Source organism: Patiria miniata, unplaced genomic scaffold (assembly GCF_015706575.1).
Source record: "Patiria miniata isolate m_02_andy unplaced genomic scaffold, ASM1570657v1 HiC_scaffold_17, whole genome shotgun sequence".
NCBI classification, from domain to species: domain Eukaryota; kingdom Metazoa; phylum Echinodermata; class Asteroidea; order Valvatida; family Asterinidae; genus Patiria; species Patiria miniata.
The window spans coordinates 9,724,459-9,845,757 of record NW_024037055.1 but is presented as its reverse complement, the minus strand read 5'-3'; the positions used below and the strand labels follow the sequence as shown (position 1 = coordinate 9,845,757).

The 121,299-nt window shown below is 39.8% G+C and overlaps 4 protein-coding genes across 4 annotated transcripts; 3 read left to right on the top strand and 1 right to left on the bottom strand.

Moving 5' to 3' along the window:
- The first annotated feature begins 11 nt into the window (after positions 1 to 11).
- Positions 12 to 904, top strand: LOC119723287. The gene is made up of 2 exons (XM_038193841.1): positions 12 to 94; positions 260 to 904. The coding sequence occupies exons 1-2, from the start codon at positions 59 to 61 to the stop codon at positions 857 to 859; spliced, it is 636 nt and encodes a 211-aa protein (XP_038049769.1). The 5' UTR covers positions 12 to 58; the 3' UTR covers positions 860 to 904.
- Positions 905 to 69,539: 68,635 nt separating this feature from the next.
- LOC119724031 lies at positions 69,540 to 108,266 on the bottom strand. Its single transcript, XM_038194951.1, has 52 exons — positions 108,191 to 108,266; positions 107,273 to 107,410; positions 106,560 to 106,664; positions 104,792 to 105,049; positions 104,060 to 104,213; positions 103,446 to 103,653; positions 102,694 to 102,874; positions 101,290 to 101,586; positions 99,537 to 99,903; positions 98,689 to 98,815; positions 97,976 to 98,146; positions 97,677 to 97,883; positions 96,578 to 96,852; positions 96,223 to 96,367; positions 95,777 to 95,995; positions 95,030 to 95,180; positions 93,919 to 94,202; positions 93,499 to 93,699; positions 93,209 to 93,347; positions 91,397 to 91,576; positions 90,964 to 91,082; positions 89,881 to 90,171; positions 89,008 to 89,173; positions 88,183 to 88,398; positions 87,690 to 87,901; positions 87,395 to 87,500; positions 86,525 to 86,641; positions 86,105 to 86,243; positions 85,217 to 85,397; positions 84,676 to 84,952; positions 84,260 to 84,449; positions 82,917 to 83,244; positions 82,591 to 82,710; positions 82,204 to 82,332; positions 81,790 to 81,931; positions 81,000 to 81,220; positions 80,524 to 80,667; positions 79,866 to 80,043; positions 78,981 to 79,131; positions 77,895 to 78,016; positions 77,219 to 77,358; positions 76,528 to 76,669; positions 76,094 to 76,303; positions 75,214 to 75,417; positions 74,083 to 74,262; positions 73,440 to 73,909; positions 72,636 to 72,780; positions 72,102 to 72,323; positions 71,560 to 71,652; positions 70,618 to 70,949; positions 70,158 to 70,359; positions 69,540 to 69,808 (listed from the first exon to the last, which is right to left on the bottom strand). The coding sequence occupies exons 1-52, from the start codon at positions 108,264 to 108,266 to the stop codon at positions 69,540 to 69,542; spliced, it is 10,041 nt and encodes a 3,346-aa protein (XP_038050879.1).
- An 8,140-nt stretch (positions 108,267 to 116,406) lies between these two features.
- Positions 116,407 to 117,114, top strand: LOC119724030. Its single transcript, XM_038194950.1, has one exon. It carries the CDS (start codon positions 116,407 to 116,409, stop codon positions 117,112 to 117,114), a length of 708 nt encoding a protein of 235 aa, XP_038050878.1.
- Positions 117,115 to 117,181: 67 nt separating this feature from the next.
- On the top strand, positions 117,182 to 117,958 carry LOC119724027 (zinc finger protein PLAGL1-like). Its single transcript, XM_038194949.1, has one exon. It carries the CDS (start codon positions 117,182 to 117,184, stop codon positions 117,956 to 117,958), a length of 777 nt encoding a protein of 258 aa, XP_038050877.1.
- The last annotated feature ends 3,341 nt before the right edge of the window (positions 117,959 to 121,299 follow it).

Genomic DNA, 121,299 nt, shown 5'->3' with positions numbered 1-121,299 from the left:
GAGCAGTCCGCGAGGCATAAACCTGAGGGTCGACGAATGGAAGAAACTGGTAGAAGTAATGCCTGCCATCACCGAGGCTGTGGAAGACATGGAGGTAAGAAATTACTCATGTAAATAAAGTCTTCATTACGAATTGCTTTTTTTTTTTGTGTCAGAGTTAAAAATGTGTTTGATTTCAAAAGTGTCACATTACTCTTTTTTTTTTTAAACATTAATAAACTTTTTGTTTTGTTCTTTTATTTTTTTTGTCCTTTTACAGGATTTTTCTTTCCAACGGGATCAAGGAAGCAAGAAGGTGAAACGTGACAGCGATGCTCAGAGTGATGAGGCTACGCCAGATCCGGGGGATGGCTTTCCATGGGGGTATACGGGTGACGCTGTACCATACACCAAGCCCAGCGGGACACCGGAGGAGGAGAAGGAACGTGAGGCCTGTAAAGACCTTGCATTCAACATTATTCAGGCGATATTCGTTCCTTGCATTCTTAAGAAAGTAGATGAAATTTGTAGGGAACAATGCTATGGATGTAATCTGCCAATAGAGAAAGACTTCACCCAGAAAAACCACGAGTGTATAATGTTGGACATGTCTGAAAAGGTGGAAAAGTTCTTTGATCGTGCTGTAGATAACATTTTAGAAACTGAGTTAGGGAAATGTAGATCCGAGTGGAATTTAACTGCTAAAGACAACAATCGGATTGTTTCATACTATTCGACTATTCATGCCAGAAATCGTCTTTTTACCAAATATGTTAATATGCACGTCGAAAAGAAAGTCGATGAACCTGAAAATGGTAGAGCCGTTTTGTACAACATTTGTCATGCTGATATATGTTTCCAACAACAGATGTTGGTTTAACTGTTATGTTTACATTCCTTAGGGAATCGCAACAAGAATTCAATTTACAGTGTTTTATTTCATGATTGTTGACTGACTTGATTACTCTATCCAGTTTAACTTTGTTTTTTTTTTTTTTTTCTTTTGTATTCTGATAGTTAGCTTTTATTAAATGTTTTCATAGTTTTGATAAAAAACAATTGTGTTTAATAATTTGAACTAATTGGAATTTTAAAAAAGCCTTGTGTATAAAAATTTGAACTACATGAAAGTAAAAAAAAAAAAGATTGTGTTTAAAAAAAAAAAAAAAAAAAAATTGTGTTTGTAATGATTTAAAATAAATTGGAATAAAAATAAAAGTAATTTTAAACAGAAATAAAAAGATGACAAATCTCAAAAGTGTGATTTTTATTGCAAAGACTTTAAAAAAAAAAATTAAATTAAAGAGGTGAATAAATGTAATAAACTGTCATTTTTAACTAATGCGTTGATAAGACAGGATCATGGATGATCGCAAAAGTTACTTGAAGACGTTATATTATGACATTGGGCGTGAAAGCGGTTTGAGTAGTATTGAGAAATTGTATCGCGCTGTCAGGAACGATGGAAAGTACAAAATTACGCGCGAACAAATTAAAGACTTTCTCATTGGACAGGATGTATACACGCTGCATAAGCCGGCTAGAAAGAAATATCCCAGGAATAAAATTATAGCTGTAGCACCTGACGAGATACATCAGTTGGATTTAGTGGATGTTTCCAACCTGTCAAAGTACAACAACGGATATCGATTTTTACTGACGTGGATCGATGTGTTTACCAAATACGCCTGGGTGATTCCTTTGAAAAACAAAACTGGAAAGGTATTGGTGGAAGCTTTCAAAAACAATATCAAGTCTAGCGGTAGACCTCCGACTATGGTTCACACTGATAAAGGCAGCGAATTTACGAATCGTTTGTTTCAGGATTTGCTAAAAACAGAAGGCATCCATTTCTATACGACAAACAGCGAGATGAAAGCCCCCATTGTGGAGAGATTTAATCGCACTCTCAAGTCTAGAATGTGGCGGTATTTTACGTACAAAAATACTTTGAAATACATCGATGTGTTGCAGAAACTGGTGAAGGCGTATAATCATTCCTATCATCGTTCCATTAAAATGAAACCCGTGGAAGTCAACGGTGAGAATGAAAGCAAAGTCTGGAAACATTTATATTCCACGTCTAAAACGCCCGTAAAATTTAAGTTTAAAGTCGGGGATCAGGTTCGAGTCAGTAAACAGCGGTTAACGTTTGAAAAGTCGTACCTCCCCTCGTGGTCCGAGGAAATATTTACCGTAGCCGAACGCAACGGGCGACAGGAAAGACCGGTGTATAAATTAAAAGATTTTGTAGGCTCAGAAATTTCTGGAATTTTTTACGAGCCAGAGTTGCAAAAAATCTATAAATCGCCTGATGCTCTTTACAGGATTGAAAGAGTACTGCGTAAACGACGTAAAAATAAAAAGACCGAATATTTCGTTAAATGGTTAGGGTATCCTTCATCGTTCAACAGTTGGGTGACGGATGTTCAGCAATAAGGACGCGGTCATGGCATCACCTTCGACTCAGTTTTACGTAACGCTGCCTAGTAATTCATCCATGTCATTGTATCCAGACAATACACTGTCTAGTTACACTACACGTCTTGTGAAACAAATTAATCTGGCTGGTAATTGGGAGGTTGCCCTGACTGAAATCCATTACCCTTTCACTTGGTACAATATCACAGAAAAGAACAATTCTTTTACGTTTAGCGAGCATGGTCTAGTACAAACCCACGCGAGAATTTCGCACGGATTCTATAAATCCGTACGGGAAATTATAGATGCAATTAATAGGGAGATGACAGAAGCAGCTAGACATAATATTAATATTAACTTAAATAATTACACCGGCAGAGTTAAGATAAAACTCAGACAGGGGGCGTTCATATATTTTGATGATCATCTGTATCGCATGTTGGGATTAAAACACAAAGCGGTTAATGAAAACAAAGAAGGTCACTTACCAGTAGACGTCAATGGTGGTTTTTACGGTATGTACGTGTACTGTGACATCGTCGAGAATCAACTGGTGGGTGATGTGAGCGCGCCGCTACTGAGGATCGTCCCGGTGCAGACGTCTGGAGTTAATCAGGGTGATGTCGTTGCCCATACATTCAGCACACCTCATTACGTGCCTGTAAAACGAAAACACTTTGAGAATATACAAATGAATATATTTACAGACACTGCTGAAAAAATACCATTCCAACGTGGGAAGCTCACGACGACACTTCATTTTAGAAGAAGTCGTCCCTCCTTGTTTTAAGCAATCATGATAGACTACGAGAGATATTACAAAAACCAAGCCGGAGGTGGGGACAATTTTTTTAGGGGTGCCCCCATTCAGAAAGGATACGGACTTGGAAATATTTTAGGCGGTCTTTTTAGATCCGCTTTGCCAATGATCAAACAAGGCGCAAAAATGCTAGGCAAAGAGGCTTTAAAGACAGGAGTTGGAATTGCTGCAGATGCCCTGAATGGACAAAATGTGAAAGCGGCCGCAAAGAAGCAACTGCGACAGGTTGGATTGAACATGACGTCACGAGTTAAAAAGCAGCTTTCGAAGAAATCTCCCAGTCAGAGAAAACATTTAAAAAGGAAAGCAACTGGTACATCACGCAGAAAGGCTCCGAGCAAGCGAGCGAAGAGGACCCTCGACATATTTGATTAATAGCAACGCTATAAACCATGGCATTCGTCAGCAAACACTCGTGCGAATGCACAAAGTCAGAATTAGATCTTTTCTCTCTAACCCCGACTCAGACCTCTATTTTAGGTGGGAAATATGTCCAGTTTAACCCTCTGACAAATATTGTGGACTCGGACTCGATAGAATTCAATGTCACTGGTTCGACCGAGCACTATCTGGATCTTGCACACACTCTAATCAACGTGAAGGCAAAAATTGTAAATGAAAATGGTACTGACCTTGCAGAGGGCGTTCCGGTTGGCCCAGCTAACCTGTTTCTGCAGTCACTGTTCTCGGAAGTGGATGTCTCGCTCAACGACAAGCTGATCTCGTCCTCATCGGACACGTATCCGTATAGAGCCTATCTGGAAACCCTTTTAACATATGGCCCTGCCGCTAAGACGTCTCAGCTGACTGCGGCCTTGTTTTACAAAGATACGGGCGGAAAAATGGAAGCCAACGATCCAACCGCGGAAGAGGATTTCAACGAAGGGTTAAAGAAAAGATATATGTTGACACGGGAGAGCCGAATTGTAGATCTTTTAGGACCGGTTCACTCCGACATATTCTTTCAAGATAAATTTTTACTGAACGGAGTCAGCCTCAAACTAAAATTTCATCGCAGCAAAAATAGCTTTTGTCTACTGTCTGCTTTACCCGATACACATTACAAAGTAAAAATTTTGGAAGCCTCTCTGTACGTGAGAAAAGTCACCGTCAGTCCCACTGTGGCTCTAGCGCATGCCAAAACCCTTCAGACTGCTACGGCAAAGTATAATCTTCGAAGAGTTGAAGTGAAGACTTTTTCGATTCCGCAAGGAAATCAATCTTTTACGCGCGAAAACTTGTTTTTGGGACAGATCCCTAGGCGCGTGGTGATTGGCATGGTAGACAATACGGCCTTTAACGGTGATTACCGTAAAAATCCCTATAATTTCAAACACTATGGATTAAATTTCATGGGTCTGTATGTGGATAACGAACAGACACCGTGGAGACCGCTTCAACCCAAATTCTCTGGAAAAGATGACGCGTACATGATGGCCTATCAGACGTTGTATTCCGGTATAAATACGCTGTATAAAGATGTTGGAAATGCCATTTCCAGGGAAGATTACGAAAGGGGCTATTCTCTCTTTGCATTTGATCTGTCTCCTGATTTGTCTTGTGGATCTAATCTTAACCTGGTAAAGCGCAGTAACATGCGCCTCGAGCTGAAGTTTGGAACAGCTTTAACGACGACAGTCAACGTTGTCATATACAGCGAGTTTGATAGCGTCCTAGAAGTGGACGAGAGCCGAAATATTCTGATTGATTACTCCAATTAAAAGACGATATGGATAGCGTGCAACTTTTACAAGTACTCAAGGGAGACAGTATTACTCGGCGTTACACGGCTGGCGTATTTCCGGCAGATAGGCTACCACCAGTGACAGAATACCCCCGTGCATTCATCATCAACACTGACAAGAGCAACGAGCAGGGCACCCATTGGTTGGCGGTGTACTTCACTCGGGACAGACGCGCCGAATTCTTTTGCTCCTATGGGCAACATCCCTATGTATACGGGCGTTATTTTCAAACATTTCTAAAAAAGAACAGTTTGCACTTTATTTACAATGCAGTTCGTTTGCAATCCCTAAGCACTACAGTCTGTGGACAACACTGCCTTTTTTACTTACTGCATAGATGCAGAGATATTCCAATGAGCAGCATAATGTCAGTGTTTACGGATGACTACCTTATCAATGATGTGTTAGTGCAAGATTTTATAGAAGAAAAATATGATGTTGATGTACCTGTTTCAGATTTAAATTTCATTTGTCGTCAAAGTTGTATTAAGAAAAATAATAAGCTATCGTGACTCAACACTTTTTGTGTTTGTAAATATATATTATCATCTCTCTGTTATTCTTTAAAAAAAAAAACTGTGTGAAAAAAAAAATGTTTTTATAATAGCTTAAAAAAAATTGTGTTTAGAAAAAAAAAAAAAAAAAAAAAAAAACATTTGTCAAAAAAAAAAATTGTGTTTAGAAAAAAACTTTGTGTGTGTGTTTAAAAAAAATTGCGTTAAAAAAAAAATGTGTTAAAAAAAAAAAGTGTTAACAAAAAAAAAATTTGTATGTAAAAATATTTAGTCATTGTTAGTAGGTACAAAAAAAAAAAAAACAGTAAAGAAAAAAAAAAAGTCAAAGAATTTTTTTTGTTTCCTCTTAACATTTGTTCCATTATTTATTGCTTATGAATAAAACGTTTATTAATTACAAAGAATTTCTTTTTTTTTCAAGTCTACATTTTGTTTTTTGTACATTTGTTTTTCTTAACATCACACAAAAATACCCTTCAACTACTGATAACATACATGAAATGCAAACAATACAAAGTTTACGTATTAAACCTTTTCAATCAAAACAGACACGTCACTATATTTACAAAGTTTCCCAATTCAGTTTTTTCTTGGCTCTTAATGGAGTTGACACAACTCTAAGTCGCCTTCGAGATGGAATCGGTGTGCGGGATGTAGGAAGATCGGGTAGCAACCTTTTCTTATCGGAACCAAATTCTTTATATTTTCTAACGATGCTACGTCGAGCTTCGTTACCGATAATACTCTCGGGCGCGTTAGATTTGGCCAATCCACGCATAAAATATTGAAATCCATGAGGAACGAAACCCTTTTTACTTCTTAGAGTGTCATTGACAAGATCAATAATATTTGAACCCTTTACGACATCCCCTTCATATACAAGTTCCCCATTTTTGTTCCAAGTCATGACGTCATTATGCTTAAGCTGATTCATAAGCAGTTTTGCTTTGCGCTGTAAAGTTTTAGGCACACTCTCAAGAATTTGTGGTGTCAGGTCATCTTGCTTGTCTGAAGTTACGGTTCCTTCGTCATTTTCTATGCTGCCCTGTGGAACGTCGTCTCCCGATGATTTTGGCGTACCGGATCCCTGCGCTGGCGTAGACATCGTAAAAGACATGGGTTCAGTTTTTCGGGCGTGATCATATTGCAGATATTTTTGTAAAGTCTGCTGATACAATGATACTTTAGTGTCATCGGGAATGTCGGTTCTTTCCAAGATGACTTTCATGTCTTCTTCCAGATTCTGCAGTTTACTCTGCGTAGCGTTACGTGAAAGGAGTACATTCTGAATGGCTTTAGTAACACGGTCTGCTGGAGCGCTAATCATGATTTTGCGGGCATAGCGCATTATTACTTGAACAATAGACCACCCAGTGTACCCAGAATGGGGGCTAATAGGGGTCCCAGAAATCCTCCTTTCTGTACCAATAGCTCTTTACGTTTGACGTGAGAAGATTTCTTGTCAGCGAGAGCTCGCAGATGTGCCTTATGTCGCGCCAATTTCTTCTTCTGGCTTGGCGATAGGGGTACACGACCTTTTAAAACGTTCAGTGCACATTCACACAAACAGGTAACGAGCTCTTTGTCGACATTCTTTAAAATTGCCTTTCTTCTTTTGCTCGAAGATTTGCTTAAAATGTGAAGCGCGTGAATATTGTCCTTCAACCGTCGCGTCATGATTGCGAATGACCAACTTTGCACAAGATCAGTCTATTTAGGGACGTAGGCGTAGCTCGTTTCACCTGGAAAAATATGGGAACGGACACGGAGTTCTTCTAAACAATTAGGTTGCAAGTCAATAAAAAGATAAGAGTGCGGAAGACTGGTTGCATCGGCGTAAGCTTCGACCATGAATTTAGTCTGCCCGGGGTACATCTGCTTGGCCAGGTGAACAATCTGAGATCTGTCTCTGGGGTTTTTAAACAGAACGATGTAATGACAATTCAGACTGATGGTTCTGCTCTCTTTAGACTGATGGAACAGGTTTTGTACGATGTAAATCACGGACAAGTTTCGATGGTGCGATCCTTGGGTAAACAGTTTAGTAACTTGAGGATCGTTACCACATTCCTGCATTAAGTCGTCCAGAATCACTAGATTTCGTTGTTTAGGGTCGATGAGCTCTGACAAATCCTCCGGCACCCCCTCCACAAACTGAACAAAAGGTAGATCGCGAGACAGTTCCTCGTAAGCCGGCTGATACTGACCATAACACCACAAAATTCTCTCAAATGGTTCCACAAAAACATGTTGGTGATTTCTGATTAGTTTACTGACCCAGTGAGTCTTTCCGCAACACGTTGGGCCTGCCACGCAAAATGTTGCTGGATGTTGCAGTTTCGTACCCATGGGAAAAAGTGACCTTAGCGGTTAATCGCGATGTATTATATAACTTAAATATACTGACGTCATAACACGGAGCTTACATCGATAGAAGTTTACGGATGGTAAAAACTAATATTTTCATTCTTTAACAAGCCAAAAGTAGATACTTCAGAAATCAATTGATTAAACAATTCGTTTTCTAAAATAGTAGACAATTCGATTCCAAAAACAGAACACAGAACGACAAGCAATACAATTATTATTGCAATCGTTATTATTCGAAACATTGGCCGAGAGCACGTAAGGTTGGATGAATGTGTGTTTGCCATTGTGACTTTAGTAGAAATGAGAACAGTACGATCCGACCTTTCTTTTTATGACCTGTGGTATCCGTACGGTACGGTGTTGAAATCATCTACAATCACTCTCTTATTGTAAACGACCTTGTAGTCTTTTGACATCGATTTTGTCTTGATCTTTTTTGTTTTTGGCTCTCTGATGATTTGATGTGGATTATGTATGGTTATGGGTTGTACGTTTACATCTTTGACCATATGCGCTACAGAGTCAAAGTTGATCTGTTGCGCATTCCTAAAGTTGAGCGTGAACCCGCGCACCTTACAACACGTTTTACCCGTGTCTAATTTGTAGGCATAATTTTTAGGACCCCCCGAAACAAAACTCTGAATGTATTTACCGTCTTTTTGACTTAATTCATTCGTTAATGAACCCAGGTAATCACCGAGGGGTGGACTGTACATGCCCGGTTTGTCGATATAAATAACACTATCCGTGTCGTAATACAGTACTCTATCTTGGAGTTTTTCAAGTACGCTGTACAGCTTGAGACGGGCATGGGCTGTTGTAAACGCAGCAATGACCACGTTCGTTCTAGGGTTTGGCTCTACAAATTCGTCATCGTTAGAAAACTTGACTTCTGCGATCTCGTCATTAAAAAATTGCACGCTGTTGACTATTTTGTCATCTGCATACAAAAGCTCATACAACCTCGATGGTTCGGTAACGACTTCAGTTTTTGGCATGTTTATTCTTTGTCCAAATTTTCCCCAAAAACTATTCAACATTAGCTTCGCTAGTGCCCTGAGACCTGGGTTCTTAACAAGTTTTTCTCGATCTAGCAATATTCCCTCTTTTCTTTCATATTCATTGATGTACTTTTGAATGTCTTCCTCGCTTTGACACCATGAAGGAATCCCAGAGCTTTGTTGTTTAATCTTTAGGAACGTATCGATGTATCCGCTGAACAATCCACCGGATTTAGTGGTCGGATTATACTGTTCCCTTTTGTCAAAGTGCCATACACTATCAATGTGTTGAATTACGTAACCTAACTCTACGGCTTTTTGTAATTCAAACGAGACATAAGTACCACTTAGTGCTCTCTCATCGTCACAATGGTGACAGGGTGTTCTTTGTTCCGACTCAGCGCACGCTTTACAAAGTACAAACATCAGCTTTCCAACTGCTCTGTATGGTAAAACAGGGTGATACAAGTTTCGCGGAGGGAGAACTTTACATTTGATTAACCCGTAGTACTCAGATATATCCTTAAAGTTATCGGTAATGACCTTTGGATGCCCTATCGCGTATGAACAATATTTATTTGTGTACGGATAAAGCGAGCAATAATCTACATATTTAATTGTTTCATCCCCGCTAACTTCATAAAACAATCGAGTCGCATTAGTTCGACCTCCATAGAAAGCATCTCTGGGATTAAGCTGTTTTACGGTAGGATCAGAAATTCCCTCTGAAAGATTAACACGTACATCCTTTGGAAAATCATTGTACAGACCATCCCACTCACATTCCCACATATCTATGTAATTAAATCCCGTCTGATTCTGAATAAAAGCCTTCTTTTCTAGGGTTCGGTTGTATAATTCATGCATTGGAATTTGATACACAGGGTGAGTAGTATCCCCAATATAACACTTAGGACAGCCGTGCCAAAAGCAACCATTGAATTCATACACAGTACGCGCGTCCTCACTATACCCATCCATTTTGTATTTTCCGATTTTCATTTCTCCCCCATTTTGAGCATGTTGGATGTGCACGTCTTGTAAGCGACTCATCCACCGCAACCATATGAGTGCTTTTTGGGATTGTCTGTCTGAAACACTATACCCGCTGGGTGGTAGGACTGCGATTGTATCTTTAGTTAAGAAGTTTCTCCGGTACACAAGATTACAAGCCGAAGCGATCGTCACGCACTGTTTAAAAGGATCAACACCTTGATCCTTTGGTCCTGTCGAAGTAACCTGCATGAACAGTTCGCGGAATTGGATACAACATCGCTTTAAAATATCAACGTCGCTGATACAATAGGATAATAATTCTTCCTGCAAGTCAAAGGGTTGGTTAAGCTCCTTTTGCACTTGGTACCATGCATAGAATTCTTTCCTACGCTCGTCAGACATTGAGTCGGGGTCATAATAAGTTTCGCTCGGTATGGGACCTACGTAGTTTTGATTCCACTGAGTATTAAAAAAGTGCGGAAAGAACCCCTTTTTCAACTCGCTTATCCCGAACGTACCAGGTAACTTACTCGATGCCATAGGGAGGAAATTCATAGAATCTATAATCCTACGCTGATACTGCGGAATGTCTATACTCATAGCCTTAGCCCCATTGTACACGACAGAAGGTATGCACGCATTATCATACAAAAACTCTAGAAGAAAGTACGAATCGTACCCCTTTGCGTTGTGAGCTATGGCTATTGAATTATCGGTTTCGGGGGATTGAAATAACCATTCACAAAACTCTTTCTGAGTGTTATCTCCCTTAAATACCTTACGTGACGGACAAATACTACAGTGAAAATCATCAGGTTGTCCCGCACATAATTCACAAGTCGTTTCCGCTACACATAAATTCGGTACGTGAGTGCCGCCATCTTGGGTACATTCAAAGTCAAAGAATACGTATTTCAACACTTTGTCCTTTTTTTGCCTTTTCTTGCCCGCAGGGTTCCATCGATTCATTATCATTTTCGTCAACATCTAAGGGATCCAAGACAAAGAAATCATCCATAAATTCGTTTGTCTGAAATGTCTGCGAGCGTCCATTTTTGGCACCGTTTACAACTTTTATAAAACACTGATGATTAAATGGAACCATTTCTTTACAGGTTGCACAGTATTTCTTTAAACATTGGTGTTTACCACGCTTGGCCGTGATGGCGGCACTCACGTACGCGTCACACGATTTACATCTGTAAAATGACTGACATACAGTTGTTTTACCTATGAGTCTTGTCTTGTGGTTATTGAAACAGACTTGATTCTTAAAATTACGGTTACAATCGTTACAGTGGACCCATGTGTTTATTTCACCGGTTTTACAACCCAAGGAATAGCACAACTTACAGGAAATGTTACATACATGACTGGATACTGTACCGTTATACCCGTTAAGGCATTGGTCGCAGAAATTGCTTCGGTTTAAGAACCCTGACATAGACCGTATGACATCGTAATGCCCCCTTGCAAGATGAAGATATATCGTGCGCGGTTTTTCTGGACCCTTAAAAACGGCAGCGTAACAATGTTCCCTCGATAAAACAATGAGCCTATAATTTTCTAATACGTCTTGAAACCGCTGAAGTTCTTCAATGCCCCCTAATCTCCCTTCTTCGATTCCTGCCTTGTTGTGCATGTCTGTAACCAGAGGATCTACATACAGAGCTCTATTTTTGAGTATATATGTTAACTCTAGTCCCTCTTTTTCTTGAAGAGCCTGGCCGAACACAATAGCACGGGCCAGACACGTATTGGTGCCATCGTCCCTTATTTTCACAATACTTCTTTTACTAGCCAAAAGTTCCTCGAGTTTCATAAGTCTAACCTGTCTGTTACTTTTTCCCCCTTTGTTAAATCTCATATGTACAAAATGTATAGATATGGTTTCATCGAATCGAATGAATTGATAACTGTTCAAAACCTGTTGTATCCTCTCAAACAATCGCTCGGCCGTCAGCTGATCCATTCGCATGAACGGGAGGGAAATTGGAAAATTTAAAACCGGTGAGTTAAATACCATGCGCACCCTGTCATCTTCCTCAACACCATCCCCTAGACGCTGAATAATACTATTAAATATTCCGTCCAAAAGAGGCATAGCCTCTTCGAGACTTGCGTCTTCTAAATGACGGAACTGTACTACATAATCATAAGTATGGGCTTGAAATTTTTTTCTTTTTTTTTCTTTTACACTCACAATTTTGTAGAATTCTTCGGGTTGTCTGCTTCTGCTGATCTTGCGCTGTGGTTCCTCGATGTGTTCAATATCCCCGTCCATATCTGCATCGGTAAAAACACCGCCTACCATACTGTCTGTTTGCGAAGCTGAATCCCCACTGTCCGTGCGTGATCTTTTCTTGTTGTTGACTGGTGCAGAGATTCCACTGGTCCCAGGTTGTTCTCCAATACTGACACGCGATTGGACGTTATCACAAATTTGGGTTGTAGATAGCATCTGGGCCAAAATATTGTCTTTAATTTGTTCATTGTTTTGAGGTAATTCGGAAACGCCTTCCTCACTGCGTCCTTGTTGGGTCCAACTCCTGAGTCGCTCGTCCCAGAGAATGGCGTTGTCCTCCGGTGAACATTGAAGATCTACCTGGTCCCATGTCGACAGTTCTTCAAAAAGGTCGTCAGCGGCATCGTTGAGGGTTGGCGGTAAAGCTGCAACGTCTTCCTCGTTGGGTTCTCGTTGCGTCCAACTCCCGAGTCGCTCGTCCCAGAGAATGGCGTTGTCCTCCGGTGAACATTGAAGTTCTACCTGGTCCCATGCCGACAGTTCTTCAAAAAGGTCGTCAGCGGCATCGTTGAGGGTTGGCGGTAAAGCTGCAACGTCTTCCTCGTTGGGTTCTCGTTGCGTCCAACTCCCTAGTCGCTCGTCCCAGTAGATGCCGTTGTCCGCTGTACCGTCTTGGTCCCCTACCTCTTCGTTACCCACCTCAACTAGATGAGCGCAGGGTTGTTCCCTATCCAAGAGAAGCTCGGCGAAATCATCATCATCCTCGGCTTCGGTGTTTTCTTGCATATCGAAAGTTTGTGCGATTTGCAGATTGCGTAAACGTTGTTTAATTGCAAATCTTTCCGCGTCAGATAACACGAAATAGTCGAGATAGCCGTTGCATTCCTCCATAGAAAGCGCGTTAATTTCTTCTACGTTGGAAAACATTTTGTAGCAGTAAATTGATAGCTCTAATGAACTGTACACTGCAGAGATAAGACTGGAAATGAAAGACGGGGTAACTAAGATGTTCTCCTGAGGTAATGATTGCTACCGACGCGAATAGAATCAACGGTAATTGGTTACCAGTTTCACGAGACAAAGGAGGCCGGGGCCAGAAAGTTTTATCGGACAAAAGGGGGGGGGGACCTACCCCCGTAGATGGAATAATGGATAGGGGGATGGGTCTAAAAAATTTATTGGACAAAAGGGGGGACCTACCCCCATTAGATGGAATAATGGATAGTAAATGGGTCTAAACATGTATTGGACAAAGGGGGGGCCTACCCCATTAGATGGAATAATGGATAGGGGGGGGGGTACTTAGAAAGTCTTTTAGGACGAAAGAGGTGTTAGTTAAAGAGTTAATGAGGGTTAAACGACTTTTGGGATAACAGGTGCCTAATCTTCTGAAATGCACGGCTTAACCAGGTGCAAGATGAATAGGCTTGAACAGGACTGACTAGCACCAAAGTGCTATACAGAAAACTCGGGGCTAAAGTGAGATTCTTCATATCGTCCTCTATGTCCTAAGGGCTTGTGTGTGAGTGTGTTTTTTGTTTTCTGCTTTTTTTCAGTTTTTTTTAAATAATGTCGTCTGATTTGGTTTAGGTAAATGATCTGCCTGAATAATCTTAATATAAGAAATAACCTGTAGTAAGTTTTAAGGTATGTAATCAAATTATTCTGAGATTTTTAAACGATTTTTTGGTTATCGAATAGTTTATTGAATGAAACAAACGTGTACATCATCGTTGACTGTTGTATAAATCGTACCACTAAAGTCAGTCTACATCCCGACCATCATTACCTTTACGCTTCCATAAAAAAAAAAACAAATCTCTTCTCTTTTTTGATAAATTTTGTTCTCTTTTTGATACTGGTAAAGTACAGCATCCGAGAATCATTTGACGGTCTGTTTTTGGCGGGCTGTACCCATGAACACTATGTTTTTCACACCTCTGGATCCACCACACGCCTATAAAAAACCCCCAGAAACAGTCTGGAGGTCATCATCGCCGATGGGCTCATCATCAATCGTCATTATGGAGTTTGATCATATCTTAACTATCATTGAAGAATTCACCTTGGGGAACGCTGATCATCTTCTTGATGAACTCCGATGGTGCTGGATTCAAGAAGTCCGTCATATAAAACCCGTAGAACTCCTTGAAAAGCATCGGTACAAGTTCAACCAGACAGCGTATAAACTCAAGAAAGAAGGACGAATCGATCATAGACGTTGCATCTCCGTGTCAACCGCAATGCACTATGCGAGGGCTTTACCGGTGCGGATGCCTTGGTTGCGACAACACTGTCAATACTTAATGCATCTCACAACGATGGAGGGGCTAGCGGCGGATGCTGTTCGGGGTATTTTGGCCGTGAACATGTCCATGTCGGACTACTTGAAGTTCCGTCGAAGTGAAGTTGTCCACCCGTCTGTGGCAGCCCTAGAGCTACCACAGACGGTCAAGGAGTATATTCAGTTCTACTGAATTAAACAAAACCAACCGGCCCTTTTCAGGGCCACACATTTTCAAAAAAGAGATTGAATTCTGTGTCTGATTAAGCTGTGTTTTCTTTCTTTCTTTCTTTCTGTCTTTCTTTTGGAAGGGGGGAAGGGTAATGGTTTACTGCAGCAAAAAATTGTAAGCGTTATGATCAATACCGCAAAATCGACAGGCATTCAATAATCGTTCAATCGTGGCATTTTTATATTCGCGTCGTTTCCACTCTATAAGTGCGTTAAAACATTGCCCCCATTCACAAAATTTGTTTTCCTCTAAATGTCTATACATAGCGGCTCTTGATAGACCGAGATTCATCATTAACTTCTCCCAAGGTCGCTCGCACTCTCCATTCTTACCAGAGTAAAAACATTTTTTTCACAAGATTTCCAGCTAGTCGGCTTAATTGGCGCTCTGTTGGTGTGGCCTGCATTTTGTTTTTATTATTTACTGTTTGCACACTGCTTTGAATGAATACAAATGATAGTCTTGGTCATTTCAAACGTTTGACATTCATAATCCGGCTCAAGTCTCCCTTTGTCCGCTATTCCGGTTCAGGTCTTTCCTCTGTCCGCTATTCCATCTAGCCGGGTGGGCTGCCCCCCTTTGTCCAATACATTTTTGAGACCCATCCTTTGTCCGGTAAAACTTACACACGCCCATGCGCTCTTTTATTATGCTAACATCATCCATCGATATGCTAATTGGTTTCATTGATATGCTAATGAGTCCTTTGTCTTTGTGCATCATGCATAAAATTCTTTTGTCTGTCCGATGAAGACCCAACACACTACTTACATGTACATGTACTTGAAAAAATTGTATCTTCACTTTCAGTTATTTGTTAAATGAGCTAAAGAACTGTTTTGATGCAAAAAGTGTTTAAAGACAGTAAATTGAACTTGTCAAAGGGTAAAATAAATTGAAAAATATAACGAAGGAGTTATCAGCTCATACTTGTGTTACACATGTTATCTGCAAAAAGAGACTAAGTTAAACAATAAACATGTACATGTACGTCAATGTTGTGGCACCTGGCTTATATGGCACCTGCAAAAAAGTATTAAATACATGTACATTAATTTTACTAACATTAACATATTTATGATGTTTAAATGACATGTCACCCTAAAAAGTGCAAAAATAAAAAAATCATTTAACTAAACATGAATCAAATGTTCAAAAATGCATACACAAGCATTCTTCTCAAACAGGAATGCACAAGTTTTTGAAGACAATTAAAATATGGTCTAATCCTTCAATTAAGCTCAAATTTTGCTTCATGACTGCACAAACAGGGTGTCTTAAATCTGTATCTTAGAAAAAGGACTTGTTCACATTGTACAAATCCATGCACACAATGTATGCATCCAAGACTGTTGTATAAAATTAAACCTACATGTTCATGTATATCGAGTTGATAACAGCAAAACTTTTAACCTTAAAAATATTACGGTCTTAAAAAAGTTATGAACAGGAAAATAAACAGCTGAAAAATACAGCTGAATACACTTAAGTTTGGGTTATTACAAAGGGGATGGTGCAGTCTTTAAACACAACGAAGCCCCGGTTTTATTGTGACAATGTTTGCCACAAAAAGCACATTTGTCTGTTCAAAGTGTCTTTTATAATGAAAATGGGCCATCTATCAACAAGAATAGTTTTCAAAGTTTGAATTGAAGGGTTGTGACTGTGAAACTTTAAACAAACAAAAACTGCCCACAGCTTACATGTTAATGAAGTAATACGCATATCATCTGCAATGCCTTGTAAAAGGTAAAATTATGAAAATGTACTTCCAGCATATACATGTTTTTCAGCTTGCCCTGAAATTGAATATAATTTATTGCTAAACTTTCTTTGTTAAGTTTGTTCTTGGCAAAAGTAGGATGCAATGAAATCTTGTTGTGAAATTTCCCACGAGCCCAAGTAAATTAATAGAGTAACAAACAGTGATGTAGTCGAGGCCACAACCTCCGAGGCCGAGGCCAAGGCCGAGGCCACAACCTCCGAGGCCGAGGCCGAGGCCACAACCGTAAGGCCAAGGCCGAGGCCACCACCTCCGAGGCCAAGGCCGAGGCCGAGGCCGGCTGTCAAAACATGTAATAAAATATAAATCACTAAAACAAGGCTAAGATTATGTTGGAGTTTTAACACTGTCTTTTTATTTGATTTCACTGAGTTTTGGAGTGCCTGGCTTACAAATATACAGCTTGCAATGGGTTTCCTCTTGTAGGGAGTCCGGCAAAATTTTATTTGTTTAGGTAAGAAATCTCAAGTTTTGTATCACTGAAAGCAAATTACACAACAAAATCAATGGCGTTTGAGTCAGGCTCATAGGTGTTTGCCCTTTGGAGATACAACAATTTAAATGGCCAAATTTTGAGTTTTTATTCTGTAAGATTTACATCAAAATGCTTAATTTCATAGGAATCCCCATTAAATAAACAACAACTTGATTTTTGAATCAGGTTTTTACCACTCATAACCAAAACGTTTCGACCCCCCGACCTTCGCACTGTCCAGGCGCGCGCCGAGCAAACACCGCGCTGCGACCAGACAATGCCAGACGGCCCGCCATGCATTACGCACGGGCAAAGCATAGTTCCAATCCCGCTCCACACAACGGGATAAGTGTCCACGCATTATCACTGTTAATACCGCGGTACCACACAAAGTCTGGCAATGGCCAATCCCGCTCCAAACAACACGGAACATGCGTGCATGATATCACTCAGTTCATCAAAATGACCATGAATTGTCGGATCATTCGATTTGAATCCAATGGCTTCGAAGAATTTTAAGATCATGGCAAGAGGTAGGGAGTCCAGAGGTTTTGGCCGTATATCTGTAACCACGCAAATTAGTCCATTTCAAACCGTGCTTATACATGTAATAAGTATCAACATGGCTCTGAAAATACAAAAAAGTATCCTGGTACCACGAGGAATACTGATTCCTATTATTAAAACATTCATTCAGAACTTCGCATTCATTTGGATGGAAAAACGAATTCTGAAATCGCGCTTTCCATATCGACCATTTGCGCCAAACATGACCGTGTGAGCCGGAACTTTCATTTAAATCACGGTGTAAAAATAAAATCTACTTGATAAATCGTAACTGTTTTTATCATATCTTTATGAAAAAAATAGTACGGACTAGTACACTCGATTGTACCCAGAAAGTTCAGACTATTACTGAAACAGTGGCCTATAAAAAAAATTAATTAAGCTTGCCACTCCTTGCCGCAAATCATTTTTAAAGGTCGGGGAACGGAGGCGAAACGAGAAAATGTTGTACAATACTGCAAACCAGACTAGTCTACTACCACATGTTATTGTACGCAGATGGGATTGGTGCCAGACTTATGTAGTCTGGCACGCGGTAACAGTTATAACGTTTGCACGCACGTAGAAAGCTGAAGCGCAGGCTAGGCAAAGATGCTACGTACGTGAGTACGTTCAATGCAACCATTTCCAGTTCATTCGTGCGTACATTGTATATGCGTTCGTTTCACGGAACCCACTCCGGCAGAATCTCGAGGGTTTGATACGGTAAAAAATTGAAATTAATTAGAATAGAAAACACATCAAAATGGGCGGCCTCGAGCCGGCCTCGACCGATTCGCCGAGGCCGGAAGGCTCCGAGGCCAAGGCCAAGGCCGAGGCCTTGCACCTCCGAGGCCAAGGCCGAGGCCAAGGTCATGAAAATCGGCCTCGAGGCCGGCCTCGAGGCCGAGGCCGGCCTCGAGACCTCCAACACTGCAAAATGGCGCCTTCCATCGTTTGTTGTCAAATGTGTGCGCCCAAAATCTGAATCAGGCTGATGGACCGTCGTCCGATCACAGCAATTTCGAGCGGACAAGGAATGGGGGGGGGGGGGGGGGGGGGGTGTAATTTGGGGTTGAAAGGAGCAAAAACTCAATTAACTCCCGTTGGGGGCGCCCTACAGCAAGGTAGCCGCAAAAAGAGGGCTTGTTTTTAGGACAGAAATCGCAGTCAGAGATTTTTTTCTCGCATTTGTTTTGATGAAATATGAATCATCCATCCTTCCTCGTGCCGTATAAGTGGTTTGGGGGAATTTTTAAAAACCTGGCTTCTTATAGTTTCAAAATGGCGCCTTCCATCGTTTGTTGTCGAATGTGTGCGCCTGCGCTTTACATTCCACGACAGTGTTTTTTTCAGGGGGGCGGGACCTGAGGGGGGGGGGAGGGCCCAGCGTTTCAAAAGGGGTCACCAATGGCGGTTCCGCAACAAATGCGCCCAAAATCTGAATCAGGCTGATGGACTGTCGTCCGATCACAGCAATTTCGAGTGGACAAGGGGGGGGGGGTAATTTGGGGTAGGAAAAAACAAAAACTCAATTAACTCCCGCTTGGGGCGCCCTACAGCAAGGTAGCCGCAAACAGAGGGCTTGTTTTTAGGCCAGAAATCGCAGTGAGAGATTTTTTCTTGCAATTTTTTGATGAAATATGAGTCATCCATCCTTCCTCGTGCCGTACAAGTGGTTTATGCACCCTATCAAATTCCTGTCGGTTTAGTATGGGGTAAGACAATCCGACACCCTCATATCCGACCGAGGAGAAAACCGGTAGCTTTTCAACAGGGCCATCGGATTTCTATCCGGTTAGATAAAGTTAGATTTCTATCGGGTTAGATAATGTTTACACAAGGATTTAAAAAATGTGTTGTTTTCACAAGGGTGAGTGGCCGCGTGGGCCGCCAATATTTTATTTACACATTAGTACAGGGTACCAATTTTTCAGGCGACTTGAATCAAGGTTATAGGAAAGTAGAGCGCCGCGCAGCGGCGCTCTACAATCCTGTAGCCTTTTACCTACGCGCGCGCGCGTATATTCGAGCGTATACTCTCTCCACACGTGCGAAAGTATAGAATTTACGAATTGCCGGGTCTGATCGAGCACCGCCGTTGCCTAGTGGTTATGCAGGCTGGCTAGTAATCAGAGGTTTTCGATTTCGATTCCCTGCTCTACCCCTTTCGGATTTCGCTTTTTTTTCAAAAAGTCAAAGTTTTATCTTAGAAACGTTATATTTCAGTAGGATACTACTTGTATAACAGCAAGTTTCTTTTTCTTTTCTGATCCAAGGCTCTTAAGGATTTTTTTTAAAAAGGGAAATAAAGTCCGAAATCCGTACCAAGTTGAAAATTAGTAGCCTCCACTCCAGCCTATTTATATTAAAAATGCCCCATAGGAAAGCGCACAAGGTACCCCAGATAGTTTTGTGTAATAACAAATATCGCGGCCGGGCCAGGCGACTGACACCAGACAGCATGTGGTAAAGATAAGCATGGTTTGCGGTTTTCCAGTGGCAAAAAGAGAAAGCATTATTGGGTGTTCACCTCATGGAGTTAAATATTATTTTACTTCACTGTAGACCTTCTTGAGCAAGGGGAATACTTTTGTTATCAATACAATGAGGAAAGTCTTGATTTTTGTATGATCAGGTATAACCTTCTTTCTCTTCCCTATCTCTAAATATTTTTGTAGGTTTTTTAATTCCCAAATTCTCATCCGTAGGCCATGATTTAAATAGCGGAATGTAGCATTCTGGTTTATAATTTTCGGATAATAAATTCGCGGAGAAATATTTGGGGCGAACTGACATCGGGGCAATGTGGCTACTATAAAGGCAATGAATACGGGGCGAAGTGGTTGAGAGTCCATTATGGGGGCAGAGTCAATGACTGGAATTAACGGTCACAAACGGTGAAAACAAAATACGGCACTCACTTTACATTTTTGTTTCATTCTCCCTAAAATATAAGCTAAAGTGCCCTTTTCACTATGCCCGTTGAAAATTGTCACCGAAATAAAACTCCGCAATTGGACGCAGAAACAGATGAAACGATCCAACCAACATTTGTCCCACGGCACAGGGGCACCATACATTGACATGCCACGTGGCCCAGTGCCGACCGGCCAGCGCCGCGCATTTCTGCACGCAGGCAGTGGCCAGCCAGTGCATGTACATCGTACACACAAAGAACGTGAATACACGAAACTCCCCCATAGTGACATCATTTTCGTTTCACTTTCCGTTGATTTTCTCAAATCTTTAATCGTCGTAATCTATATCAATATAAAGCTTTAATATGAATGTTTTACACACACCTTGTACCCTGGTAAATATGAGGCGCCATGTGTAAATAAATTATTTAACAAAATTATTTATATATAATTCATTATTTATTATATAATTCAGTTTCCCGGACAATTATATGTAAATAATTGTTTGGCAGTTTGCATTATATGTAAATAAATTTATTTGCCACTGCATTATATATATATATTATTTTTTTTGCAACCTAATTATTTACATATAATTTTGGGCAAACTAGAATTATTTATATATAATTTATTTGCAACCTTATTATATATAAATAATTTTTGCACAATTTTTTTATTTATATATAATTTATTTGCAAACTTATTATTTATAAATAGTTTTTGCACACTTTTTTTTATTTATATATAATTTATTTGCAAACTTATTATTTATATATAATTTTTGCACACTTTTTTATTTATATATAATTTATTTGCAAACTTATTATTTATATATAATTTGTGCACACTTTTTTATTTATATATAATTTATTTGTAACCTTTTTATTTATATATAATTTTGCCCACTTTATTTATTTATATATAATTTATTTGGTACCTCATTATTTATATATAATTTTTGGCACGCTTTAATTATTTATTATATAATGCATTATTTATTATATAATGCATTATTTATTATATAATGCATTATTTATTATATAATTCATTATTTATTATATAATTCATTATTTATTAAATAATTTATTATTTATTATATAATCGATTATTTATTATATAATTCATTATTTATTATATAATTCATTATTTATTATAAAATGCATTATTTATTATATAATTCATTTTATCACTGAAAGATAAAATACATTATTCTCCACAGACGCACAGTTGAGTCCTACACTTTCTTTTATCAGCTGATGGTTGCTATGGTGTAGGAAAAGTAAACATATCGATTGGCCTAATTGCAGTTTGCCGCCCCCTGATGGCATAAAGCCAAAAGCGATGTTCTTGGCATAAGGATGGATGCTTTTTGCTAAGTTGGTACACATGTATTAAGTTCACGTGCGCGCATTGACGCGCTAAGTGCATTTGGGGCAAGAAAGGCCAGTTCGGCGTAGCTTTTTGAGACCGCTACATCAAAAATAAATTTCTCCGGGAATATTTCGTTTTTCGCTTATATTTCCATGGGTGTTTCGTTCATAATTGAACATCGTTTGGTGAATTGTCTCCGGGATGGTATATGAATTTTGTTATACAACTGGCTGCAGTGATTTTGTGAGCAACTTTTCGTCATTTCGATGCTTCGCCCAGCCGTGGGCGTGATGCCGTACGCTGAGCAGAGTGGGCCCTACACCTGGTGACTGCAGTCTGCTAAATCATCAGACAGATCGTACTTAATTTACTTCATGTGCGTTTCTTCAGCTGACTTGAACTTTCAGTTATTTGTTCAACCTCTTGGTAAGGTTTTGGAGATCGTGATTAGTCCATCAGTGAAGCTTGTGTGCTTGAATCATGTTCTGTCGTTAGTCTACGAATATTGAAGTACGCAACGTTATGACCGGCGGAGTACGGTCGGTGAATCCCCCGCCTAGATTTCAGTCCACCCGGTACCGGCTGAGGTTCACGGCATGCTTGGCCGCGGAAACGCCGGAGTGCAGTGTGAAACCACGTCCATATGCAGGCCTGAACGCTGTTCATGACGTCCAGGTCCCGGGATTTTTTCCTGCGTTTATACAGTATTGGACATCATGCGCAAACATGCTATCATGGATGGAATTCGAGGTGAGAATTTTCCAATTATAGCCCTGGTTTCGGGCCAATTTTTAGCTGTTTCGGTGACACACCGAAACAGCTCTTGTTTTCGTTAAGATTTGTTTTTTCTTTTTTCTTCTTTTTTTAGCTGTTTCGGTGACACACCGAAACAGCTCTTGTTTTCGTTAAGATTTTTTTTTTCTTTTTTTAGCTGTTTCGGTGTACACACCGAAACAGCTCTTGTTTTCGTTAAGATTTTTTTTTTTCTTTTTGGCTTTTCCGCAAAGTTGCGGAAAAGCCTTTGTTTCTCTACGAATTTTTTTTCTTTTTTATTTTTTTTTTTCCTCTTGGGACTTCCAACCAAAATGCCATAGACTTTGTGCACGTTTTTTCTAGCAAACACTTTTGGCATAAAACAAAGTCATATGACATCAAAACTTAACATAGTCACAGAACATATAGCAAAGGTCGTTCGCGAAGATAGACGTCATGATGACGTCATCATGGGTCACGTGACGTCATCATTCATGTGCATATTACAAAGTCCTATATCTACAGAACTGTCAGTCCGATTGAGTTGAAACTCGGTATGTAGGTAGATCGGGATGTGTTATAGACGAAAATTGAGGTGACGTCATCATGACGTCATCGTGTGATTTTATATAGATTTTTGAAGATTTGGACCTTTAAGCCATATCTCACTAACGCAATATGATAAATTCAAAATTCTTTTTGTATTAGGTTCGCAGGGCAATAGATAAATGCACAAAATTTGGAAAAATGTGTGACGTCATAATGACGTCAGCAAAAATGCGATTTTTTGAAACACATATAAGGGAATGTCCGATCGTCTTGAAACTTGGTGGGTGGGTAGATAATAACACTAGTACACACAATCTTGAATGACGTCACGATGACGTCATCGGTCGATTTTTAAAGATTTTTTTAATATTGCCAATTTTATTCTGCTTAGAAAATTTAACACTTTTATCAATCCGATTTTTTTCAAACTTGGTACGGACTAAAACCACAATAAAATAATGAGCACTGCCAAGTATTGTTACGATGACGTCATCATTAGACATGTGACGTCATTGTTAACTTGTATATTTTAAGCCCCTATATCTCATGAACAGTACGTCGGGTTGGGTTGAAACTTGGTATGGTGGTAGGCCGGGATGTGTTACAAATAAATATTGAGGTGACGTCATCATGACGTCATCGTGTGATTTTATATAGATTTTTGAAGTTTTGGACCTTTAAACCATATATCACGAACCCAATATGTTAAATTTAAAATTCTTTTTGTATTAGGTTTGTAAGGCAATAGGTATATGTACAAAATTTTGAAAAATGTGTGACGTCATGATGATGTCATCAAATATGCACTTTTTTGAAACACATATAAGATAATGTCCGATCGTCATGAAACTTGGTGGGTGGGTAGATAATAACACTAGTACACAACATCTGAAATCCGTCACGATGACGTCATCAGTAGATTTTTTTACGATTTTTTTAATATTGCCAATTTTATTCTGCTTACAAAATTTAACACTTTCATTAATCCAATTGTTTTCAAACTTGGTATAGACTAAAACCGCAATAAAATAATGAGCACTGCCAAGTATTGTTACAATGACGTCATCATTAGACATGTGACGTCATCGTTTGTATATTTTAAGCCCCTATCTCATCAACAGTAATTTAGATTGGGTTAAAACTTGGTATGGGGGCATGCCGGAATGTGTTACCAATAAATATTGAGGTGACGTCATAATGACGTCATCTTGTGATTATATATATATTTTATATATGACAAATGCAATATGCCAAAATCAAATTTCCATTTGAATGAGGTTTGTTAAACAAAACGTAAATGCACACAGTTTTGCACAAAACAGAAAAACATGACCTTAATTTAAAAAAAACATAATGCGGAAAAGCCCTATGTTCTGTTGCAAACAGACATAGACCTCTAGTTCTTTTTTTTTTCTCCTTTTTCAGACTTTTTCTCTATAGGTTTAACACACGTTTCTTCTACCAGTCCACTTTGCCACTTTTTAAAATCCGATCGATTTCAGACTTGGTACATACTTAGACCACCACCCACAGATGGTCCTAGAAGAAATTCGTGACCGTGAGGTCTTCAGGTGTCGGGTTACGTCACATTAAAGATGCATTTTTCCCCATATGTTTTGTACACGTTTTAAAACACTCCACTTTGGCCTCCTCGTAAATCCGATCGACCTCAGACTTGATTCATACTTAGACCACCACCCACAGATGGTCCTAAAAGAAATTTGTGACTGTGACGTCATCAGGTGTCGGGTTACGTCACATTAAAGATGCATTTTCCCCATATGTTTTGTACACGTTTTAAAACACTCCACTTTGGCCTCTTCGTAAATTCGATCGACCTCAGACTTAATACGTACTTAGACCACCACCCACAGATGGTTCCAGAAGAAATTTGTGACCGTGACGTCATCAGGTGTTGGGTTACGTCACATTAAAGATGCATTTTCCCCCATATGTTTTGTACACGTTTTAAAACACTCCACTTTGGCACTTCGTAAATTCAATGTACTTTAGACTTGGCACACACTTAGACCATCACCCACAGATGGTCCTAGAAGAAATTTGTGATCAAGACGTCAGCAGGTGTTGGGTTACGTCACATTAAAGATGCATTTTACCATATAGGGTTTGTACACGTTTTTCTTCAATTCATACTTTGGACTATAATTATGTCTGATTGACTTTTCTCTTTAGACATTCGAAGTGACTTCATCAAGTGTTCATCACGTGCACAGAGTATTTCAAATATCCGAAACAGCTTGTGTTTGTCCACAAACACATTTCTAGTTAGCTGTTTCGGTTACACACCGAAACAGCTCTTGTTTTCGTTAAGATTTTTTTTTTCTTTTTTCTTTTTTTTTTTAGCTGTTTCGGTTACACACCGAAACAGCTCTTGTTTTCGTTAAGATTTTTTTTTTTCTTTTTTCTTTTTTTTCCTTTTTTTCTTCTCCTTTTTCAGACTTTTTCTCCATAGGTTTAGCACACGTTTCTTCTACCAGTCCACTTTGGCACTTTTTGAAATCCGATTGATTTCAGACTTGGTACATACTTAGACCACCACCCACAGATGGTCCTAGAAGAAATTTGTGATCGTGACGTCATCAGGTGTCAGGTTACGTCACATTAAAGATGCATTTTTCCCCATATGTTTTGTACACGTTTTAAAACACTCCAGTTTGGCATCTTCGTAAATCCGATCGACTTTAAACTTAATTCATACTTAGACCACCACCCACAGATGGTCCTAGACGAAATTCGTGATCGTGACGTCATCAGGTGTCAGGTTACGTCACATTAAAGATGCATTTTTCCCCATATGTTTTGTACACGTTTTAAAACACTCCAGTTTGGCATCTTCGTAAATCCGATTGACTTTAAACTTAATTCATAATTAGACCACCACCAACAGATGGTCCTAGAAGAAATTCGTGATCGTGACGTCATCAAGAGTCAGGTTACGTCACATTAAAGATGTATTTTTCCCCATAGGGTTTGTACATGTTTTAAAACGCTCCACTTTTTGGCACTTTCGTAAATCTGATCGACGTTACACTTGGTACACACTTAGACCATCACCCACAGATGGTCCAAGAAGAAATTCGTGATCGTGACGTCATCAGGTGTCACGTTACTTCACATTAAAGATGCACATTTTCCCCGTAGGTTTTGTACACGTTTTAAAACGCTCCACTTTTTGGCACTTTCGTAAATTTGATCGACTTTATACTTGGTACACACTTAGACCACTACCCACAGATGTTCCAAGAAGAAATTTGTGATCGTGGCGTCATCAGCTGTTGGGTTACGTCACATTTAAGATGCGTTTTTCCCCATATGTTTTGTACACGTTTTAAAACACTCCACTTTGGCACCTTCGTAAATCCGATCGACCTCAGACTTGATACATACTTAGACCACCACCCACAGATGGTCCTAGAAGAAATTCGTGATCGTGACGTCATCAGGTGTTGGGTTACGTCACATTAAAGATGCATTTTACCATATAGGGTTTGTACACGTTTTTCTTCAATTCATACTTTGGACTATAATTATGTCTGATTGACTTTTCTCTTTAGACATTCGAAGTGACTTCATCAAGTGTTCATCACGTGCACAGAGTATTTCAAATATCCGAAACAGCTTGTGTTTGTCCACAAACACATTTCTAGTTAGCTGTTTCGGTTACACACCGAAACAGCTCTTGTTTTCGTTAAGATTTTTTTTTTCTTTTTTCTTTTTTTTTTTAGCTGTTTCGGTTACACACCGAAACAGCTCTTGTTTTCGTTAAGATTTTTTTTTTTCTTTTTTCTTTTTTTCCCTTTTTTTCTTCTCCTTTTTCAGACTTTTTCTCCATAGGTTTAGCACACGTTTCTTCTACCAGTCCACTTTGGCACTTTTTGAAATCCGATTGATTTCAGACTTGGTACATACTTAGACCACCACCCACAGATGGTCCTAGAAGAAATTTGTGATCGTGACGTCATCAGGTGTCAGGTTACGTCACATTAAAGATGCATTTTTCCCCATATGTTTTGTACACGTTTTAAAACACTCCAGTTTGGCATCTTCGTAAATCCGATCGACTTTAAACTTAATTCATACTTAGACCACCACCCACAGATGGTCCTAGACGAAATTCGTGATCGTGACGTCATCAGGTGTCAGGTTACGTCACATTAAAGATGCATTTTTCCCCATATGTTTTGTACACGTTTTAAAACACTCCAGTTTGGCATCTTCGTAAATCCGATTGACTTTAAACTTAATTCATAATTAGACCACCACCAACAGATGGTCCTAGAAGAAATTCGTGATCGTGACGTCATCAAGAGTCAGGTTACGTCACATTAAAGATGTATTTTTCCCCATAGGGTTTGTACATGTTTTAAAACGCTCCACTTTTTGGCACTTTCGTAAATCTGATCGACGTTACACTTGGTACACACTTAGACCATCACCCACAGATGGTCCAAGAAGAAATTCGTGATCGTGACGTCATCAGGTGTCACGTTACTTCACATTAAAGATGCACATTTTCCCCGTAGGTTTTGTACACGTTTTAAAACGCTCCACTTTTTGGCACTTTCGTAAATTTGATCGACTTTATACTTGGTACACACTTAGACCACTACCCACAGATGTTCCAAGAAGAAATTTGTGATCGTGGCGTCATCAGCTGTTGGGTTACGTCACATTTAAGATGCGTTTTTCCCCATATGTTTTGTACACGTTTTAAAACACTCCACTTTGGCACCTTCGTAAATCCGATCGACCTCAGACTTGATACATACTTAGACCACCACCCACAGATGGTCCTAGAAGAAATTCGTGATCGTGACGTCATCAGGTGTTTGGTTACATCACATTAAAGATGCATTTTTCCCCATAGGGTTTGTACACGTTTTAAAACACTCTACTTTGGCACTTTTGTAAATTATGCGATCGACGTTAGACCTGGTACACACTTAGACTACCACCCACAGATAATCCTAGAAGAAATTCGTGATCGTACCAATGCCGAGATGGGTTATAGATGAAAATTCATGTGATGTCATCATCAAATGTCATGTGACGTCCCTTAAAGGGGCATTTTGTTCTTTATAGGCCTATATTTACAGACCTATACGTTCGATTTGGTTATAACTTGACATGTACGTATAATGTGCTGTTATAGATGACATTTTTAGTGACGTCACTGATTGTTCATCATATGCACAGAGTATTTCGAATATCCGAAACAGCTTGTGTTTGTCCACAAACACATTTCTAGTTTTTTTTTCTTCTCCTTTTTCAGACTTTTTCTCCATAGGTTTAACACACGTTTCTTCTACCAATCCACTTTGCCACTTTTTAAAATCCAATTGATTTCAGACTTGGTACATACTTAGACCACCACCCACAGATGGTCCTAGAAGAAATTTGTGATTGTGACGTCATCAGGTGTCAGGTTACGTCACATTAAAGATGCATTTTTGCCCATATGTTTTGTACACGTTTTAAAACACTCCAGTTTGGCATCTTCGTAAATCCGATCGACTTTAAACTGAATTCATATTTAGACCACCACCCACAGATGGTCCTAGACGAAATTCGTGATCGTGACGTCATCAAGAGTCAGGTTACGTCACATTAAATATGCATTTTTCCTCATAGGGTTTGTACATGTTTTAAAACGCTCCATTTCGGCACTTTCGTAAATGTGATCGACTTTATACTTGGTACACACTTAGACCATCACCCACAAATGGTCCTTGAAGATATTTGTGATCGTGACGTCATCAGGTGTCACGTTACTTCACATTAAAGATGCACATTTTCCCCATAGGTTTTGTACACGTTTTAAAACGCTCCACTTTGGCACTTTCGTAAATTTAATCGACTTTATACTTGGTACACACTGAGATTACTACCCATAGATGGTCCTAAAAGAAATTCGTCATCGTGGCGTCATGAGGTGTCAGGTTACATCACATTAAAGATGCATTGTTTTCCTACTGGTTTTATACACGTTTTTCTTCAAACTGAACTACGGAAGTACAAGTCTGATTGGGTTAAAACTTGGTATGCAAATTCACATGGATGTTTTATAGATGGAAATTGAAGTGGCATCATCATCACATGTCATGTGAAGTCCCTTAAAGGGGCAATTTATTCTTTTATAGGTCTGTATCTACAGAACTAAAAAGTTCGATTTGGTTGTAACTTGACATGTACATAATAGATGACATTTATAGTGACGTCACTGATTGTTCATCACGTGCTCAGAGTATTTCAAATATTCGAAACAGCTTGTGTTTGTCCACAAACACATTTCTAGTTGTCAGTGTTGCTGTGTAGTTTAGTGTGAAGTTTTTGGGGCTCCGCACCCGTGATTCAAAGAGGCTCGGCCTCACTGCCAACCATACCGTAGGCGAGAATGAATCGATCGTGCTGGATTGATATTTGAGTAGGGCCAAGATAATTGAATGGTACAGTTAAGATGGACCGACTATAATTGTTGTGAAGTTGAATAAACTGAAATAAATGTCCGAAAAAGATGATGTTTGAATTCAATGTCACTTATCAGTGTTGACAAATTTTGGCAGATCTGGTTAAAATTCAGTCATTCGGAATATGGGGGAGAAAGGCTACTCAGATACATTTTGATGGAGCCTCCTAATTGTTTGCCTGCAGTGAGTTTGTTCCAATTTTCTTTAGTAAACTATTGGAACCAAGCAAGTAATTTTCCGGGCGAGTGCTGGAATTTTATTAAATCTGAGTAGGCCTAGGCCTATAGCTGATTCTTTCTTCATCTGTTTCTACAAAAATAAATAGGCCTAGGGCCTATAACCTGACCATTCTCCTCCCTTCATGGGTGCAATGGTAAAATCCCAATATAATCAAATAAATTTATAAATTATAAATAGGGCCTAAATAAATAAACGCATGTTTAAAAAGAAAAAAATATGTGAAATGGATAGCTGCTGCTTTGAGTATTGTTTTTTACAGGATGCCACGGCAAGGCGGACGCTGCAAATTGGTTGGGGACAGGAACTTTTACCATTGAGTACTCTTCGGGTTGTCTTCCAAATTTGGAAGTCTATAGCAAGGTCGATGGGTTACTGATGATCGCTCAGCAACTTGGTAGCGTGCAGAATATCAACTGTTGCCGAATTAAATGCACTCATCAGGAAACTGCCTTAACACAGAAGGAGTCGCATACTTCTACCTTGCGAACATGGTCTGTTAATTTCTACAGACATCTGTTTCAATTTAATCGGCATATTGGATGCAATAGATGTTTCCTGATACATTCAGAAGAAGCATGAAAAGTAATATTCTTGGTGGTCTTTAAGACACAAGTGTATTGTGTCACTGATGTGATTTAGGAATGTTTCTAATATTTTAACCACGCGTGTTACAGTGTAGCAAATACGGCGGCTGATTGACCCAGATCAGATCTTTAACATCATGTATTTTTTGAATTTTGGTCAGCATTGTGAATATCAACAAGGAATTGATAATTTTGGCTGGACACATTTGTGGCACATGTATGTATAATTTCCAAGGTATATGCACCATAACACATTTTCAAGTTTGAATCCACCCCTTAGAATGTTGGTGTAGGTGGGCGTATGATAGACATGGCTGCTTTTGTATGGTACAGGTTTCCAAAGGTAACCAGGAGAGTACCCAGCATATTGATTCAAAGTAGTGCATTGCGGTGGTGCATAGCTTTTTTCAAGGTGTATTAATACTTTGAATATAAGATTTGATGCCATGGAAGTAAGAAAAGGGATGCTGCCCATCTACGTGTATCTCAAACTCTTCATATTAATACTTACAGTTTTGCTCCTAGAGTCCACAAAGAAACTTGGTCGCCGATTCAGGGGCCGGAAAGGAATTTTCCCCAATTTTTCCCACAAAGATGGGTTTTTTATTGGGTTTTCGCCTTTCCTAGGAGCAATGATAGCTAAATGTCATGATTTCAAGGTGAGCCTGATGAATTAAAGGTAATCACAATTGGAAGCTGATACCTTTGACATGTATACATACAACATTTTAATTATGTATTTGCCCCCCATTTGCTTATTTTGGACTTCAAACACTTTGTGGGCCAACATTTGCCAGTTTTATTGTTGGGGCATTAGGATTGCAAGTTTCTGAATTTATACATCGATTTATGGGATTTGTATGATGAACATATTGACCTAAATGGTTCTGCACTTAATTGCAAGCTAGATCAGGAGCGCAATCTTGATTTGGAGATATAGTTTTACTTCAATCTTGATATCATCATGCTAGCCCTTCATGCCATATTTGGAGCGCAATCTTGATTTGGAGATATAGTTTTACTTCAATCTTGATATCATCATGCTAGCCCTTCATGCTAGCCCTTCATGCTAGCCCTTCGTGTTTCCAAGTGATGGATTGTTTGTGTAAGCGTACCCATGATTTTCTGGCAAGCATGCTAATGATTTCTGCAGTTATTAGCTCATTCTTTGAATGGTAAGACTAGCGTATGAATTTGTTGTAATAGTGATGTTCATCTTCCTCAATTTATCTCTGCGTACTTAATTAACTTTCTTACAACCGTGTTTCATGGGTTGTTCGGGCAAACATGCCCAAGTAGTGGTGACAAAACATGTCATGGATGTTTATAATTGAACTCATTCTTTGAAAAAAAGAAAAAGAAAAGGCATTGATCTTTCCTCAATTATATTGTCTGCGTGTATATTTTGCATTCTACATTGTTTCCAGGCAATGGATTGTTTGGGCAAGCATGTCCAGGATTTTGGGGCAAGCGTGCCAAGGATATGTACAATTTGAATACAATCTTTGAGTTTAGTGGTGGTAGTTTGAACTTGCTGTATTATGCAATGGTGGTTTACATTATTACTCTATTTGGGCAAATAAACCCAAGTTGTTGGGGCAAGCGTGCCAAGGATATTTACAATTTGAATTCAATCTTTGTGTCCAGTGGTTGCAGTTTGAACTTGTCGCCATATCTGTATGTTTATTTTGCATTTTATAACTACACATATTTCCAAGACGTGGGCTGATTGCATTTTGTAACTTTATGTTTCGAACCAGTGGGTTGTTGTGGAAGGCATGCCCAAGTTTTGGGGCAATTAAGTGTACCAAGGAATTACAATTTGAACTCAATCTTGAAGTCCAGTGGTCTGAGTTTGCAATTCTTGCCATAAACGTATCAGTTATTCTTACGTATAGTTGCATTCTATTGATTGTTTTGGGCAAGCATGCCCAAGTTTCTGGGGCGGGTGTGTAAAGGATACTTCCCATTTCAACTGATTCTTTACAACCAATGGTCAAGAGTTTGCTCTTAATTATTGCAATAATGTTATCCATTATTCTTTGATATGCATATCTGCATGTTTTATTTTACAACCGTATGTACAAGCAAGGGTTATGCAGTGATGGCGTCCATCATTCCTAAATTTATTTTTCTGTAGGTTTACTTTGCATTTTATAATTTCAAAGTAATGAATGGTTTGGGCCAGCATGCCCAAGTTGATGGGGCAAGCGTGCCAAGGACATTTAAAATTTTCATTCAGTCTTTGAGTACAGTGGTTGCAGTTTGAACTTATTGCCATTATGCAGTGAGGGTGTACATTATTTCTCAATGTGTTATCTATATGTTTAATTTGCATTTTACAACGGTACATGTTACCAAGCAGTGGGTTGATTGGGCAAGAATGCCAAAGTTTTGGGGTAAGCGTGCAATAGGATGTTTCACATTTGAACTGACGCTTTGAAACCAATGGCCAGAGGCTGCAATGCTTGCCATGGTGGCAGTTATTCTTACGTATCCATGTGTTCTATTGATTGTTTGGGCAAGCATGCCCAAGTTTCTGGGGCAGTTGTGCCAAGGACATTTCCAATGAAAACTGATTTTTTAAAAACAATGGTCAGGGTTTGCACTTAAACATTGCAACAATGGTATCCATTTTTCTTCAAAATGTATTGCTGCATATTTTATTATACAACCATGTTTACAAGTTAGGGTTTGAGCCAGCATCTCAAAGTGTTTGTGGCAAGTATGCCAAGGATATTGACAAGTTGCGCTCATTCTACAAAACAAGCAGTTGGAGATTGCACTATTTACAATAACTGGCCAGGGTTCTTTTTCCTGAAAGTTTTATCTGCATGCTTATACTTTGCATGCTAAAAAGGCATTTCCAAGCAATGGGTGGTCTGTTTTTATCTTGTGGTGGTAATAATGGCAACTCATTACAACTACGATTTCAGGTAATTTCATTCCGTTGCTACACACTCCACTGTTTGTGTTTAATTCACTCGTCGGGGTTGGGCTCTAGGTGTGCTGCCTCAGTCGTCCCAGTGGGGCGCGCGTTGCGCGTTTGGCAGTAAGTTCCTGGGAGCGACGGGCAGTGCCTCAATTCAAACTAAATAAACAACTGTGGTATTTAGTTCTGAAGTAAGACTTGGAATTTGGACGTTAAACATTTAACAGGTTGTGTTTACTCTTTGTAAAAAAGTACGCCAAGCACCCATTTGTACTGATGGGGCATGCCAACCGTAGCTACGAGCGGTGGACCAAATCGGGGTGCTTTTCCAATTTATTAAGTAATTTTTGCATATATTCAAGTCACGTGACAAAACTAAAAAACACTTTGGCTAGCACCCACTTGTTCTGGTGGGGCTAGTGAATGGTTGGCAAGCGTGCCAAGGTTTTGGGCCCAGTGATGCCAAGCATGGCAAGGAGGGGCAAGCGTGCCCCGTTTTATGGCAAGCGTGCCGAAATGTTTACGCAAATAACTTGAAGTAAATCGAAAGATAATTTTAATTGTTCCAGTATAGTTTATCAAGGTATTCACTGCCATTTAATCAAGCTAAATATTGACCATGGAGAAATAAAATAGCGGCTCAAAAACTATGCCAAAAAGTCAAGTCATTGTTTCAATGCGTGGTTTTGTGCGTAGTCTGAGAATAATTCATTTTATCACTGAAAGATAAAATACATTATTCTCCACAGACGCACAGTTGAGTCCTACACTTTCTTTTATCAGCTGATGGTTGCTATGGTGTAGGAAAAGTAAACATATCGATTGGCCTAATTGCAGTTTGCCGCCCCCTGATGGCATAAAGCCAAACGCGATGTTCTTGGCATAAGGATGGATGCTTTTTGCTAAGTTGGTACAAATGTATTAAGTTCACGTGCGCGCATTGACGCGCTAAGTGCATTTGGGGCAAGAAAGGCCAGTTCGGCGTAGCTTTTTGAGACCGCTACATCAAAAATAAACCCACCTCCTCCCCTTCATCCGCCATATTTTACGAATTTAAAAATGACAGTAAGGTCCTGGGAGCGACGGGCAGTGCCTCAATTCAAACTAAATAAACAACTGTGGTATTTAGTTCTGAAGTAAGACTTGGAATTTGGACGTTAAACATTTAACAGGTTGTGTTTACTCTTTGTAAAAAAGTACGCCAAGCACCCATTTGTACTGATGGGGCATGCCAACCGTAGCTACGAGCGGTGGACCAAATCGGGGTGCTTTTCCAATTTATTTAGTAATTTTTGCATATATTCAAGTCACGTGACAAAACTAAAAAACACTTTGGCTAGCACCCACTTGTTCTAGTGGGGCTAGTGAATGGTTGGCAAGCGTGCCAAGGTTTTGGGCCCAGTGATGCCAAGCATGGCAAGGAGGGGCAAGCGTGCCCCGTTTTATGGCAAGCGTGCCGAAATGTTTACGCAAATAACTTGAAGTAAATCGAAAGATAATTTTAATTGTTCCAGTATAGTTTATCAAGGTATTCACTGCCATTTAATCAAGTTAAATATTGACCATGGAGAAATAAAATAGCGGCTCAAAAACTGTGCCAAAAAGTCAAGTCATTGTTTCAATGCGTGGTTTTGTGCGTAGTCTGAGAATAATGCATTATTTATAATATAATGCATTATTTATTATATAATTCATTATTTATTAAATAATTATTATTTATTCTCAGACAACACACAACACCACACAGTGAGAGTTGATTTGACCTTTCTGGCATAGATTTTATGAGCCGCTAATTTCTTTCTCCTCGGTCAATGTTTAACTGTATTAAATGTCCGTAAATACATTAACAAGCTATAGCATACCAAAAATTACCTTTTTGCTAAAAGATATTTGCCTTAGAAACATTTTAAACAAGCTAAAGACGGGGCACGCTTGCCCAAAATACTTGCCATGCTTGGCATCACTGGGCCCAAAACCTTGGCATGCTTGCCAACCATTCACTAGCCCCACCAGAACAAGTGTATGCTAGCCAAAGTGTTTTGTCACATGACTTAAGTATTTGTCACGTGACTTTAGTATTTATATGCCTATATTACTCAAGAAGTTATTTGTAGTTAAAGCACACCGATTTGGTCCATGCCCCATCAGTACAAATGGGTGCTTGGCGTACTTTTTTACAAAGATTAAACACAACTTGTTAAATGTTTAACGTCCAAATTTAAAGGTTTTACCTAAGAACTATTCACCCAACTTGTTTATTTAGTTTGAATTGAGGCACTGCCCGTCGCTCCCAGCCAACTTCGCCAAACGCGCAACGCGCGCCCCATGGGACGACAGGCAGTACCCTCACACACTTACCCCGAAGAGTGGAACCCCAAAAGAGAAAGACTGAACTAAACAAATACTAGCGCCAGGGTAATACTGGAGTTGTGTATAACTATTACCAACTGAGGATAGAGTGCGAACTGCTACCATTTCTTTCTTTTTTTTAAAGAGTTAATGTTGCAAACATGATTAATGCTGTAATCTCATCGGCATGCTTGCCACAAATCTTTGGCACTCTTCCTAAACCACACAAGCTGCCTCTTTGAAATTTTTGAAAATTAAACATGCATAATAATAATAATACACATTACAAAGTTAGGTATTATAATCATACGCCACAACTTGATCATTGGATAACGTTGTCAAAAGAGGTAAAACTAATTACAAATGTTGATATATTTCTCAAACCAATCCTGATCGATATAGATTCAATTGATACAAAGGGGGAAATGTTAGTGGCTACCTTCTATAAAGCTGGCCTACAAAGTGGCAAAACCATTCGTGGACAAAAAGAGGACGAAATGTACTATTTTCCCGTGGGTAGATCTAATCTAAATCAGTAAGGGGAAATATCCCCAACATATCAACCTCCTATTGTGAGTATCACTTACTTGAACTAACAAATTAGCTAGTATTGCTCCTGAAAAAGGCGAAAAGCCAGTACGAAACCCATCCTAGTGGAAAAGATCGAAAAAATTCCCTTCCGGCCCCAAAATAGGCGACCAAGTTTTCTTTGTAGTTTTTGGAGCAAAATTATCTGGAGGCATAAAGATTTTTTTTTTTTTTTTTTACTTTTCAATTGTTTATGTTATCTTCCAAAAGTACAATTATTACTTAAATCCCCTTAAAACAATGAACTTGTTGAAGTAGCCGTTATTCAATGTAAACAGTCAATGTAAACAGTCAATGTATACCTATAGTTATTCATTTAAACTGTTACCTGAAGATGAGTGTTCCGTGTTCAATGTAAAATAAAATACTTTACAAAATAGCCAGGACTATGTACAACCTACAATCCAATACAATGACATCAAAAGCATGAATGCAATTTAGAAAATTCCAAGTTGCAATTTACTTAGCAATATTCATTTCATGTCAAGAAATGTTTCTAACCAGCTTTATCTGTTCCTTTTTTTTTGAAAAATCATAACCAGCAGGAGGCTTAAGTACGGTGCATCAACGTTAACATGACAATGGGAAATATTATTACACTTACAGGTAGGCCTACATATGAATAGTACAATTGGGCTGCTAAAGATCTGGGTCAAGCATGTAAACGCGCAACGTGTGGTTAAATGTATGTCTACAGATCATATAACTTAGCGTACACTTTTTGTTGTATTATCCTCCTCAATGCCATCATGCTTTTAAATCGCGTCAACTTAATAGAATTTAATAGGTCATGGTCAAAAAAGTGTGCCGCTTTTTCTGTTAACAGCTTTTTTCCTGTTGACAGTTATTTTCCTGATATTCGCCTTTAGGCAACAGTTTATAATCTGGACGCCGAACTGGCCAAATTGCTGGACGATCAGTATCAACCGAACTTGACAAGATGTCCAACCTTGGAAGACCTCTATGTTGCAAATCTGAAGAGCATTCGATGGTATGAGTCCCGGTCCGAAACCAATTTGTAGCGTGTGCTATCCCATGGCATCCTGCAACAGAAAATACTCAAAGCAGCAGCTATCCTTTGCAAACATATCTATCTTTTAAATGTATTCATTTATTTTTTGTTTATGTGTTCGTTAGGTTGTTTGTTTGTTGGGATGTTGGGGTGTTTGTTTTATTTGTTTTGTCAGGGTGTTTATTATCATTATTATCATTATTATTATATAATCTACAGCATCCCACAAATGGGCGACAGGTTTTTTATTAATTCATTTGGCAAGTCACATCTGGATTTTGGCAACATGCCATGTGGGGGTGACAAATTGGAGTCACCCTATTGTTAGAACGACCCTAAGGACAAGGAATGTTTGTGTTGCAAATTATCTAGCTCGAGAAAATCACCAAATTTCGTGAAGAAAAGATAAGAGGTAAACTTGGATTAGGTGATAGTTTAGGTTTGTGCACAAGTCTATGGTAAAGTCTCGCTGTTATAGCATTAGTAGAAATTATTACTATTTAATTATTAAAGTTTGTAGTATAGTATTTCATTATAATTTTAAATGTTATAGTCAGTGGGCTTAATTATGGTCGAAAATGACCCCCCCATATGCAATTTTGGGTACATTCTTTGAAACTCTCAGGATCACTAGAGGATACCTCAAGAAGTTCAAAACCACTTGATGCCATTTTTTTCCTGACCCTTTTGTGGGCGTGACCATGATTTTAAAAAGTGGGGGCTTCGCGCGTAAAAAAATATTTAAAAACAATTAATTTTTTTAACATTTGGACAGTTAACTCAAGTGCTACATCACAAGAAAAAAACATTTCACAATTGTGCCTCTTTTGGGGGTGGGACAACCTTTTAAAAAAAGTGGGGGCACACGTTGCTAATAGAAAATCGACCTGTAACAGGCTATCTTGAGCTTTTTTGTTTCGTTTGTGTATTTGTTACAATGCCTTATAATTTGGTGTGGAAAACATGTTTACATGTCAACTAATAAATTCTTTGGTTCCCATTTGGGGGGCGTGTCACACTTTCTTTCATAAAAAGGGGGCATACGTGTATTCCAAAAGGAAGCTTGTGAGAGCCCTTATGGATTTATGACACCTATGGACACCTCAACAAGTGAAAAACTGCTCCACCCTACTTATCTCTCCCCCCCCCCATTGGCCTTTAAAATGACAGCCATTTTTAAACATATCTTGCATATATTGTACACATACGAACTGACAATCGATTTTGAGAGACATTTAAGTTTTGATATAAATCTCCATAACTCAAACTTCACGAGAGTGGGCTCCAATTTGAGCTAAGCAGAGTTTTGAGTTAAGCAGGGTTGTATATATCACTGTTATAGAAGGGAATAACGTCCTTTTTTGACTTAACAGGAGGTTTGAGTTATCAACAGTTTGACATTTTGAGATTTCACTGTAGTATATTTCGTCCTGACAACAATGTTGACCTCATTTTATTACACACAAACTGCAATAGGCTTTTTAACCTCAAATTTATTTATCTTCACTTCATTTATAAAAATGATATTATTAAATGTGGAAATAACGTTTGAAAATGTCAAAAGTTCAATATTAAGAGTAAAACTTATCAAACTTGGGTGATTTAGTGAATCCTTTATAAGTCACTCGTAATTGGACAACATATTTGGCATTTAATATCCATGACCTTATTTAGTAGTGCGAGACTATATTGTTAATAGTTTCAGAATCCAGATCTGGATGGATTACACAAGATTTGTTTCACTTAACAGTTTTAAATTTGGCATATCACCATAAATGATTGGATATCAAGAGGATTTGTAGCCATCGAGGAGAGAAACACATCTTAGGCTGAAACTTTGATGACTATATTGCCAATAGTTTCTGAAAACCCAATCCACATGAAGGCCCAGGCAGAAATCGAAACCTGCGATGAAAGGCGAGGAAAGTAACCAATGAGCCAACCTGACTCCCCAAGCGCCAACCTGGCTCCCCAAATATTCAAGAAAAGCATGTGACTAGATGTGAACTACAAATCCTTTACCTAAACATTCCAGCATGGTTTTCCAAAGCGAAAAACTCAAAAGTTAGGCAAATCTCTTGACAGAGGCTTGGGGTATCAAGTTTCCTTCTGATATATCCAATCTTAAAGTATGGCACCAATTATATTAATGATATATATATTCAGTGATATGCCATATTTAAAACTGTGTTTCACAAAAAAATGTTGTGTAATCCATCCAGATCTGGATTTTGAAACTATTGACAATATAGTCTCACACTTTTCTATTACTAAATAACGTCATGGATATTAAATACCAAATATGTTGTCCAATTACAAGTGACTTATGTAGGATTCACTTAATCACCCAAGTTTGGCAAGTTTTACTCTTAATATTGCAATTTGTAATTTTCAAACTTTATTTCCAATGATCGAGTACAACATTTCATAATATCATTTTTATAAATGAAGTGAAGATAAATAAATTGCAGTTTGTATGTTATCAAACAGGGTCAGCATTGTTGTCAAGACAAAAAAAAACTACAGTGGAATCTCAACAAATCAACCTCTGATAAATCAAACCTCCTGTTATTAGTCAAACAAAGACTAATTATTCCCTTCAGTTGTATAACAGTGATATACAACCCTGCTTGACTCAAAACTCAGCCCCTTCTCTTAACGTTTGACTTATCGAGATTTCACTGTATATCAAAACATAAATGTCTCATAAAATTGATTATGTGTCCATTTGTACATGTACATGTATGTGTACAAAATGCCAGATATGTTAAAAACGGCTGCCATTTTAATGTCCAATGGGGGGGGGGGGGAGTAGGGTGGAGCAGATTTTTACCTGTTGAGGTGTCCATATGTGTTTGTGAGAGTTTGAAAGAATGTGCAATAATCCATATGGGCTCTCACAAGCTTCCTTTTGGAATACACATATGCCCCCTTTTTATGAAATAAGTGTGACACTGCGGCATACGGGTGAATGAGAAAAGTCCCCATGGAACTCTAAATGCGGTCTTATCTACTGAGTCTGGATGCATGATTAGCTGAAAATAGCCGTGTGCCATGTCCAATGAAGTGAAGTAGCGAGAGCCCCCCAACGCCTCTAGAGTTTCTTCAATCCGCGGAAGCGGGAATGCATCTCTAAGTGTAATAGCGTTAAGCTTACGGTAGTCTATGCATAGTCGGATTGACCCATCCTTCTTGCGGACAAGGACCGTAGGGCTTGCATAAGGACTTCCAGACCTTTGAATAACTCCCTTCTCCAGCAAGTCCTGTAACAATGTCTGCACTTCCTTCATGTAATGGGGAGGAATACGTTTGTACGGTTGTCTGATAGGCTGGTCATTTGTCAACTTAATCTCGTGAGGAATAAGAGTACACCTCCCAATATCTAAAGGGCTCATTGAAAAAGCTGCCTCATTTTTCTTAATCAACTCAGCAATCAACAAGGCCTCCTCATGATTAAACTCCCTTAGACTGATTCCAGGAGGAAGCAGGTATGAGGAACCATCAGGGAAAACAACTGTTTCTCTAGGCGCAGTAGATGGACTATCCTCACCAGAGACTCCCAATACAACCGCTTCATCCTCAACATCGGTTCCAGGATTCTGAGATGCACCTAAATTTTCGTCAGTCAATACTTGTTCCACGGTGACCTGCAACCCATCCTCAGTCTCCCAGAGGTGAACCTCCTTACTGAATGTAGCCTCAATAGCAGTCGCTATTTTCAAGTGTTCCGGAAGGATTACCGGAGTTTCGCCACAATTACAAATCAAAACACGCAGAGAGGAATCCTCTACGAGTTGCACACCCTCAATAACATGGATTTTATCCATCATTGACGCATTCACCTCACCTCTTGCATCATTAGCATGCACCCCAAGAGAAATCGCCTGTATAAGAACACACACGTCACAAGAATCAGCCTGCAATGGTTCACTTAAAACGCAGGATAAAACACAGGCCGAAAACGGAGCAATGGTCTCATCACGAGCCATGCAAACACTACCAACAAACCCTTGCGTTGGCAACATCGACCTAGGAACTTCACCGTCCTGCTCCTCATCCAAACAAGTCAGCCACTGCAGAGCAACCATCCATTCATCTTTGGACGGTCCACACGGGGTGACACGCATCTTAGCAAGAGTGCGCAGAATGTTACAACCAAGAAGTACGGGGTACATCTTGCGACGTTCATTGGGTGCCTCTGAACTATCGTCTCGAACTAGAAAGCATGCAGTAATGGTCAACCCAAAAATTGTAACCGGAATTTCAAGATAACCTTTCACGGGTATATCTAAATCATTGGCTCCCATCAATCTAATAAACCTCCCCACTGGCCTCAAACTACCCACTTTGTTGGCCAAATATTGTTGGCGCAGAATGTTACAACCAAGAAGTACGGGGTACATCTTGCGACGTTCAGTGGGTGCCTCTGAACTATCGTCTCGAACTAGAAAACATGCAGTAATGGTCAAATATTGTTTATAGAACGTTGAAGTTATCAAGGATGTCTCAGCACCACTATCCAAAATACAATGAGTGGTCACACCTCCCATGACAATCTCAGCCGTGGGACTACTGGCAATCAATTTTTCTCGCAATTGCTTCTCAGTATAAGCACGATCAGTCCCTAAAACTTCAACGGCATTTGACTCTAAATGCTCATCATTGGTCAACTCATCAGGGTTTAGTTTGGGCAGGTCTATCCCCTCCATCACCTTGCCCACTATGGTGAAGGGCTCGGGTTTTCCTGTACTTTGGGTTTGCCCCATCACGATTCTCATCGTTTTTCTTCCAACAATTTCTAGAGATATGACCTGTTTTCTTACAGTCATGGCATGTTACTGTTGGTATGTTACTCTTGGAAGCGATAGCCACATCAAGCTTTGTACTCAATACTCTGGTTAATTCTGCCATCTGAGTGGTAGCAGCTGCCTGCTGCTGTGACAGAGTTCCAATTTCTCAACAATCAACTGATTAGAAGTTACTAACTGAGACAAGACATCATCAGACCTCTTAACTGCAGCCCGAACTTGAACATCTTTAGACACCTCACCACAGACTACAGTTTCCCTGACCTTATTTTTCTTAGCTAGTTTCCCTTCAGACTCTGGGAAAAGTTCCAGCACATGCTCCCTAAACTTATAGAAAGTCAACGTGGGCTTTTCGATCTGTATACGGTGCAATTCCCTACGAGTTGCATCATTACGCGTACCTTGTACAAAACGCTCCTTTAACGCTTTGTCGCGCATAAGCTGCAGCGCAGCTAATTCAGGCCCTTGCGCACTCTGTTCCATGCGGTCATGGATTCTCATCAAGGCACGACTAAACTCTGCTAACGTTTCCCAATCATTCTGGCAGCGAGCATGCAGTGTACCTGTCAATGCAGCGACACTCTCCGATTGACCAAAGACCTTGCATAAGCGTGCAATTAATTTTTCCAAACTGTCCCTTCTGGTGGACTACAAAGAACCTCCTCTTTTGCCACGCCCCCCAAATGGTCTAAGGCAACCCCCACTTTCTCTTCCTGGGTCAACTCTAATTGCACACAGTATGAGTCAAGTTCCTCCGCCCATTCACCTAATGTCAAGTCCCCAGCATTTGCAGGTGGTCCAGTGAATTTTGACAATTTTAATTTTGGAGCCCTTGTAAACTTCAGACCTTGGAATGCCTTGGCAAGTGTTTCTGCTAGAGCCTCATTAGATTTGGCAATGACATCCGCTATGCCCTCAGCAGGAGCCATTTTGCCATCAACAGTAAAGGAAAAATTCTAAGTATAACTCAGAAGTTCAGCTTTACAATGCCTATCACGTGGTCAAAGGTAAATCAATTAACTGTGGTCAATACCCAGCTAAATGAGTTCAAATAAGTGGCAGGCGTGTTAGTCCCTACATACTCAGACTGATTCTTTTGTAAAATTGTGTGACAATCTTCAGAATAAACGTAATCCCTTGCAAACCAATACTTTGTGTTGTTTCTTCTAGAATCTACTGATCCAGCAGACCTGTTTTTTTTTTTAAATTATCATCCATTTCATGATTTTATGTCTTGCAACTATACTTCTTTCATTTTGTTGCAAATGTCATGGAATAGGATCTAGTTGTCTCCTATCAGGGAGGGGGTGTGGACTCCACCTCAGGGTTGAGGGTGTGTACCCTTGGGATGGAATAACAACTCTGGACTGCACTCACTGATCTTGAACTTGATTATCTCATCATTTAATTATCTTGGTTCGTCTTCATTGATCATCAATTAGCATTGGCACATGGTAGGAACATCAGTATAGTAGAACACAAAAACCCCCAAGCCAGACTGCTCTCACTCACAGCCGCCTACTGCGATAAACAATATAGGGCCGAGTTGGTTGCACGTGTACGATACGCACTATTATTTACGAAAAACAGCCATTCGTACACCCCCAAAAGCACACATTTTCCAGCTAAAATAACCAAGCCATTCAGCTTAAAGTTCCCTCATCGGAAGGAATAAAATATAAACTTACTTCTGACATCCTGTCGGGATGCCTGTCATCTCCCAAAAAGAAAGAATTTGGCTTCCAATTTCCAGCAACCATCCACGTCTTTCAGCCCATCGACAGCGAAAAGCAGAGATAGTGAGAACCCTGAAAAGTTATTACACACCCGTACTAGCTGAGAGGACTTATCACTCCGCACTTAGTAAGTGTTTATCTTAATTAACAAAAGTTATAATATGTCCACAAACTATTCAAACAGAATTAATATTCAATTATGTAAAGCTGAATTTCCCATTTAATAAGCAAAAGGTTTTCCAAAGCTTGCAAATGCAAGTACTATATTCCAATGGTTGAGAATGGATACAGTTGTTTACATGGGTTAAGTGGCATCTGCCCAGATACAGTGCTTAACATTAAAGGGACTTCATGAAAGTATGGACACAACTCGAAGAAGTCTACACAATCCAATGCATTTAAGGGGAAAATACCCCGTTCTCCCACACAAAGAACAATCTACATCTGTAGGATTCTGCAGAACAGAACAGAACAGGAAACGTATTGTTGTGATGTTGTCCAGCTTGAAAGTTCGAAATGTATTGGCCTTAAGCGCAATTTTGACCTACGTCGAAACGTTTACCCCATCTTACCTGATTTCAAAACATTTAACGAACTTAAGGTTCATTAGCGTTGCTAAATAACCTCAGTATTGCCGAATCAACATACGGTCACACATGTTAACTTTAAATCTAGGTATTTGCAATACTGTTATCACAGTAAAAGTACTGTGGATTCAAAAGCATCAAATAAGCCGACGAACCTATTATCCTCTGCATTTTTTTGCTGGATTATAAGCATACCTTTTAACAGACTCGAAACATACAAAGAACCCCCGTTGAACCGTAGCTTTTCATAAACCTACACCGAAATGCGAACTATTTTCAAAATAGACAGTGATAACATCGTGCTTTCCAACCACTAACTTAGGCTATACAGTCAAAGACAACGCGTTCGATTCGGCCTTTTTTTTTGCTTTCAAAGAAACCAGGGACGTTTACGAATATTCATTATAAAAAGAGTAAAGACGTTCGGTGAAGATTTGATGGTGTTCACTCGACGTTTCGGTCAATACGTTTTTATCGTCGTCACAAGAATAACTCGTTCTAGTTCTCCGAATATAGGCCTATTTTTTAGGACTAGTCACAATGGTTTCATATGTACTACCTTCTATGCAATACCCCAAATATTATTTAGCAATGCATTTCGCAGTTTAAACTATGATATAGTTGATACACGCAAGACATGCGAGCCTAATTATGCATTGAATTTGGCCCACTTCTTGAAATTTCATCATAAATATTAACCCAATAGAGACCTCAAAATCTGAATAAAAATGAATAAGTGATCTGTGTGTCCCCCTTATTAAATAGACAATTTGTTAAAAAAAATATGTAAAAGACTTGCTCGTGTATAAATTACATATATGAACATAGGCCAATCCTAGAACTGGCAGATTGCGTGATTATCTGCAAAAAAAATATTATGTACATACCGAGTTACCCGACTATTCGTAGTAACAAGAAAAGTGCCTTAGCTCTTTGTATATCGCAGGCTTAATGTATCGATAGCCAGAATGACACGTTTCTCATTTGAACAGTATATCTCACCTTTTATACCTTTTCCCACTTTGCTGGTACCCCAATGTTTCCTTCAAGACAAGGGCGATTGAAAGAAAATCTTTCTCGCACATAGGTATACACTGCCTTACCGTTGGCACCACTGTTGATGGGGAAAACCAGAAATAAGAAATGAATGATAGCAACTGACGTAGACGTAATTCAAGTTGAAAAAAGTCACGACGCGTGGTAGAAAACCAGATTAAGTGTATAATAAGCGAATTATGCGTTCCACATGTTCTCCTATTTACAGGAAGCCATGCTGAGGATAGAATGGGGTGGGAAATCTCCATGATGAAATCGTCTCTTTTAAAATATTGATCAACTTTTGTAAACGATTGAATTAAATGATACATAATTAAATAATGTTTCATTTATGTTAATGTAGCCGTGGTTATTGGTGTATGATGCAGTTAATTGGTGAAAAAATTATTGACTTGACGAAGGTGGACAAAATATCTATTTTACATTTACTTTAACATATACATCTTTTTTTAACGGAGGATCAGATCATAGACATATACATCTTTTTTTAACGGATGATCAGATCATATATAAATGAACTAGTTAGCGGCACCCGCTAACTAGCTGGGCGGATTCATATGCTAATGTTTACTTTGACATAAATTTGCATGTTGACCCCAAGTGGGCGTGGTAAACATCGGTGAAGCATTTTTCCCACGTTTCTTCAGCAATGTTATGTTTAGCGTAATAACGATACGTTTTTGAGTATTTTTATCGAGATAATGTTGGAATGTTTAACAATTGAAAGTCTGAAAGAAACACATTTGCCAAAAAAACAAAACAAATATTTTTTTCCTCACATGCCAATCGTTACTTCAGAGGATTGTGAAATCGTATCATAGGACCTGCATGCACTGGATATTTCTCCATTAACGGTTACATTTTGTGCACACTCTTTAGGCATTTTACACAAAAACGTGACACACATACATTAGACATCAGACAGCGTAGGATCTTAATTAAGTGGTTGTAATTTATCTTTCGTATTGTTCAGAACCGGGGAAGATAAGAAGATCTGAAAAAGTATAAAAATTGAATATAGTTATACTCTGTTAATGACATTTTGCAATTATGGCATTTTTTTACGGAAGTGAAGTACATTCACAATTTCGGCTGAATAGTTTAAGTTAATTTCTGTTTCATCATTATATGATAGTCAAGAGGTCAAGAAAATGGCTGCACCCATGGCTACATCCCCTATGCAATTTTTGCATTGAGACTGACCTTACGATTGTCTGTGCTGTCTGTTTGTGTATCTGTCACGTCTCTAGAACTTCATACTTCACATTGGTCATGAGTATACTCTTGCCCATAAGCCTGATATCGGGGCTTACCTCGACTTTTCGGCTCCGGTGGACATTCCAATATGGCGTCAATCAGTATAAACTGGGTCTACGTACTCATGTGTACATGAGTGTGCTCGTTACATCCGGGTTATCGTTATGACCGAGCTCGTTATAACGGGAGTCGACTGTATAGGGGTCATTCCATGTCAGACCAACGCACTTTTTTACCTCATGTCTTCCGATTTTGATAAAAATTGCTGTGCTTGTAGGTCCTAATGAGCAATGAATACACACCAATTTGTAGCCCGATCCGACCTACCATGTGGTCAGGGCAGAAGCCACAAAAAAATGGCATTTTTAGAGTAAAATACCACCCTTTTGGTATAAATATGTCAAAACTATGGCAATTTTCATCGAATATATGTGAATTTGGTATTAAAATAATGAGGATTGCATGCTCAAATCACTTCTTTTGTCAAAATTAAATTTTGTGAAAAGTAGGTCACGTGACCTTTAATATGCTATCGTGACCTTTGACCCAATTTTTGTAATAATGTATCATTCCAAAAATCAACGAAATATAAATAACTTGCTAGAGCATGTCTTCCTCTATCAGAATCTACTAAAAATCAGTTGGGGTCTTTAAAATTTACAACTTTATGGCTACTTTTGTACAGTTGGTAGGTTACAAATGAGTCAATTTAAAGACTTTACATAAGAAATACACCAACACAACTTACTATTCTGTTTCTTAAGTTACTAAAATTAATCTAGATTTTTATGTATAAAGTACAAAGCCAGCCAAAATTCTACCTTCTGATTCCAAAGAAACTGTCTAATCAGAATATCTGGACTCGGAAGTGTGCTAACCACTAAAAAATAACCAGGCCTTCACCCAGTACAGCGGACTAACGTTCAGGTGAAATTCATCTCAAAGGAACAAAATGCCAAATCCGTGAGAGTCATTAAAGTTCCAGAAGCACAGTGATGAATGAGTAAAGGTAACTTTGATTGTAATATTAAGTTTTATCTTCAAGCAAACTTGAATCCTAGACTCTGATTAGTCCATCTATAGCAACAACTGTGTGATTTTATATAATATTGCCCAGCTATATTGCACCCCAGATATTAAAAATGTACATGTACGTGTACATATGTTGTGTTATTTCCTGCAGAACAGACCTATACACTACATGTATGCACGTACATCTACACCGCGTGTACGCATTTGATATCAAGTTTGCTTGAAGATAAATTGGTTATAAATCCCACTTGCACTCGTGGAACACGGAATTATGTAGTGCATCGAGTGGCATATGGGTCACGGCAGCATTGCATTATTTCATATTCCAAGCGCGCTCGTGGGATAACTAATTATCAGTGGCACCCAGGAGGGGGGGGGGGGGAGGGCTTGAACCCACCCCCAACATTGTCAATTTGTTTGTTTGATTTTAGGCTAGGTTTTGTTGGTCCAATCTTTTACAGAAATTTGAACAAAAAACGATTTACGACCCCCCTACCCCCGTCCCCCCCACCAAAAGCCAAATCCTGGGTGCGCCACTGCTGATAATTTACACTATGAGTCTGGTTAGACCTCATCAGCCCTCAGAATGAGAAATTCACAAACCAAGATATATTTTAGTAACTTTAGAAACAGAATAGTAAGTTGTGTTGGTGTATTTCTTATGTAAAGTCTATAAATTGACTCATTTGTAACCTACCAACTGTACAAAAATAGTCATAAAGTTGTAAATTTTGAAGACCCCAACTGATTTTTAGTAGATTCTGATAGAGGAAGACATGCTCTAGCAAGTTATTTTTATTTCGTTGATTTTCGGAATGATACATTATTACAAAAAATGGGTCAAAGGTCACAATAGCATATTAAAGGTCATGTGACCTACTTTTCACAAAATTTAATTTTGACAAAAGAAGTGCTTTGAGCATGCAATCCTCATTATTTTAATAACAAATTCATATATATTCGATGAAAATTGCCATAGTTTTGACATATTTATACCAAAAGGGTGGTATTTTACTCTAAAAATGCCAATTTTTTGTGGCTTCTGCCCTGACCACATAATAGGTCGGATCGCGCTAAAAATTGGTGTGTATTCATTGCTCATTAGGACCTACAAGCACAGCAATTTTTATCAAAATCGGAAGACATGAGGTAAAAAAGTGCGTTGGTCTGACATGGAATGACCCATAGGCACTGGACTCTGCATTTTGCCCCTCACTGCTGTGGAAGCTAGATTTAGATTCTCCATACCACTTGCTTCGCCACAAGAATGGCAGGGATACAACACTGAACTTCGGAACATATCGAACCCAATCCATGCTGCCTGAGGATTAGACATGTTAACGCCTGCTGAAAGCCGGGGACCGACTGGGCGAGTCTATACGTGACTTTCTGTTAACTAAGCCGGAATTCAACATGGATAAATCAAGCGACCGGTACATTCAACACAAATCGAAACGGCTTGAAAATGCAAAAAAGCTGAAAAAATACTACCGCAAACGCATGAAAGAAACCAACTCGACTGAAGACCACCAGAAGTTTGCCCAAGCCCTTCGTACTCATAGCAAATTAAAAGACCAAGTCAAACAATGCCAAGAAAAAAACGGCCCGCCACCAAGAAAAACAGTTTTAAGAGAACTTCTGGACGTTTTCAAAATACGCTTGCAACAGAACCATGGGGAAAAAAAAAATCGTCTTTGCCAACTTTAACCAGAGAAATTGCCGATGTTTACTACCCCGATAAATATTCTCGGTCGGCCAACCTTGACCTCACTCAACTGTCATGGTTTCCATACATTAGAACCAGTGAAACTCCTTTTGACATGGATCCTATCCGCCCAGCTGATGTGAAACGGGTAATCCAACGTAAAAGCAGTTCATCAGCCCCAGGCCCCGACTTAATAACTTATGGAATCCTCAAGAAACTCCCGTCCGTTCATCATTTCTTGGCTACACTCTACAATAACCTCTTGTCCACATCACACATTCCGCCTAAGTCCTGGTGCACGTCATCCATAACACTTATCTACAAAAGGGGAACAACAGAACAACCAGCCAATTTTCGCACGATTGCTCTTTCAAGTGTCCTCGGGAAAACATTCCACCAGATTCTCGCCAGCCGGACCGCAGATTACCCGACTGTCAACAAATTCATTGATCCCTCAACTCAAAAGGCCTTTATCCGTGGCATCAATGGCGTCATTGAACACAATCAAGTACTTAATGAGATCATCTCCCATGCAAAAAGTAACAACCGGCAGTTCACATTAGCTTCTTTGATCTGGAAGATGCCTTTTGGTCTGTTCATCACAAACTGATAAGCCATTCCCTCTCCAGGTTCATTTCCCTCCGGCCATTAAGCGATACATCGAAAATCTGTATGCCAACCTGGAAGGTCGAGTCACAACCCCAGACTGGGAGTCATCAAAATTTAAATTTCGCAAAGGGGTGTTCCAGGGCGACCCATTATCTCCGATTATTTTCCTTTCAGTTTTTAACCCAATTATCGAAAAACTGAAACAAAACGAATCATATGGATACCGAATCAAGGACACCAAATACATAAGTATCCCCTTTGCAGAGGACTTTAACCTCATTACGACCAACAAAAGAACTAATCAACGAATTCTGAACGAAGTTTCCGCCTGGACAAGTTCTATGAACCTTAAATTGAAACCCACTAAATGTAAATCTCCATGCTTTAGATGCATTAGTTCACCGGTTTATAAAGAACTGGACCGGATTACCACGATCGGCCACCCCGGCGGTCCTTCACATTCCTCATCTCACTGATGTAAAATCGATTGAATAGTTGTACCTCGAATCCCATGCTTTAGCTCACCTTTCATCAAGACTAAAGAGTGACGCTAAAGTCAACAATGCCCTTGACTATAAACCGAGAGAGAAGCTGTCTGCACTCGGAAATCATCCACGATCCAGCACTCTCAACAGCTGGTTGATACAGTAACAATGAATAACTAGATGTGGTTGTAACTGAACAACCACAGAGCTGTTCCCAACTTGTTTTTGATTGTCTATTGGATAGTAGAAAATAATGTAATGATTTTTGCAAAAATCTCTAACTTTTAAAATTGAAATTATTATCTTACATAATTGCACTTCCGGTAAAAACCGGAAGTAAAGGTCACGAGACCTTGACATATACATTTTCATTTATAACCCTTCCCGGTCTATATATTTACCAAGTTTGAGATCAATCGGTCGAATAGTTTTATAGTTAAAGGACTATAAAGATTGCCTCATTAAATATTCATGACGTCATAACATGAAAACATTAAACTGCCCATTAATAATAATGCTACATATTTATCATTTAATGTTGCTTAATACTACTATAAGGTGTCAACCCAATTAAATATCTAATTCATTAGATATGATAATTAGGGTCTTAAATTAACACTTCCGGTAACACCGGAAGTAGAGGTCACATGACCCGGATATACCAATATTTATCTGTAACACTTCCCAGTCTGTATACCTGCCAGGTTTGAGATCAATCGGTCAAATGGTTGTATAGTTATAGGACTGTAAAGATTGCCTCATTAAATATTCATGACGTCATAACATGACAATAATTAAGTGCACAGTATAAAAAATAATGCAATATAATTATCTGTCAATATAGCTTTGTATCAATGTGAAGTTTCAACCCAATCAGATTAATAATTCATGAGATATAATATAGGGTTCTAAAATAACCACTTCCGGTAAAACCGGAAGTGAAGGTCATGTGACCTTGACATATCAATTTTCATTTATAACACTTCCCTGTCTGCATACCTACCAAATTTGAGATCAATTGGTCAAATAGTTCTATAGTTATAAGGCTGTAAAAATTGAATCTATAAATAGATGTCACGTGACCCCTGATGACGTCACGATGACGAAAAATTTCGGCGTACATCTTTAAAATAGTTCCCAAAGTGGCTTGTAGAATAAAAACGTGTGATATATATTTGAAAATGCATGTGTCCAACTTCCCCTAAAGCAGATCAAAAATGACTGAGACAAGTCTACTGATAGGCGAATGGGGGCGCCGTTCACTTTACACGGTGTGCCGTTATATTTTTTTGGTGACGCGCAGCTGTCCTTATTTTGATCCCATGAAACTTAAGGGTCTGTGCCTTAAGTACAACCGTTAAAGTTATGTACTGCCCTCTTTTGGCGAGAATGAAGGGACGTAATGTACATTGAACGACGTGTCAAAGCCATGTGTACGTGCTATACACATTGTGGAAGTCCTGCGCATGTTTTAAAGCTCTCTACCGCAACTTGGGCAAGGGTATTTTTTGCCGACGTCGCGTCAACTGTGTGAACAATTTGACAAGCTGGGAACTTGGCACTGTTGAGGCAAATGTTTATGCTATCATTTAATGGGCGATTCAAGATTATATCTGTACGGATTGATTTTTCAGGAGTTTTCTAAGGAAAAAGGGTCTTTTCATTATAACTTCCGGTCTGATGACATCATACGCCTAAAACTTTGCACACGTCTCAAGTGGGTGAAGGTCATCATATACACCAATATTTAGGCGATTCCGACAAACTTCGCCACAGACATCTATTCAAAATACATTTTTGCTAATTTTCAACCTGTCTCACTGACTATGATATGTACAACGTACGTGCATGTACATGTACATTGTGGACTGTGCATGTTTTAAAGCAGAGGTAGTGTCAACCTGAAGTTTTAAGCGTGCGCAGGGGCATGTCCGAGTTTGCTTATTGCTTCAAAGCTTTGATATGTTTTAGACCTACCCTTAAATAGACAATTAAAGTAAAAACTAATATAAAAACTGCCATGGTTGATTTTTCAGGAATTTTCTAAGGAAAAAGAGTCTTTTCATTATAACTTCCGGTCTGATGACGTCATTCACCTTAAACTTCGCACACGTCTTAAGTGGGTCAGGGTCATCATATACACCAATATTTAGGCGATTCCGACAAACTTCGCCACAGACATCTATTCAAAATACATTTTTGAAAATTTTCAACCTGTCGCTAGAGGGCGCTCGAAGATTACATGACGTCATCGGTAGATGGTTTGAAGAATATTATCAGCAAAGAGACTAACACCGTTAAAAGCAAGTTCATATCTATTACCACTTTCAAATAATAAGCAACTTCCGGTTTTGGCCTTTTTCGACCGGAAGCAAGGGTCACTTGATTTCACGCACACTGAATGAAATAAAGACCTGAACCTACTCTACCTCTTGCCGGCAACAGAATGCTGCGGACGCGTACGGTTGATTTCTTATGCATTTTTGAAAATTAAAAGTGTCACTATTAAATTGCCTATAAATAAACACCGGATGACGTCATCATGACGTCATCATTACGCAATGTTGTTTGAATGAGGGTCTTTGCTTGGACAAAGATTAGTGTAAATGAATTACTGGCAAAGAGTTGAAAATGCCCTCTGAAAATCGGCATTTTTAAAAAAAAAATTGTGTACAAAGTCTATGGGAAAAATTAAATATTCAAAATTCTATAAAAAATCACGTGATGACGTCAGCATGACAAAAAGTTTCGGCATGCATCCTCAGATGATGCTTAATAACTATGCTGAGTTTAAAGTTGATCGGATTTAAAATAATTGCCGAAGTGGCTTGTAGAATAAAAACGTGTACAAAACCTATGGGAAAAGTGGAAAAAAAAAAAAAAAAAAACTAGAAATGTGTTTGTGGACAAACACTGAGCTGTTTCGACCGTTTTATTAATGACTGCCGTAAAGGAGTTTCATCCAGGTCGAATGAACATGTACATGCTATTCTATACAAAAAGTGTCCATCCTATGTAAAAACAAACAAACATTTTTTATGACGTCATGATGACGGCACACATTTAAAAAAAATTCTGTAACTATCTACGACCTAACAAACTTTTTGCAAAAAAGAATTTCGAATTAACCACGTTCCATTGGTGAGATATGAGTAAAAAGTCCCAAAATTGAATAGTTCATATAAAATCACATGATGACGTCATCGTGACGTCACTGCAATTTTTGTCTATAACACTTCCTGGAATATCTGCATACCGAGATTGAACCCAATCAGACCTCAGGTTCTCTAGATATAGTGACTTAAACTATGCAGATTTAGGATGATGTCAAGTGACACGTGATGACGTCATGATGCCGTCATGATTCGACCTGAATCTTCAGATGGTGGTCTAAGTGTGTGCCAGGTTTGAAGTCGATCGGACCGTATTTTATACATTTTTTGCAAAATTTGAAGAAAATATAAAAATTTGAAAAATTCATAAAAAATCAGATGATGACGTCATGATGACGTCACTTCAGATCTTGAATGCTGTTATCTATACCTACCTACCCACCAAGTTTCATAACGATCGGACATACCCTTATATGTGAATCAAAAAATCACGTTTTTGATGACGTCATGATGACGTCACACATTTTACGAAATTGTGTGCATCTATCTATGACCTAACAAACCTGTTACAAAAAGAATTTCGATTTTACCACATTCCGTTTATGAGATATGAGTAAAAGGTCCAAAAATTGAATAATTCATATAAAATCACATGATGACGTCATCATGACGTCACTGCAATTTTCGTCTATAACACGTCCCGGAATACTTGCATACCAAGTTTGAACCAAATCGGACTTCCGGTTCTGTAGATATAGGGCCTTAAAGTATGCTCTTTGAGGATGACGTCACGTGACATGTGATGACGTCAGCATGACGAAAAGTTTCGGCATACATCTTCAGATGGTGGTCTAAATGTGTGCCAGGTTTGAAGTCGATCGGAATTGAAAAAAGTCCAAAAGTGCGTTGTAGAACGAAAACACGTGTTATCCTATGGGAAAAAAAGTGGAAGAAAAAAAAAGAGAAACTAGAGGTCTATGTCTGTTTGCAACAGAACATAGGGCTTTTCCGCATTATGTTTTTTTTAAAATTAAGGTCATGTTTTTCTGTTTTGTGCAAAACTGTGTGCATTTACGTTTTGTTTAACAAACCTCATTCAAATGGAAATTTGATTTTGGCATATTGCATTTGTCATATATAAAATATATATATAATCACAAGATGACGTCATTATGACGTCACCTCAATATTTATTGGTAACACATCCCGGCATGCCCCCATACCAAGTTTTAACCCAATCTAAATTACTGTTGATGAGATATAGGGGCTTAAAATATACAAACGATGACGTCACATGTCTAATGATGACGTCATTGTAACAATACTTGGCAGTGCTCATTATTTTATTGCGGTTTTAGTCTGTACCAAGTTTGAAAACAATCGGATTAATGAAAGTGTTAAATTTTGTAAGCAGAATAAAATTGGCAATATTAAAAAAATCGTAAAAAAATCCACTGATGACGTCATCGTGACGTATTTCAGATGTTGTGTACTAGTGTTATTATCTACCCACCTACCAAGTTTCATGACGATCGGACATTATCTTATATGTGTTTCAAAAAAGCGCATATTTGATGACATCATCATGACGTCACACATTTTTCAAAATTTTGTACATATACCTATTGCCTTACAAACCTAATACAAAAAGAATTTTAAATTTAACATATTGGGTTCGTGATATATGGTTTAAAGGTCCAAAACTTCAAAAATCTATATAAAATCACACGATGACGTCATGATGACGTCACCTCAATATTTATTTGTAACACATCCCGGCCTACCCCCATACCAAGTTTCAACCCAACCTGACGTACTGTTCATGAGATATAGGGGCTTAAAATATACAAGTTAACGATGACGTCACATGTCTAATGATGACGTCATCGTAACAATACTTGGCAGTGCTCATTATTTTATTGTGGTTTTAGTCCGTACCAAGTTTGAAAAAAATCGGATTGATAAAAGTCTTAAATTTTCTAAGCAGAATAAAATTGGCAATATTAAAAAAATCTTTAAAAATCGACCGATGACGTCATCGTGACGTCATTCAAGATTGTGTGTACTAGTGTTATTATCTACCCACCCACCAAGTTTCAAGACGATCGGACATTCCCTTATATGTGTTTCAAAAAATCGCATTTTTGCTGACGTCATTATGACGTCACACATTTTTCCAAATTTTGTGCATTTATCTATTGCCCAGCGAACCTAATGCAAAAAGAATTTTGAATTTATCATATTGCGTTAGTGAGATATGGCTTAAAGGTCCAAATCTTCAAAAATCTATATAAAATCACACGATGACGTCATGATGACGTCACCTCAATTTTCGTCTATAACACATCCCGATCTACCTACATACCGAGTTTCAACTCAATCGGACTGACAGTTCTGTAGATATAGGACTTTGTAATATGCACATGAATGATGACGTCACGTGACCCATGATGACGTCATCATGACGTCTATCTTCGCGAACGACCTTTGCTATATGTTCTGTGACTATGTTAAGTTTTGATGTCATATGACTTTGTTTTATGCCAAAAGTGTTTGCTAGAAAAAACGTGCACAAAGTCTATGGCATTTTGGTTGGAAGTCCCAAGAGGAAAAAAAAAAATAAAAAAGAAAAAAAATTCGTAGAGAAACAAAGGCTTTTCCGCAACTTTGCGGAAAAGCCAAAAAAAAAATAACAAAAACAAGAGCTGTTTCGGTGTGTACACCGAAACAGCTAAAAACAAACAAACTAGAAATTGTGGTTGTGAACAACCACAGAGCTGTTCCCAATATTGATTATCTGTTGGACCCATAGACATATAGGTAGAGATCTATGTCTGTTTGCAACATAAGATAGGGCTTTCCGCATTATGATTTGTTTTAATCAATGTCCCTGACTATCACTACGAATGAACATAAAATCTGTCAAAGTTAGCCGGAAATCGGCTAAAACGGTCACTGTGGACAGGATTTGACCTCAGCAACACGTGCGCTGTGCGCGGGCTGACTGACATACGATATGTACAACGTACAATATACGTGCATGTACTGTACATTGTGGACGTCCTGTGCATGTTTTAAAGCAGAGGTATTGTCAACCTGAAGTTTTAAGCGTGCGCGGGGCATATCCGAGTTTGCTTATTGCCTCGAATGTTTGAAACGTTTTAGACCTACCCTTAAATAGACAATTAAGGTAAAAACTAATATAGGGATTTTGCACCACACACTATCTTGTTGACTTGCTACATACTTTGTTTCAACATGCAGAGAAACCTAAAACATCATCCACGCTTATCTTAACTGACTTCAGCAAGGCCTTCGATCACATTGACCACAACATCGCTATCACAAAACTACTTGCCTTAGGAGTTGAACCCACACTAGTCCAGTGGATTTGTAACTTTCTCAGTAACCGACAGCAGTGTGTGCGTTATCGAAGAATCAACTCTGATTGGACCAATGTGCATGCTGGTGTCCCGCAGGGAACACGCCTTGGACCAATCGTGTTTCTAGCAGTAGTCAATGATGCGCTCCAAAACAATCATGACTCCACACATTACTGGAAATATGTAGATGACCTGAGTATAGTTGAGAATCGGTCCTCACATGCACCATCAAGAATGCAAGAATCCCTTGAGTCCCTTGTTCTGTGGTCTGAAACAAACAACATGAAGCTCAATCCTGCGAAATGTTCATCAATGGAAATTAACTTCATGAGAGACCCCCCAATCCCACCAATCTTCACCATATATGGTCAACAGCTCCCGCAGTCGGATACAGTGAAACTCCTGGGTGTACACATACAGAAGAATCTCAAGTGGGATACAAATGTCGACTCAATATTACAACGAGCAAATGGACGGTTACACATGATCCGAGTTCTCAAAGGCCATGGTTTACCGGTAGAGGACCTTCTTACAATCTACAAGGGGTTTCTACGGCCGCTTCTAGAGTATGCTGTACCACTCTGGAACGGCGGAATAACCAAACAGCATGTACATCTTCTTGAACGTGTTCAGAAACGCTCACTCAAACTTATATTAGGTTCTGATTACACTCATTATCAACATGCCCTAGATACTCTTAGCATACCGACCTTGAGTAGCAGACGAACTGAGTTGTGTCTTAAATTTGCCACAGATCTGAAAGCAAATTCCAAGTTGAATAATATCATCCCCACTCGCCCCACAAATGGCAGATTTCTACGTAATTCCAGTATTCCTCAGTTGCAATATAGAACAAATAGATTCAAGAACAGTGCAGTACCCTACCTCATTGACTTAATTAATTCTAATTAATTCCAGTGTTTTTTTAATTTTATGATTGCTAGATTTGAAGTTCACCAGTTTTTATTCCTTGCTAGACCCCAATTCTTTTTAGGGAAATCCTGATGAATCGCAGGGAAATCGGGGTGATTGTGGTTGTCGTTATAGCTGTAATCGTTGTTGTTGTTGTCTTCGTTATATCTTCGTTGTCACTGTGGAAATTGTGGTTATTGTTTCCATTGTAGTCAATACTGTCCTTGTTGTATTCGTTGTTACTTTTGTCATCATTATTGTGATTATGGTTCTTGTCGTCATTATCGTTGTCTTAATCGTTATTCTCATCATTATATAGTCGTGATTGTGGTTAATTGTTGTTATTGTTCTCGTTATCTTTATCGTTATCTTTGTCAAATTTCTTAATTATTGCATACATATCTGTATATTTTTTTTATCACAACTGATACCATATGACATTTGTTTTTTTCTGTAAAATGGAATTTTTAATTAATGAAGATTGGCATGTCAGAGATACTTTTGGGTTAAGACAGTTTTTGGACCTTTCAATGTAAAAGTACTTGTTTATTTTAAATTTAATTTAATTTATTTTATTTAATGTATTTGTATTAGCATTTTTATCTGTTGACTTGATCCAATTCAATCTTTGATTGCCACATCAAGTCTAATGAAAATAAACCATTTATCTATCTATCTATCTATCTATCTATCTATAAAAACTGCCATGGTTGATTTTTCAGGAATTTTCTAAGGAAAAAGAGTCTTTTCATTATAACTTCCGGTCTGATGACGTCATTCACCTTAAATTTCGCACACGTCTTAAGTGGGTCAAGGTCATCATATACACCAATATTTAGGCGATTCCGACAAACTTCGCCACAGACATCTATTCAATATACATTTTTGAAAATTTTCAACCTGTCGCTAGAGGGCGCTCGAAGATTGCATGACGTCATCGGTAGATGATTTGAAGAATACTATCAGCCAAGAGACTAACACCGTTAAAAGCAAGTTCATATCTATTACCACTTTCAAATTATAAGCCACTTCCGGTTTTGGCCTTTTTCGACCGGAAGCAAGGGTCACGTGATTTCACGCACACTGAATGAAATATAGACCTCAACCTACTCTACCACTTGCTGGCAACAGAATGCTGCGGACGCGTACGATTGATTTCTTATGCATTTTTAAATATTAAAAGTGTAACAATTTAATTGCCTATAAATAAACACCGGATGACGTCATCATGACGTCATCATTACACAATGTTGTTTGAATAAGGGTCTTTGCTTGGACAAAGATTGGTGTAAATGAATTACTGGCAAAGAGTCGAAAATGCCCTCTGAAAATTGACATTTTTTTTTAAATTTCTGTGTACAAAGTCTATGGGAAAAATTAAATATTCAAAATTCTATAATAAATCACGTGATGACGTCAGCATGATGAAAAGTTTCGGCATACATCCTCAGATGATGGTTAATAACTATGCTGAGTTTAAAGTTGATCAGATTTAAAATAATTGCCAAAGTGGCTTGTAGAATAAAAACGTGTACAAAACCTATGGGGAAAAGTGGAAAAAGAAAAAAAAAGAAAACTAGAAATGTGTTTGTGGACAAACACTGAGCTGTTTCGACCGTTTTATTAATGACTGCCGTAAAAGGAGTTTCATCCAGGTCGAATGAACATGTACATGCGTATTCTATACAAAAAGTGTATATCCTACGTCCCTGACTATGCATGAAAAAGTTAGCCGGAAATCGGCTAAAACGGTCACAGTGGACAGGATTTGACCTCAGCAACACGTGCGCTGCGCGCGGGCTGACTGACATCCGATATGTACAACGTACGTGCATGTACATGTACATTGTGGACTGTGCATGTTTTAAAGCAGAAGTATTGTCAACCTGAAGTTTGAAGCGTGCGCAGGGCATGTCCGAGTTTGCCTATTGCCTCGAAGCTTTGAAATATTTTAGACCTACCCTTAAATAGACAATTATAGTAAAAACTAATATAAAAACTGCCATGGTTGATTTTTCAAGAATTTTTTAAGGAAAAAGGGTCTTTTCATTATAACTTCCGGTCTGATGACGTCATACACCTTAAACTTCGCACACGTCTTAAATGGGTCAAGGTCATCATATACACCAATATTTAGGCGATTCCGACAAACTTCGCCACAGACATCTATTCAAAATACATTTTTGAAAATTTTCAACCTGTCGCTAGAGGGCGCTCGAAGATTGCATGACGTCATCGGTAGATGATTTGAAGAATATTATTAGCCAAGAGACTAACACAGTTAAAAGCAAGTTCATATCTATTACCACTTTTAAATAATAAGCCACTTCCGGTTTTGGCCTTTTTCGACCGGAAGCAAGGGTCACGTGATTTTACGCACACTGAATGAAATAAAGACCTCAACCTACTCTACCACTTGCCGGCAACAGAATGCTGCGGACGCGTACGGTTGATTTCTTATGCATTTTTAAATATTAAAATTGTCACAATTTAATTGCCTATAAATAAACACCGGATGACGTCACCATGACGTCATCATTACACAATGTTGTTTGAATTAGAGTCTTTGCTTGGACAAAGATTGGTGTAAATGAATTATTGGCAAAGTGTCGAAAATGCCCTCTGAAAATTGACATTTTTTTTTAAATTTCTGTGTACAAAGTCTATGGGAAAAATTAAATATTCAAAATTCTATAATAAATCACGTGATGACGTCAGCATGACGAAAAGTTTCGGGACACATCTTCAGATGGTGGTCTAAGTGTGTGCCAGGTTTGAAGTTGATCGGATTTGAAAAAAAGCCAAAAGTGACTTGTAGAACGAAAACACGTGTTATCCTATGAGAAAAAAGTCTGAAAAATAAAAGAGAAAAAAAAAAATAACAGAAACAAGAGCTGTTTCGGTGTGTACACCGAAACAGCTAAAAAAAAGGAAACTAGATGTGGTTGTAACTGAACAACCACAGAGCTGTTCCCAACTTGTTTTTGATTGTCTATTGGATAGTAGAAAATAATGTAATGATTTTTGCAAAAATCTCTAACTTTTAAAATTGAAATTATTATCTTACATAATTTTGCACTTCCGGTAAAAACCGGAAGTAAAGGTCACGAGACCTTGACATATACATTTTCATTTATAACCCTTCCCGGTCTATATATTTACCAAGTTTGAGATCAATCGGTCGAATAGTTGTATAGTTAAAGGACTATAAAGATTGCCTCATCAAATATTCATGACGTCATAATATGAAAACATTAAACTGCCCATTAATAATAATGCTACATATTTATCCTTTGATGTTGCTTAATACTAATATAAGGTGTCAACCCAATTAAATTTCTAATTCATTAGATATGATAATTAGGGTCTTAAATTAACACTTCCGGTAACACCGGAAGTAGAGGTCACATGACTGGGATATACCAATATTCATGTGTAACACTTCCCAGTCTGTATACCTGCCAGGTTTGAGATCAATCGGTCAAATGGTTCTATAGTTATAGGACTGTAAAGATTGCCTCATTAAATATTCATGACGTCATAACATAACAATAATTAAGTGCACAGTATAAAAAATAATGCAATATAATTATCTGTCAATATAGCTTCGTATCAATGTGAAGTTTCAACCCAATCAGATTAATAATTCATGAGATATGATATAGGGGTCTAAAATAACCACTTCCGGTAAAACCGGAAGTGAAGATCATGTGACCTTGACATATCAATTTTCATTTATAACACTTCCCTGTCTGTATACCTACCAAATTTGAGATCAATTGGTCAAATAGTTCTATAGTTATAAGGCTGTAAAAATTGAATCTATAAATAGATGTCACGTGACCCCTGATAACGTCACGATGACGAAAAGTTTCGGCATACATCTTTAAAATAGTTCCCAAAGTGGCTTGTAGAATAAAAACGTGTGATATATATTTGAAAATGCATGTGTCCAACTTCCCCTAAAGCAGATCAAAAATGACTGAGAAAAGTCTTCTTATAGGCGAATGGGGGCGCCATTCACTTTTTACGGTGTGCCGTTATATTTTTTTGGTGACGCGCAGCTGTCCTTATTTTGATCCCATAAAACTTAAGGCTCTGTGCCTTAAGTACAACCATTAAAGTTATGTACTGCCCTCTTTTGGCGAGAATGAAGGGACGTAATGTACATTGAACGACGTTTCAAAGCCACGTGTACGTGCTATACACATTGTGGAAGTCCTGCGCACGTTTTAAAGCTCTCTACCGCAACTTGGGCAAGGGAATTTTTTGCCGACGTCGCGTCAACTGTGTGAACCATTTGACAAGCTGGGAACTTGGCACTGTTGAGGCAAATGTTTATGCTATCATTTAATGGGCGATTCAAGATTATATCTGTACGGATTGATTTTTCAGCAATTTTCTAAGGAAAAAGGGCATTTTCATTATAACTTCCGGTCTGATGACGTCATACGCCTAAAAATTTGCACACGTCTTAAGTGGGTCAAGGTCATCATATACACCAATATTAAGGCGATTCCGACAAACTTCGCCACAGACATCTATTCAAAATACATTTTTGCTAATTTTCAACCTGTCGCTAGAGGGCGCTCGAAGATTGCATGACGTCATGGGTAGATGATTTAAAGAATACTATCAGTCAAGAGACTAACACAGTTAAAAGCAAGTTCATATCTATTACCACTTTTAAATAATAAGCCACTTCCGGTTTTGGCCTTTTTCGACCGGAAGCAAAGGTCACGTGATTTCACGCACACTGAATAAAATAAAGACCTTAACCTATTCTACCACTTGCTGGCAACATTATGCTGCGGACGCGTACGGTTGATTTCTTATGCATTTTTAAATATTAAAATTGTCAAAATTTAATTGCCTATAAATAAACACCGGATGACGTCATCATGACGTCATCATTACACAATGTTGTTTGAATTTAGGGTCTTTGCTTGGACAAAGATTGGTGTAAATAAATAACTGGCAAAGAGTCGAAAATGCCCTCTAAAAATTGACATTTTTTTTTAAAATTTCTGTGTACAAAGTCTATGGGAAAAATTAAATATTCAAAACTCTATAATAAATCACGTGATGACGTCAGCATGACGAAAAGTTTCGGCATACATCCTCAGATGATGGTTAATAACTATGCTGAGTTTAAAGTTGATCGGATTTAAAATAATTGCCAAAGTGGCTTGTAGAATAAAAACGTGTACAAAACCTATGGGAAAAGTGGAAAAAGAAAAAATAAAATAAAAAAAAACTAGAACTATGTGGTTGTGAGTGAACAACCACAGAGCTGTTCCCAACATGTTTTTAATTGTCTATTGCACAGTACAAAATGATTCAATGATTTGTTCTAAACAAAATTTACTATTAAATTGAAATTATAATATGAATCGGTGATGGTCTTGTTCGGGACACATTTTCCGAAGAGAAGCTGGTTGGGTTCTGAAAACATAAAATTGAAAATATATTTTTGGGAACAGGTCTGTTTGTACGAGATATAGACATATAAGTAGAGATCTATGTCTGTTTGCAACAGAAGATAGGGCTTTCCGCATTATGATTTGTTTTTATCAATGATACGTCCCTGATTATGCATGAACATAAAATCTGTCAAAGCTAGCCGGAAATCGGCTAAAACGGTCACTGTGGACAGGATGTGACCTCAGCAACACGTGGGCTGCGCGCGGGCTGACTGACATACGATATGTACAACGTACGTGCATGTACACGTACATGTACATTGTGGACGTCCTGTGCATGCTTTCAAGCAGAAGTATTGTCAACCTGAAGTTTTAAGCGTGCGCAGGGCATGTCCGAGTTTGCTTATTGCCTCGAAGCTTTGAACTGTTTTAGACCTACCCTTCAATAGACAATTAAAGTAAAAACTAATATAAAAACTGCCATGGTTGATTTTTCAGGAATTTTCTAAGGAAAAAGGGTCTGATGACGGTCTGATGACGTCATACACCTAAAACTTCGCACACGTCTTAAGTGGGTCAAGGTCATCATATACACCAATATTTAGGCAATTCCGACAAACTTCGCCACAGACATCTATTCAAAATACATTTTTGCAAATTTTCAACCTGTCGCTAGGGGGCGCTCGAAGATTGCATGACGTCAACGATAAATGATTTGAAGAATACTATTAGCCAAGAGACTAACACCGTTAAAAGCAAGTTCATATCTATTACCACTTTTAAATAATAAGCCACTTCCGGTTTTGGCCTTTTTCGACCGGAAGCAAGGGTCACGTGATTTCACGCACACTGAATGAAATAAAGACCTCAACCTACTCTACCACTTGCCGGCAACAGAATGCTGCGGACGCGTACGGTTGATTTCTTATGCATTTTTGAATATTAAAAGTGTCACAATTTAATTGCCTATAATTAAGCACCGGATGACGTCACCATGACGTCATCATTACACAATGTTGTTTGAATAAGGGTCTTTGCTTGGACAAAGATTGGTGTAAATGAATTACTGGCAAAGAGTAGAAAATGCCCTCTGAAAATTGACATTTTAAAAAAAAATTCTGTGTACAAAGTCTATGGGAAAAATTAAATATTCAAAATTCTATAATAAATCACGTGATGACGTCAGCATGACGAAAAGTTTCGGCACACATCCTCATATGATGGTTAATAACTATGCTGAGTTTAAAGTTGATCGGATTTAAAATAATTGCCAAAGTGGCTTGTAGAATAAAAACGTGTACAAAACCTATGGGGAAAAGAGGAAAAAGAAAAACTAGAGGTCTATGTCTGTTTGCAACAGAACATAGGGCTTTTCCGCATTATGTTTTTTTTAAATTAAGGTCATGTTTTTCTGTTTTGTGCAAAACTGTGTGCATTTACGTTTTGTTTAACAAACCTCATTCAAATGGAAATTTGATTTTGGCATATTGCATTTGTCATATATAAAATATATATATAATCACAAGATGACGTCATTATGACGTCACCTCAATATTTATTGTTAACACATCCCGGCATGCCCCCATACCAAGTTTTAACCCAATCTAAATTACTGTTGATGAGATAGGGGCTTAAAATATACAAACGATGACGTCACATGTCTAATGATGACGTCATTGTAACAATACTTGGCAGTGCTCATTATTTTATTGCGGTTTTAGTCTGTACCAAGTTTGAAAACAATCGGATTAATGAAAGTGTTAAATTTTGTAAGCAGAATAAAATTGGCAATATTAAAAAAATCGTAAAAAAATCTACTGATGACGTCATCGTGACGTATTTCAGATGTTGTGTACTAGTGTTATTATCTACCCACCCACCAAGTTTCATGACGATCGGACATTATCTTATATGTGTTTCAAAAAAGCGCATATTTGATGACATCATCATGACGTCACACATTTTTCAAAATTTTGTACATATACCTATTGCCTTACAAACCTAATACAAAAAGAATTTTAAATTTAACATATTGGGTTCGTGATATATGGTTTAAAGGTCCAAAACTTCAAAAATCTATATAAAATCACACGATGACGTCATGATGACGTCACCTCAATATTTATTTGTAACACATCCCGGCCTACCCCCATACCAAGTTTCAACCCAACCTGACGTACTGTTCATGAGATATAGGGGCTTAAAATATACAAGTTAACGATGACGTCACATGTCTAATGATGACGTCATCGTAACAAGACTTGGCAGTGCTCATTATTTTATGGTGGTTTTAGTCCGTACCAAGTTTGAAAAAAATCGGATTGATAAAAGTGTTAAATTTTCTAAGCAGAATAAAATTGGCAATATTAAAAAAATCTTTAAAAATCGACCGATGACGTCATCGTGACGTCATTCAAGATTGTGTGTACTAGTGTTATTATCTACCCACCCACCAAGTTTCAAGACGATCGGACATTCCCTTATATGTTTTTCAAAAAATCGCACTTTTGCTGACGTCATTATGACGTCACACATTTTTCCAAATTTTGTGCATTTATCTATTGCCCAGCGAACCTAATACAAAAAGAATTTTGAATTTATCATATTGCGTTAGTGAGATATGGCTTAAAGGTCCAAATCTTCAAAAATCTATATAAAATCACACGATGACGTCATGATGACGTCACCTCAATTTTCGTCTATAACACATCCCGATCTACCTACATACCGAGTTTCAACTCAATCGGACTAACAGTTCTGTAGATATAGGACTTTGTAATATGCACATGAATGATGACGTCACGTGACCCATGATGACGTCATCATGACGTCTATCTTCGCGAACGACCTTTGCTATATGTTCTGTGACTATGTTAAGTTTTGATGTCATATGACTTTGTTTTATGCCAAAAGTGTTTGCTAGAAAAAACGTGCACAAAGTCTATGGCATTTTGGTTGGAAGTCCCAAGAGGAAAAAAAAAAATAAAAAAGAAAAAAAATTCGTAGAGAAACAAAGGCTTTTCCGCAACTTTGCGGAAAAGCCAAAAAAAAAAAAAAAAAAAAAAAAAAAGGAAAAAAAAAAACTTTAACGAAAACAATAGCTGTTCCCAATTGAAATTGGGAACAGCTAAAAAAAAAAGGAAAAAAAAAAACTTTAACGAAAACAAGAGCTGTTCCCAATTGAAATTGGGAACAGCTAAAAAAAAAACTTTAACGAAAACAATAGCTGTTCCCAATTGAAATTGGGAACAGCTAAAAAAAAAAATTTAACGAAAACAAGAGCTGTTCCCAATTGAAATTGGGAACAGCTAATAATACCCCAGTGGGGTATAGCAATGTGAAGACTGCCCTCCAAAAGTCTATACAATGTGAAATGAACGACAAGTGGATAAACCATTTAAAAACTCTGACAATTCAGGGTAAGTTGGTTTGTATCTCTGAGTCTGAGAGATCAGATCCGTGTGGTAAATCTTATATTTTCAATTTGCCAAAAGGTGTGATTTTTAGACACTCTTCCCACAAAGGCAAATCTCAGTCGTCGGGGTAAGGTTGTCAATACAAAGTGTAGTCTCTGTGGCAAGAAAGAGACCCTCCTGCATATACTGAACGGCTGTAAATACATGCTTGATCAGGGCCGCTATACTTGGCGTTACAATTGTGTACTCCGCCTCATATTTGATGCTCTGCACCTAGCTAGAGCAGAGGCATGGGAAATATATTGCGATATTCCAGGTGCCAAAAAGACTGCTGGAACCACTATTCCACCATCTATTCTTGCCACTCAACAAAGACCAGACCTTGTTATTGTTAACATTATCAAGAAAGACATAATAATCTTGGAGCTCACAATCCCTTACGAACAAAATATTAACAACGCCCACACTAGAAAATTGGACAAATACTCTTTGCCTTGTTGAGGATTTGCATGATGTAGGGTACACTACTAATCTTGTTTGCCTAGAAGTTGGTAGTAGAGAACTCCTTACACAGGATAACCTCACAAGGCTACAGTCTCTTTTCCCCCTCGTGACAGACACAAACAAGCCCATGAAAAGGGAGGCGAAGAAAATGCCAAATCTTTTAGCCGGTGTGCAGTTTACTGCGTCCTATAGCATTTTTATTCTAAATACGACCCCGATTGGACCATTGACTAAATTTTGTTCTTTTCTTGCCTCTCACCCCCATTTTTATCACTCTCCTCTTTTTTACTGTTCCCTTACACAATTTGTTCTTTTCTTTTTTGCATCCCATGTTTTAACAACCCCCTTAAACCTGTCATACCGGCGTGAAGTGTCCCCTTTCTGAACGTATTTTTTTTTTTGGACTTTGTTGTTTCATGTAAATTGTGTGTGTTTGTCGATCCTGCGGAGTTACGGGAGGGCTATTGCCTCGTCCGTTCTCTTGTCTGGAGTTATTTCTGTAGTTGTTCAGTGTAATTTGCTAATGTTTAATATTAAATACTGAAATGAATAAATAAATATCTTGTAGCTCATTTAAACTGTCTAGAATCCACCAATTTACAAATACTGGTTTTTTTTCACACACCGTAGGGGGGGGGGGGGGGCTAGGGTTAAAGTGCAAAGAAAACTATACATCTGTCGAGAATGAGATCATGCACCTTTGAGTACTTTGCACCCGATTATCTTCAACGAAGACTGAAAGGAAAGGACCCCCTTTCAGTTGTAACCCATCTCGCCCAGCTTTCAAGCAAAACGCACAAGAAAAAGTAAAAGCATTTTTGTGCATGCATATATGAAAACAAGAAAACAATCCAAACGTTAAATTGAGTGTACTTGCAAAAATCTTATTTTTCGCGACTTTGCCATACAAAATCTTGGTATAGGCCTATATGTGTATGTGATGGGAAACTATAGTTAAACATTAAAACATTACAATTACTAGTTGAACATTACAATTACTAACTTATCTCTAGCTTGTAATTTCCTGGAAATCATGCAAAAGTCCAGGAATTGTCATCTATTTTCTGTTGTCAGACTGTTCTTTTATTTCATCTTGATGTCTCACTGTTGCATGTATGCCCTGTAATAAAGGTTTACACTTCAAAGAATTAAGCTGCCTTTGGGCGCCTAAATTAAGCAGCATACGGAATGCAGGACGCTCAAATGATGAGTCTAAATCATTAAAGATACTGAGTCTATCATAAACAAAACTGAATCAGTTAAAAGAAATAGACAAAAATTAACCTGCTAACTTTATCATAGTCTGAGTAACACTTAATAAAGTAAAACAAAGTTACATCATTAACAGCATGAATCTCAACACCACGGAATTATTGTCATTTTTGTGTCTATAGTAGTCTTCTTCTAATACGGTTAGTCGTAAAATGAAAACGTGGTGTTTAGATTAATATATCGTTTTAGTTTCAGTTCAATGCCATGAATCAGTAAGCTTTTTTTTGTAGAGTCAAATAATAGGTGTGTCAAGTCAAACAGAATTTGCTTCAGGTACTTTTGGGTTCATTTTGTGAGAACTTACAACATACAATGAGTGAGAATTACAGATTACACACAGGCATTCAAATTCAAATGCGATTTTAATCATTTGAGTCAAGACTGAAACATTAATTTTCTGCCAGATTTTTACTGTCAGATTTGAATATGGGGAACAAGTCAACCTTTGTTTCTGAAATATTGACTGCAATTTTTTTTTTATGTTTTCCTTTGCAAGTTTTCGTTTAGTCATGGCGGTGGGAAAACGTTCATGTTTCATTGTTCTTAAAACGGTAAATGATGCATTGGTGGACAACTGAATTTTGTGATCTTTTTATTGAAATAGACATAACTTAAGAAAACAGTATGCAAATTACGTGAAATTGTCACGGTTACTAGTATTATATTTTTTTAAATATGTTTTCTATGATTTCCATATTTGACCATTACGACATATGATAAAAAGACGAATTTAGGTCAGGTCATTTCACTACATAATTATCGAGTCGTTCATTGGCTTTGAAGCTAAACATCTAAAAGATTAAAAGGGTTGCAAAAAAAAAACACTGTGAAAATTTAACACCTAAACGTTTATGTAAACACAATAGATTCAAATATTGTTCAGCATCCAATCTTCAAATCTGCAATGATATTACTGAAAACGCACATCAGTGCATTGGTACTATCTACAATTTGCTGAGTTCCTTGAAATAACAATGTCATCAAAGCTATGAAATCAAATTAAAATCAGCAGTGTCATTTGTATCTTAATGCTTTGAAGCATCTAGGCACTGATAATCTTGTTGACTGTTTGCGACAAGCCGGCCGCATTGATGGCCGTCAATGTCAAGTGGTAGTCGGTGTACGGAACCAGCCGCGAGACATTCATACCAGACTCCATGGTCTCCACCCACTGCATGACGTCACTACCACCTGGGATGGTACCCAGAGATACCTCATACACCAAGGAGGACGAAGGGGAAGAGAACAAGCCACCCCAGGCAAGATCGACCGTCGTGTTACTGGGCCAGGAAGATCGTAGCAGACTTGGCGCTGTTTCATAAAGAATCATCAATCAAAAGGCAGGTTTTTATGTGAGATGGTTATGTTTATAGTTGGATTTTAGGGGATCGATGGGACTTTCACAATGGTTCCCGGGAAAGTTGGACTTTGTTTGCACCAACCCATAAGCAGAAACCATTCAGGGATTTGAAATAATCTTAGTGTCATTACCATTCTCGACAATATACCATTTGGACATTGAGCCGCCTCGTTTGGGTAGATGAATAAGTGGCTGAATGTGAAACCTGATAAAGGTATTCTCATTAAGCAATGGTGTTTATGTACCAATCCCGTTTTGAAAACTATCGTGAACAGAAAACTGAAATACTGAATTACATACGTCCTACAACAGGCTCCGAAGACTCCACAGTAAAGTTGCTTGTGATATGCTGACTGATCAGACCGGCATGATTGATAGCTCTGACTGACAGGCTATAGGTTGCATCATTAACCAGGCTAAGACCTGACCAATCAAGGTGGGTCTCTGATGTTGATCCACAAGGTGTCCAGGAGGTGAAGGCGTTGGGTCCACTAAGCAAGCACTGGGAAGAGAAAACGTAATTGATATCAGGACAAAGACTAAAGATACATCATAACATTCTTTGGAATATGTTGCCAAATATAAAACAAACAACTCTAATTGTCTATCCCTCTCGCCGTATCTTGCGCTCTTTACTCCAGCTGGATCTGTTGTTATTTTGACATCGCTGTAGTGTGTAACTCGATGTATTATATACTGATCAGAGCAGAAAGGCATTACGAGTTATGCGGTGCCTCCACACTGTACAATTTGTACTGACCTCATAAGAGTGAATTCCGAACGGATCCATGAAGCCAACCCATGATGCTTTGAGAGAGTGACTCTGAGACTGGTATCCGTCGCGTGATTCGTATTGAGTATCTGACATGGTCTTCACAATGACAGCTGCTGTCGTAGAACCAGGAGGCACCGTCACTATTGTAACACCATCTGATGATTTCCACGATGACTGTTCAGCATGATTGTGGCACGTGACGGTTACGTACAGGCGCTGGCCCTCTACCATAATTTGAGACAGACTAGCGGTGATGCTGGACGTGGCATCAGGAGACGATGACATGGGTAGGATGTCATCCAGTCCAGGCCCTGAGCCTGAAAAATGAATATGCAGGGTAATAGAGTACAGATGCAGTATGCCTACAAACTGTCCTTTCGTAGGCTGATTGATGGTGGGGAACTTCAGATGTCTATATAATCATCAACAACAATCACTGTAAAAGCTTAAAACGACACAAAAGCTAAATATCAGATGCTAATTACCAGATGCATAGTTGGGATTGTAGTTGGCCAAATGAGGGTCGTAGAGCAATATTGTGAGCTTTCAAAATTATTTGGGTAAGATATCCTGATTACTTTATCAGAGCGGACAATGCCTTACTAAGAGACAGGTTTTTGCCAAAACGTCACGTGTTATATTTTGCTGAATGTCGGGTAATGACCACAGGGTCATCAGGTGTGTCAACCAATCGTAGGATGCTTAATTGACTACGATGACTATGAAGTTAGGTTGTAACAGAGGGTTGGTTGCAAATTATACAGCTAAAGTTCAGACACTGTCCAATTCAGGGTCAGATCTCTGACAGCCAAACCTACAGTGCCAACTTGTACAACATAAATACTATACTAGATAGATGGTTAACAAAAGGTGTCAATGAACCTTAAGTGTGATGATCAAAAAAGATGGGGGTTCCGATCTGCTTACCAACTGCCCATGTGCAGTGATCAATTCCACTTTCAGGATCAGACGCCGACCAGCTGAAGGTCAGAGCAGAATCATCTGCACTGAAGTCAACATCTGTCATGGGGGGAAAGTAATTCTCAATGAGGCGGTTGTCTATGTTTGTGCAACTTAATACATATTGTTTTGGGTTGTTTGCGGGTGGATGTGTCAGTTACAGATTTTCACGGCTTTAAAAATTATGAAAGACAAACTAAATATCTTCAATTTCAGATCTCAATTTCATGATTATAAAAATAAAGTATACGGCTTTTACAGTCAAAACAGTAAACAATAGTGAGTAGTATTCCACCTTACCCCTACAATTTTGCTGTCGGAGTTGCTAAAGTCACAGTCACCCCGTTAAAAACCGGGGTTCTACAACCGTAAATCTGAGGAATATTCACAATTTCTGTTTGATTTTCATGCGAGAAGTCGAGGAGATATATTGAACGATTCATAGCCAGGCAGAGAATTACTAAAGGATCATATGGAAATCGCAAAGGGATTAAAGATTCATTATATACCATTTAAATCCCTTCCGTCAGCGACAGCATGGATGATAGGAGGGGTCAGATCAATCACTACCGGGTCAGAGGTCGCTCTGGTGATGAGGTCGGCTGCATTTCTTGCAATCACAGTAACGTAGACTCTGGAGCCATGTGCCATTCTAAGGTTACTGTTCATAGCGTCTGTCTGTGTACCAACCGATGTGAATGTTTGTAGTTGGGTACCGCCTCTCGTAGTTCCTTAGGAGTAGTAACATAAAAAAAATTAACATTTAAGTTTCCTGTTATGTTCATAAAAATAGCTCTAGGAAGTATCTATCTCAGGTAGGTTGGTCTGGCAGGATACCATAGTATTATTTTTTACAACACAATACTTTCCTATGACGGTGTCATGTTTTGGCAAATGTAATAGGCCTAGGTATAAACATTGTCAGTTACCGAGACATAAATGACAATATGTAGGACTAAGGTACATCTTCAGTTTTTGAGATCATTAATCGTTAACAGAAACCAAGGCTGTTGTTAGTGGATAGACTATAAGACTCAACCTACCTATGGCCCAGCTGTAGTCCACTATGGGACTCTCGGGATCAATGAAATGCCACTTGGCCTGGACTGATGACCAACCTTGACTGATGTGAGTATGGACTTCTACAGCCCCATCACCGGTGCTTTGTCCAAGGGTGATCCGTTTTACCTAGGTAAAGAAGACATTAAATTTAAGGTTCAAAAAGTAAATGTCAGAAACGAATACTGAGGAAAAAGTTGCGAGTGAATGAATTCAGACCTTAATGTGGTATATAGTACAGGTAGTTTGAGACATGCTGGTATTTTTTGTTCAAATGGTGCTGTAACTAATAAAATGGGAGTATTATTTGGTGGGCACGTGTGGTCTTGCAGTAGAGCATAGGATTCATGATCGTGAGATTGTGGGTTCGAGCCCCGCCCTGGCCATGCGTGTTGTGCACTTGAGTAAGGCGCTTTACCTCAATTACTCCTCTCAACCCATGTGTTAAATGGGTACCGGTATTATTCAATGCTGGAAAGGTAACAGACTCGCTTTGGAGGAGGTGTGGCGATCCCCCCCCCCCCCCCCACAGCAGCATAATTATGAGTCTGGCCAAATCGCTAATGAAAGAGAGATTGGCACTCCTGTAAACACAGGTTCGTCCCCCTTTACCTTTATTAATTGATTAATTTATTGGATTTGAACGTTGAGATATTAATGGATGGTAACAATATATATGAATCTTATTTAGTCATGTTGCTTATGTGGTACACCACTTAGAATGATTTAGGTGTGTGTATCTCAAAACTCTTCAGAGCCAACTTTAATTTATGTGTGTTGGTTTTCACCTGAACATCATCCAATAGGATTCCATTGGATTGTCCCACTGAGGAGATTTTCAATGTTGAGACATCGTCACTGGCTGTGAAGTAAAATCTGTGCTGCTGCCATCGGACGGACCTCAGACTTTGGTCTGAGTGACCGTGTGCTGGCCGGTCATACAACCTGAAGACACGATTCAATCCTGGTGCCTCAATGCGACCTTCCTGGTTAAGCAAAGGGTTGTGGGATGGCACGATGTGACTCGCGAAGATTACAGCCTGGTAGTGGCTGCCCGATGTTGTGTTGAAGGTTTGGGAGATAGAGCCATGAAGAGACAGGAAAGAACGACCATCTTGAGCAATCGTCTCCCCAGAAGCAACCAGGGCTATCTGGCTGTTAGACCAAACATCCCACTGCAATAGTTGCTCATCTTGTCTACTGCTGGAAAAATACTCACTGCTTGTTGACGGTATTTCTTCAGTTGTCAAATCGGAATCTGATTGTCAATAAAACGTGATACTCGGATTTATAATTCTCAAATTATAGAGATAACGGTGTTACAAAGCAAGTCTTGATTTGTTTTCATCTGTAGCAGTTGAAATTTGTCTGCGTTCTTTAGTCATAAGTTTTTTTTTGAAATGCATAGTTTTCAAGAGCATTTATACTCACCTCGGTTTCCCGGTTTCTGCATGTTTTCAAAGGATGGATTCTGAATCAAGTTATCCCCAAAGTGGATGTGTTCTAGGGGCTCAGGGGCCGTGGTGTCCACCACAAACCCATCTGAAGACACTGTTACAGACTGTAGGCCGGCAGCATCAACTGCTGAGATCTTCGAGAAGTACCGTATTCCTGACAAAGATAGGAATTGAATCCATTGTTACTGGTTAACAGTAACATAAGTGTACATACTATCCATTTCCTGAAGCTTCGGGGATCAGAGTTGTTGAACGCATGCTAACTCTGCTTCCTGTTTAAAAAGAATAATTATTATAACTCTGAAGGATATTGAATCAACCAAACCAGGACCATAAACCTGTTCAAAACAAATTATACGATACCAATTAATCGAAATCCCAAGGCAATTTTCTAAGAATCTTCTTGAATCCGCTAATTATTTAATTAACATCTCTCACTGTGCATGAAAGCTTGCCACATTCTTTGATATTTATTTGAAATCCCGGGGTATCTGGCTATAATAATAATAATAATAAAAATAACAATTTATAAAGCGCTTTTACAAAATAGAACAAAGCGCTGTACAAGAGAGGACTAGGATGTTATGAATAAGAAACTTTTAAGACGTTTCTTGAAAATGGTGAGAGATGGGGCGTCCCTGATGTTGATGGGAATAGTGTTCCATAATTTGGGGCCTGCTATTGAAAAAGATTTGTCTCCAAGGGATTTTGAACTTGTAGGAATAGAGAGAAGAAGTTTATCATTGGAAGATCTTAATCCCGGTCTGCCTGGTTGATACAACGTGAGTAAGTCACACAAGTAAGGAGGAGCAATATCATGTAGGCACTTGTAAACCATCAGAAGAACTTTGAATGATATACGCTGCTGGATGGGTAACCAGTGAAGATTGGTGATGAGAGAAGTAGCATCCACAGTGCATTTGACAGAGAAAATGAGCCGAGCAGCACGGTTTTGAATTTTTTGTAGTCTATTATGTTATTAAGTAACAGTGCCTGGGCTACACCTTCTCCTCTCCTGTAAAATCCCTAAAACTTTCTGGAAAATTTTGAAGATTAAGAATCTGTAAGCGCTACAAACAAAAAGCTGCTTGATTTAGGTTTTTACCATTTGCAAGAGGTACTGATAGACCCTTGGAGGCAGACAGATGGATTCCAACATCGGTACAGGGCAGAATGCCATCGTCTTCAGGGCTAAGAGTCTGACCAACGCACCACTCATAATGGTCTATGAAGGATTCCAGATCCACAAAGCCATGCCAGGAGGCTGAGATTACCGTGCTGGAGTTCTGGTACTCGACATCATGAAGACCTGGAATGAACGAGTAACAACGACGTATTAACTGGAAAAAGTGTGATTAGTTAAGATGCTTTTCGCTTGCAGCGAACATTACTATTGAAGATCAAGCCTTCAGGTAATTATAAATGGAATGACCTAATGCAAACGAATATTATATTTCCTTGAGTTTGCTTCGAATGGACGACACCGCGGGAGTATCAATCTCCTATGTAGAGAAACTGTTGATTCTCACCATAGTACGACATTTATTAGTGGAGCATCCAGCCAGTGGTTTTGGATACTCACTGCAGCAATGTTGTTTGAGTGTGACCAAGCAAGAGAATTTTGGGGACAATTTCAGTTATTTCAGCTGTGTAAACCAGTTGCGTGTTGTACGGAAAAATGGCAAAGGACTATAACCTAACGAATTCGTTCAAAATATAAACGCAAAATCAGCCATGATGCTCAAAAATGAAATGCTGGTTTCGTCAAGTTATTTAAACACCCGTCTCTCCTGAAGACGGTCAGAGCAAACTGACCGGAAAGTCGAGTTTATACCTCTGGTTCTTTTCAAAACCATTCTATTAGTTTGAGAAATTATTCCCACATGGTGTTTCCGTAAACCTTTCATTCATTAGTATCTCTAACATGCGAAGCCTCAAATCTTACTTGGTTTCGTAAAATAAGTTTAAAAAATGGAAACTCAAACCTATTCCATCAAAAACCAAGCCTGGATCTGGCATCCTCGAGTCCACCACGAAACCGTCACTGCTTTTGAGCGTGTGCAGACCGGCTTTGTTAAAAGCCCGTACGTTGCTGTAGTATCGCAGTCCACTCTGAAAGTTAATGTTGGTGAAACTCGTGTTGGCCGACCCAGTGGCATGGAAGATGTGATCTGCAAACTGACGAATATCTTCACCTGAGAAACAGAACAATGATAGGAAGTTTTAAGGTATCGAGGTTGTTTCTCGAAATCAAGGTTGCACTGTATGATACAAAGGATCAATCTATTAAACCCCTAGTAGAAACTGTCTTGCAAAAACTAGCTTTCGCAAAGGAGATAATTCCCTACACTTTAGCTTTGGTAACCTTCATTGTGAGGATAAGATCTTTAACTGACTTCAAAAGGTTGAGTGTCCTAACCTCCAGGATAGGTACTGAGAGACACTTGGTAGTGAGACAGAGCTTCGTCTAAAAACACTCCATCCCAGGAAATGTAGATCCCATTAGGATCTGTCAGGTAATCGGTGTCTTTCTGCGCATCGGATGTAGCAAGATCTTTTATCTGGAAACAGAAAAAAAAAATTATTTGAACTGACTTTTTTAGATTACAGACTTTCAGAAGACAAATGCTGCAGCTATAATTTATGGAGTTTGTTAGTACTCAGTAGAATTGCTCCGTGTAAATATGGCTTAGAATGTTTACATTTTTAGTCTGGTTTTCTCAGATTTTTTTTCTCACAAACAATATTTCAATGGTTCAAATTTATCGAATGTAACATTAATTAAGGGTCTGAACGACAGTGTTAGAATTATTAAAAGGACCATTAATACTGTAAACATATAAAGACAGGATACCTTAAATGTGGTTAAGGAACCAATAAGAAGACATGTTTACAGTCTTATGCCTAGTAAATTCAACTCAATCCTTGGAAATTGGAAGCTTAGAAATTCACAAATGATGAAGAATTCACGCATAATACTGGTTACCATTCCCATATACTTCAGACAGGATGAGATTCAAACCGGATACCCGGGTAGCACGCAAAGACATTTCGTCAACTTATATCCCTCTTCAAATTCGCAATGTTGTGATTAATTATTAGTCCCTCACCTTGGTGCCTTTGATCGTCGAGATTTTTGGCGGTGTAATAGAAGGTGTAATACCGTCTGATCTGAACACTGCGTATGTGTTGGCGTCATACCAGGCCCGGATGAAAACATGATACTTGATTCCTCTCAGCATCTTGTGGTCTGTACAATAGATAAGATAGACATAAATATTATTCGACTAAACAACTCGGACAAAGGATTATGCAACATATGTGTTTCAAAACAAATAAATACAAACACGATACGGTAATGCCTAGCTGTCAAAGACGGCATCTAGAAGTGGAAGATTGCGCAAAGGTAACCCAAACCATAGAGATTACTGCAAGATAACACCAATGGTAATATAAAATAACATAGTATTCACAAGTAAAAGAGGAAGACAAACAAAGTCAAGATGACAAGTGCAAGACCTATTTTATTTTGTTTTTCTAAAATTCTTGAAACTATTCAGGTTCAATTAGAAACGACTTTCCGCCTAAAATTAAAGTAAGAATTACATTATTTGTATAGTTTCTTGATTTCGCCTTCACAACGTTCACCACCACAACCCTAATATCATGTTTATGATGTTACGTTGATTTCATTTTGAAAGTTGAATAGCGGCTTTGAACTACACAAACGAACAGAATTATCATGTATGCAAAGTTGGTTTATTCAATCTGCAGTACCTCACGTACCTTCATCCAATGTGATAATAGTAACATTGTCCTGTCCTATATCGAACCATATCCTTTCTTTCACTGGATCAAAGACTCCCACTGGATCTGATGAAGAGTCATCACCAATGCTCCATTCAAACCTGACAATATTAGAGTATATAAAGAGTAACGATAAGGAGTATCTATTAGTGTATCACAGAACGACAAATCTCATCAGTTAGGTATGTTGCAGATTTCATATCACTATCCGACTACTACAGGTCGATTCAAAAAGAAGCTGACCCAAATTAATGATTTTGTTTCTTAAAAAAGTAATAAAATTGGAAGCGCCAATAAAATATATCTTAAAGGTAATGAAAATGGAAACACCAATGAATAATACATATTATAAAAGAGCATGTTCTTCCACTCATTAAAAAAAAAAGAATTACTGAATTTGATCCATGCTATCAGAGGTTATGCACATTTCACTGAAATAACCCATTTTTGTATAGCAGTCCATGGAAATGCCATTGAAGCTATTGAGCTGAGTGAGAATTACAGATTACACAGAAGCATTCAAATATTAATAAGATTTTATTCATTTAAATTGAGACTGCAACAGTATTTTTACTGTCAGATTTTGTGTCAGAACATGAGGAGCAAGTCGTCCATATTTTATTGCATTTAATGGGTATGCATCATTTCGTAGAATGGTAAATGATCAGTGGTGGACAGCTGATTTTTGTGATCTTCATATTGTAATGGACGTAACTTGACGTAACTTTTATGAAATAGAGCGAGCCACATATTGCTTTTTGTATTTCTTTTTTAATTTAGTCAATGACACTTTCTTTTTGACTCACCCTGTATAGATACTATCTATCATGACTACTATCTGACTACTATCTATCATTTCCAGATGTCTGAGCTAGCTCTCATTTATTTACCCCCGTAGCTTTGATACACTGAATAACCAGTAATTATTTATAATGCCTTTAATACAACATATTGTATTTCTGCTTTTAGATATACAAATGTGTACAAGGAAATAGTCTCATTCATATCTCATTCATAATTCGCGTTATTATTGATACCAATTGCGATATGTATACTCCTACCCACCATTTGATATCCAGTCCCTTCTGCTCAGTTACGTGCCATACTGCAGCTGCTGTATATTGAGTAGTAGTCTCATCAATATCAATCATGGTATCGATATCGTCATGCATCAGATTCATTACATCAAGAACTTCTAGCTCGGTGTTGGGATTTCCTAAATAGCAGTGCAAAATTGGTTAAGACAATGATTGTGGCACTACGACTTAACGCCTTAAAAAGATTCGGAATGCAACAAATTATTCTAGTATGACTAAAATGTTTTTTTTTTGGCGTTTTACAAAGATAAGATACTGATACAGGTAGTAAAAAAAAACAATTAGGAGTTATCTCGCATGGGCGTCGCCAGGGTTTTTTTCGGGGGGGGGGGGGGGGCAAGCACATTCCCCCCCCCCAAAAAAAATCCTTGTATTTTCGCTAGCATTTTCTAAATTTATTATTTTTTTAACTTATTTTTTTGCTTTTCCGGGGGGGGGGGGGGCGCTTTCCCTTGCCCATGGTATCTGTAGGTGCATCCTATTACTATAGATTCAATGCTGATGTACAAAAGTATCTTAATGTCGGTGTTTGCTTCATAAATAAGCAACTCTCTGTTTATTTCTTTATTCAGATTTGCTAGCACAAACAATTCACACATAGGCCTACAGTATTTGAATTTGTGAAAATGTCGCTAAAACTGCATGATCAATAGTCTTAACAAACAAATCTTGTCATTAACAAGTACATTTAATTTGCTTACTTCCCCTTCAACAATACCTTTCACTAAATCTCACTATTGTTTTCAAACTTTTATCTTGTATGAAGTCATTAGGAAAGCGTTCAATAGTTTAAAGCCAAGGAAACCAAGGAAGGCTGTTTTTGAAAAAGAACCTGCAACGGAACCCTACTTACTGTCGGTGACATCAGTGCAATACTGGGCTGGATTACATGTTCTATCCATAGGTGCACAGGCACAGTGGCCCTCGCATGTGGTAGGTGAGCAGCGCCGAAGCAGGACAAGAGCGCCCTCATCTGGTGAAGTGTGAGAAACCTCAAAAGTGGAATGATGACGGCCGCTTGGTATCCCAACCTGGGAAGTCATAAAGAAACCGGAGTGATCAAATGAAAATGAGTTAACCGTTGGAAATACGCTTTCCCAATTGTTACACATTGAGTCACCCTAAGTTACTGTTGTAGCACCGCTACTCCTACTCAAAACACGTGACACACTGAAGTCTCCTTCTTCTTGTGGGAAGCACTCGTACTTGCACTCGGGTACACGTTATTGGTACATTGGTACATTTGCAGCGCTGTGCGCCTACTATCACGGAAAACAATTTTGTACTCATACTCGTACTCGTACTCGTACTCATGGCAAAGTGTTCCTACTCGATACATTTGGTTTTGCGCCACCGTGGAACAATGTGAAATGGTTTGAGGCCTGTATTGTCGACTGAGGGATTTTTGGCACAACTTCACAAATCTTTATGTTTTGCCTCTTATACAAAATTTGGCTGTTTCCTGGTGTGTGCGTTTAATAATTTGCAAATGATAATTAGATTGTTTTTACCCCATTAACAGCCCAGAGCGAGATGTAGAGATATGGATGAGGTAAGTCTACTATACTGCCCTCTAGCGGTACGATGGCAGTCTGTGCGATGCCTTCATCCATAGACATGCCTTCGTTGCTGTGGTTTACACGGATTGGACCATTCTGGCGAAAACAAATTTTGAGTTAAATGTTTAAGTAACAAAAGTACTGGTGAAAAAAAGTAATAAAACAGTTTTTTTTTTAAATAAAATGGCTAGGAATGAGAAAATTTAGCACACACAAATAAATTTAAAAGGTAAAATGTGTGATTGTAAAAATTAATCCAATTCAAGAACAAATTAAAGGAAAAAATACAATATAATTTGAAAAAAAGGGTGTGTTTTTTTGACAAGAATATTGCATAAAAAATGTAACATACTTAATTTTGTTATGTTCATACTGACAGCAATCTCACACCATATCTTTTGTATATTTCAACAAAATCATAACATTACCGGAGTGACTTCAGAGCCGCCATATGTGCGTCCGACGGAGATCAAGTAGTGGCTGATACCAGAGTGTACATCAGCAAATCCCAGCCAGGCAAGGGCTAAGGAACCAAGGGATGTACGGGGGTCTTCTATCCAAGTCATCCAGCCAGAGAGGTAGGGTGGGAGAAATGGGGTAGTCGGTGGAGTCTCTGTGGTAGAGTTGACTGAGTCGGTGGTGTTGCCGACTTCAGCGGTTGAGTTGGTGGATGAATCAGTGGTGTTGTCGAAATCAACGGCTGAGTAGGTTGAGTCCGTTGTGGTTGGAAGATGGTGTGAAGGCAGTGGGGTGCCCAGTGGTGTCTCGGTGGTGTTAGCAACATCAGTAACATTAGGCTGTGTTAAGGTTTGAATAAAAAAAGCCAAATATTTACCCGAATTCTTTTTCAGTGACTATACAAGTGTAACCAATACTGAAAGTATAAGGTAAAGTGGCCAATTATTGACAAAAACGGACATTTGATTTTCCTGCTTAAACCATATTTCTCTTTAGCAATACTAAAAAGGGGTTGAAAGCCTTCAACTTACAAACAAAACTCATTTCTATGTACCTCTCATTATGTATATATACTCTACTAAAATATCTAGCCTTTCCCTTGGCAACATTAGCGAAATAGTAAAGAGACACACAAGCACGCCTACATTTATATGACATGTTACATAAAATATTGTTAATAGGCGGCTACTTCACAATGTTTTCCCCATCATTTCGACAGTTAACATACTAAATAATAACATGAAGAGTACTATCGCAAACTCACGGTTGTGTTTAGCTCATTCGGTCGAGTAGTTTCACCAAATTCAGTTGGGTCAATCCAGGTGATATGATGCCTATCCAAGTTAGCAGCACTCTCCGTACCAACGGCAAATGTGCCAACGGACGGTGGACTGCCATCGACCTGAGGAAGATAAATTCCAAAATTGTTAAATTACAATGAATGGTTTTATTTAAATATTTTAAGTGTCTCGATACCGTCGACCAAACGAAACAGTGCATTACTGATTGGCCTTATCTTTTTATGCAAACTCACTCATATTGGTTAATTATGGCCATAACGAGCCTTTAACTAGGGTGACCAGGACTTTCAAAAGAATCATTTTAATTGTTAAGACATGATGCAACTTTAAATTGGTTAACATAATTCGATATTATGTAGTGGATGCCACCTACTAGTACAGGTTCTGTCTGGCTATCTATGCAAAGACCAGCGAAGTTGCAAGCCACCACGGTCACGATGTAACGGCTGCCTTCATGTAAAGTCAGATTAGTGAATGTGTGATCCGACTCGCTCCCTGCTATCTGAGAAGTGATAAAAAAAACCCAAGAAAATTTGATTTGCTTTCCTTTTGGATACTTTTTATACAATTTGGGCAAGCAGGAAAAATATGATTTTTTTTTCAAAACATATGTTTCCTTCCAGTTGTTAAACATTTTGTACCACCAACGGTAATTCTGTTAATTAACCTACTGGTCTTTTCCAGACAAAACAAAAGGGTTTGGTAAATTTAGCTGCTGCAGGCAAGCTCAGTCACAGTCAACTTCTTTGAAAACAAGTACCTCTAATGTAGGTATGTTGACATCTCCGTTGTGGTGAGTGCAGACGGATATGAACTGGTTTTTAATACCACTCTCAGGGTCAACGAACTTCCATGAGCAGTGAATCACATCCCGCATGATCTAAACAAAGAGTATTAGAGATAGGCATTCATGCAAGCATTTGAGAAGGACGAACGACTACAGAAATCACAGCAAAAGTAAGAAGACTTCCTCTGTTACACCTAATATCAACAAAAACCTTTAGGGCCAACATTGAAACACTGCAGACAATACACCGTGAAATGCACTGCAAAATACATGACAAAATACACACATTTTGATCTTACTTGAGTGTTTTTAACATCCATCTCCTGCATCTCACCCACAGCAGGTGTATCCACCACATCAGGTGGGCTAGAGTCCACACGGAACCCATTAGACGTAGCCTGACTCCACAAACCGAGCCGGTTATAGGCGCGCACCGTGATGTAGATATCGGCGCCGATCGGCAACTGGTCTGAGTCTGACAGGAATATCAGGGCATCCCCCGACAGCTCAATGCGCGTAGAGGGGAGAATGTCCTCAGCTCCCGGTGTCGTGCCAGCGTGCCATTCGTAATGTGAAAGGCCGGAGTGAGGGTCGTGGAAGCCCCACCAATGAGCACGCAGCTGCAGCCTGTCGAAAAACCATTCAGTACATGTGCACAATCGAAACTTAAAAACCTGAAACTTAATAACAGCAGGGCTTAGGTTTTGGTAGAGGGGCAAAAAGCCAGGAGACCTCATCACGCAACACAAAAGGCTTGCTGACTGAATTGAGTTGAATTGCAAAGTCAATATAACTACAACCCAGATGTCTGTGGTCAAAAGTTGGTAGACCTCATTCCGCATTGCCAACTAAGAAATGGTAAATCACTGCAAATACTTGAACGACGTACAAGTTTATCCTAGTGTCAATGGCGTCTCCTAGGTTTCTTAAAGTAGTTTTGCGAAACGTCTATTTTGAGGTTCAATAACAACCAGATGAATATTGGTAATATGTGGGGAAAAACGCAATTAAAACCTGAGTAAGACATGAAATTGGGCAGTGGTTCACCTATTTCATGTTAACCTGTGAGGAATCGAAAGTGAAAACAATTATTATTAATTAATCAGCACTTTCACCAGCCATATCACCAACTTTATTTTTGTTAGAAAATCATCTTATGCTTTGTGTGTCCTTTTGAAACAGTTTACTGGGCACATTAAAATAAACATAGGAAATAACGTAGAAATAATATTTCCCTCGTGCCTGTCAATACAGGTCAGTAAACTTGAGATAGGTGAACAGGTTTATGTTGAACAGAATACAACTTTCAGTAAAAGTTAGGGAAAATGACTAAGCCTATTTTCCCAGGATAATTAGTTACAGGACGGCATGCTAGCATTTCTAGAAGGCCTTTAATGTGGACCTGAAAACGGCACTAATGAATTGGAAACCAACAGTATAGGGGTGCGGGTAGATATATAGCGATAGTGCAGTCTTGATGCTAAGCTCCATTTCCTGCTTGAACCATTTCCTGCTGTACAATCAAATCTATTGGGTGAAGCCGGTATCAGTGTAGTGTCCTGCCTCTTCGTGTGCTTTAAACAGTTTAGGTTGTTGGGTGAAACACTCTCCAATCTAAGTAGTTCAATGTATCGTTATTCACCTTGAAGACTGATAACTGATGTCACCACCCCCAGGACCGCCATCATACACACGCCCTGGCACTGGTGGAGAGTCATCAACAATAACCCCATCAGAGCTCACTGAGGTACAAAGGTTTGCTGCGTTACAGGCTGTCACTGTCACGTAATAGGTCAGACCAGGCACAAGGTTCAGACTCTCAGCTAAAACACCTGTAAGCAAAATATATACATACCGATTTTCTGTAACTTTAATCTCTCTGGACCGCCAAACCCCTAGTCCAGTGTAAAATTGCAAAATATTTCCAAGACAGTAATCAAACACAAACATTGATTTCCTTTATATTGAAAGTGGATGACAAACATTTTTTTAAAGACCCATGTGCATGTACGCACTACAATCATTTACAGGAATGTTAAATTCGTATTTGAAATTTACCTGTATCCATGCCAACATGCTGCTCAGGTACGACATCGCTACATCCTGGACATGTACCAGCTCTCCAGAAATAGCCAACAATGGCGCCGTGAGGGTCATGAAATCCTTCCCATGAAGCCCCGATCATTCTGCGATCCTCCTGGAAGTCTCGGTCTCTGTGATTGGCTAGAACAAGCGCTGGGTTTCCATCAAGGACTTGGCCGGCCAATGGCGAGCTTGCATCAACTGTGAAAGCTCCGTAACTCTTCATAGAGATCAGACCAACTCTGTTAATGGCCTAGAAGGGAATGGCAACAGTTCAGAAATGTGTCATTAATTTTAAAATGTTAAGGGATCAGATGCTTGGATCCTTGCAGGATCTGTCTCAAAGGCAACATGACATTGGCACAATAACAAAACAAGTATGAACGCTTTTGTAACAAAAGGTTAATTTCATATATAAATAAATAAAGGTTAACAATTTCATTATCACGGCCATGAGTAGGGTTCTTTTTACCGTCATAATCATTCAAGTAGTTCCAAGGCCTTAGGCAATACTTACCTTTACAGAAACGAAATACGAGTGACCTTCTAGTAGAAATAAAGGTCTGGAAGGGTCACTGACTCCGTTTTCTGTACTCTCTCTGGTAAATGGCATGATGTCTGCATGACCTGGATGCGAACCGACGGCCCACTCATAATACGATACGCCACTATCCTTGTCTGAGAATACATTCTCCCAACTGAAAGAAGAGCAGCAAAACGTCACTTATGGATTGAAATAGTCACAGTCTGTCCATTATATTATGGAGTTTCAAAGTATCAACTTTTGATGTTGTGCGCTGACAAAGACATCAACGGTCATTGCGCAGGCCGAAAATTATCACACGTAAAAATAAGTAGCGTTTATGCCTTCAGGTAGTTGCCCGGCAGCAGTTTTTCCCCATGCAGTTCGGGTTTCCGTATATTCTGATTTCTCCATAACAGGCAAATCTGATGCTTTTTTTGTACACAACACAAGCCCAGGATAATTTCTAAGTGAAGTAAGAAATGATTCAATCCTCATTTATGTCAACTTAAAGTTAGCATTAGAAGTATAAGCACGAACAAAGGTTCTCTCGGATAAACCGATTAGAAGTCACGTTTACTTCCCCCAATCCGCGAATCTGTGATTTAAAAACCTTGTTTCTCATGTGGTTCTGTTGCTTGTTGGAACAGTTGTCTCTGTTTATCTGTTTTTGTTGTTGATGTAAAATTGAATCCCTAAAACAGCATATCATCATATACACGTCTTTTTTTTAACCACCATTAGGCAAACACCAGCCATATCTATGGTACCCCGGAAAGCTTCAATATTGGTTGGGAAAAGACATAAGCCTATGGGAATCTTTTTTTCCGTAAGGAAAACCATCAGAGCAATATGACGGTAAGTCAAGTCTCTTGTTACTACCTTGCCGAGATAGAAGTTGTAGACCGGATGAAGCTGCCTCCAATGTCCAACATATAATCAGCACTGACGATTGGAGGTGACGTATCAATGATGATTGAATCCGACATCGCTTGTGAAGATAAACCGACAAAGTCGGTCGCTAGTTGAAAAAAATAGGTACAATAGCATTTAATTACAATCGGTCAAGTGAACCGTAGTAATATAAACATTGCCAAAGAGTCATTTTTTCAAGACGAATTAAACAAACAATACGTCCCATCTATCTGTTGCACCGATATGGGTAGGCAGTCTTTAGAGCTACAGTGTTTAAGTACACTTTAGTTTACCCCGGCTGGCTTGGAATGTTTTATTGTCCTTGTTTTGGGTCTTTCTATCTTCTTCTCTCTCTCTCTTTTATAACTTGAACCATTTTGTTTTTACCTTGCACCGTAGCATAGTACTGGTGTCCATTCTGTAATCTCAGATTGTGTATTAAAACACTATTGGTGATTCCAACACGTGTGAATCCCATCACGTCACGACCCCCTGGCATCGAACCTGCAATGTTGAAATTTGAGGACAAAACAATTAATTACTACGTGTACTAAATACTTGAATATTGCTGCTGTTTTAATTTGTTGAAAGAAGACGTGGTCAATCTACAAAACATTACATGTATAATGTTAAAATAAGTCAAACACATTCTCAAATAATAAATTGAACCATCATACAGGGTACTCAAAAAAGAAGAAAAAAAGCCGAAATGGGATACTTCCACTACCATGAGACTCAAACCACATAAACCAATACATGGATAATCTTTTTAAAAGAAAAATGAAACCAAGATCGCCCGATTCAGTGCAGTAGTTTTTGTTCTAGAGCCTATTTTGTGAAGCAAGGTGGGGGTCAAGTTTGTCCCGATAATTTACTAAACCTTGCCCGGGAATTTGACTTACATTGTTATTGATAGATGGATTGTTATGAAATAATACCCACATAGCTCTGGAGCAAAAAAATACAGGACCAAATCGGGATATTTTGGTATCATAATTCTTCCAAAGGATTCTCCATCAATTGGTATAGGTGGTTTGAGTCTAAAGGTAGTAGAAGTATGCCGTTCCGGATGAATGCTTCTTTAGATGCCTCTGAAGATCTTGTCATTAAAGATCGATACGGCAGGCCGCTTTATTTCTTTTTAGATTTGTATATTTCAGGTCAATCCAGTCAGTAAGCAGTTTGCAGCAGTCTTATTCATTTTCATAATTCTATAACTATACATATCCATACAGAATCATACAGAATGGTTCCTACCAATGGCACATTCATAGTACTTGATCCCTGAGTGATGTCGTGCCATGCCGTGTTCCTCAATGTCAGTAAATGAATCCCAATGAAGAACCAACTCAGAGCTAGAAGTCTTTCAAAAGGAGACAAATATGACTATAATTAATCAACACCAAAATGCAAGCTTGCACAACCACAAACAAAGCAATTACTTGTCTGAGATGTGAAATGTTTTCATAAAAACCAAATTAACTAGTGCTATGTTACAAATAGCGTTGACGGTTGAGTTAATTGAATGTGTGTAAACAAATAGTTATATTACTTGATAGGTTTGATGCCTGTCCCATCCAATCCACACAGAGCCAGGGGTCGGCGGGGTCGTATCTATGACAACGCCGTCGCTACAGCTAGACACAGCAGGTAGAGGTTCATTCCAAAACTCATGTTCCAAAGTCACTTCATCGGCATGGATGCAGATCCGATAACGTTTCCCATGAACCAGGACCAAATCAGGAACGTTGACAAACTCTTTATCTACAAGATAAATCAAATCCATGTCATGCCCATACCCGCTAGCATGAGCTTCCTATACGTCATCCATAACAGTGACTGGCTTTTAACAAAACAATCGTTAATTTGGATTTTGGAACTGATCGGCAATTTTGTTAGGCGCATTGAGCAGGCTTGCCAACTACTTATTCAAGTGCCTGTGTGTGAAGTATATGCCTAATGTGCGTCGTGGTTCCGCTGCACTGTCTAATGCTGAGCACGATTCACCCCATCGGTTTCTTCAATTCATTCCGAATATTTCCTACCTGTTTCCCCACAGTCCTTCTTCATCGGGTGATCGCAGGGGTAGTGCAGACCATTGTCCAAATTTCCTAATGCATTGGATCCGATGTCTTCAATGACTGCCCAGATATAGGCTCTGTGACGTAGAGTAGGCCAGACTGCTGATAATGAGGACGTAGATGAGATGTAGTTCTTATCTGGTTCCGGCCACAGGGAATTCTGCTCAATGCGTACTTCATCTGTATTACAATAGTTGATAACGATAATGATCTTGGTTTTCAGTTGTGAGTCTTTGGCCTTTCAACTGCATGGAAGGCAATAGACGGCAAAATACAGAGTTGACATGTATGATGAGAGTGCAATATCATGTATGCCTACTTAAACGTGCACGCCTTCATAACTAGAAAAGTAACTTAAATGTTGATTTTGTAACACTGCATACTTACAAAGCTGTACTCAACTTAATGCTAAAATGCCCGTACATTTACATTTTGATTTTTAAAAAATTATGAAAATGTCCCCGTCTACAAGTCTTTTTTCACCAATAGCCAGCAATTTGAATAAAAGAAGTTTTACTGTTGCTGACGATTTTACAGAAAATATCGAGCAACCACATTAAAAAACGATAAAATTATTAAACCTTCAATGTTTATGTTTGCACTAATATTTCTTTATTCGCTTCTAAATTGTCTTTTTATGAGTGAAAAAATATTAATTAATACGAAATGTTGTAAGGGCAGTTGATAGATTTTCGGTTAAGCCCACTTTTATCCAGAGTGCACGCGAAAAAAAGCACACAAGAAATCTTACTGCTATGTCGGTATATAAGAGCATGGTAGAGAACTTACGATCTGCATCAATGACCATATGAGGGACGATCAGTGTTGCATCATCACAGTCAACTATCTCAGTGCTAGCAATGGAGAAAAGACCGGCTTTATTGTAGCCCCTCACCGATAGCTGCAGACACGAATCCAGGTCCAACAACCCAGGGTATGATGCTGTGAAGCGGGCCTTTCGATACAAAAAAATGAAACAAAGGGTCATCAACAGTTATTCTAAATGCGCCTTTCTTTCAAGATCTTATCTAAATGTATTGCTCATTATTAGTAAAAATCTATTTATATTTTGATAACCTGATGTTTTTGCAATTATTAGTCTTGTGTGAAATTCAAGGCAAGTAATATGCAACACTTCGGGGCTCGGACTCGGACTCCAGTCCGACTCGAGTACCTCGATCCAGCGGATTTGGACTAAGACTCGGACTCGACCTGAGTGACTCAGGACTATACGAAATTACCACAAATCACTTATTTTTTTTCACCAATATCATAACAAATTATTTTGTATACGACCCCCTCTATAGAAAGTGATACAGTCAGTGCTATGCAAAAGAAACGCGTCTAAGCTCTTATTTGACATGTTCTACATTTATTTCAAGTTATTGGAGAAAAGCTGTGTAAATGGTAACGTTTACCTTGTGATGTTGCAGCAGTATCTCAAGTTTATTTGCAAAATTAAAAGTGACTCGTGATTCGGACTCGGACTTAACCTTTGTGACTCGTAACTCGGACTCAACTTTTCTGATTCGTGACTCGCACTTGACAAGCGTGACTCGGGACTCGGAGTCGGACTCGGGAGAGGTGACTTACGCTCGGACTCGAACTCGATGTTTGGTGACTCGAACACAAGTCTGTCAAAAACTTCACAATAATACGTACCGCATCCCCAGTAAACACCAAATTCTGGATTTTTATCCAGGGACTCAGCAGTGCTTCATCGCTACCATCCTCAGCAATGCTCCACTCATAGAAATCCATCAGTTCCTGTGGGTCGTCATAACGGACGTAATCATGCGCAAAGGGCTGTAAGACCACATGGAGGTTTGTCCTTCCTTGCGTAGTCTCAGTGCTGTTGACTGTGATCTGACCGACCTCGGGAGGTTGGGATAATACCCAGAATCCATCAGTGACGATCGGTCGGAAGCAAACACTACCATGGCAGAACTGCACCTATCATTACCATACAAAATATGTCGGACTGGATCACTTTTTCCACTTTCTTTATTGAAATATGTTTACCATGCCTTATCAATAAAACGGCATAGGTGATGGGATTGTGTATTTGACGATACAAACATAAAATTTGGCACACAGTCAGCGTATGTTATCGCAGATTTGTCCTTAGGTATATGAAGGTAGAATAACAAGCAATAACAGCCATTTCAGAAATGCTTGTTATTCTACCTATTTTTTTTCAAAGGGCAAATCTGCGATGGCCCTATATCCAAATATAGTTCTAATGACATACTCTGACTGTATGCCAAGTTCCATGCTTGTATCATCAAAGGCACAATTTGATGATAAATATATCCCCTATCCGCCCACACAGTGTATCACGTCCGATTAACATCATACGCCAAGTCTCCAGAAGACGGGCAGAGTATACCGTCCGAAACGCGGAGTTGCTCCCGAATGTTTTCGGAATCTCATAAAACTGACAGAAGATATTTGTCACATGATGCTACCGTCAATCTGGTGTCAGGTCAACTCGATCGTTTGCCAACTCAACTCGGACCAACTCAACCGTTTACCAACTCGACCGTTTACCAAATCGACCGTTGAACCAACTCGACCGTTTTGCGTTCAATTGTAAAAGTCAACTCGACCGGTTGAGTTGGTTTGAGTCGAGTTGGCAAACGGTCGAGTTGACTGTAATCCCGTAAATCTTTATCTTATTACTATCTCCACCATGTAAACCTTCCAATCTTATCTAATATTCTAATGCTATGATATTTCTCCTACCTTTGATCTGTAGTGAGCTCCACCATGCAACCCTATTCCAGCCCCGACATGTTGGAATGCCATGCCAACATCATGGTCATCCAGCACACGTATCCACTCTTTTGTAGTATTCTCATCATCTGGAGGAAATAAATCGTTTACAATCGATCCAACATTAAGACAAAACAGAGTAGCTTGTTTGGCATTTACCCGGCCCAACGAATAAAATTCTAAATGCTTCATTCTTCCATCTTCTATGATCTTCTCCTGTTTATTTCCAAATAAATCGTTTAACACAATTCATTGCATGTGATCAACATTCTGTAAAATTTAATGATCCTCGATTTAATTCCCTGTACATAAATAATGGAAATTCCTAACATTTAAATGCAATCGACACTGTAGTATCTGAGGTTTAGCTGTATAGAACATGATTGAAAAACTATTGGTGTACCTTGGTATATTTCAATCTCCTGTTCAACAGCCCATACGACATTTGTCACAAAAGGCTGCAGCATCTCTGGGATTGTCCAACGAGCTGCGATGTCTGAGGTAGACGATTGGTATGTGATGTCATCCTCACAGGGCTGATCAGCAGCAGCTGAGTGATGGGAATATCCTGATGGCGCAGATGCTGCAAGGTGAAGGCAAGAAACTGTGAATAAAGAGATTTAGAGGGGAGGGACCTAGAGGTATGGTCCAACAAGCCGATACGTCTGGGATAAAGGACTGGTAGGTGATGTCACCCTGACAGGGTTGATGAGCAAATTGTGAGTGATGGGATGGATGTTCCTGATGGCAGAGACACTCACTGCAAGGAGGAGGCAAGAAACTGTGAATGAAGAGAGAGTAGGGAGGGATCTAGAGAGATGGTCCATCGAGCTGAGATGTCAGAGGTAGAGGATTGGTAGGCGATGCCATTCTGACAGAGCTGATGAAATAAGCGATGGGATAATCCCTATGGCACAGATGTTGCAGTGTGAAGGCAATAATCTGTGAATGGAAAGAGATCTGCAAGGATAGTTAAACGAGCTGAGATTTCTGAGGTACAGGACTGGTAGCTCAATCTCCTGAAACAGCCCATACTACATTTGTCACAAAAGGCTGCATCTCTGGGATGGTCCAACGAGCTGAGATGTCTGAGGTAGAGGACTGTTAGCTAATGTCATCTTGACATGGTTGATCAGCAAGAGATGAGTGGTGGGATAAATCCTGATGGCATAGACACTGCAAGAAGGAGGCAAGAAGCTGTGAATGAAGCGAAAGAAGGGAAAGATCTAGAAAGATGGTCAAAGGAACTGATATGTCTGAGGTAGAGGACTGGGTGAGGTGATGTCATTCTGACAGGGTTGATGAGCAAGAGAAGAGTGATGAGTTAATCCGATGGCACAGACACTGCAAGAAGGAGGGAAGAAGCTGTAAATAAGCGAGAGAAGGGGGGATTTAAAGTGTCCATGGAGATGAAATCACCCTGAAAGGGTTGATCAGCAACAGATGAGTGGTTGAATGACATGGGCACTACAAAAAGGAATCAAGAGACTGTGAATGAAGGACAAGTAGGTAGAAATCTTTTAGTGTGGTAAAAAAAATCAGAGATGTCTGAGGTAGAGTAGCTGATGTATTTAAGGCAGAGGTAGTTATGGTCCAAGAATCGTCACTTTTCAATTGATCCAGAGGATGAACCAGTAAACACAGATTTTCGAGGTAGATATGATATGTGGTGTCATATGACAATATTCATGAGTAACGGATGAGTGATGTAATAATCTTGACACTGCAAGAAGATTACATGAAACTGTAATTAACAAAAGTGTAGAGAGAGATTCAGATAGATGGTCCAATGAACTGAGATGTCTGTGGTAGATGATGAGTAAATGATGTAATCCTAGTCTGGTACCATCTTCCAACATAGGGGGCGCTCTTCAAAACCAATGATTATATGCTAAACATACATTATGTACCCATTTTAAGGGCGTCTTGTATGGGTTTTGAAACTTGGTTTTCATAATCCTCGTTTATATCAAAAATATCTCTACCATTATTGGAAAATGGTTAGTTCTAAGAAATAGTAAGATACTTTAAGGGCATTTTTTAGTTATCTCGAGGGGACACTTTAATGCTCGAGGGGGCACATTTATGGCCGCAAAAGGGGCACTGGGGAAAATCTGGGGGCAAACGCCCACCCCCCAGCCCCCCCCCCCCCCGGTTCCGCCGCCCCTGAATGCAAAGGATATGAAATTGCACAAATATGGAGTAAAGATCTTACTTGCATCTTGATCACAACCCAGTCCATCTTTGATCACAGCTCCCTCCAGTGCCTGACCCTCCTGAATGACTTTGACACCATCTGAAGTAACGTTGACGCTACCGGCTTCAGAGTTGGCACGAACGGTCACGTAATAGGTCTAGTGATAATAAATGAAAAGAAAAGGTAACAAGCTGAAGGAATAAGGTCTACAAATAAAAAACAAGAGATGGCAGGAAATCTCACTGACTTTTCAAATCAAGGGTTTCAGGAACGTCTTTTCAATATTTTAAAATCTACGATGTTACTACCTCGAGCGGAGCAAGATCTTGTCCATGCAATCGATAGAAGGTTGCATTGGCGACATCAATGAAACCACCGCTGACTTCAGTAGCGCCTCCTTCTAATCCGATGGCAATCTCATAGTTGATATCAAGATGAGGATGCTCAAAACCAAACCAACGAGCTGAGATGCTCGTGTTGTCCGTCTGAACGTCAATATCCTTGGCTACCTGTTAAAAAAAATAGTTAAAAACGCATTGTGATATTTTAAATATTAAAACCGAAAAAAAACCTTTGCAATATGTCTTTATGTAAACATCTGATTATCTTCTATATCTTATTGGACATTAAGAGAAACATACACATTATTGATTTCCAAACAAGTGAAATGATGAAAGAGATTATTACAATGAACGAAGCGGCTAACATTTGATATCATTATACATTACCCCAAAGTTAACATCGGATTCCTCGCCAGGGGGTGCAACATCAAGTACAACACCCACGGATGGCAACTGCACCATGTGTCTATACACGGATGAGGTCCCAGCAGTGGTTAACCCGGCGCCATTCTGTGCTTGAACTGTTACGTAATACTCATGATCGCCGTGGAGATGCCAGTTGAGGTCGTCCAATGAGAATGCAGCACAGTGTGATCGTGACAAACACGGCCCAATTCGGTAGTCTTTCTCTGTCTCGAAAGCAACAGTTTCCGTGCCACCCGGACTACTCCCTGGATTTATATAGACACATATTCAACTTTAAACAATTATAACAACTGTAAATTTCTGGATTCCAATTTTAATCCAAACGGAAGTTAGAAAAAGTTGGGACAATACGTTTATGAAAATGCATGTAACAATAAAAGTATTTGATTCATTACTATAATCATAATCAATTTGTTCCCATGGCCGTGCTCAAGATAGTTGTCACATTTTAAGAACGAGAAATTAAAGATCAGATACTTAATATTACAGACACATTCAACTCTCTTAGCACAATAATGAACAATACTTGATATAGTAATCTAACTGCCGACCTATTCAATGTCACTTGAAAATATATGACTTAGTGAATCGCGTAATTAATGGCAACTTGGTGTTGGTAGTGAAGTACTTATTGTAGGGCCTATAGACCACTGCCTTCCAATTAGGCAATCCATGAATATCATCAATGGGATTGAGTACAAACATACATATACTCCAATATGTCTGGACCAATTGCATTAATAAATGTTATGTGTTTCGACTACCTAACCATTACAACTTGGCCTCCCATACTGGTATCCTCATTATCTGCGATATACCCACTTTTACCCATTTCACATAATCATCCATCATCATGGGCTGAGATACATCCAACAAACACAGGTGAGGCACTTTGGACAAATAAGTTAAACTGTATATTTTACTGACTAACTGATGGCAACTTGGTATCTCAGGCTCTGTCCTCGTCATTATTAAACAAGTACCCATACTCCATATAAACAGAGACACGCCCAACAAACATGGGCGGGGAACTTTGGACAAATAATCAACGCTATATGTTTGATAGACTCACCGATGGCAACTTGGTATCTCAGGCTGGTATCCTCATCATCAATGAAGCCACTCTCTCCCCATTCAGCTATCAAGTACTCATCCTCCGCATGGACCGAGACACGCCCAACAAACACGGGTGGCGTGGTATCCACTACAATTGGCCCAATTTTCTACAACATGGATAAAAAAAAATTAATATAATTATGTTGAGCCTCTGCAATTCGAATTGTCATGTACAAATCCACGTCCAGGGCCCAATTTTACGGCGCTGCTAAGCGCAACAATTTGCTTAGCACAAAAAAGTCAGGCGTATAAAAGCAGGTTACAAGCCAAAACTCCACGTGATTTTCATGCTATAGTGCACGAGCACTATACATCACAAAGAGCTTTGGCTGGTAACCTGCTTTTATAAGCCAGACTTTTTTGTGCTAAGCAAATTCTTTTGCTTAGCAGCGCCGTGAAATTGGCCCAAGGTAGGCACTACAAGTCTACAAGTCCGAAATGACTCACCTTACACGTCATGTAGGCTATATTCAAAACCAAAAGCACAAAAGAAATCTGAGAAGTAATTTACATAGTAACTTGCATTGAGCCATTTACCTTTGTAGCAAAATGGAATAAACACCAAATTGGAATTTAGCTCTGACCAACAGAACTATCGTTGTCTGTCTCTACTTGTGCTTGGTTGAGCATCCAATCAATTTGTCATTCCATCTTTGGTTGTCTTAGATGAACTGGTTAGATATAGTATCATTTCATCACTTACCTTGAACGTAGATAATTGAGCCTTGTTGACTGCCTTCAAAACAAGATAGAACACAGATCCATGACTGATGTCAGGATGGTACATAATAAAGTGATCGCGACCTGCTGTTGACCTGAAGGTCACGAGGTCAGGGGTCAGGTTTGAGGGGTCAGTGCTAAGACCGATCTCGTAGTCATAAATGGAGCTCTCTGCATCCTCTCCTGTCCAGGACATGCTAAGCTGTGTTTTAAAATACGACAAAACCATTACAAATAGTTACATTTAATAACTCTTGAGGGAAAACTTCATAAATCCGACAATCATTATGATCTACTACCAATTACTGCAAGATGAATCACTCTTTCAGACGGGCTCTTCATAAATAAACTATACAATGGTAAAAATGAAACTAACAAAATAAAAAATAAAAACGAATCTTTCGGGGACAAACAAGTGATCATTCGTACATGCTTGTCAGTGGGAATGAAGAACTGCTGCTGAACATCTCTGATCCACTTGCAGTCTAAGTCTCCTTGAGGGTTTTCTGTGGTGTCATTGGTGGCAGACATCTCAGGATAAACAGACAAATCTTCTACCAGGGCAGCCTTGGAACTGTTGGTACAATTACATTAATCGGCTAACACATACAAGTACATGCAATTCTTTGGTATTTAAAACTACATGTATTAATGAAGTGCAACAGTCAGCTGCACTCTGCAAAGGAACATATACATTTGAGAGGCAATAACAAAAAGGGGCCTAATTTCTCACCGCCTGTGTTATCCGAAATAAAGGCAAGTATATGGGCATTCTCTTCCCTACCTACAGTCACTAGAGGCATTAATCAACTCCATCTTCATGCGATGCTCGTTGATGAACCACGCCCGACCCTCAACATCCTTAGCTAGACGAGGCCACATCCGGACGAAGCTGATAGCAATCTGGGTCAGCTTTGGAGGACTAGTATCAACAACGACACCGTCGGAACACACGGCCTCTGAAGGTTCCATAGCTCGGTTGAATGCAATGACGGTTACGTAGTATGGGCCAGGTGAGGGCGCTGTCCAACTTACATAAGTCGAAGTGGTCCTCATCATCTAAAATAAAACAAGAAATATTAATTAGCATAGTAAGTACCATTTTCAGTCCAAAAATTTGGACCAGCCATATGAAACTAAAAGATAGCGTACATAGTCAACGGCCACAGAGAGGAACTGTTGCCCAAGAGAAAACATTGCTAAACCCGTCGCATCAGAGAATCTATTGAGATCCACAAACATGACACTGTACCACAAAAAATAGGTTTAACATGTGGCATTCAGTATACCTTGCTGCTACACTCAGGGCTAACAGCCAACTGACATACTTGAGCGAACAGGCCACCAACGGGCATACCACTCAAACACAATGCCCAGCAGACAACCAATCAGAATCCTATAACTCAAGCGCCAATCACAACACTTCCCATTTACACTCTCAATCCTAACACAGCCTACTGAAGGAGTAGCATCTCCAACTCTCCTCAGTGTCCTGACGATGACTAGAGCAGGCTGGTTGAAACGTTGAGATTAAAACTTATCTCAATCAGCCTCAGCTTAGCTAAGATAATTGCGAGAAGTCCCGGCGCCGACCTACTTAGCGACACTAGATCATAAGCAGGACAAGTTATCTTTAGAACTAAGCAGGACTGTTCGTATAACATCTAAATCTACTATGCGGCAGTAGTTATTACCACATGATGTTACCGCAAACCGAAACTATAAAGGATAGTACTTATTTCGTATTTGGGAGAGACTATTTTGTTAATTGTATAGAGACTACAGTTAATTGAAGATAATTGTAGCAGTGTTAGTAACGGAATGCAAGCAATGAGAATTGCATGTAGCTTACACATGTCGCTAATAATCGACAAACAACTTACATAATCACTGACGCTTCCAATCGATGTCTCGTTCATCCAGCAGAATTTGTCAAACAAATACTGGTAGAACTTGACCCCACTCTCCTTGTCAAAGAACCCCTCCCAGTGAGCTGAGAGATCATTGCCTTCCTGAAAGTCTACCTCATTGGATCCACGTAACCCATCATGCACCACGCCGGCTTGAGGGGCTGATGTGTCGATTGTTACCTGTGGGTCATATTACGAGTGAAGTTGATTAGACATATCAAGCTATAAACTTACTTGAAAGAGCTGGACTATTGCAAACGAGGCCAAAATACCTTGATTGTCTGGGTGGTGTCCAGTTTTGCATGATTGCTAATGGTCAGCTTGATAAAGTAGTCGTAGTCATGTGTCGTACTGAACTGCTTTGGATGGAAATCATAGTCTACGGCATAACAGTCACCGGTGGGAACACACATACAGCTGACAGGATCGCAGTCCTCGTCATTCTGTGGAAAGTAACAATACAAATAAAGCAAAGAAAGCTTGCCCTTTTTTCAAAATATAACACCTTTTGCTAAAACCCAGCGCACACCTTTCCGGTTTTACCGGTACACTACATCATCAGCGGGCCATTGTACAGATTTTTTGCGCTAAAAAAAATCGAGCCGATCTTACCGTATACCGCGTGACCGGATGAAATAAAACCTGTTCAATTTTTTCGCATCAGATTGCACTGGATCCGATGCCATCGGAATGGTGTGCGAGAAGCACTCCGATTTCACCCAACGCGATAGTTATGTTATCCCAACAGAAGTCATATGAAGAAGTCACAAAAGTCACAAAAGAAGTCATATGATTAAAAATTTGCAGCTGCAATAATAATCATGCGACTGGTCATCATGTGACTGATAATAATTATCTGACCATTATGGAACGGAATCGGGCATGTGTGCTGGTAACATTGCGGTATAACTGCGCCGCAACAGTGAAAAAACCGTACCGATGATGGGTGTTTACTGTGGACATTTCAATGATGATATTACCGTACCGTATTGATTTTCCTCGCTGGGACTGTTTGATGGTCAAGTTCCATCTCTCCCCCAGTGTGATTGTCAAATAGACGCAATTCAATGGTTCTTACGCCGCTGTGAATGTCATAAGCTCTGAATGCAATACTGGATGTGGAAGAAGAATAGGCAACGTTGAGGAAACATGATTTTCAACAAGAAAAGTCTTAATTAATGAACTTGGTCGGGGGTATAAACATACTTCCATAATACGCCATACATACGCCAAGCCGTTGGTAAATTGTCGGTTTTGGCCTAATTTTGTTCAGGCATTTAACTAATAAGTTTTATTTTGTACAAGTGATTGGTCAGTTCCATACTGTGACGATTTTCCAGCGGAAACATTAAGTCTATGCAGATATGCTAAGCCATTCGGTGTCTGCATACAAATTATACACTCTTAAAACAACTTAGTCAAAATATTGACTGTTTTTCCTAGTTATTGAAAATTGACTAGGAATTTAGTTAAACATGCAAATTTTTATACCATGACTACAAAAAGTAGTTGGGTTGGACTCCAATTTCAGTTATTTGCATAACTATTTTTCCAAAGTCAGTAATACTGACTAGAAAAATCTAGTCAGATTGACTGATTTTCAGTTGCACCCAGCTGACCCTGAATGGTTAGTCAAATTTAACTGGTTTCTAGTCAAATCTGACTAATGCTTTTTTAGAGTGTATACTTGCAAAGGACAGTCTGCATATTATTAGATGGTCTGGAAGGAATGGCCGATCTACTAAGTCTATAAAACCTGGCTGCTAAGTTAAGAATAATTAAGGACGGGTTATTTTGGTATTTTATGATGGACAATAAAAAAGGGAAACCTACCTCATCTCATGCAGATCCTCTGAATTATGAACGGCCACGTTCACCTCCCCGTCCCGTACCAGCCAGAAGTCTTCAATGACAGGCGGGGAGGCATCAGCGTGCACCAACACACTGTCCCTCAGAAAGTGACCAGCCAGGTCCCTGGCCTCCACCCAGAACCGAATCGAATCGCCGTCTACTAGGGTCACGTCATAAGTCGCTTGCGTAGTTACGCCTTCACTGCTCCAGTGGTCTGAGTTGTCGTCACTCACGTTGACAGTGGTCCTGCCACCGCTGTGGTCAATGTCATATAACACGCGGAATTCTGTCACGCCAAAGGCATTGGGGATGGCTGCACGGCCACGAAGTCCAAAGTTCTGGTCATAATCTTCAGGGTGATGCAACAACAAGGAAAACTACTTTGACAGGAATGTTAACCTACTTACTTAACTCATTTAAACTGTTCTCTGTTATAAAGTAGCGAAATATAGCTCTTCAACCATACATGGTAAAAAAAAAATCGTTAAAAAAATTACAAGAAGGGTGTTATTATGCTAATGTGAATACAAGTCACCAAAATTACTGTTGTCCACGTTTCAGTCCGGTGTACTTTTGTTTTGTCTTCAAATCAAGCTCCGAAGCTCAGTCAAGCCGAGCGGATGGAATAAAGCCGTCCGTATACAAACGGGTTCGGTACATGGTATTTTTAAACTACCATATCTCAGAGACTGAATATGCATTTGCAATCATTTTTTTCGTCACTGATGTTTAAAGATCAATATTTTAATACCATTTTAATTGATTTTTTTGAGGAAATATTATGCTCAACAAGAAGGTGAAAATAGCTGTCAGAGGTGGGTTTCCTTCTTTTTTTGCACCTCCCTGTTGACAAGAAATGAAGGCTCAGCAATTTCAAATGCATATGCCACAAGTTACCACAGAGAGATGCAATCTTTGCTTATCATGTACATGTGATTGTTCACAATGCTCACATGCAACCAGTGATAGGGAACATCTTGATCGATTCTCATCAAGGCAGTGTCTTCTTCTAAATAATTACGCATTTAAACTTCGTGGAATCAATAATGTGGAGAGGGATGAGTGCAAATATTTACGTTCACTATTAGAGAGCTTTCATTGGATAATAGCAACCCCACCCTACCCCCACCCTACGCCCATAACACCCCCATCTTACCCCCAAATGGTACCTATACTTCTCAAGCAATCATAACCTTGCAAACAAGACGAATGGGAAAATAGCCCATTATGACTATGAGCAAACGATAATAACGAAATACAAATAACGCCTACAAGCTCGGCTTTCATGATAAAGTGGAGCACTGATGAATATTACGCAATTCAGTACGCATTTGTGGCATTTAGTTGTATCAATATCAGAACTTACAGACAATTACGTGGCATCGGTACACACATTGATTTTTCGCATGCCGGTGCGTGTTTTCAAAATGCTGCATAATAAGCAAACAACTGCTAAACGTTGCGACAACATTTGTCTGAAGTAAAAAGTCAAATGGTTATGTTAACTCGTGCATTTAAACAATAGAATGTGCAATCGGCTACCCTGATTCATGAACTGCAGTACATTGGCAGCAGTTAAGCGGATACAAAGTAAATCGTAATTGAAAGTGATAAACGTGTTTCAAAAAGTGGTTTAAACTTAAAAAAGAAAGCCATCCTAATTGTTTTTTTTCTCCACCGATTTATTGTAATCTTGTCCAGCATTTTCGATCGTAAAGAGAAGTGCTAAACTCACCAGGATGGATTGTTGCAGGGACATAGGACCCAACTGGTTTTAATAAACCTTGGTTGAGATGATCTACATTGATAAAACGGTTTGTCCAATCAAGGTGCACAGATGTCGTCCCTGCGAGGGAGTCCAGGTGGGTCAGCCAGACATAGTCGGTTTCTGCCGTGGCTGAGAGTACACGCACAGACGCGTTTCTCTGCGTGAACGTAACGTCACTTTCATTATCGTCAAAGAACACAAAGCGTCTGCTATGTTTGACATTGCCCGCGTTGTCATAGACACCGAGGACGACGGAGTAAACGCCTGTCGGGTTGACCAAGAAAGACAGAGATGCTTTTATAACTGTCTCTCCAGAGAGTATGAAGACAATAAGTTAAAACAATTACCAACATAAAACACGTAAACTTCGACCAAAGACATACAGCTAAAACCTGAATACGTCGCAAAAATGTACTTTAAGGCAGTTAAAGGAGCTTAACATGCTTCTAGGATCGCAAAATGGTGGTCTTTACAGTTTGAGTCACTTTTCTATCCATTCCTAGCATTAAAAATGTTTTCCTGGCTATCTTAGTAAACTTTACTGAATAAAAAACACAAAATAAAAACTAAAACAAATTGGATGATGGTTCAATCTCCTTCTTCATGACTAACGTAGCCTATAGGGGGTGAAAACAAACGCATAGTCCAGACGCATTCTAAATTATTTAATGTTAATCAATTTACTCCAGTAATCGTCTTGACCAAGCTCATCAATACTGACGTTTGGCAATACTACTTGATGATATCTGGAGACAAGGTAAATTCGCGCAACCTAAGAGTGTAATAGTATCCACTTTGGATTGTTACTATGTCCTCATAATCATTTAGTCACTTATATGCTGAAGAACATGTTATTAAAGTGTAAGTAGAATCATCCAAATGCATTTTTCAAAAAACTAACATAATAAAAAATATACCCAAATATGGGAACAAATAAATTACTTGAATGGTATTTAAGATTTATGCAAATTAGGCATATTTTCACTAAAAATCCAGCTTTGTAACCATCATTTTCAGATTTAGCACCTCCGAATTAGGTAAAATAGCTATGTTACCAACTTCTACTCGAAAATGCCTCTTCTTGCCCTTCATGAGCCCTTTTTTTAATATCGCATAGTCTACCTAGCTTGCAGGATCTGTTGGCTGCTTCGAATCTGCAGCGAATACTGCAATTGAACTGTTCACACGATGGAATTTGCGTCTAGGAGGTAACACACTGAGTATACAAGTACAGTGTTTATACGTCGGTGAAGGGCAAAACCTAATATTGATTTCCATCAATCGCGAATACACGATAAATGCCCAGTGAATTATAAAAAACAGTTTGGCACAATACTTGGCACGATATTAACTGATCCTCGTTAGGCTTACCAACGTGCGGCAAGGTGACATTCTGACCAGAGTTCGTTACCCCAGAGAAAATGGGGTCGCTGTCAAAGATTTCTGTCATCTCATCGCCATGGCTACCTGACAACTGTCGCACTTCCAGACGGTAGTCCTTGATGCCAGCCACACTGTCTGACCAGCCATCCCAGGTTACATCTATTGTTGCCTGTTCAGAAAATAAACTGGATAATAATTTTTTTTTTTTTTTAGATTAAAATGATTCACAATCCTGTCGTTTTCTTGACATATCGGGCCTTTGTTTTCTACATATAACGCGCCAAATGCATACTCTAAATAATCTTCGCTAGCCAGGGTAGTCTTACTACCGTTCATCGTCGTATTGTACCCTGTCCAGATGATTCGAAAGATTTACTAATTGACCTCGCACTATTAAGTTATCATGATACGTTTGTATAATATGAATTGAGACAAAATCTATCCAATCAGATCGCTCATTTAAAAAAAAAAAACTAGCCCCCACAACCATCAGTCAGAAAACCGTCCCCGTCCGCGCGCTTCATAATTGGTTTTGGCTGCTCCCGTTCGTCGAAAACGTGTGTTCATTGTTTGAATGTGTTCAAGTTAGACTATCTTTGAAATTGTCGGACAAAAGACGAAATTAAAGACTGGAAGTGCACTAAATCCATGCTGCTCAACGAATTTGAATATAAGAATTGGTGAATTCAAACGAAAAAATGTTTTAAAATAGCCAGGAAAACATATAGATAAACGCGAACCTGTAAAACAACATTCTCCGTGTCCAGCATTGTGTCCCTACAGCCACTGCCATCCACGCAGTGGTACGGCTGAACGAAGTCAAAAGTGAAAGACGGGCTGCCGTAGCTTGTGCTGCCGCTGTAATACCGGGTGATGATTCGGCTATCGCTGTCTCGGTTGTAAAGTTTCATGTAGCCGCCACTGGTTGAAGATACATTACACCTCAGTCTGTAATACCATAGAAGTGTTAGATCAAACTTTCAAAATTCTAAGTCTAGGATAATTATCATTCAGCGTAAAACACAAATAACACACAAAAATTTGAGAGGAATTGGGTTGGCACAAAGAGCTAGGCACATATGGTTTTCTTTTTGTCACCACGACAACCTGTGCTCGAATTCCACCCCAGCAGACAAGTGAATTAGATCATCAGGGCCGACCAGATCACGAGAGTTTTATAATTTTCCTGCAACTTTTACAATTGCTCATTCCCGTTTCCCCATCCTCTTATTATTTTTCTCTTAACTGCACTCAGAGTGCCATTGAGGAATTCTTGGTTTCATTTCTGGACAGTATTAACATAAAATTACCTAGTATTTCTGGTGCATTTAAACAATATACCTTACAGACTTACATATCTCCTGTTGTTGGTGTCCAAACATTGAGGTCAAGAGTGAATGTGTATTCACAGTGTACCAAGTCTGTTTTTGGCTGGTCTTGATTGAAGGACGGTCCACTCGTTGGTATACACTGCCACGAGCCTATTGAATAGGTTTCTCCCTGAACCCCTGGAGAAGTGCGTCAGAAAAATGAAATAAAAAAGGGAAATAAAAAAAAAACCCAGTTTATTCTTATTGGACCAAAAGTTGTTGTCTATAAGGGTTCATTCAAATTATACATAATCTGTTAGCAATGTTTTGTTTAAGGACTGTACGTTTTTATTGAGTGGTTTGCTTGAAATGCATGGCCAAAGTTTAAAATTATCATTGAGATAGGCCTAACTATGAGTTTAACTGCTATTTAACTGCTCCACACAATAGTGTGGCATGTCCACCCCGAGACCCTAATTACACTCATAGGGGAAAGTAAAAGGAAAAAAAACCAACAATATAAGGTATGCAACAGGTGCGGGCAGAGTACGTCATCTTGATAAAACTTGGTCATGTACATACACAAACCAATTCAACAGGGGTCTTGGCATAGATATTTTGGAGAAAAAAATGGAATAATGTTTTGCTAAGCTCTACAGTAACGGGGATCAGTTTGTATCCGTGGTGTAGCCGAACGGTATGATTGCTTTTGAAGACTGTATAGTGATATTAATTGCAAAAGCGTACGTTGTTAACATTCTAGTAAATTAGCTTACGATTCACAACGGCTGTCACCCCTGCATCCACAACACCCATCCGGACACTATGGATGTATGGATGTCCACCACTACTCAGGCTTGGTAGTCCAGTGGGCTGGTAAGAGCTAACCCACTGGATAGTGATGTTTGTGAAATTGGCTCCGTTGGTGTAGACGGTGTCTGTACTGTTCAGGACCGTAGGTGATTCCAGCGTGGTTGCTCCCATGACGAGGGTGGCTCGGTGCTCTGATAGCACTGGTGCTTGACTGATGCCCACTAAAACGAAGGATTATTATAATACTCATGATACTACTGATACTGGGTCATTTCATATGTATAATAGTTTGTCTGCCTACAATACCGACTCGTAAAAAAGTACGGCTGAGGTCAGAAGCTTTTGATGCGGGTGAATCTCTGGTTAGTCTAGGGGCTAGACGTTGTTTGTTTGATACTCGATAACCCGCCGCCGCGATAATTAACCCACCGCCACGAGAGGGCGTCATCATGACCAACCACATCGCCCATGGACCCGTGAAAAACAACGTCTAGGCAAATTGCCTACATCCCCCCCCAAAATACTGACACCACAAAACAGCTGACCAGTAAAACTGCACAAAAGTTTTGCTGCATCTTGTGTGCTACTGGAAGAAATTTAAAAGTTTGGTTCAGAATTACTATGAAATGTTGTAAATGTGCGCCGCATATATTAGGTCAAACAGGTGCGCGCGCATTACACAACCCATACGAATCTTCGCTCGTACACCCCGCCCTGCAAACAGGACTCTGGGATACTCTGATGAATTCACGCTCTGATTGGTGGGATTTTGCGTGACCAGTGACCTGCGCGTCATTAAGGTCATGACTCTGCAAGGTTTGAAACGGCCGTTAAGAGTGATTCATTACTCTTTTATTCCAGTTTAGAGATGTTTTTTTTCTGGTTGAAAAGCGAAATAATGTAGGAAATTCTGTAAAACTTATCTGTGTTGTAAATTTACAATTCCCGTCACTTGCTCAGGCTCCGTTTCGAATCACGAACGGTCGGATTGCATTACGCGACGCTCAAAATTGTGTCCACATGGTCCGCCATGAAACAGAAATCACATCCGGTATGGAATGTGCGCATTTCTATGGGAAGTTTTCGGATAGCATTTTGCACATTGTCTAACTGCAGTCTTGAACAGCTGCAGCCAGATGCTTTATACATAGGTCATAGGCCACTTCCTTCACAAGATTCTGTGAAGTTCATCAGAGTATCCCAGCGTCCTGTTTGCAGGGGGGGGGGGGGGGGGGGGGGGGGTACGAGCGAAATACGAATCGGCCTTGATGTTGTTGCTAACGGGTTCGTGAGCGATATGGTTGGTCGTGCCAACGCCCCGAACGACAGCTAATCTATGGTCAGTTGACGGATTTGGTTTACATCAAATGGGTTTGTAGTGTAGCTGAACAGCGTCCACTGTCCTTGTAGGTTTCGTTTTGTAAATTTGATGCTGATTAAAGTAACATGTTGGTGATAAGTTCCATTCAATCATCACATTTTTCTCAAGTAAAAATGGTACTTTTCCTAAACTTAAATTTTCTTTATCCACGTTTTTTAAAGCTACAATTAAACCTTAGAAAATGGCAGTTGGAATTGGCTGGCTCTTACATAAATACAATAATGCGATATGAAATTTGATTTAAATTTTGAAGACAAAATCTCAAAGCATACAACGAATCGGGTTTCAAAAACCTTCGATTATGCTTATTCAGTATGGATATCTCTACTGATTCGTCACTTAGGGCCTACTTGTTCTACAGTCATCTTCTGAGAATCCACTGCTGCAGGTGCACCGCCAATTAGTGCAGGACCCCGGGTAGCAGGCATTGCTGTCACTCCTCCATGAACATTGCTCTATGACAAATAACATTGCAAATCAGGAAACTGTTTAAAATTGTGATGAATTCTTGGGTTGATTAACCAAGGAGCAAGCAGTTCCATATTGAATATTTTCAAAAAATCTCATTTTTATCAGCTTTTGGGTTTGGATGATACCTTGTTATGTCTTACGAGACAAAATTTATTTTTAAGTTAAGGTGGATTTCTGTATATGCGAAAAAGCATTGCTTCAGTTGTAATTCATTCTACTAGTAATTTTTATAAGATGTTGATTGTTCAACATGTGAAGGGTATAGTCACTGTTTTTATAAGGTCATTACAATAAATGGGTCTGTTTGGGAACTCCTGTTACCCACAAAGACAGAGTGTGTTAGTTATTTTCATTGGGAGCTCTTTTGTTATCTGGTCCATAAAAAAATAAACAAAAATGTAGTTCTAATCTCAGCAATGGCCCATAAATTAAGTATATGAGTGATTTGAATGAAACATCACTAAAAGAAAGCTTATTGATTGAGCTTATATATCGTAGGTTTTGAAACCACTACATGCAGAAATTCATTTATTTATTAATTTATTAGCCAGGTGTTTTTTTAAAATATGTTTTTTGAAAACTGCAAACTTACTAATGCACTGTCTCATGTCACCGGACTTTTTGTAGGCTGATCCTAGAGACGAGCCGTAATCACCATCACATCTATCGCATCTCTGGTCCGAGGAAGTGCTGCAGTACACCTCAAGACAATGTGTGATGGATGTGCAACCTACGAAAACAAAGAAATATTACCCATAATGTATTTGAACAACAGCCAGCAATCTGAGGTGGGCAAATCTTGAGAAGGTAAGAGGCCCTTAAAATATAATAAATGTATTTACTTAAGTATGTTCTCTTACAATTAATACAAATATTTTTTTTTTACGTTCAAGTGACTTTTAATCCAATTAGCACATGTATTAGATCGTATACAATTTCATTTGCTCCACCACATAACCATGAAACCATAGAGTGCTGGGATGGTTTTGGGCGGTATGAGATGGAGAAAAAAATGCTTCAGATTAAAATTTCCATTTTACCCAAAAAGCCTAAAAATTTAGACCGGCGAAGCCGCAGGCGCCTGACTTACGTAATTATTCTGCACCACCCAATATGACTTGACCCAATATAAGACTATTAGTTTAAGAGGAGGTGCCAACATCACTGTTATATAGAGGCAAACGATATATGTGTGTGGGCATGATTCGGTATTTATATAGGGGACATTGACACGAAAGAGGGCTGTTGCACAGTGTGTTTGCCTGTTACTGATAGGTTATGTGGACATTCGCATTTAAGTTCAACCAAAACAAAATATTTGAACACAAAAGATTAAAAACAAAACAAAAAAAATCAAGACGAAAACAAAACAAACCAATTCAAAAGACACCGATCCTAATCCAAAATAACCCATAACCAAAAACCGAAAGTAAAAGCAAAAGCAAAACCAGATTCAATGCCAGTGATGAAGGATTAAAAAAAAAATGTGCAAAACAAGTTGTGTCTTCACTTACGATTACAACGCGGAGAGTAGAAGCCTCGGTTACAGTTGCTGCAGTACTCAGGCCGAGTACAAGTACCTCCATTGGGACAACCATTCCAACAAACGGCTGGTAACCATGAAATAAAGGCGAAAGATTACTAAAAACAAAAAAGGAATGGGCCTAGCACAGATGCAAATCATCGGAATTATATTAATTCTTTGGGGACCAAACACTATATATTACCTCACAGGTTTGAATGTATATCTTTTTCAAATTTACATTTAAATTGTTTGCTTGAAAAAAAAACGCCGTCAACTCACGGGTGACGCAACCACTTCCTGTATGTCCAGTCCATCCAGAACAACACCTATAAGCTGTCACATAACTGTTAAAAACAAAATAAAACAGACACACACTAGAATCAAAATGCAATGAGTACCCGCATGTACACGTTGTCGTACTCGCAAACTAAAAGCTTATGTGGAGTGCTTCCACAACAAAACAATACATTTATTTGTGGAAATATACAGGCCTACCTACAGTAGGCAAGTTGTAGCTGAACCATACAGGAACTAGGCTTGACTTTCAACAATAAAGTCTTGCCCTCCCCTGGTCTTTGTGTTCAAGGTCAGATGAACGCAGGCATTTATCCCAAAAATGGGCATATGAAATATGTTCCTCTTTTTAATTGCTTTTATTCTTCTCATCCACGGTCGAGGCTACGGCAATACTTAATAGATGTACTAGCCTACTTAAATGATTCATTATTCAGAAGGGCTGACGAAGGGGAATTACAGCGCAGACTGATTGACAGGCGACAACAACCACATGAAACCATACTACGCTTTTTCTTGTGGCACTTCAACACCTGTTTTTGACGGCTTCAGATAGAGAACATTTACCAGCATGTAGCTCAAATATACTGAAGGGGCAATTTGTTGACGGCTTGAAGAACAGGGATTTCGACATTTCTTTTGTGATCTTTTTGACCGATGTCCAGAGATGACGCTCACTGAGCTCAAGACCTGGGACATCAAACCAGAGGAGAGGGAGGGCCCCAGGGACTGTAAGCCAAGCAAACAGGGGTAGTCACAGAGTTGGTCATTAAGGCCCTGACCCTATAATTCCCCCTCCAAGCCGTCAACGAAAGCATTTGTAGGAACGCGTTGACGCAGTTATCTTCCGTGAGAGCGTTAGTCCTTGTGCGTCGCCGGTAGTTGTCAATTGTGTGTCAATTATATGGGACTAAACTAAGTTATACGGGCAAAAACTCCTTACTTCTATTTCGTACCGATGAATCACTACAAGATCTACTAAGCGACGAACTTAAGTGTCCTCGACTTAACCTCAGGATACTACCGGGTTGCCATGGGGGAGAATGATCAGGAAAAAACAACATTTGGAGGTATACACAAGAATGTTGTTTGGGGTCTGCAAAAGTCCAGCGACATTTCAGGGCTTAGTGCAACGTTGCATTGGTGATCAAGCCCTCTAGAACATTTTAATACATAAATAACATCATCATATTCTCGTCAAGCTTTGATGACTAGATATCCGTAGTGCAGGATTTGCCACAACAAACGACGGTTACTGAGTTTCAGTGGTCTTTACAGGAGTCTTTATTATGTTTGTCTACCATTTTTTTTACAATGTCGTATGTCATCTTTTTACTTTCCTGAATTTAGTTTTATATCATTGTAAAGGCAACAACTTTTCAAAAAAGGTACGTTATATTCAAACTGATGATCAGGGCACTTGCTTTACTTGTTCTGTAAATCCTGGGGACTGGCAGCATGGACAATGTAAAAACGAAAACTAAGAGCGGAAAGTTTAAACTACATTTTTAGATAGCTTTTTTTGCGGTTGAGATGAAGTTGACTGAGGAACCAATTCTGCAGTTGTTGAAACGTACGCCTTTGCGACTGGGTTTGGGCAGTACTTTCCCTAGTGCAGGAGAATGGAACATGAGCAGTGATTGCACACGTATCAATTCAATTTTCAATTCAATTCAATTCAATTCAATTCGATAGACATTTATTTCCATACATTGCAGAGAAAATACAGTATTCAAGAACTGTATACAAGAAATAATAATAGGTAAGAAATAATAATAGGTAAGATAATTAAACAAATGTATGGAGGCCGGTTGACGGGAAGCAATAGCTTGTTACGGAAGGCCTTGATATATACACGTATACACTACATTCAGAATAATTAAATAAGAACAATAAGCATCAGTTAAATTAATTAAAACAGAAGAAGTCAATAGTACAATACTTGTGATGTAAAATGAAATCCAATCAAATCAAAGGCGAATGCAGATGGACGAAACGCTTAAAGAACGGACAGACAAAAAGACACCACGACAGACAGAGAGACACCACGACAGACAGACAGAAAGACATACCATACAAGTAATACAGACAGACATTAAACCCAAAAATGTAGGAATGGGACGACAAGGGGGAAAACGAACTTAGAACTATGTTACATAATGGGAGATTAGGAATTGTTTATAGGCACGTTTAAAACATCCCACACAGGATTTTTTTTTAGTAGCTTGGTTGATAGAGTTCCACAAACGAGGTTCAGAGAATCGAAGGGTGTTAATCGAGAAAGACGTGCGAGTGTAAGGTAAGTTCAGATTTTTTTTGAGATCTAGTGCAGTGGTGGTGGGTGTCGCTAACGGACGTGAAATGAGAGGAAAATGTGCGAGGAAGTGGATTATTAGTATGTTTATACATAAATACTCCGGTTTGAAGATTATTAATGTCACATAGAGTAAGAGTGTTTAATTTAACAAAGAGAGGTGCGGTGTGATCACGAGGTTGAGAGAGACTGCAAATTCTGATAGCTCGTTTCTGGATAACCGTAAGAGATTTGAGTTTATTGCTGCTACACCGAGCCCAGACTAATCAATGGGTTCCCAGAGACTTGGTTCAAAGACGCTAGCTTCTCCTCCTCCATATATCCTATGGATGATTGTCAACTTGTCCACTCCTCTCGCTCAAATAGGATTTGGGGAAGGGCGGCTTTGTTCGTCCACGAGTCTCTCAAATTTTGCACTAGATCTGATCTCATGGCCCCCTCTGGTGCTCATGAATGCATATTCATCGAGATAGAACGAGACCATGCTTGTAATATTATCGTTGGTAGTGTCTACAGAGCTCCTGGCTTCTTGACCAATTATTTCCTCTCCTCCTTTGATATTTGTCTCAACACTATAACAAAAGAAAAGAAGCTGTGTTACATAATGGGCGACTTCAACATGAACCTCATCAATTGTTTTCACCATCAACCCACAGAGGATTTTGTAAATACTGTTTATGCATAATGGTCTTCGCCCGTTGATAGACAAACCAACCCGTATCTGTCCACAAAGTGCCTCTCTCATCGATAATAGTCTTACTAACCTTGATACTAATATAACAACCGGAATACTATGCGCTGACATTTCAGATCATTTGCCACTCTTCCAGATAACCCCTTCCCTTTTCAGATCTAAGCCGTCTACGCAGACCACTTAAATCACTAGAGACATCAACAACGTTGTCAAAACCCGTTCTTGTTTTGTTTTTTGTTTGGTATTTTTCTTTTACGCGTACGTCAATCTATTCACGCGTTAACTTTCCCCGTTGTAATGACGTATTGAACTTCCCTCCAATTAGCACTCAGTATCGTTCCCGCGCGCAGTCGCGTTTCATACAAAAGCCTTCAACGGCATTCAGGAGCATTCAACGCACCAGGCGTTGCGCAAGGTATTGTAAAACTGGAACAACTTACGTAACACCTTAAAAATGCAGGCCATGGTTATTCACACTGAAACGCATGTACAATTGGTATGTTTTATATAGAAAATGTGCAAAAACGATCTAGATTCAATATAGACCAGAGAAGTCAGAGAGAGAGTTTGTGAGAGTGCTAAATGAGGTGTAGACCGATGACTTGATCCAGGGTAGCTGATATATTGGTGAAATTTCAGTTTACCAATCATCAGTTTGAGCCAGTTCGGCAAAAATTACTATAGTACTAGTCAGTGCCGAAATACACCAGCCCTGTAGAGCTGAAGTCCGGTATAGCAGCACCCACCTGTAGCCGCTCCAAACAAGGAACCAACTTCAATAACCGTGTATTTATGAAGTGATATAAAAGTGAATTTATTGATGAGATTTGACTCAAAGGAAACATATATACTTTATGGTCCTTATTGAAATGAGATTCGCGAATTTTCTGGTTGAGTTACGTCATCGCAGACAGAAGCCTAAGGAATTTCTGCAGGAGTTATGTCAGGCAATACACGAGTTGGCTGTTAAGGCATATCCAGAGATCCCTGAGGAGTCAAGGGATCGGTTGGAGAAGAATCACTTTGTTGATGCTGTTTCTGATCAGCAGGTGCGGGAAGGTATCTTTAGAGCAAGACCAAAGAACTTGTCAGAGGCATTACAAGCCGCCCTCGAGACGGAAAACTTCCACAAGGTGGAGGTACAGCGAAGAATTGATGAAAGGCCCCCTAAGTTTGTAAGAGGAACGGACCGAGAAGTGGAGGCAAGAATTCAGTCCATCGAGCGGGCTGTTAACTCGCACACGAAGTGTGTAAACGAAATGACTAAGCACTTGGAGCAGTTGATGGGTAGAGTGTTGTTTCAACCACCAGCGCATGCGCAGATGGCTCCTGCGATGCAAGAAGTTTCAGTTGGCTCTCCTCCTCCACAGAGGCGGCCTAAATCCGAGTTGAAGTGTCATAACTGCGGTGCACTTGGTCACTTCGCTAGAGAGTGCAGGCAGCCTAAGCGTAAACGTAACTGCTACCAGGGAAACGAGAACCAGCCGACCGGGGGACCCGCGGAAAGGCTGAACAATGTACAGGGTCCACAGTAACGGAGGGCACGAGGTTGAGAAGCGAAGTGCACGTTGTCACAACCCCCGCAATTGGGCCAAGCCATGGTTTGTTCGTAGATAGGTCAATTAGGTCGACTAAGTTTCGCTTGGTTATTGACACCGGGGCAACTGACACATTGATCAGTATGATGATATACTACCAGCTGCCAAAAGAACAGCGGCCCGAGTTGGAATGTTGCGAGTCTAGAGTCAGGCAGGTGGACGGTACCCCTTTGAAAGTGTATGGTACTGCATGGTTGGACTTAGGAATTGGAAAAACCGTCCACCCGACTCGGGCTGTATTTGCTGATATCAGTATTCCCGCCATGTTGGGAATGGACTGGTTGTTAGCCACTAATGGGACTTTGGATTTCCGAAGGCTAGAGTTGTGTATTAATGGGGAAGGAATTAAGTGCACAGGTGTCGCTGGTGAGCCATTCGTGGGCCGCGTGGTGATAGCAGAAGCTACGGAGATTCCACCTGGTCATGAAAAGATTGTGGCTGGAACTAATTGTCGGTCAATGCGAGGGGCTGAAGGGACCACTGATGGTGGAACCAATTGAGTCAGGCGGGCATCTTGGTGAAAAGGGCTGATCCTTGCTAAGTCCCTAATTGATGCACCTGCCGAGATTGTGCCCATTCGAGTATTCAACCCCAATAGGGAAAAACGTGTGCTACATGTCGGAATTATGGCTGCAACAGTTTCACCCGTGGAGGTCGAAACTCCGCCCACACAGGGCAGAGAAGAAGGAGTAAGAGTAGACTTGCTGCCAAGTCATTTGAGAGATTTGTATGAAAGGAGCAAGATACATTTGAACGCAGAAGACCATGGCAGGTTGAAGAGATGTTTGAAAGACTTCCAAGATGTCTTCTCGCAGGGTGATGGTGACATAGGCCTTACTGATATAGTTAAGCACAGTATCGACACTGGTGGTGCTAGACCAGTGAAGCAGAGACCCCGGAAACACCCTGCTTGTAACCAACAAGAGATAAACCGACAGGTGGATGACTTGAAGGGGCGTGGCTTGATAGAGCCATCAGATAGCCCATGGGTGGCTAACGTGGTGTTGGTGAAAAAGAAAGATGGCTCAAAGCGTCTGTGCATCGATTATAGAGGTTTGAATGCAGTAACAATCAAGGACGCGTATCCTGTTCCCAGGATTGATGAGACACTCGACGCGCTAGAGGGCGCTCAGTGGTTCTCAACCCTTGATCTCGCATCCGGGTACTGGCAAGTAGCCCTGGATGAAGATGCTCAGCAGAAGTCAACTTTCGTTATGCGCAACGGGTTGTACCGTTGGAAAGTTATGCCATTCGGGTTGGCGAACGCGCCCGCCACGTTTGAACTTCTTATGGAGAAGGTGTTGGCAGGGTTACAGTGGGAGATCTTATTGGTCTACCTCGATGACGTCATCGTTTTTGGAAAAACGGTGAAAGATGAGTTAGAACGCCTGTGCAAGGTGTTTGAACGATTGAGGAGTGCTGGACTTAAGCTAAAGCCCAGCAAATGCAACCTCTTTCAGAAGTCGGTAACTTACTTTGGTCACATTGTATCGACAGAGGGCGTTGCCACGGATCCCGCCAAAATCAAATCCGTTGCTGATTGGCCAGTCCCGAAGAACGTTAAAGAGGTGAGGAGTTTCCTTGGCCTCGCTTCGTACTATAGACGATTCATACAAGGCTTTGCAAGCATTGCAAGCCCGTTGCACGCCTTAACTTCGAAATCGAAAGTGTTCTCTTGGGATGAGTCTTGTGAGGAAGCGTTCGTCAGACTTAAGGAGGAGTTAATGACCGCTCCAATCTTAGCATACCCATTGCCAGGCCAGGAGTTCATCCTTGACACGGATGCCAGTTTAGAGGGCATAGGCGCAGTACTGTCTCAGGTTCATGACGGTGCTGAAAAGGTTGTTGCCTTTGCAAGCCGGAAGTTGAGTAAAGCCGAAAGAAATTATTGCGTCACCCGGAAGGAGTTGCTTGCAGTGGTTGCCTATCTCAAATACTTCCGCCAGTACTTATATGGTCAGAAAACACTGGTTAGGACAGACCATTCTTCCTTAAGATGGTTGACAAACATGAAAAACCCGGAAGGTCAACTTGCTCGTTGGCTGGAGGTTGTATCAGAATATGACGTCACAATTCAGCACCGCCCTGGTGCCAAGCATGGCATCGCTGATGGTCTATCAAGGCGGCCATGTAAGCAGTGTAGTCACTGTGGTAGTGAAGGTAATGATGACGATGGTGTTGAAGGAGAACAGTCGAATATGCCAAGTAGAAGTAATGAGGCAGCAGTAAGGGTTGCCGCCTTGCAACCGTCGCTAAGCGCCTCAGATCTTAGAAATGGCCAAATGGCAGATGAGTCCATGAAGTGGTTGCTAGTCGCCAAGAGCGAGGAAAAAGAGCGCCCTCCTTGGGCGGACATAGTCAGCTTATCCCCGTCCAGTAAGACGTATTGGGCTTACTGGAATCAGATATCAGTTAGAGACGGTGTACTGTATCAACGTTGGGAATCGGGAGATGGTAGTTCCTTCCGGTGGAGGCTTGTGGCTCCTCAGATCGTCAGACACAAGTTTATAGAAGAATTGCATGGTGGGAAACTTGGCGGCCATCTTGGCCTGAAGAAGACGTTGGCCCGTGTAAAACAAAGATACTTCTGGTCGGGCATGAGTGCCGATGTAAGGACCTGTGTGCGTCAGTGTAACCAGTGTGCGAGGAAAAAGCTGTCTCCTAAGAAACGGAGGGCGCCCTTGCAGCAGTATAATGTTAGGGGAACCATGGACAGGGTAGCCATGGATTTGGTTGGCCCCCTACCGAAGACGGAGGGTGGGAACCTGTGGATCCTTGTAGTAGGAGAGTACACTACAAGATGGATGGAGGCATATGCGCTTCCGGATGCGAAAGCTGAGACAGTCGCCGCTAAATTTGTTAGCGAGTTTGTGTGTTGATTCGGAGTGCCGAGAAAGGTCCATACGGACCAATGGACCAATTTTGAATCCGAACTGTTCCGAGAGATGTGTCGGGTCCTCGGCATTAGTAAAACAAGGACTACAGCATACAATCCCAAGTCGGATGGTCTCATAGAGAGGTTCAATAAGACCCTCGTTACCATGGTATCCATGATGATTGACCCACACAAAGGTCAGCGCGATTGGGACGAGTGCCTCCCGTTTGCAACTAGTGCGTACCGATGTACGCCGCAGGAGAGTTTGGGGGAATCCCCAAATATGATGATGCTGGGTCGAGAAGTTGCTTTGCCATTGGACTTGACCGTGGAGAGTCCTGCACCAAGTGATGACGAAGTAGTACAGACGGACTATTCGCAGAATCTTAGGGACCAGATTCAAAAAGCTCACGAGAGGGCGCAAAAATGCTTAGGAAAAAGCATGAGACGCCAAAAGTGAACTATGACCGGAGGGCAACCAACCCTTGCATCCGGGAGAATGAGTTCGTGTGGGTGTTCAACCCCGCGAAAAAGAAAGGGGTTAGCCCCAAACTTCAGTTGAAGTGGGAGGGGCCGTTTCTGGTACTGAAGAAACTTTCGGATGTGGTGGTTCGCATTCAAAAATTAAAGGGCGCCAAGCCACGTGTTATACACGTGGACAGGTTGAAGCCCTACCAAGGAAGTCCGATCGATCCATGGAGTACTCCCAGTAGGGCTCCCTCTTGTGACACCGAGATCGGAGCATGCGCTGAGAACGTACAAGGCCATCTGAAGGAGTTGGAATCTTCAGATAAAGACGGTGTAGAAAACAATCACCTGGTACCCTTGGATGGTAAGGATGGAGGAAACATTCGTCTTGAACCCCTGTACGATGCGCGTGGAGGGGACAGTCTTCTGGAAACCTCAAATAATGAGGATGAGACCAGTTGTCGTGAGCCCCTTAAGGATATGGGCACAGAGATAAATACTTGCGCTGAAGGCGTAGAAGAGCATCCCGAGGAGTTGCATGACGGGGGTGTAGAAAGTATACAGAAACCATGGGGTAGCAAGGATGCGGCAAGCAGTGTACAAAAATCCAAAGAGACAAGGAGGTATCCAAAGAGGGCGCACAGGTTGCCCCTAAGATTCCGTTAAATTGAATTTGAGTTGGCTGGCAAATAACAGCTGTTTCCACCCTTTTGTCTTTCAGAATTGTCTCTAGATGGCGCCCCTAACCGAAACAAAGACGTACAAGTGCGACAAGTGTGGTCACAAGTTCCAGAAATTGAAGGGATTGCTCCGGCATCTAAGGATAAACCACGGGCCGGCTTTTCTGTACTGCCGCCACTGTGGGTTCAACGTGAAGCGCAGGGACCATTTGCGTAGGCACTACAAGATGGAGCACCCTGCGAAGCTGTCCGAGGTCTCAGAGATAGGCATGGAACCGGAAAGAAGAGGGCGCCCCACTGCGGTGGCTGGCCCCGAACACCCCCCGAAGGATGTAAGGCTAGTCCGAAAATCGTCAGACCCCCAAGCGCCTTTTAAGGTTGTTGTGCCGTTAAACGGCAAGAGTAGTCAGGAGGCCGGTGATGACGAGCTTCCCGCCCTTAAAGGGCTGCCCCCCTGTCTGTCCCCCATTCCTCCCTCTCCTCAACGCACTGTGGAGGAGGACTCCAGACCGCCGGAAGATGAGACGCCAAAGACGTACGAGGATGACGCCATCAGCCTGTCATCCATGCCCCCGCTGGAGTTAGACATCGACGAGGATCTAGAGAAGATACCAGAGGAGCCGCAGGAAGAGACGCACGTGCCAGAGAAGAAGCCGAAATCGCAAGACAAGGCCCCAGCTCCTCCCAAGCCAGCAGCAGATGCCCGACCCAAGGCAGCAACTTCTTCAAAGGAAGCAGCCTCCCGAGAAGACGCGGTTGGAGCTTCAGAGCCCGAAAATACCCAAACTGGCCACCTTTGTGGAGCACACGGAGACCATCATCTACGTTGACAACGTAATCATCTCCAGAGAATCTCGCCAACGGACCTTCTGATCTACCGGGACGTACTTGTGCAGTGCAGCCACGCACTCCCTGGGCATGGGCATGGATCCGCAACCAGGAAGAAATAGGACATCTCAGGAGATTTTTGTCTTGAAGATAAAGACTTTTATTTTTCTTAAGTATATTTTGTACCAACCAGGAGAGCTTTATTTTTTGAGACGTATGGGCCAAAACTGGGCCCGAAAAGTCGTTGTATTGCTAAGATAATTGCATAAGATCTTAGAACCCATTGTTAAAGTGTTTAAAGTGTTTGTGTATTACTATTGTTGTTCCTAATGTTTCTCTTTCAGGTTTTCAAATTAAAAGTAGGTTTGTAATAAGATACCTGTCACGTTTTGTATCGAAATGTCGGCTTATCTAAATGAGGGCATTTAGGCCTGTCAGGCGGCTGTGTAACGTGACAGAGGGCGCTTTTGCGTGGAGCGCTGTAGCTAAAATTAGCACATATACTTTTAGTGCATAGCAGTGGGCTAGGCGCGCGCAGCGCTTAGGCTCCGCCTCGCGCGTTCGCCATTGGGCAGTGGGGTCACCGCTCGGTGACGTGCAGCACGCGCGCGCAGGCGCATATGGGCCAGCGGCCGGTGTCACGGTCTCACTTCTCCGGCGTGCTAGCTTCTCCGGATGGATTCGGCGGACAGTTGAGCACGTTACAGTGCACGTTACATGAGCACGATACATACTGATGTGTCCGCTGTGCTTCCTTTTCCTAGGGCTGTATTACCAAGCCTATTAATAAAACAGTGAGGGACATCCAAGAATGTGTTATGTAACACTTCCCCCCATGGTCTTGCAAGCATTCTGATTTGTGTTCCCAGCGTCATGCATGTGTGTGGGTTTATGGAGGAATAATTAAGAACGAACTCCTTGGTCCGTGTTCCTTGCTCGTTCATGTTCCATTTTGTCTTTATTTTTGCAACCATGCGGCTTAAAATAAATGTGCATTTCAAGTCTTTTTTGGTTATGGTTATTGGGAGTTGTGCGCGCCACGAAAATTCTGGATTCGACTGGTACCCTGTATGCATACAAATATCCTATGATATTACGGGCACCAGTACAACCCCGAAGAACTCAGCACACAAATGAAGCTGACGAAAATGTACACCACTGCGCAATTTTGTGCATGCGTGTTAAAGCGAAATTTCCCTTTCGGAGAAGCTAGCACGCCGGAGAAGTGAGACCGTGACACCGGCTCAGTAGGCTATATAAGGCGCGCAGAAAAGCGAAATCGGGGGACCTGATTTCTGGTTCGAAACGCCGGCAGTTGCGGGCGTGTGGTAAGACATTATACCTCCTGTACTTAGGTGGTAGGGCTGTTGGGCGGTATTGTGACGAGTCGGTTACGGTTCCTCGAGCTGGTGCTGGGTTGCTGCGGGATCAATTGTCCCTTCTTGGGGGCGTGGTTTCGTTGTGATCTTGGCTCCGCGAGAAGGGGGCTGGTGGTGCGTTCGATCGAGATAACTGACTCCGGCACGGTCTGCCTATACGGACCTGCGTGCGCTAGGCTAATCCGGTTCGTTAGTGTGACGTCACCTCCAGCACTTTCTGCACGATTGGAACCGGAAGTTAACGCAGCTCGAGTGTTTGTAGCCAATGGGCGCTAGTAATCAGTGGTGCGCGTGCGTGTATGACGTTTTTACTAACGAACCGGATAGGAAACAATAGGTACATTGCTAACACTGCGCGCTGTGGATGTGAGCGGGTAAGTTAAGGGGCCTAATTGTGGTGCGGTTCGAGTCGTCCCTTATAGGGACTTGCGTAATATCTGGCCCTAGACTTGCATTAGTCTCACGCATATTGCGCTTGCGAAGGAACTTGGAACTCCCCCCCTCACTGGATTATCGTACACTGCTTTTATCCCATAGTTCATTGCACCCCCTGTATATAAGTGTTGCATTTCACAGCGCCCTCTGTTGATCTCTTACTGTTCAATTCTTGGATCGGAGTGGGCCTTTTTGTGATTCCAGGAGGAATGTGAATAAAACAGTGGTTATTATTTCTTTGTAAATGAAACTGCTGTCACAAGGCTGTTCATTGGTTCTCCCTCTTAGTTACGTCGTTAAGGATTAGGCCAATCAGATTAAAGCGCGCTGCCCAGTCACATAAAAACAACTAGCTTTCCGACCGGGACGGTATATTTCCATCCCAACGGACTCGTCTCTAGCCGCTCAGGGACTTTCCAGTACGTGCCGTCCGCGCCACGCCTGTGGAGAGGGCGCCCTCTTTCGAGCACCGCTCCACGCTAAGGGCGTGACGTCACAAATTGGTGTCAGACGATGCTGAGACTGCTTACAATGTCTTCCTCGCACGATTGAAAAACCTCTATGACCACCACTTTCCTTTTATTACACGTACCACAGGTAAATCTAGGAAGAATCAGCCTTGGATGTCGCAAGGAATTATTAATTCCTGCAACATTTGGATAGCCAAAAATATGTTTAATGCCCACATGCTTGACGTCAACAAAAACAGCATTAACGACACCTGGCGAGAAATTAATAATATTTTAGGTAAAACTAATTAAGAAAGCTAATCTCCAAGATGACTTCAGTGACGGTCAAAATACTGTTTCTAACCCCTCATTGATTGCCGATACCTTCAATAACCGTTTCTCCAATATGGGCTCTTCTCTTGCAAGTCGCATTCAACCATCTGATACTCATTTCTCCGATTATTTACGAAGCCCTAATACTTCTTCTTTCTTTCTTTCACCTACAAATTTCTTTGAAATAAACTTAATTGGTAAACAGCTTAACAATAGCACTAGCTGTGGTTTTGACGGAATTAGCCCATCTGTGATCAAATCTGTCATTCCTCCTATTTCTAGACCTCTAGCTCATATTTTCAACATTTCTTTTTCAACAGGCTGTGTACCTCCTCAACTGTAGGTTGCCAAAGTCATTCTCATATTCAAAAGTGGAGACCGCCATTACATCCACAACTACAGGCCCATTTCCATTCTTCCCTGCTTTTCTAAGATTCTTGATTCATCTCTAAATTCATCTCTAAATTTAATCTACTTTTCGATCAACAGTTTGGCTTTCGCAGTAAACATTCTACCGATATGGCCGTTATACATCTCATTGACCAAATAACGACGTCAGTGTCCAGTAAAATGGCAACGGCTGGCGTCTTTGTTGATCTATCTAAGGCTTTTCGACACCATTGATCCCGTCTTCTTTCAAAACTAGATTTCTACGGCATCAGAGGAGTTGCTCTGCAGTGGTTCACCGACTACCTCAATAACAGGCACCAATAAAAGTCTGTTAAAAAACGTGACTCCAAGTGGAAT

Bases quoted from the DNA above. Each gene is read 5' to 3' on its own strand.
- LOC119724027 (XM_038194949.1), top strand. From the start codon at position 117,182: ATGGCGCCCCTAACCGAAACAAAGACGTACAAGTGCGACAAGTGTGGT.
- LOC119724031 (XM_038194951.1), bottom strand. From the start codon at position 108,266: ATGGAGGTACTTGTACTCGGCCTGAGTACTGCAGCAACTGTAACCGAG. The intron at 106,665-107,272 runs GTAAGTTTGCAG...TATTTGTCATAG, and splicing joins TGACATGAGACAGTGCATTA to AGCAATGTTCATGGAGGAGT. The intron at 86,244-86,524 runs GTAAAAACAAAA...TTTTTCAACTAG, and splicing joins GTACTATGCTACGGTGCAAG to CGACCGACTTTGTCGGTTTA.
- LOC119723287 (XM_038193841.1), top strand. From the start codon at position 59: ATGCCTGCCATCACCGAGGCTGTGGAAGACATGGAG. The intron at 95-259 runs GTAAGAAATTAC...GTCCTTTTACAG, and splicing joins AGGCTGTGGAAGACATGGAG to GATTTTTCTTTCCAACGGGA.
- LOC119724030 (XM_038194950.1), top strand. From the start codon at position 116,407: ATGCTTAGGAAAAAGCATGAGACGCCAAAAGTGAACTATGACCGGAGG.